Here is a 144,179-nt window from a genome sequence, read left to right as displayed (position 1 = left end):
AGCATGGATCCCACCGCTGCATACAGGAATCCAATGTAAAAGATATGTCTATGTCCCACAAAAAAATCATGCCAGAACTGACTATGTCCCACATAGACAGTTCTGGCATAAATCAATATCATATAAATATAAGGACATAGACTTAATTTACTTTGTCTAACGCCCCCTATTTTGAAAGGAGTGGACCTAGACACTTCTGGCAGAGAAAGTATATCCAAGAACATAACTAATAGAGGGTCTAACTCATTTTTGCTCAAATTGGACATAGACAGTTTTGGCACTAAGCCCACGATATGTAACTGCATGGTCGCTATCTCACTAAAGAATGGTTATGATCACATTCAAGTTGGTTAAAAGCATTGGTTGGTAACCTTGGTTGATTATTAAAATGTAGCCTACATACCTTCTCAGACATTCAACATTGCAATCACCATCACATGCATCATCGTCTGACTTTTGTTTCTGCCGTGGTTTCACTTGAAATTGCCTTTTCTCTTCATCTGACCTTGAACTTCTTACAGTTTTTAGTCTGTATTCAATGAACCCTTTGCCATCATCATAAAAATGCTCCTACAAATAAAATTGTAATGAAAATTCATCCAACACTAATAATAATAATAAAATTGTAGTGATTGTTTAAGAGGTGTATTTAGGTGTATTTCCCTGAAATAATAATAATAAAAATAATGTTTACATGTCCTTCAAGGCCTGGAGTGGTGTCCCTACAAACGGGATAGGTAGAAACAATTTTCTTGGCCAATAGAGATTTTTGAGTAGACGATGGGTACCTGAGGAAAAATTAAACATAAAAAGTACAGTCAATCAAGTGAAAACAATCATTAACACATTTTAATCTGGGTTGCATTTTACAAGGAATGTTCAAAATACTCACAGATCGCCACCTCGTTTTTGTATTAATGCTTGGACTGTAAGTCTTACAATTAACCTCCGTTGAGCTATGGATGGTACGCCGCCCCTTGCAAGAAAATCTGCAACCTTTTTCCCTTCCTTGTGTTTTTCTAATATTTGGTTAGGGTCAATTAACTGTAAGAAAGAGTTTTATTTCCCTTAATATCAACTTCTGTACTTATCACTATTTACGAAGGCGATCATGCTTAATGACACTTGAAAAAAAACCCATATAAAATAACCATAACTTTTCAGCGAAAATACCGGGTCTTTCCCAATTTATATTAATGAATTCTGCCAAAAAAAAGGACAGAGAAAAAGACAATTAATTCAGCAACGAGACAACGTCAGACTAGGGATAGCGTACGATGTTTGTACATTACCGCTCTTTACCAGCTAAGCCTACAAAACTAAAATTAACAACCTACCACATTGTCACATCTCCTTTTGGTACTAGGACATTCATTTTCTTCAGACGTACTACTTGTGGACACATTCTAATAAAAAGTTATGAAGAGATCATTAGGTTAAAGAACTGTTTTAAGACTAATTTGGTAAAGCAAGAATAAACAGGGCCATGTGACTTTTAATATATTATTAGCCAGGAAAATCCAAAAATTGGTTGGTTTTACTGCAAGTTAGTCTGTATATTTTGTTTATAGTTTGATCAGTGAAATTCAGCACAAAATTAATTCCAATAGTTGATCAAAAGGAGCAAGTGATTTGAGAGATGAATAGGAGAACAAATATAATGTTGAATGTTTTACAAATAAAAATCTGTAACGAAAATACCAAATCACATACCAAAACTGAGTCTGATGCGTTAGTTTTGTTTTCATCTAAATTTTGAATAAATATTTTCAGCTTACGTCTCGCCCCAAATGATTCTATCCCCAGCGATTGCATATCGCTTTCGTCAAGTGTTGTCAGGACCATTAGGTCAATATCATTAGCTTTAAAAAAAAAGTTATCTTCTTTGTTATCCTTAAAAAAGCATTATTACAGTACATGGCAATGTACATTTTATCTCTACAAGCTTAAATGTTCCTATAAACATGCCCTTTGGAAATTTGTTGATAGTTGAATAAGCCCCATTTATAATTATTATTATTACTTTAAAACTGAATGAAAATATGACTTTATAGGCCTACTGTAGACAACAATAAATGTGGTGTGTAATTATAAAGAAAACGTACCCAATATGTTTTGCGATTTATTTTAAATGAGGTTCTTCTCTGATTGTTTCTGCTAATTTACACTGTTTACAATGTTTTAAGCACTGAATTATTAAGTGATTATTTATATGATAATCAAAAATTTATTTTCACTCAGTAGTAGAATTAATGTTCTACACTGTACTAAAAATTATCAACATGTCTCTTTATTTTATTTTATCATTTTATTGGAACTAATTACATCTCAGTTTTGAAATGTACATACATAAAAATAAGTAGCATAAAACATTACATGATACAGTTGCATGCATGACACATGTAGTGACAAAACATAGGGGGACAGTAACGATATATATAAAATATTACGAAAAGAGCAAATACATTCAGATAGAAAATACAGGGAATAAAAGAAAGCAACAACCATAATTAACATCATAAACCCTTAAAACCAACAGAACCTTCAACACCAGATATATAACAATTACAAAACCAAAATGTTGCTTAAAAAAAAGCTTGCTTATTTCAGTGACATCCGTTAACAAGTGAATATCGAGGACATAAATATACTGGAGAATGTACAGTGTGGGAGTTTAGTCCTGTCAATGGAAGATAATCTATCAGAGTATTAAGTGTTTCAATTGTGTAAGTAGGTGTATCTGACTGGATCACACTAAATGCATGGAAATGACGAGAGAAACTTTTTTGTAGTGAGAACACCAGATGGTGTATGTTCCAGCACAAGAATATTGCAAATTGAATCATTGATACCAGTCACAAGATAAAAACCTGGCATATATTGGGTACCAAACAGCAACACACTGGTTGCCACAAAAACCTCACTGTTAACATCAATTTGCAAGGTGTCTGCTATTGTTTCACTACCATCAAGATGGCTTACTTGAATCATACTTCCATTAGAACAATCAAATTCAGATCGCAAACCATCACTGACCCATTTAACACATTGTAATGTTTGTTGTTTGCAGGCAACAGATTTGCAAATATTCTTAAAATTGCAGTTAACACTTGCTATCCGTTTACTAAATGCATGCTTCATCTCATATTTCAAACATTGCATGGCTGTCAAAGGGCCGGACATTCTGATGCAGAATGGGTAGTGGATCATGTGGTGGTGTTTATTAATGAACCTGTTTTGGGGGAAAAGATCTTTGAAGAGCATGTGATGGTCAAATATGACATACTTTAGGTAAGCAACATGTGTCTTTTTAAGAACAGGTGCATATATCAGGTCCGTGCACTCTAAACGGATCAAAAGAAATTCATAATGAGCATTTCCATGTGGGATACAATCCTCAATATGCAGGGGAAGCATACGTATTAGGCACCACATTTGAGAGGCTTTTTGACCAACTTATGATCATCTAAATTTCTCAAACGACTTTGCAACAAGGAACTTGGTTTAAATAAATCTGTTCAGCAATAACTTTACCTCATACGGGCATACACCCTCAAGCATATCATGCATAATGTCAAAGTTAAAGTTAGTTACTGAGTGAAAACATCTTAAACTATCAAGTAAACATGGTCTTCGTATCCATGTTGTTGGGTCTGATCCATTTCTCTGAGCTATTTGAGCACACCTATCATGCTCCTCTATATTCCTCTTCAAAGTCTTCTTCTAGAAAAAATGTCTGAATACGATCTCGTGTACCTTTGCAAAGCCTACAAAGCATGTTTGCAGTTGGATTCATGAATCCAAGCAAATCATGTGCTGCCAATGTGTCACCACAAAATGAAACTAATGTATCATGAACTGTAGTATTTCTTCCATCTAAAGTTATTTTAACACCGGTGTCGCACTCCAGTTGTTTCATTTCATTTATGAAAAGTTGTAAGATTGGATCAAAACCATATTTTTTCAAATCAGCAGTATAACACACAGCTAATAGATGGATGCTCATTGTAGAATTATATCGTCTTGGAATATTTCCAATACAGTAATAAAATAGGCCTAACTTCTGAATACATGTTTTACTACCTAGTGGGTTAACCACCTCAACATCATCGTAATAAAGTTGGAAGCGTAAAGCATTTGGATGCTCGACTAAGAATCCATGCTGATCATACTGTTGTCCATCACGATATCCTTTGAGATATTGACATTTAGCAGGACATCCACATTGCACATTTCCCTCTCCTTCTATTAATTCTAAAACATTCCTTTGTAGAATAATAGGTAATACTTTAAGAACAGGAACATACTGAAATGTTTCTGTAATCGTTTTATAAATGTACTGGCCTGACTTTCTATCAATGACCTGGTCCATTCGTGTCCCTAAGGGAATTTCGTTTTTTTAATTTTTTTCAGACATATACTTCATTAACTGTGATTTGAGGTTTCCACACCCAAAAATGGATCCTTAAAAGATTCAAATTGTTCAGATAATTCCTGAACACCATAACTATCGATGTTAATACCATGAGTATTCAAAAGTGAGATTACCTTTTGATGTAAAACTGAAAGGGTATCTTGAAACATTACTTTTGTGTCAGTTACAACATTGTAACATTGTATTGCGGTAAAGGAACTGTTGATTTAGACTTCAACGTTAACAGTAGTGAAACTGCCAATTTCTGCAAAGAATCTTGATCAAATTTATTGAAATACTCTTCCTCAGCTTGTCCATTAACATTTTCATTATTATTTTCAAATTCGCCATCATCATCATAATATTCATCAGCTTCATGAACATCCTCAATCATTTCCGCAACTTCATGTTGCTCATTATTTACTTGTCTTGGCAAGTGTTTTCGTTTGATGTGTTTTAAAAATGAATTTATTAGGGAAAAGCTTTTCATACAGCCATCTTGTCTACATATCATCACCTCCCCAGAGTTTCTAATTTCATGAAATATACGTAAATGTAAGGCCAATTCTCTAGTGCCTCCCTCTACAAATTTATTACATTTACAAAATAAAGTGCCTTTTGTACAAATGTGTTTTTACTCAGATATCTGCAAAATGTAAAAAGATCAGACTTCATTTTGCAGTTTTAATAATAAAAAAATAATAATTAAAAAAACAAAAAATACTGTTAAATTTTACAAAAATAAATCTTTAAATATCTTTAAATTGTGCATCAGATTTCATTTAAACCTAGCATTTATTAACTCCTTGGTTTATCAATATTAAATACAAAATAAAGGGGATATACGGTCTAGTCACATGTTCTGACCTGGACTAGCCTAGGCCTAGACCAGAGGCATATTTGTGTTTTATATTATTAAAGAAACAGTAGTTAATTGCTCATGCCTACTAGCTACTACTAGATTAGAGGAATTCATTGGGTGTCTTGAAAACAGAGACCCGAGACCCAGGGTCTCTGTTTTCGAGAAAATCTCGAAAACAGAGACCCCCACTAAAACGAATTAATAAAAGCCTTAACAACTTAATTTTGATTAAAAGAAGGTTTCTTAAATTAACAGCCGGCATTGTGTAATGTTAATCACCATAGGCCTACAGTCAAAATCGCAGTCATTCGCTCTCGCGTGGAATTATTAGGCACATTTTGAATTTGGTTAATTTTGCGGATAAAGTCCGTGGAGTCCTGAATGTATGAAGTCACATATGGTCTAAGTAAATCATCCACATATTCAGAAATTTTCTCTGTAGCAGTGCCATTGCCCGAAATAATGGGTCTACCAGGATTGCCTGCTTTGTGGATTTTAGGTAGGAAATAAAATCTGCCTGGAACTGGATTGACCTGTGCCCAATGGTCCAATCTTAGGATCGATGGAGTGTTTTTTTTACCATCACAGAAACAGATTTGGCCACCTTATCCGCAATTTCCAGGGTGGGATCCGTTGTAAGTTTACGATAATGAAGAGGATTGTTTAGCTGTCTTAAGGACTCCTCTTCATAAAATTTGATGTCCATGGCAACAGTGGCGGGTTTAATGATAATATCATTACGCTGACGCAATTTTGCGATGGCCTGCCTCTCTTGTTTTGAGAGATTGTCACGTTTATCTGGACTCGGGACGTAGTTTTGTACATCCTCCTCAATAGCCTGAATGAATGTTTCTAAAGCTGGACAACGATTTTTAGGTGGATTCCAGGAACTTTTTGGTTTAAATTTGTTAGCGTTGCCTTCGTTTATATATATATATATATATAATATTACAAAAGGGGGCCCCCTAAATCCTCCCCTGAAAAAGCTGAAATATATGAATTTATCACAAATCCTCCGATACTCAAAAGGTACTTTAGTCTATTATTTATCACATAATAAACACTACAATTTTGTATCTTTAATCACCTTGTTAATATACTGATCACCAATGCACGTTTGTTTTTGATCAGGTAGTTTGAATTTCAATTTGGCATACTGCTCATTACAAGTTTACAAAATGTGTGAACTGAAGGCATTTGCCAGTTGCCTTCCTTCTTTTCTTGATTAACTTCTAATTAATTTAGTTTAATCTGTTTAATTAAATTATTTAGTTGAAATATGTTATATAAGAAAAAATTGACAACAAATTATTTATAGACTTTGTTTTTAAGAAAAAAGAAAATGTAGATTTATATTTATTACATCATGAAATTATTTATAGTTTGTTCTTAAGAGAAATGTATATTATATATTATTATTATTTAAAAGGTGTTATTATTTTAAGCTATTTTTTAAATTGAAATACGAAAGTGTTCAATAAAAGCATTGTTTTCATATAATGTTTTATTTAAATCTTGAATTTATAGAACTTTTATCATCTGTTTATTTAGTAAGTAATAACTATTTATTTGAATAAGAAAGTTTTATGTTTAATTAAATTATTTTTTAGTGGAAATATGCTAAAAAAGAAAAAATTGACAACAAATTATTTATAGACTTTGTTTTTAAGTGAAAAGAAAAAATAGATTTATATTTATTACATTGTGAAATTATTTATATTTTGTTCTTAAGAGAAATGTATATTGTGTATTACTATTAATAAGAAAGTGTTATTATGTTAAGCTATTTTTTAAATTTAAATATGAAAGTGTTCAATAAAAAAAAAAAAAAAAAAAAAAAAAAAAAACTTCTAATTATACACATTTCCACATATGCAGAAAATAAACCATTTTTAACCAGGTTTGATCTCCAAATTACAAAATTATGCTGCTGTGAAAAGTGTATTTTATACAACAGTGATCTTGTGAGAGAGGTAATGAAATACACATTTTGTATAGACCTATTGCAATTTAATAATAAAAAGTGTGTTGTACAATGTAATGAAAAGCATCAGCTGAACACATCCAGATCATCTGTAAAAACAGTAAATGCACTTAAAGTTACAGTAATTGCTTATTTCTATCTTTAGCATTTTGTAAACCATCTTTTGTATTTAAAATATACTAAGATTATTGTATATTTTTGAATCAATAAAAGAAAGAGTATATTCAAAAACTTATTACGCAATTAACAACAATTATCATCGTTGGTGCAGTTCCTGCTGCTTACTTGAGCTCGAATTCACCCCTAGCCATCAGGTTTAAGCTCGGTGGTCTAGAGGCCTGATGATCTGGAGGCCGTGGGTTTCCACCCAATAATTTGCATATTTTTTCGCAATTGTTATCACATGTATTGAGTATTCGGTACACATTACGTCAGAGTTGGGCAAAACATCTTCCTATTAGTTTAGGTTTTATTTAACTTAGCCCACGTTATGATAATTAAGATCCATCTGCAGATACTGGGACTTTTCCAAGTGGATATTTAGTTTTTTCATTCTGTTCAGATTTTCTCTACTCCCATTATTATAAATTGTTTTGCATCATTGGCTGTTTTTATCGGGTCTCTTTTCCCCCTTTGCTGTTTGCCTTATAATATCAGCAATGGTTGAGTTCTGAAATTAGTTATTTTACCTAAAATTACAATTGTGGCAATGTTCTTTTTAAACAATCATTTGTGATTGTGACTGAATTCATTATTATCATGTTCCATTGTACATACCTCATAATTAATGGGCACATTCTTGTGGGCAGGAGCTGCAATCACTTGTCTCGCGGGTCCAATAAGAAATGGTGCCATCTGTGCTGCTTTTTGACCAAGTTTATGGTCACTTTCATTTTATAACCCTGCTCTGGATAGTTGGCTTGTTCTTCCTTTCAATAAATGGATAAGCAAAGCTTTTTATTCTTTCATCTACTTCAGTAACAGTATGAAATCGATCAAATATTATTAGCTGCCGCAATACAAGCTTTACCTCAAACGCACCAACCCCTGGTCTTCAATAAAAAATATCATGCATCACGTCAAAGTTATAATTTGTCACATTATAAAAGTAATGGAGTTCATTTAAGCAACAGTGCCCTTTAACACCAGTCTCTGAGTTTCCACGGGGCATTCCGGCAGTTTCTATGTTCTATGCATCTCAAAATCATGCTCATAAAGGTGCATTTGCAAAGTTTCCCTATGACACAAACATGGTCTACAGAAATGATTTGCAGATGGGCTTAAAAGGTTGAACATACAGTGCATAGCAGGGTATATCCAACAACACATGTGAGTGCAGCACGGACACAAATAAATGCATAACCTTTAATGTCAAGCCTAATCCCTTCATCCGATTCCAATTTGTCTATTTCTTTTTAAAATAGTCTTAGTACCGACTCATCCCCATGCTTGGCTGGATCCAGACTGTAACAGACTGCGAGCAAATGGATAGATTTCATATCCCTATTATACACCTTCAGAAGGTTATCAATGCTGAAATAAAATATTCCTAATTTATGAATGACTCTTAAAGCCAATAGGGTTGGCAACTTCTACATCATCATAATATAATATGATCCTCATTGTATCTGGTTGACCATTGAACATGCCATGTTCTATAAATTGCTGGCCGTCCTTGCAACCAGTCAAGTAGCCACTTTCTATATACGTTTCTGTAACAAGGATTTGCTTTAATGTGCCAGTACTCTTGTTGATCATATCTGTTTCCTGGTAATGTCATTGTTTCTGAACCAACAAACTGACAATTCTCACGAAAGTACTTATTCTGCTGGTCAACTTTTTCTAATCCTTGAAATGGACTAGATATAATGTCAAAGTTTGACAGAACATTCTGAACATTATCAGAAAACAATGCATTTGTAGCTCCTATGTAATTATTAACTGATATCAATGTGGTGGTCGCTGTACCCCTAATGCGCAGTATGAAAGATCCAGCAACATTCTTGGTATATTCTCGGTTTAGTTCTACATGATTTTCCTGTATGTTGGCTATATCCTCTCTCTGAACATACTCTGCATCGTCATCATTATCAACATTATCTTCATTTGCATTATTATCTGAACCTATATTTTCAAGTAAAGGTGGTTGTAATACATCATCAAAAACATGTTTGTGGCAACGATTGATGTGCTTCAAAAATGAATTCATTAAAGTGAATGATTGACGGCACCCATCCTGATGATAGCAAATTAAATTTTCAATGACTTCCTTGTCGTTGGAAATGGCCACTCACATTTAAAGCATATTGCTGCCATTTTGTAACCATAACCATAGAAAAATGTCTAGGATATGTAAAACTTAATCTGTTTCATCAGGTCTCTGTCATCTTCAAAACTGTCAGATAAAACAACAAAACAATTTCAAATAGCAAATTTAACATCCCACATCAAATTTCTCCCCATTTTAATAAAACAATTGTTTTTGTCCTTAACTATAACATTCTTTAGCTTGGAAATCTAAAGGTCTGGACTACTGAACTGGAGATATTGAAACTGATTAGAGTATAGTTTACAAACATTCTAACATTATATTCCTCATTTGTGTTTAAGAAAACAACGTTCTGAAAATGGTACAGTCCATTTCCAAGTGTCCACTAATTTGTTACAATGCTAAACATGTGTACCAATCAAGACAGTATTTAACAGAGAGCTTTTGAATAATTTTTTTTTATCATATTCGCTTTTTTATTTTAGATTTCAAAATATTTTGATTGCAAAGTGGCTGGCCAATAAGTGTGACCTCGAATGTTGTTCTAGAAACTTCAGGGGGCCTCGTAATTCTCAAACAAAACGGTTCTATATGTACCTCTTCACAAAATAATAACAATAATAACTTAAACCCAGGTTCTCAATTTCAGCTACAAAATCGATGAAACACAGAATTCTAATTATAACACAACTGCTTACTTTTAAAACTCAATACTAATTACACAGATCTGACTCATCTATCCAATTTCACAGTATTCCTAGATAACACAGGCTATAGAACTTTCTTATTCTCCACCACAAAACCCACAAAATATGAGTGGGGTTGGTGAGCATCATACCAAAATACGCAAAAAAAATTGCCAAAATACGCAAATTGAGGCCGCTATGCTTTGCCAAAATACGCAAATCATGCCAAAATACGCAAATTGAGGGCGCTATGCTTTGCCAAAAAACACAAATCATGCCAAAACACGCAAATCTGCTTTGCCAAAATACGCAAATCATGCTTTTTAACTAAACGCTTTTCAATATTTTATTGTCGTTTTAATAACTTGTATTTTAATGCTGTTTTTTTATGCCATTTTAAAACCTTTTTTAAGCCATTTTTTAACCATCATTTTAGACATTTGCATTGTTTTAGATTGTTTATAACATTTTTCTTTCTTTTTAATTGTGAGTCTCAAGTTTTAACTTTCTGTACATTGATATGTAATCATGTATTGTATGTTGATTTTGACCGAATAAATGAATGAAAGAGAGTATAATATTACTTCACCTAAGTTCGATAAACAAAACGTTATCAATTTTTATCATCTTGAGAGAAATATTTAGGCCTACCGGTAATTCGTTTGTGATTTTTATATGGATAATAATCATATAGGCAAAGACAGCGGCATAGGCCTATACGATAAAAATAAACAAAATAGAGAGAGATAAACACTCCTAATTAGGCCTATTGAAACCGCTCGCGTGTGTTATAACAATCCAAACTGCGTATTCGTTCTAAACAAAACATTCTATCCAACCAATCAGGTTTCTTAAAAGTCTCTGGTTGGAAGATTTTAAACCACGAAGCATGGATTCCCGTGAGATAACAGAGAAATGGAGGTGCATAGGCCTAAAAGGAAAACGTTGCAAATCACTAAAAGTAGAGAACTCATTTGACGTCAACCACAAGTTTAAAGATGAAGAACAGCGCGATCTTTTGAACCGACTTAATATTAATTTTTTTGATAGTCAAAGGTACAATAATGTGAAGAAAACATTACTTGAATTTACGAACTCACAATTAATATTAGGAAAGACCGGGCACGAGATAATTGATGACGTATTGACGGCTGCAGACGGAACGTATTTGTCTTGGAAAGTACGGAGAGACCTTCTGTTAGCTGCCCATGAAATAAAAATATTTCAAAAGCTTCAGGATCGACTATGTATTAAGTTAACTGACATTTATACAGAAGGAATATGGCAGAGAAACGAAGGTTTGTGTGTGTTGGTGACGAAAACGTTTTTAAGGTCATGATTGTTCTGCTTTCAATTTCGTGCATCCTAGGCCTGTCTCTTAGCTTTAAACATTAGGCTATAGGCCTAGGCTAGGCCCTAGCTAGCCTAGGATAGGTAGGCCTATATGAGGCCGTAGCCTAGACCTAAGCCTAGACCTAGGCTAGTCCAAATCGTATTATCCTATCGCCCACCTTCTAAAATGCTTTCATCATAATACATTATTCATGTTTGTACCGAGCCTGAGTCTGCACCAAAAATACATTTCACAACGTAGGCTACTTGATAAATTGATTTTTTTGGTGTGAATCATAAAATTACCTCCGGGGTTCAAAACATCGGAGTTGATAAATTACATTAGGCCTAGATCTCCAGGAGTTACAAAATAAACTTGATTCATACTCTCTTCCTAGGCCTATATGTGTTCTTTCTGTGACCTGTCTTATATTTTTTTCTTTTTGTTTTTAAATAGATCTTGAAAATGGCTTCTATCAGTTAAGCATTCATGTACATCCGAACAGATATCGAAATCGTCCACAAATTGGAGAAGAGTTGAAAAAGTTCCCAAAATGTTCATAATTTTAAGGATAATAAAGCAACCATAGCACTATAATAATAATACATAAATATAATAATGAAATATAGATTTGTTTGATTCTTATTACTGTATTCGTGTTGCTTAGGGTTTTTATGGTATTAGAAATTAAACATTTTTGTGAGAAGGGCGGATTGTTCCTGGGAATCACTTGGTGGGATTATACTAGGGTACCTCCTTAGTCGTCCAGTATACAGTTAGAGTAGGACCACTGGTTCCGTTTACTCAGCATTGTCTTTTAAATTTGAGTGTAGGCCTAAACTCACTTATGTTTTTTAATATAGGGAAATTTGATACTGTATCTGTGAGAAAACGGCGTATTGTTCCCAGGAATCTTGGTGAGATTATACTAGAATACCTTCTGTAGGTTAGAGTAGGACCACTGGTCCCGTTTACTCACTTAGTGGGATTATACTACAGTATGAGTGTGTGTCTACTTAGTCGTTCAGTATAGTCCGCGAGCCCATAAAGATTTGTTTAGCATTGCGAGTACAATAGGTCTGAGGCATAGAATATGTCAAGTAGTGTCCAGGGACCATCAAACGGCCTTTCTTAAGTTCCCGCCCCTGTACCATCTCAAGGGAGGGACAATCAAAATACCCCAACATTTGAGTTAATTAGCCTAATCGAGTACATAAATGAAACCAATGCTAAAATGTTTATTTTTAGGGTCTAAATGAAGATTCATCATTCTTAAGTGCCAACTCCTCCTCCTGTACCTAGTCTGTTTAAGAAAGCCAATAATTAGCGCTAATTAGCATAAAAAGAGTAAATCAATAGAACCTTTTCTTAATAGAATATTACGAAAGCGTTGTAACATTTTGCGTATTAATAATAATGATAATAATAATATATAATAACTAGCAATTATACCCGCCCCAGAGCGGGTTTCAAAATTAGTTTAAAGCCTTCTCAGTACATAACACCCGACGCCAGTATCTCCGTATACGCACCAACCTCCACCCCTTAATAACACCCCACACTCTTTACAGTGAAGGACAAATTCAATTAAACTTTAGATTCAAATTGAGAGGGCATACATAGCTGTGATAGGCCTATGGCTTAAGGGGTGGAACCTACACCTACACCTACTCATTTACACAGTTTACAACGTACTTAAGCCATAGGCCTATCACAGCTATGTATGCCCTCTCAATTTGAATCTAAAGTTTAATTGAATTTGTCCTTCACTGTAAAGAGTGTGGGGTGTTATTAAGTACGTTGTAAACTGTGTAAATGAGTAGGTGTAGGTTCCAGTACAAATTATGTTAGCCATCACTCCCAACCCATAATCCCTCAGTTGCAGTTTTCAAATGTAGTTTAAAACATTCCCAGTTTCGGTCATGATGGGCCTACATCCCCACCCCAAAATCCCAGGAATAATTAAATACTGTAACAATTTCCATCCACAATTCTGGTCAATGTAGCCTACTATTCCTAGCCTAAGCAAAATCCCCACTATCCCCAACACCCTATCTCCACTACTCCTAGCCTAAGCAAAATCCCCACTATCCCCTGAACCCCAACCGTATCTCCCAACGCCCCTCTACCACAATGGGCGTTTTTTCTTTGCAGGCATGGTGATGTAGTTGAACACAGTAACAGTAAAGAACGTGTATATGTTTACACAGGAATGGATGTCTGTAACGAGACAATCCAAGAAAGCTGGATAAGGGTAAAGTACTTTGATAAATGTGTAAATGAATAGGTGTCATATTGGTTAATGAATAAAATATGTATATCTATATCTATATTTCCCCAAACGCCTTGCTGAGGATAATTCAAATACTGTACAACTTTTGTAGTATAATTTTACAATTCGATAGCCTACAACCCCGAGCCCTAGCAAAAATTACATCACAAACCACCACACCCCCCTCTCCCACAAAAACCCCAGGAGTCGGGGGAATTTTTTTAATGTAGTTTAAAACCTTCCGGGTACAATTTTCATCATTTTGATACCCCATATGTATGATTACGTGCAGAAACAGAAATTTGTATAACAACAAACATCGAAAGTGGGGGTTTTGACCACATTTTGGTCCCTAACTTGGATCCTAGGTGGCGGATGATGTTCAAATATAGCTTAGAACATTCCCGGTTCAATTGCGGTCATTTTGATACCCCATATGTAAGATTACGTGCAGTAACAACAATTTGTATAACGATAGACCTGAAACTGTTTAGGCCTATGTAAATAATTTGACTAGCGGCCTACATGTATATTAATATGTGCTTTGCTATTACCATTACCATTATTGGAGTGGAGTTGTGGCCTGGTGGTTATGATGCTTGGCTGCCAATCCAAGGGTCCTGGGTTCAAGTCCTGTCATATGTCAGGATTTTTTCTAATGACAATTTACAACTCCACTCCCAAAGACTTGTAATAAAGACTTTGTTTATGTAGAGCATTGTGTGTATATGTTTGTCTCGTGAACGGATTGCCACCTTTAAGAAGGATAGTGATTGAATTTGCTTATGGTTATCCTTGGCAATTTGCCTAAATATATAAAATAAAAAAAATAATAATTACCGTATTTATTCGAATAAAGCCTCGCTTTGAATAAACGCCTCTCTCGAATGAACGATATTAATTATTATAATTTGTCCATATCTAGGAGGTATTTATTTGATTACACTATACTTTTGCCATATTACACCCACAAAAATAAACGCCTTCCCCGAACATTGTGTACGAACTACATGCTGGAGCAGTCTCTGCCAATCAGCGTCAAATAGTTTAGGGTAGGCTTAAGCCAATCAGCTTCGAGTAGTTTAGGGTATGCTTGAGCCAATTAGCGTCGAGTAGTTTCGTGTAGGCTTAAGCCAATCAGCGTAGAGTAATTTAGGGTAGGCTTAAGCCAATCAGCGTCGAGTAGTTTAGGGTACGCTTAAGCCAATCAGCGCTCGGGTAACTTAGGGCAGGCTTAAGCCAATCAGCGTCGAGTAGTTTAGGGTACGCTTAAGCCAGCGCCGAGTAGTTTAGTTTAGTTTAGTTTTTGATTATGTTGAATTCGAACTATTATTTACTTTACTATTATGTTATGTTATGTTAAAAAATGTTGCAAATTTAGATTTCGTTGCCTTTTTTCATATAGACATATCACTAAGTGTCTAGTGTGTAATTAAAACAATATTTAAATCGAGTTATCTATATATAAATTTACGTAAGGGCAAAATTTGGTAAATCGCGCCTTACTTCTAGAATTTTTACTCGATGGTATATAAAGTTGGTTCGTACTTTCGGTACTGATTTTAACCACCTGATGTAACCCTGTTTACTAATTAAATTAAGTTAGATAATTAGTTATTGACGATTAAAACGAATTTAGGTTCAACGATTTGCCCCAAATAGGGGTGTTTTCCGATCGTGGTATACACTGTCTAATGGATGTCCATCTTGAAAAATACCCGCCACAAAAATGCGAGGAGGCTTCGCATTTTCCTATCTCCTCCTACGATAATTGTTTTTAATAGCTGAAAACCGGTTGAACAGCTAGAGTACAGCATCATAATGTTGAAGACAGGCCGATTTTCTTTAAAAAATACTATTTTGATAGATTTAATATACGATTATACAAATGTATTGATTTGCGATGAATGGAACATCCCAATCTCTCAGTCTGCCAGAGTTAGGTAAATTTATGAGCCCTTGGTTTAACACATACGGTAGGTAAATATATGGGCCCTTTGAGAATAAACTTGCAATACTTTGACAATACTTATTTGAATCGAGCATTTCTTACTGTGAATGTTCGTACTGTTAGATGTAATATAAAAATATATACAAATAAACTTTATTACTGAGATTGTGGATAGGCTCTACTGTTATATACAAATAAACTTTATACTGACAGTTCCTTCTCAACGTTTGTATTAATTAATAATTACCAAAAATATAAACGTCGTAGTGGTGTATCGTGACATGTAGGCCTACTTTAATATTTCAATCGATTATGACAGTGACAGTTTTAACAAAGTATTAAATCGCAAATGTTTTACTGTATTTAGAGGTATATTATTTATAGGCCTATAAAACATGAAAAAAATATTTCGTTACTGAGTGGATAAAGAATATATTAAAAAATTGTTCCTCTTTGTACCTATCCGCTTTCCCATCCCTCAACCCTAATGTTACAGACAAAACACAAATTCAAAAATTTGGACTCATTTTGTGGTAAGTTTCTCCTTCAGAAGTAATTCCCAGGGTGCTAATTTTAGTTGACTACATAAATCATCGTGTCTATTTATTCGTTTCTGTAAACGACAATGTATTATAGTCACATTTGAAATCGCCAGTTATGTTACGCTGAAATTACTGTGTATTCGAGAACCATCTGTGGGCACGACCTAGATGGTACGCGAGCGAAGCGAGCGTACCATCTAGTAATAATAATGTACAATAATCGGTACCGGTGTCGATCATTATGGGTGTAATTATTTAGTTTATCTGAAAAATATTCTTAAATTATATTATTTTGATCGAAATAATGATTTTGAAAAATTAAAATTGATTGTTCAAAATGTTACCATAAAATAAAAATCTGCTGTTGGTTATTTTAAGTGTTTTTGTTGGTGTTATTTATTATTCCAAAATGTCTTTATTCCAAAATAAAGATATATTTCAATTATAAAATAAAAGTCACTCGTTATCGTGAATGTGTTTGTATTATCAACATTTTTAATTCACGAATGGAGCCTCGGGCATTTGAGCTGCTGTGTACCGGATAAAGTGAAAAAAAAACATTTTTTTTCAAAAATGATTACACACTTCATGGATAAACCCATTTTGGGCGAGTTCCTAAGATTTTGATGTTTGATGATTTGGTACAGGAAACAACTGCTCTCTTTATTTATTGTTTTAGCATTCTACTGTGTATTTATTGTCAGTCCGAGTCCGTATCACGTATTTCTAACTCAGCTGAACGCTATTAGACGACATACGCGCCGAGTATATAGCCGAATAGGGGGAAACTGCGGACCTTTAGGGCTGCTGTCTGAGCTTATGTACAGGATAAAGTTGCTGTCATTGGTGTTTTTGTCATCCCCAATATATACTGCTGCCATTAAAAAAAGATTCAACCTTGTATCGCTTCACATGAATAAACCCATTTACGCCTAAAATGTTGCTGTTTGGCGCCCCGTACTGGATAAAGTTGCTGTCATTGGTGATGTAATCATTAGTAGCCCACTGCGAATGATATCCAAAAATTTTTATCCTTGTATCGCTTCACATAAATAAATGCATTTTTACCCCCCTATGTTATGATCCCCATAGGCCCTATGTACAGGCTGTGACCCGGCAGCAATGTCGAATATTGCATCTCGCCCTAATACGCACCTAACTACATCATCAAACCTTTTGTATCTTTTCACATGAATAAATCTTCCGGGCGCCCGGTCTATAACGAGCTATGAAGCTCTGAATTTGTATTTTTATTGGGTACCGTATTTGTTGTGTTCACATAAAGTTTCTTTTAGTATAAATCCATAATCCCAACTTTTTAGCTCGCAATGGTTATGGTAGTTGGCGTGTGTGGCCGAACCGTCTCAGAATAAATGTTTCAAACAGATAGTTTGTTTTTGTTGGTTCTTGTATACGGGGTTAACGGGGACTGAGATGAGATAATGCAATTTTAGGTTACTTGTTACTTTAAGACTGCTCGCCGGCTTTTGAAAATTCTTTGCTATTTTTTAACACAAGGAGGTCTGAAAATTATACTAAACCGTGGTCCGGATTGCCTCCAAAATTTAATGGAGTGGTCCTTGATCAAATATCTCTATGTATTTTCATTTTCGTAAAGATCTTGTAATTACTTTTTGAGTAATCCTGCAAACAGGCAAATGAAAGCACTCAGAAACTGAGTGAAGTACATGGCAAAATATATCCACTGATAGGGAGCATGTTGAATGATACATTTGTTTGGCTTCAAGTATTAGCTTTACATGGTTCAAATCCAACTAGGGTTTATAATTTGTTTAAAATTTTTGATACAAACAAACTCCGTCATTGCAAAATTACCTTTCTAAAAACAAGATTGACTAAGAGTTAAGCAGTGTATTGAAGATGAGTCGGTTTGCGGCGCCCCTGTCTTAACCATAGAGTAAGCTTAACCGCTTGACGAGTCGACTAATATTTTGGTTCATATCAAAGAATATGTTCATGTTAAAAGAAGACAGAATGCTTGCTATTTAATATATTGTAGGGAAGATAAGCTTTTGTGACATGACCAATATATAAATTTTCCTGAAAGTCAATAGGCATTTTCTGACAGTAAGAAGTATATACCTATGCACAGAATGAAAAAAAAAAACTGACAAAAAAACTAACAGTAGTCTCATTTGACTAACAATGGAATAGGAACGCGAAAAACAAGCGAGTGGATTTTAAAAGAAATAGGTTAACCTAAAATAAAAAGACCGTACATTAAATCAACCTTTGCCTCTTGTCCAAAAATGTACAAGTAGTTCTCGAGAAAATGCAATTTCTGTTTACTTGTTACTTTAAGACTGCTCACCGGCTTTGGAAAATTTTCTCCTATCTTCTAACACTAGCCGGTCTGAAAATTATATCATTTTTGTTATTTGTGAAGTTATTAATAAACCAATTTTCTTGATTTTCAATATGCATTGTCTGAAAGTATATACGTAACCTATCTACACAAACATTCAGAATGATAACTTGAAAACTGTAGGCGCTATCGTTCTAACAAACATACATATACATACAAACAAAGTAAAGCTATATAACAAACACGCGATCGACTACATATACCTCCTTGGCGGAGGTAAATAACAAAAAAACAAAACCGAAAAAAAAAAAAACATTCACTGCCTGCTCCATTCATTCACAGAATACGCTCTTTCTTTTACCAACTAAACAACATTTTTGGCCAACGATTTATTTCTATTAATTCTCTTCCCAACACGTACTTTAGACTTCGATTGGATTTCAAACCCAAGCTATAATAATTTAATCACAATCAAATCTTGTGCTATTAGGCAGATTGTTAATACATTGCAGTTTCATAAATTGCGTACTATTATCATTAATACAGACAATTGTAATACTGCAATTATTATAAAAATTTAATCATAATCCAATCTTATGCCATTAAGGATATTGTTACTACATTGCAGGCTCATAAATGGCATAGGCCTACTATTAACATTATTACAGAAAATTGTAATACATCAATAATATAATTAAATCAGAATTGTTAATTGATAATAGCTTGTTAATACATTGATTTTCGTGATATCTCCATTATCTCCATCTGTTCTTTAATAGTTTTTTCCTTTTACTCGTTCATTCATTTCGATCTTATGGTCTTCCATGGATATCTCTCATGCAGCATAACATTTTAAATAATTTATTAACAAGTGGTTAAGACAGTGAAACCGTAATGCATAGCCAACGATTCTTCTCGCATAAGAACTATAAATCGTAGGTCTAGTGCACACACACTGCTTGTGATCCTAGTAGGCTACATCTTTTGAAGACAAGTAGGGGAGTTCATACAGCTACTGTTGTGGACAGATGCGTAAGCATAGACATGATGTGAACCTTAGGGGAGAAGCATCAGTTGAAAAGTGTAACATCTAGTCCACAGCTCTGTAAGACTGTACACAAATTAAAGGGATTTAAACACAAATTAAAGTGATTTAATTATCTACTAGAAGCCCACTCCGAGAGTGCATACCTCCGCCTACTGTAAAATTCTCCTACATAAGATTTTTCCGGGAAAATATGTATATATATAATTATGAGCACTGTTTCTATAATTTACAGTATGATTTATATATATATAATTATATGTGTGTGTCTTAATGCTGTGTGTGATTTAGGCTAATTTCACTACAAGCATGTGTATGCGAGTTTGGTGTATGTAACAAGCCTTTCAATTAACAATAGCTTCAGTTGACTAACAATAGAACAGCAACGCGAAAATCAAACGGGAGAATTGAAAAGAAATAGGTTTTTTAAATTACTCGCATCAAAACCGTGTACAATAAGTCTAATTATGTTTCAAAATTACAAATCACAAATAATAACTCTTGCCTCTTGTACAAAAATGAAGTTTTTTGGACAAGTAGTTCTCGCGAAAATGCAATTCCAAGACTGCTCACCGTCTTGTGAAAATTCTGTCCTATTTCTTAACATTAGCAGGTCTAAAAAAAATTCTAAAAAGTGGTACAGAATTGGAACCGTGGTCCGGATTTGCACTAAAATTGGGCAGTGTTGTCCTTGCACCAGCCGACATTAATTGGAGTTATTGGAATCAAAATTGTAAACGCTAGAGTGATGACAAACAAACAAACAAACAAACAAACAGATTAACATACTTGGCAATAACGGTTTAATGTTACTGTTACATATAACTCACAAGGTATGGTCTTATTTGCTGTACCAATTATTATGTCATTGAAGTGTTTCTTTAAGTTTCTTTCATCATTTTGTGTACATTCTCCCTGTAACCAAAAGCATTTTGTTACTTTACTCATTTGCAATGAAAAATATGTTAGTTTAAAAGAGGGTAACAATTTAAACAATAGGCCTACATCATAATTATTTTCTCAAAAATTCAGGACATTTCAAGCAAAAAACATGTATAAAGCTAAGCGTTAATTTGTTTAGTGTTTACAGCTCTTCCCTGGTGTTTGCATTTCCTTAAAAAATAGAAATCAAGAACAAAGACCTTGATTGACGGGGTCCGACGTTTCTATGTACTCTATTGTAGTCACTCAAACGCTATATACTCAACATTAATTATTGGTTTGATTTCTTTTTGTTAAATTGAAAAATATTTAGCCACATTTAAACACAAATATTCCCGCATATTTTTTCAAACTTTTCCCTCTTTCAATTTTCTCCCCTTCCTCCTCCGAATCCATCATGTCATCTGTAAAATATCAAAGAAGTCATAGAGAATTCTTTTTTTTTTAAATCTTTTGTGGTTAACCACCATCTTTATTCATTCAATGTTACATAAAAAACAATTACAGAACTCATATTAGGCCTATATGTATGTATGTATATTTTTTGTTATCTATTGCATATTTAATATAAAGTTGTTTACTTATGAAACGTTTGTTATCATAATTTGTGTGTCTTTCAGTTTATATATTTGTATATACATATAATATCAATACATTCACACATTCACGCATATATATAGAAATACATATATAAGTAAATATATATATACATACACACATATATACCGTACCCATACAATATATACACATATGCATAAAATTAACATTAAAACCAAAAACGATAAAAAAAAGTACACAAATATAATACATTAAACCTATACGGGCATAAAAAACCTATAAAAACGGAAAAGTAATAAAATGGAAATGTATATACACAAATTAAAAGTATAGTATACGCATACATACAGACAATATACTTTATTTCCATTAAGGCTTACTGAAAAAAATTTTTTCTAGCATTGATAATGTTACATGCGTATTCATTCTTAATTAAATTAAAAAGTTCTATTCTGTATAGGTTCCATATCATTTTTTTGTACATTTTCGTTTTTCAACATTATTTTATATGTTATACATGATTTATATATTAAAAAACAAAAAAAAAGAAATTAAATCATCATTCATTATTTCATTCACTTAACGATCATTGAATTGAACTTTCTCCAGACTGACTGAATTGTATTACATGGATAAAGCATATGTTTTTCGTTTTCTACTTCTATTTTACATTTTTGGCATATATCACTATATCAGCTAATTTCCATAGTTTTAATTTTTTTCTTACATGCTTTAATTCTGTGTAACAATTTAAAGTTGAATTGGGCAACTTTTTCAATATGTTTGGTGTTTAAAACTTTATTACACCATATTGCGTACCAATTTAAATCAACACCAAATTCCTGTTCCCATTTCACTTGTTATCTTAGGATAGAGACTTTACTATTAATAAGATATCTATAAAACGTAGATGATTTATTTTGTTTATAGAATGTAAGCATGTCAAAGGTTTTATCTATTTAATTTTCAGCATTCGGTGTCTTAACAATTGTTCTCCATTGATGCGGTATGGCATTGATAACAGCAAAGTATTCAATTAACCCGTTTTTAGTCGCGTGGAAGCGACTCTATAGTTCACTATGTCGGTCGGTCGGTCTGTCGGTCCGGTATCACTATGCGTTTTATCGCTTTCTGACCTTATCTTGATATCAGTTTAATCTAGCTAGGTCAATTTTTCACAGTATATTCCTTATGGCCAGGAATCAATGTGGTTATGTTTTCACGGTGCGCAATAAAAAATTACGCGGTCTACGCACGATTTAACGAAATCACGTTTGTAATCATATCTTCACAACCATGAATCACAATTAAATAAAATTTGGTACTCATAAATTTCAGGGCATAAATCATCATATGGCAATTTCTGTTTTCTTGACTTACTTTTCAACTCGAAATTACGTTATACGAGCACGTCAAAAGTGACTACCCACGTGTAAATTAAAAAAATATAAATGTTTTTAAACATTTCAAAATTTTTAAACATGTTCAGTAATTTCGGTCAGTATAGTTCACTATGTCGGTCGGTCGGTCTGTCTGTCTGTCTGTCGGTCTGTCTGTCAGTCTGTCTGTCGGTCCGGTATCACTATGCATTGTAGCACGCGACTTAATGGCTGTTGGCCTTGTTTTTATCAGTTCATTATCAACAATTATATCATTGATTGTTTTGATACCAGAATTTAACCAGCAGCAGAAGTACATTGATTTGCCATTCAATGTTACATATTTGTTTTCCCATAATTGTTGAGATTTAATTTCGTTTACAGTGTGTGGTTCTGTACTTAATATGTTATTTAGAATCACAACAGCTTTTAATAATTGTTGATAGAACACTGGCATATCTTTTAAAATTGTATGATTTTCAGTATTAATTTTACTAATCTTAAGTGTACATTCTATTGGGTACATAATGTCTCGGGATAAATTTCCATTTTCCAGGATCTGGGCTTAGCAAACGCTTAACCTAGCTCAGTTTTAGAGACTTCACTAATGCATTGAAATCAACCATGTTGAGACCTCCGTCTTTGATTTTATTAATAAGTGTTGTTCTTTTAATTTTTTCCATATTTCCGCTCCATAAAAAATTATAAATTTCCTTTTCAACAATAGGAAAGATATATGTTGGTACATTTATTACACTAGCATTGTAAATGAGCTTAGATATAGCTAGAGTTTTAATTATTATTATTTTTCCAAAGAAAGATAAGTGTCTTTTTTTCCATAACTGTAAAGTTTTTTTTCAAATTAACAATGTTATCGTCCCAAGAATTTTTTATTCATATATTCCTAAGTCATATTAGATAGTGAACCAGGCCTGATGAAGGACGGGGTTGCTAGCAACGTTTCTATGTACTCTATTGTAGTAGTGGCGTCGCTCATACTCTAGACAAAGATTTAACTAAAGTTTGGTTTCTTTTGCCAAATTGAAAAATATTTAGCCACATTTAAAACACAAACAGCACATATTCCCACATACCTTTCCTTTTTCTTCGCTTCCTTTCCTCAGTTACCTCTTCTTCCTCCTCCAAATCTCTCATGTCATCTATAAAATATCAAAGAAGTCACAGAGAATTGTTTTCAATTTATTCGTATATTCGTAGTCCAAGGTTTTTATGTAGTGAATTGTTTATATATTGGATTCTTCAGTACTGACCACCCGGAAAATACATTCCACGCTAAATCTGACTTTTTAAGTCCTAAAATCATTCCCTTTAAAAAAACATATAACATAATAACATATAATAAAAAGACTTTTATAGCGCACATACCACTCAAGTGCTCAAGGCGCATTCAAAAAAATAAAAACAAATCATACAAATGCCTGACAAATAAAATGCAATTTCTTTGGAGGGTCCCCATCCGTTCTCGTTCTGTCGCGGTCCCGGACCCCTACCTAGGTGACCAAACAAAGGAGCAGGATACACATTTGCCTTGCCACAGACGACCGGGTGCTCAGAGACAACAACCAAGACAGAGGCACCCCAAAGATAATGCTGGTCAGGAAAAAGTATACTATACAATTCTAGAACTTTAACAAACCTCATGATTTCCATATGCCTATAATGAATAAATGTGTTTTTAATAATTTTTTAAAAGTATCAACAGTTTTGCAAAATCTGATAGAGCTCGGTAGAGCATTCCATAGACGAGGAGGAGTAACGATGAAAGCTCTGTCTCCCCATGAGTGATGATGAGACAGCAGTCGGCGACACGGTGTAGCGATTTTATGGAAACCAGGCTTTAGGTTGATGTAGAAGCAGCGTATCACTAGAACGCAGATTCCGTCTGGGAACATACAGCCTAAGCATGTCAGGAGCCATGCCATTAATAGACTTTAAAACAAAGAGTTTCCAAGGTATTTGATATGTGTGCATATCTTGGTAGTTTTTTAACAACTCGTGCCGCTGTATTTTGAATCAGCTGAAGTCTGTGGAGTTGTTTTTGTGGTAGCCCATATAGCAATGAGTTTCCCATATCCAGTCGTGAAGTGACAAAATCATGAACAAGAGTAATATTTTAAAAACAATGCGGTACCTAATAGGAAGCCAATGCAAAGTTTCCAAGGTATTTGATATGTGTGCATATCTTGGTAGTTTTTTAACAACTCGTGCCGCTGTATTTTGAATCAGCTGAAGTCTGTGGAGTTGTTTTTGTGGTAGCCCATATAGCAATGAGTTTCCCATATCCAGTCGTGAAGTGACAAAATCATGAACAAGTTGTTTAGCTGCTGCCTCATTAATAAACTTTCGAATCCTTCGGATGTTTCGTAAGTGAAAAGACGACGTAGAAATAGTTTTTGAGATATGAGAAATCATAGTCATACCCGCATCCATTTCAACCCCTAGATTTCTAACCTGCCTAGCCGGGTCTATTTGGGTTTCACCAATGTAAATAAAACTTGGTGGCAGTTTTTCCAACAGCTTTGATCCAAAGAGAATATATTCTGTTTTTTCATCATTTAATTTAAGAAAGTTGTTTTTCATCCAGACACGCAATTCATGGATACAGTTCCAAAGAAATGTCACTATGTGTCATTGTAGGTTTAAAAGAAATATCAATCTGAGTATCATCAGCGTCAACATGATAGTACAGATCATATTTACTAATGATATCCCGTATTGGGTGTAAATAAATTGTGAACCATTGCGGCCCAAGAACAGATCCTTGTGGTACCGAAAAGTTTAAAAAAGAAGCTTTTGAGATAGCATCACCAATACATACGTGTTGAGGCCTTTTTTCCAAATATGACCGACACCAATCAAGTGCTTTTCCTTCAATACCAATATACGTATTGAGTCTATTTAACAACACGGAATGGTCAACCGTATCAAATGCTGCACTTAAGTCTAATAATACTAGAGCAGTTAGCTTTCCATCATCCATTGCACGTAGGATATCGTTATTTACACGAAGTAATGCAGTTTCATTACTATGATGCACTTTGTAGGCAGATTGATACGGATCAAGTAGACTATGGTTTTTTACATGCGACAATATCCGTTTAGAAACAACCTTCTCAATTATTTTTCCTAAAAAACTAAGATTTGAGATAGATCTGATTTTTTTCAGAATCTCGGGATCTAGACCTGTTTTTTTCAATGTGGGTCGAACATGAGTGACTTTAAGAGACTCTGGGAAAGAACCCCTTTCAAGAGACTTATTTACAATATGTGTGATTAATTGAATAAATGCAGAAGTACATTTCTTTGTCAGTGAAGTTGGTACCGGGTCAAGTGCATACGATTTTGAGGGAGAATTTTTGACAATATTTAAAATTTCCTCCTCACTGGCAGGTTCGAACTGAGAAAACTGTATGGACCTAGTTAAATCATAAGATTTATTTATATTTATACATTTATCAGAAGCAGTTGTAACTTCTGCAGTATTTTCATTTTCTAGTGAATCACGAATTGATTTAATTTTATTTATAAAAAATACAGAAAATCTTTCAGCAAGAGCTTCATCTGAGACAGACGAAGGAAGGACTGATGACTTGGAACGATGTAAAAGTTTATTTACTAAATCGAAAAGTTTCTTTTGAGTAATACCGCGTCTTGGCCTTTTCAATCAGTCCATTTACAATACATCTTTGGTCACAGTATTCCTGTCTATCCTTAAGAAGCTTTGATTTCATCCACTTACGTTCAAGTTGACGACGTAATTTCCTTTCAGATCGAATTTCATCTGCATACCACGGTGTAGCTTCCTTTTGCCTAATTGTTTTTTTCTGAACTGGCGCATGTAAATCAAGTACAGCTCTGAGATGAGAACAGTTTTCTACACTATCTTCAAGAATCACACTTACATCGGTTATATTAGACACACAAGCTTGAATGTCATTTTTGAATTTCTCAAAATCAATTTGTTTTAGGTTTCGACTTTTTCTTACAGTTTTACGGGTTGTGGGCCGTTTAAGAAATGAATTTGTGTCAACAAAGTCCAAGACAAAACAAAGGAAACAAAACACCGAAATGGATGGAAAATGTCATTTATTATTAAATGACGAAATAACTAAATATATAATGTAAAACTAATGTAACAATAATAAAGGGGCAGCCACCTTATATAAGTAGATTATGGTATTGATATTACATCTAATACCTTACAGAGTGAGTGAGTGGCCGAGCGGTTAAGACAGTGGAACCGTAATTACGTAGCCATAACATCGGCAGGGGTTCGAGGCTCACTCACTCCATGGTTGTTCTGGTGGTAGAACGAGTCTTCTCGGATAAGGACTATAACCGTAGGCCCAGTGTACACACACTGCAGCAGACAATTAGTCTGTTGTTATCCATTTAGTGTTGTATAATGAACACAACTTGTTCATTTGGCATTAATTTTGAGTGGTACCTCACTCATCTATGCTATCCCCATTTTAGGCCCTCCCTCGGGGGTCTGGCGGGCCTATTGCAGCAGACAAAAAGTCATTCTGTCGTTTGTGATACTGGTATAAGGATGCCAATGGGCATCCCATGGTGGTAAAATTAGGTGGTATCTCTCTCATCTAACCTGGGTCAATTTTTAGCACCTTTCGGGGTCCCCTGGGTCTAGACGCAGCAGAGGGTACCCGGCAGACTCCCATTTTCATTGACTTCAAGTGACCCCAACACACTTAAATAGTCAGATATTGGTACCTAGCTCATCTAACCAAATGTCTCTGGGCTGCCGGTCTATATTGCATTTCGTAGACCTCCAAACCTCCGTGATATATTAGTAAGATCCAAATTTAAGAGTGAAATTAACTCTCATGACAGTCACCTTTGCGGCAAATTTGTTCATTTGTTGACTCTATTGAAAAATTTAAGAGTAACTGACCGCATTTTTCGGATAAGACAATCAAATGTCTAACCAAAAACGTCATTTAGGCCTATCTCATATACTGTAATATTTGTGGTAAACAGTACGTCGGGGAAACAAAAAACACGCTCCGTATGAGGGAATGACACAACACAGATCAGTGCAATAGACCACAATGTAAAATGGAGCGCCGAAAACAAAGAAAACCACTGGGAATTACTACTTTTGGACATTAGGAACATACTCGACTATCAGATCGGTAAAATTATTCCATTGAATTGACTACCTAAATTTAATCTTGAAAGAATTTCATTTAGCTTCGATTTTGTATAGATGACAAATTTCGTTTTTGAAAAGGACAAGTTAACGGAGTACTTACTCGAACGTTTCGATCTCTATCAGAGATCCTTCTCAACTGACTGCGGAGTGTTAATGCAGCTTGGTCATTCTTGACGTCATCTGTTGATGACGTCGTACGCCTCCGGTTGTAGGTTGGAGGTTGTGCGGGGCTCGGCCAGGTGATGTGTCTATCAAATCATTGTACAAATGCGAGAGTTTGTGGGCTCCAGTGTCCCGGTTCATGGTCTTCTCCTTATTTCTCCTTATATGTAATGATTCTCTAATCTGTCTGTCTTTGCGTTTAGGCTCTTTGGTTAAGATGGTAGCCTCCCAGTTCGGTACATGATTGTGTTTTATGACATGTTCTGTAATCGCAGATTTGTGTATGATCGAAGATGTGGATGTTCTGGAGGCCCTAGTCATTACTCCCCCCGTGTTTGTTGTAACATCTTTTTTGTGATCATTAATTCGTGTTTGTAATGCCCTCCCTGTTTCCCCAATGTAAACTTGTGGACAGTTGCGGCAGGTGACTTCGTAGATTACTCCACATGTATCCATCTTCTCGATTTTGTCTTTTGGGTGGACGAGGCTATTCTTGATTTTATTTTGGGGTAGGAAATAGGTTCCGACATTGTGACAGGAGAGAGTGCGTCGTATTCTTTCTGCCATTCCTTTTACATAGGGGATTCCTATGCTACCTCGCATCTTGATCTTTTCCTTCTGTGGTTCGTGTCCTTTGTTCTTTTTTCTTTTTCGGTTTTCCATAACTCTCTGGAAGGACCACTCTGGATACTGGCAGTTGTGTAACGCTTTCTTGATGTTATCCATCTCAACTTTCCTCAAATCCATATCTCCCACTACCTTCTCAGCTCTGTCCACAAGCGTGTTTATAAGCCCCAGTTTGTGTTCGAGTGGATGATGTGAGTTGAAATGTAAATATTGGTCTGTGTGAGTGGGCTTCCGATAGACTGAGGTGGTAACTGTTCCATTGTCATTGAGTGTGATGAGCATGTCCAGGAAAGGTATTGTGTTGTTTGTCATCGATTCTGTGGTGAACTTGATATTGTCAGTTATATCGATGTTATTAAGATGTGTGTTAAATGTATGTACTGTACCTATGGGGATGATAGCTAATACATCATCAACGTATCGTTTCCAATACACAGGCTTGATGTTAGTGGGTGCCGTGTTTATGGCTTGATGTTCGAGCCACTCTAGATACAAGTTCGCCAATATAGGACTTATTGGGCTTCCCATAGCAATGCCTTGTATTTGCCTATAAATGTTACCATTGAACGAGATATAGGTTTTGTTCACAATTAAACCGAGGAGCTCCATTATGTCTGTCACATGTAGTTTAGTTCTATCCAGAAGTGTCGGATCTGTTGTTAGGCGATTTTCGACAACTTTGAGGGCCTCTTCTACTGGTGTTTTTGTAAACAGAGATACTACGTCAAACGAGACAAATGTTTCACTTGGTTTGACTATTATTTCTTTTAGTTCACTCGCCAACTCTCCTGAGTAAGTTACATGATGTTCTGTGTTTCCGACAAGCGGACCCAGGATTTTGGTGAGGAATTGTGCAACGGTGTAAAAAACGGTGTTGATGTTATCTACTATAGGTCTTAATGGCCAATTTGGTTTATGTATCTTCCGAAGACAATACAACCTAGGTACAATTTCAGCCGTGGGAAACAGCCATTCTTTCTCTCTGTAGTTGATTTTCTTTTCTTTGAACAACCTGCCTATGATGTTGACCACTTTTCGTTTATAGTTTTGTGTTGGATTACGTTTTAGCAGTTCGTAAACATTAAGTTTCAATATTAACCAATATTTTAGCTGTTTTTTAGTTCTATTCCTAATTGTTTATATCTACCAAGCTATGTTCTTTGTTTTCTACCCTTACTCTCTCCACCACCCTCTCTCCACCACCCTCTCTCCACCACCCTCTCTCCACCACCCTCTATTCACCAGCCCGTTGTTGTTGTATTTGTTTTATTCCTGTCCAATCAGGCAGCGCTTGGTTTTTTTTAAATTTTAAAATGGTGAAAATTGATTTTAACAGGGCACTTATATTTTAACTGATCTCGTTGCAAATAAAATTCATAATGAATCATATCAATTTTATTTACGTTTCCATTATTGATAGGGTAGTCGCGTTATAGCGGTGTCATAAAAAAACAGGATCTGATAATTCACAAGCTACTGTAGTAGTACAGTGTAAAGCAATTTTTAAAATTCGTTTTTTTAGTATATTATCCTCTTTGTGTAGGCCTATAGAGAATTATGGGCATGTCGGATGTGTCAACAGAAAACGGACAGTGAGATGACTGCCCCCGGCCGTGGGGACCTGATATTTGGTTTCAGTTTAGACCTCACATGCAGAACTTTCCAATTAGTGATCATTAAGTGTTTGCTTTTTGTCTGTGAAAATTAATTAATGTTCACTTCACAATAATCCCACTAAAGGATTAAACAAATCATTCCTCGCACCAATACATAATTTAAGCTAAAATTCAAGTGCCATATGAAATGGTAAAAGTGCCGAACGTAATGGGAAAAGAGCCGTATAAAATGGTGCAAGAGCCAAATTGTAAAGGGCCGAATGGTAAAAGAGCCGAAGAAGGCAGTAACGGCGTTCCATAGTAGAGAGAGCCGCAGCATAATAAATAGATGGCGCATCTCGCTCATGCTGCGCTGCAGTACAGTTTTGTACTTGTTGTATAAAAAAAGATGGTGGAGGTACACGAGAAAAATAGCATAGCATTTTCCCTTGCAATTGAAGCTATACAGAAACTTCGTGGAAGTGTTACCAATGTTTTTGATCATTTGAAAGATGGGAAAAAGACGCCAGCACACGGTAATGATACGAAGAAGCGAGCTTTTTTATCTGACTTGCAGGCTGGGCTGATGCTTGTTACTATTGAATATGAGTGAGTTACACACACAAGTGTTTTTTTTTCTCCCGCTTTATAAATTGTAATACTGGGGCGAAACAACCCAGGCCTAGCTAGACGGGACGCCTAGACTTATACAGCATCCCTTCTAGCCTAGGCTAGAAGACTTCATTACGCCTAAGAGTACTCTAGTCTACCTTTTCGAAAAGAAGCCTGTCTTTGACTGACTGAGCTGGGCTTTATTTCATAAATAATACTCAATAATAGTCTACCCTAGGCCTTTTAGTAGTAGCAACATTTCATGAAAAATTTAAAGGCATTGAATTCACTTTATTTTAGCATAGTAAGAAAGGGTAGGATTATAGCTTTTATTTGCCACCTCCCTTAGTCAATTTGGACATTGGGTTCCAGAGTTATCGCAATTTGAAAATTTGAAAAATCATGATTTTTCGTTAATCTTGTATATGAGGAATATTGGTCAAAACAGATGTATATACAGGTAGTTATCAAGCTAATTAAATATTCATAAAAGGTAAACAACTTTAAACAAATGTAAAATCTATATGAAACATAGTTTCTTCATGTTTTTTCACCTATAGGTACCTCAAGTCTCAACGACCCCATTTTGGCAAAATTTTTATTATATTCGACATTGCGAATATGTTACCATGACAACCAGAATTTGTGTAAACAAGAAAATAAACAAATGGATTTAACTCAATGTTTAAGCATATTTTATTACTAAAACAAAGTTATTATGTTAGTTTCAATAAATTGTCAACAAACTAAATAATTTTTAATTTCATAAGATGAACAGTTACCATAGCAACAAGACTTTAATTTGTTTACTAATAATTTGAATGTGATGCGCAAAAAGATGTCAACCTATAAAAAGGTAAACAAGTGTACAGAATATATATAAAACTTGTTTTTTTCACCAATAGGTACTATTAATACCAAGTGACAACAACCACATTAAAACAAATATGATTATGTGGTAGAAATAAGTTACCATGGCAACCAGCATTTATGTAAACAAGAAAATAAACAATAGGATTTAACTCGATATTTAGGAGTGTTTGCATACAAAAACAAAGTTATTCTCTTAGTTTTAACAAATTGTCAGCAAACTATATAATTTTTAACTTTTTTAAGACGAACAGTTACCATAGCAACAAACATTAATTTGTTTACTAATAATTTATATACAATATATATTATGATGCGCAAAAAGATGTTGCTTTAAAAAGGTAAACAAGAGTAGAATATAAAACTTAATTTCTTCATTGTTTTTTTCACCAATACTGTAGGTACTTACCAAGTCTCAACAACAACATTTTTGAAGAAAAAAATGATTGTGTATGTTACTAATAAGTTACCATGGCAACCAGAATTAATGTAAACAAAAAATTGGGCGTCCAACACTAATGATCATTTTGTTTTTTCTTCAACACATCATCAAATCACCAGCAGTAATAAAACCAAAGCAGTCAACAGTAATACAAAAAATACATTCATTTATTTTTTGTTTGCAACACATTTATTTAAAAGTAAGCGAGTTAATGTAGTCTACAGTATAGCAGATTTTAATAAATGCGTGTTTATACATGGTTTATATGTAATATTCTTATGTTTGTCTTGATCAGTATAGCTCAAATTCATTTTCATAATTAAATTATACTATATAGTATGATAAACTACTAATTAAACTATGATTTGTGGAATTTATATATTTCTTATTGGTTAAAATATCAGATTGGTAACTGGTGCGGGTATTTATATTGAATCTGAAATTAGAAAAATAAAAAAAAACAATTAGTATCGATATTAATAATTTTATATATAAATAACAAAATTAACGTTAAAATAAAATATTTTCATTAGAAGACAATATTGAACAATAAAAACAACAAATAATCAACAAAACATATAATTAACAAAAAACACTATATAATAGAAGGAGTAAACCTACCAGATAGAACAGCAAACTTAATAATCAAGGGACTGCACACGGCGGTGTTAACAACTAGGCTAACATCCTCTGTAATTAAAAATATCAATACAGTAATATTATTTAATTTACGGTATTTAAATAACTCAAAATTCTAGAAAACTTTAAATATACATCAACAATTAAATTTACAATGGCAACAAACGTTATTTATTAATATACTAAATGATTTTATTATGGTTTTATTGATTAACAAAAAGCTAGGCCAAGTGACCTTCAAATGACCTAGACTTGGTCTAAGAAAGTCGTTGGCGTCGGGAAGCGTCGCATTTAATCTGCTTGAAATTATTGCATTCAAGTCAAAGACAACCTGTTCTTTCCGTTTTTCATATTGTTTTTAATGGGTCTATAACCATTATATTCGAAAAATTAGGTTAAAAATCATTTTTTTATCACTCAATATTACTTACCTATTCTGAAATCAATAACTTTGCTTATAATAAACGGATCTTGATAAATTTTTTTTTAAACCGATCGGAAAAAAAAGATGGCGAAGGTAAACGATTAAAAAGGTGACATATACACCCACAATGCACCATAAAAACCGTTTGAACGGTACAAGGTAAACAACCGCTGGCGGCGTCAACTAAAACCAAGATTTTGCACAGCGAACTGAACCGAGTATATTGATGCGCAGAAACGATGCGCGGTAGCAAATTGCGGTCGCTATTAGTAGGCCTAGTTAGTAATACTAAAAAAAAACGCTGTGCCTAAAGATACGGTACCGTATCCTAACTTCCGTTTGCTAAAGGTACGGTAAAATTGCATTACGTCATAATCAGCCAATGGGGTACTGGTACGTGTGTGACGTCATCGTATGAGGACTTGGGATTTTTTTCGCCGTTGCTAAAGATACGGTACCGTATCCATGCTGTTAAAAACTAAAGATACGGTAATTATAGAGAGCGCTTCCGTTTGCTAAAAGTACGGTAAAATTGCATTCCTAAAACTCGTACCTAAATATAAAATTCGTTCCTAAATATAAAACTCCTTCCTAAATATTAAATTAAACTCCTTCCTAAATATTAAAAACCTAACCCTCTAAATAATCTCTCTTAAATTAAAAACTAAAAAAAAATTTAAAAAAGACGTCAAGAAGAGTATCGAACCTCCAACCCCTTAAGCCAAAGCCTCATCACATGCCCACTAGGCTACACAGCTGGCTTGCAGAAAACCAATGCAATAACCTATTTGATTAACATCCACATTACATAGTGCCCTCTATAATTACCGTACCTTTAGTTTTTAAAAGTATGGATACGGTACCGTATCTTTAGCCATAACGATTTTTTTTTATATCGCGAAATAAAAACAGTGATCAACCGGCGGCTTAACATTTGCTTTATGCTTCATTTATCGCTATTATAAAATATCCCCGTCGTGTGACAAAAACTAAATGTAGCCTAGGCCTACGTCCGTTATTATTGATAGGCCAAAACATGTTGATTTTAATTCTAGAATACAGAAATTTACCGTTTCAAAAGAGGCACCTACTACGTACTATAACCATGCTATAACCTATAGCCTTGGTATATGAGTTTTTTTGCCAAGCTGGGGCCAGCTGCATGTGTGCGCTGATTTCTGTGACTAAGACCTGGGGCTAGGCCTATTGTCTAAATCATAGTATTTGAGGGCCCCTTTATTGTCCGCATTTGCTTTTTGTTTATTAACAAAGTTTATTAAAAAATATAGGCCATTTGGAATAAAAATAAAACCCTCGTAGTAACTATGGACGAATGAACTAGACGCAACCAAAGAATATATATTCTTTGACGCAACACAATTTCCAACATTGAATTATAATTCCTTTACTTCTAATTTGGCTATAAACATATTTCTACTGTAGTGTAGTGTAAAATGTTGTATAATGAAATAATATTTGAGATTGAGTGCATATTTTAAACGCTTTATGTAACGTCCACCAACCACATGATCTTGCTCTATTACTACAGCATCGACGATTCTGGATTCAACATTGCTAGGTCTAACCCCGAGGCTGAGTCACAGAATCATCAGCGCACACATCCATGCAGCCTGGTGCCGTCAATAGGCAATTCTCTCTACATACGCGATGTGAAAAAAAAATCTAAAGTCCTTATACGATAACGTAACACACGTACCAGCACCCCATTGGCTGATTATGACGTAATGCAATTTTACCGTACCTTTAGTAGACGGAAGTTAGGATACGGTACCGTATCTTTAGCCACGGCGAAAAAAAAATAGGGCTAGGCCTAGTAGGCTAGACTAGGAGGGTCTAGCTAGGCGCGCGTATATAGGATTAGTAGGCCAAGTTCTACTGTTTAGACTTGCCCCAAGTCTGTATTCTTATTTTTTATTATTTAGATTTTTTGTCTGAAAATACAGACTTGTGGAAATCGTATAAATTCAATGATAATGATATACACCGTAGACTACATTTACACTTACAAAATCTATATGCCGTTGCTAAAGATACGGTATCGTATCCTAACTTCCGTTTGCTAAAGGTACTGTAAAATTGCATTACGTCATAATCAGCCAATCAGCTGGTACGTGTGTGACGTCATCATATAAGGACTTTGGATTTTTGTTCATATCGCGAACAGTGATCAACCGGCGGCGGTTTAACATTTTCTTTATGCTTCATTTATCGCTATTATCGCCGTCGTGTGAAACTAAATGTAGCCTAGGGGTACGTCTGTTATTATTGAAAGGCCAAAACATGTTGATTTTAATTCTAGAATAATTTAATTCTAGAATACAGAAAACCGTTTCAAAAGAGGGCTACTACGTATATAACCATGCTATACCTATAGCCTCCGCTCAGTATCTGATTTTGTTTGCCAAGCTGTTCCAGCTGCATGTGTGTGCTGATTTCTGTTACTCAACCCTGGGGCTAGGCCTACTGTCTAAATCATAGTATTTGAGGGCCCCTTTATTGTCCGCATTTGCTTTTTGTTTATGGTCACCATCCAAATAAAGACCATTTGGAATAAAAAATAAAACCCTCCCCTCTTATAGTAACTATGGACGAATTCAACATTGCTAGATCTACTGAGTCACAGAATCAGCGCAACCATAGTCAATTTACTTTCTATTGACTATGGATTAACATATTCACAATTAATGTGAGGAGTAAATGCGTTGGTTACTTGATCAAAAATCAAAAGACTTAAATCAAAATATTTTGATAGATTCTGTAAGTAAATGCGGTGTTATTATTGATTGATTGTACGATTTTTAGTTATTTATTTTGTGCACACTAACATTTCGTAGGGTTTTCTTTGACTTTTGCGCATACGGTCTAAAACATCGCCGAAAGTGATCGGTTTTAGCCAAAAATGACGTAAACATATTGCCCTCTCAGTCGGCAGTTATATGAATTCAGCATTTTTTGGTAAAATAATTACATAAAATCATGTTTTTTAATAAAATTTTTGGTATATTAACATTGTAAAATTCAATAAAATATGATATTAAATGATTAGGCCTAGTATTTATTTACTGTAACCTCATTCGAAGAGTGTCAATAGTTTATTAGTCCTGAGAGACAATGTGACTTCAAAATTATAAACAGATATATATATACTGTAATATAAAAAATAGAATACACACACATTATCTCTCAATCTACATGTATCAACTCTGCCAAGAAGGTTATGTTTTCACCTCTGTATTTATTTATGATTATGAACCGCCATGTATGCTTTTTCACCCACATGTTTGTGTGTGATGTGTGTGTAACTATGAAGAGCATATTAGCGGCCACAGTTTTTATCAGAATCTCACCAAACTTGGGCACAATGATCTGTGACGAAAAATCTTGCCAGAGTTCGATGTTGAAGGGTCAAGGTCACACTCCACAAAATACTATTTTATTTATATTTACTACCTACAGGCCACATTTTGTATCTGGTTCCTAGTCACGTCACAAACAATTATTATTTTTTTAAAATATATCATAACAAATTAATAAATAATGAACCGATGATCCCTACTGTGAAAGGCTGGTTAGATATAACTTTTATACCAAACACAAATTCACAAGGATGTAGTGCAATTAGTCTAATCACATGCAGCACACTTTTAAACAATCAATGTTTGAAAAATATCCTATTTTTTTAACAATCTCCTATTTTTTAGTCAAAACACTGACCTTTGTAGTTTTATTCAAAGATTATCCAAGCTTTACAATTCAATTTCCATTAGAGATAAATCGAAAGTTCTTAAAGCTATTTAATTTTTGTATATCATGTGTTTTTACATATATTTATATCTAAATATTTTTAAGGCATCCTATAATTTGTGATTTTTCGCTGCAGAAAAAAATAAATGAACATTTTCCTAATTAAAAGGCATTTTGAAAAGCAGGCGGCATTGTTACCTAAATGGACTGAAGTACCACCACTAGGTAACACAAGTTTACTGTCTCTTGACCCAATTACTGACAGAATGTCATTCTACCGTGAAGCTTTAGATGCCTACAAATGGTCTGACAAGGTAACACATTTAGAATTTAGAATATTAAATTTAGTATTTTATTGAAAGAAATGCAAAAATTACACCACAAAAGAGAGAACAAATTCTTTTTCACTTGTGCAGTATTTGTTGTAAAACATATTTGCATGCCATTGGAAATGTACCTACTGTACGCATCTAAGGAAAATTCATTCAAAGGTTACACAATTAATTCAATTTATTGGGTGGGGGGGGGGGGGATTTACAGTACAGTATTTAAATTTTGAAATATGAGTAATATTATCTGTGCAACAAACAAATGATGAAGTTTGTTTGCAAATCCTGCAACCAACTCTGCTAAAACCAAGGCCAACATACTCCATTTCCATGATTCCTATTGCTTTATTTATTTATGCTTACTCGAAATTTAAAATTATCATCATTTGAAATGATTTTATTTTCAATGCTAAGATGCGAGATCATTGTAACTTGTCTGCAATGTTGTTGTCACAAATCAAACGTTCATCCAACTTTGGACACCATGCTAGCAAGAGGAAGAAGCCTAGTATTGGAAGCCATGCCATTGCTCCTGAGTAAGTTCTTATGTTTGCCATCAACAACACTATTTTCTCCATTTTGAATGTTTCAATATATAATGAATTATCGGTCATAAAATTTGAATTGATATTTTTTTAGTATACTCGGTAGGTAAAACACATTATATTATATATTTGTTGTATGTCCAATTTTTAATACTGGGTAAACACCTGAGGCTGAGGAATAAAAAAAAATGTTTTTTTCTGTTTTATGTCCATCAATTACAACAAAGGAAAATGTTTATTTAAAATTTCAACTAATGAAAAAAAAGTCATTGTTCAAGAAGTAGAACAGTTTATATTTACTGTACCAACCTTGGATTACAGACCATTCACATATTTACAAAAACCTACATCAATAAGAACCACACTCCGGTTCAGTTAAACTAATACTGAATGTCATGTGAAATTAACCAATCAGATATTGAGCATTACACTCAGGTGCATGTTATATAATATAATGTAGGATACATTTATTTATTTTCAGTAATGTTGATTCAATAATCTTAAGTATAGATCAGTATTTTGCAGATCTTACTGTTCATAGGAAGCAGACATCCCCCTATGTTCTTCAGGTGAGAATACAGACAAATTGAGTCTTTTGTATACAGGGATTTTCCCCAGCATGTTGTCATTGACTACACCTTAAACACCAGTTATTGAGGTCATTGTTTTTAAGCATCCATCTGTCGGTTAAAGGATAAATTGTAAAGTTATAAAACAAATTTGAAAAGATTTTCAAATGTGAACAATGTTGCATGCTGAAATTGTAGTGATTGTAATATTGAATGTAGATCATACGATATTAAAAATCCTGCATTGGATCAACAACTTTATTACAGTAAAATAAGCAATCTTAAATTGCTGTATGTTTTTGGTAAGTATTTTTCTTATTATCCACTGTTGAATATTATTAGGTAACAGTAAGCAGAACATTCAAAGCCATCATAGTGCTTCGTGGTTTGTTGATAGAGAGGGTCGTTGTCAGGGCAACACACGAAAAGGAAACAAGAGAAGATGGATCAGTAAGTTTAATGCTTAATTTCAGTAATTCAGAAAGAATTTAAATCAACAATTTCACCCTTTCATAAATTGGATTTTATGGGTTAATCATACAAGTTTAATTCTTCCCAATCATGCCTTTGTTGTTTGTAGATATTCTAGTTACACTACAGAAAGGCAATACATGATGTATTGAAATTATTATAAAAACCACTGATTCAAAACTAGTGCAGTGTACATATCTGTATCTTGTATCAATATTAATCTTCAATTCGGATTAGGTTCTTTACAGATCCACAGCAGTTACAGTGCTGCACCTACCACAAACGGCAGATGCACTGGGTTCTTTTAAGTGCACATGAGCCATATATGTACACTGGACTTCCAGTTTATGTCCTTATCTAAGAAGGGCGTGGTCATTAGAACTATGGTCGAGGAGTGCCTTGAGCATTTGCTGAATATTGTTATTTATTATATAATATGATGAGTTTGTGACAGTGGCTGTGTGTGAACTAGTACACCGGGGTAACCCCCTACTGTACTCGTCTCAAAAGATGGTACTAGGTTCTTTAAAGTGCACATGAAAGATGTGTAAACTGGGCCTACAGTTTATAGTCCTTATCCGAGAAGACTCGTTCTACCACCAGAACCATGGAGTGTCTTAAATGCTTGACCACTCGCCATACTGTAAAACAAAACTTAAATCAATACAATGTCAAAAATGTGGCTATGACTTGCGACGCCATTGCCTTAACAGCTTGACAACTCTACTTGAATAAATAACCTATTAACTTTCATAATATTAGTGGTTGCCCATTTGTGGCCACTCAGCTTGAAAGCACTCTTAGGCCCTGTTTCTGCTGCCAATCCCAAATATACCGTATAAATATACCGTATAAATATACCGTATAAATATACCGTATATATACCGTATATAAAATTCGTGCACCGTTTCCGCTGCACATACTTCGTGGGTGGGCTGTAAAAAAAGTTGGCTTTCATATACCCAAAATGCATTTTGTGAGACGGAAGTATGGATTGACCTAGAGTCTCGTGTAGTGAGGTTACATGACAAAAACAAAACAATGATGGTTTCTCAAAACGTCTTAGCATTGCTTTCTATTTTAAATCTAATGATCAGAAGTGGGCCCTGGAAGTGGCAATGAATTTACATCGCACAAACAATCTAGAAATGTAGAATGGGCATTGACTACATTTATGCAAAGAAGACGACGGCGTTTGCCGATAACTTTGGCGTTATTAAGTCTACCACAAATTCTGCTTTTATTTTGTTTGAGATACTTTTGTAAATCTCGGTATCTCTTCTGTTGCCATGTAGTCTCCCCCCAACTTTCGCTTCTCCCCACAATTGAATTGCAAAAATAGTTATTTCTTCAGTCCACAGTGATATTTTGATCTGTTGCTTGCTTATTTATTATACACGTGTGTGTCAATGCAGCAGAAAAACCAAACAAACGCGTCACGCTCTGTTAGTTTTTGACCTCGTGTCATGGGCCGGGTCACGTATACGGTATATTTTGAGTGCAGCAGAAACGGGGTACGAAATATACGGTATATTTTGGAATATACCGTATAATATCCACAAACGATGGGGATATTTATGCGGTATATATACCGCATATATATACGGTATATTTTTTATGAGACCCATTTCTGCTGACAAAAAATATACCGTATATAAAATATACCGTATATAAAATATACCGTATATAAAATATACCGTATATATACGGTATATTTTTGGCAGCAGAAACGGGGCCTTTGGGGAGGTGTATGTTTTGTTTCTGACACGTCTTTTATTAATTTTCAAAAAAATATATCAATCTCTTCCCAGGTGTGTATCAACCAACATTGATTGCAATTTAAATTTCTTTTTTGACATTGTATTGATTTAAGTTTAGTTTTCACTATAAAGGAACAACAATACTTGTTAATTGATTCTTTATATGTTTATGTATCATTGTTTTTAGCCTGATTGCTGGACCCCCTCAAAATATCTTGTCTTTCAAAAGGTAAATAACATTTTCATGGTTAGGTTATATTATAATTACTTATATTATTTTTATTGTTTAATAGTTGGATTAATGAATTTATCCAACCTAAAATAAACAAGGCCATATAGATGGCTGCAGTCGCGTGCTCATTAGTGTTTACCGACCGACCAACCTATCAACTGACCGAAATTACTGAACATGTTTAAAAATGTTGAAATGTTTAAAAACATTTATATTTTTTTAATTTACACGTGCGTAGCCTGTCACTTTTGACGTACTCGTATAACGTAATTTTGAGTTGAGAAGTAAGTCAAGAAAACAGAAATCGGGCAAAAAGAGTGCGCAATAACATTTAACGCGCAGCGCGCGCACACTCATTGCAATTTTGTAAACGCTTAAAATTGCCTGAAACGTACTCTTATTTCACCGAAAATAAATTTTGAAAATTGTAAGCGCGCGTACGCATGTGTTACATGCGCTACGCACGTATATTGTATTGCCATATGATGATTTATGCCCTGAAATTTATGAGTACCAAATTTAATTGTGATTCATGGTTGTGAAGATATGATTACAAACATGATTTCGTTAAATCGTACGTAGACCGCGTAATTTTTTATTGCGCACCGTGAAAACATAACCACATCGATTCCTCGCCATAAGGAATATACTGTGAAAAATTGACTTAGCTAGATTAAACTGATATCAAGATAAGGTCAGAAAGCGATAAAACGCATAGTGATACCGGACCGACAGACAGACAGACCGACCGACTGACATAGTGAACTATAGAGTCGCGTCCACGCGACTAAAAATTACCAACTAGAACTAGGTTTGCATAGTGTGAAGACAATTTTGAGGAAATCTTGGTAGAACATCACACTGATGAGAGGCCTGTTTTTGTTCTGAGATGTCCTGAGTTGTTAATGCGCATGCATGTATTGGCCTGGTATTAAACTGACTAATCATAGTAATCAAATAGTGCGCAGATTTTCCTCTCTCGCAGTTCGTGTATGAAAATGTGTTGTAGCATTTATGAAAAGTCTCCAGTATTACAATCTAATCAAGTCAAAATCCGTTTCTTGAAGCTATAGTCGCCACCAGAAAACAACATAAAGTACTATAATGGATGCCGAGTTTACTATTTAATCAAACTTTTTTAACAATATTTTCTCACGCAGAAACTAGCCACTTGAACATATTTAATGTTGATTTAGAATACAAATATTTATTGAATGTTTTTATGTCATCGGTGTAAAGAAATTTAAATAAATATTCAAATTAAAGGTGTTTGATTTTCATTTAGGCCCTAAATTTCAACAAATTTGTTTTTAGATTACAGACCATGTGACATCTACAATGCTGCACTACCATTATCCAAATTCACCAGATATGGCACTTAAACAATTTATGGTAAGTCACATTTGCATTATAAAAAGCCAGTTTGTGTTTAAATCAATAGTTACAACAGAATTATAGTATTAAAGTACCACAGTGAACTTTCTTTATAATGTTGTTGCATGTAAGTCAAGTGCAGTATATACGAAATAGCGCTATATAAATGTCGCATTATTATATACTCAATGTAATCCTAAATTACTATACACCAGTGGTTCTCGAGTAAATAGTAATTTCAGCGTAAAAAAACTGATGATTTTAAATGTACGACACGTACAGTACCACAGGACTATAATACATTGTCGTTTACAGAAAAGAATAAATAGACACTGTGATTTATGTAGTCAACTAAAATTGACACACCTGGGAATTACTTCCGAAAGAGAAACTTGTCACAAAATCATAAAATTAGTCCAAATTTTTAATGCAAATTTAAATAAACACAATTTGTGTTTGTATGTAACATTAGGGTTGAGGAATGAGGAAGAGAATGGGTGCAAAGAGGAACAATTTATATTCTTTATCCACTCGCGATATATTTGTTTTTTTATGTTTTATAAATTTGCAATTTAATACTGTCACTGTCATAGTCGATTGAAATAGTAACGATCACCACTACGTATGACATTTATAGTTTGTGTCATCATTAATCAATACAAATGTTAAGTAACTGCCACCGAGTGTCAGTAATAAAGTTTATTTGTATATGTGTTTATATCTACAGTACCCACACTCACAGTAAGACATTTGTGCTTCAAATTGCTACCAAAAACACTGATAACTAATTACAGTATTGCAATAGGCCTACTATAAGACCTAAAGGTTTTAAGTTTATCCACCAAGGGCCCATAAATTTATTTACTTGTGTTAAAAACAATGATCGTAGAAGGAGATAGGTAAATGCGAAGCATCCTCGTATTAGTGTGTGCGGGTATTACTCAAGATTGACATCCATAGACAGTGTATACCACGACCAGAAATCACCCCTATTTGGGGCAAATCGTCAATTGTTATTATTCTTATTCTTATTCTTTTATTGCCAAATATAAAATACATGAAGAACACAATATACAAAAAAAACAATAGAACCAACTGAGTGAGCTGGCTGGGGACACAAAAGCGAACCTAATCCTAAGCCTGTGTTCCCCACTCACCCAGTTTCACAAGCAATGAAAATACCATCATAATATATTATATACCAAAATTCCAAAGTTAAGTTTAAGTCAAATAAATTAAAAAATATATATATAAAAGTATATTAAATATATACATAGGCCTAATCATTAAATATATACATAGGCCTAATCAAATTGTCAATAACTAATTATCTAACTAAATTTAATTAGTAACCAAGGTTAAATTAGGTGGTTAAAATCAGTACGTATACAAAAGTATGAACCAACTTTATATACCTTTGAGAAAAATTTCAGAAGTTACACGATTTACCAAATTTTGCCCTTACGCAAATTTATATATAGATGCTTTATCTGCTGCTATAACACCAAGTTTTATTATTATAACAGTAATATACAGTATTAACTGTGTATCATTTTTAATAATTATTAATCACATGCACCAGCGTTCTCCCATTCACTACACTTTAATCATTATAAATTATATTGCACTCTTTCACTGTATCATTTAGGGGTATTCGAACATTTTTTCTGTTTTCTACAGAATTGGTTAAGAAGTTATAACAAGCTATTTTCAACACCTTGCAAGCGATGTGGAAAATACCTGCAGGATAACTTGCCCCCAACGCACCGTGACCTGAGAAAGTTGGAAGCATATCATGAGACATGTAGATGAGAAAATTGTGATAATGATCACTCAATTTTATTTACAAGATGTAATACAATTTTGCATTGATTACATAACAATAAGAAGGCAATGAAATTCTTAGGAATTATTTTGCCCCAAAAGTTAACAATTTATTCTATGGTCAAGGTCACTTATAATCTTACCAATATATGTACTTTAATAACATGAAGTTCAAGTTAAAATTTATTGTCAAGTAAATGAAATTTGCCTTCCAAGGTTCAAATAACAATTAAAATAACAACAGTCAAAAACTTACAATACTATACAATGGATAAGATTATATATAAGAAAATATGCTTATGTATAAAACATGGTAAAAATATAAATATAAAAACACTATATATAGAATAACATATAAAACGTCTCAAGTTATCTTTTAAATTGCTTGTTGTGTTGCCTGATTGCACACGGAAGAAATTATTTATTATGACGCTCAGTCTTCTTAATTGAAGGGATCATCCTTCCGGATCTACTGAATTTTATAAAGTTAAAAAGAGGATGAGACTGGTCGTTAATTATACATTTTAGTTTTTTCTCCATAACCTTATCGCATATATCATGGATAGATGGGACGTTTTCACCTATTACCTTCTTAGCCATTTTTTTTATTCTCTGTAATTTATTTGAATTATTCTTAGATAAACTATTTAGCCATACAATATAGCAAAATGTTAATATGGACTGTATCATAGCCTGATGGAATAGAGACAGCGCATCTCTGCCAATCTTAAAGTTTCTTAATTTCCTTAAGAAGTACAATCTTTGGTTTGAATTTATGCAGAGAGAGCCTTACACACTCATCGTTGCTCCTGGGATACAGATAGACTAGAGACTATAATACAAATAATGAATGTTTATGAGTATAATGGTACAAATAATGGCATGAGGTGAATGATGGAAATGTTATATTTCAACAAGGCGCGACACGAATATGATGAAAACGAAAAGATTTATTATTTGTTATATATAACATCTAAATAGATTCTTGTCATTTGAATCAAATAAAAAGTAGGCCTAGCCAAAGGCCTATATTTGATTCACATTGATTTGGTTTTTAATAATTATATTAAATACTATTTATATGGATATATATGGATTTTATAAACGCACCTAATTATGTTTTTTCCAACGTTTCCACGTCTTGTAGGAATGTCCCCAATAAAACGATCTAAAGCTAATTTAAATGCCTTTTTGAATGAAATTAGTACATATCTCCAAATCATCAAAAATCGGCTGCTGCATGTCTCACGGTGGTGTTTACAAAACAAAACAGAGGCAAGACAACAGGTGGCGCTGTTGTATTTCACAGTAATTTGTACACTAGATTTATTTTCTCATCCGAGAAACATTTTTTTTTCGTACACAAAAATGTTTAAAAAGTGCTATTAAACGATCGTTTAATAGTGCGTACTGTTGTACACCATGTGACCCACAATCGTCCAATCAAATGACAGGAATATATTTAGGTGTTATATAAAAATAAATATTATATTGTTAACAAATTACGAACAGATAATATTAAGTGTCATCTTCAAGAATACACTATGTACAAACTGAAACTTGTCTAAATTCTCATGTGTTTTGTTTTTATTTATATCATACCACAATATGATAGTAAAATCTTTAGAATATATATGTATATATATTTCATTATTGGATGATTCTTATGATATCACATTTGTAAACAGATATCGAACAAGTAAAGACTATTCTATTCATAAAGTTTGTGTTGGTTAACATGCTTGCTTTAGCTTTGGAAAAAAAAAGCCGCAAATAAACATTGCTAATTTTATTGAGGTACGTTAATACTTAGTGAAAATTAAAACACAATGTAACTGTAACAGCATTATTTGAATAATGCTGTTTGCTTGGAGGTTGTATTCCACATTTGAACGATGACTGCAGCCAATATATTGTTTTTGTGCTTATTATTATGAAACCTCTAACCAACTTTGTTTGCAGTATTACAGACACCAAAATGTTTAAAAACATTATTAATTCAGCAAGATACCTTAGGCGAGTTTCGCAGTGTATTGCTGGATGCACGTTCCTACAGCATTCTTATGAGTTAGTTTTCGAAAATGTTTACGGTGCATTCCTGTTAATTGTTGCTGCTGCCATAATTGGCCATCTGCTCACTGTCCGATTCAGGTAACTGCCCAATCAATGCAGTTTGATCTAGACTGATGTCACTACCGACACGATCATCAATATTAGCTTCAGGTTTGTGGTTCTTTCGTGTAAGCTGTAAGTGTTGAAAAATATGTATAATTTATCAATGAAAAGTTGGTTTATTATTTAAATCTTGAAAAACTATGAGTATGTTGAGAGAATGGACAATTTAATGTGGTTCAAATGGATGCACTGTTTTCCACATCTTTGATAATTATATCCTCTAACAAACAAATCTCTAAATCAAAGTACAGTATGTGTCATACAGATTTGGAAATTGAAAATCTTCCTAATAATCCCTTACAAAAATGTCCATTTATATACTGTAGAATGTTTCAATTTTATAGGATTTCTATAGAATTTATTTAGTTATCTATACATTGTTTCTTTAGAATTTATAATTTTATAGAATTTATATTTGATTTATATAGTTCTATACAATGTTTTTTCTTTTCTATAAATTATATAGAATTTGTATAGTTATCTGTTGAATGTTTCTTATAGAATATTCAATTTTATATAATGTGTGTAGAATTTATATAGTTATTGTGTGTTAACTTTTATTTTTGTAATGACTTTTCTTTTATGTTCACGTATACTTTATCTGTACTTAATTAGTCTGCTGCCACTATTGGTTAAGCTTTTATTGAGTCAATTTACATGTTCATCCAGGTGGGCTGTGTCATTTGTTATTGTCTTTTGTTCAGTGTAGGGAAGGAAGGAAGTTTGCACAACCTTGGTAAGCATGTTATATTATGACTGTACTACTAGGCCTAGAGTAATGCATGTATATTCTAGCTAGACTACTGTAAAATATATTAATTTATGCATTTGTCAAAAGCAAAGTGGTACATCATTTTTCGTCTGAAAAATATATATTTTTTTAAATTTTGTTGTTTAATATGCCATTTTTATGTTCCAAAATAGTTATTTACTTCGATTCTAAATCTGAATTTAATGATTTATTTTGTAACTTTGTTAATCTTCATTTTTAATGTTTTGTGAAACAATACATCTTTGAAATTTTTGAGTGTTGATGATCGACAAATATGATTGAATAATTGGTGGGTCATTTCAGAGATGTGATCCGTATTTTGTAGAAAGATTATTTCAGGTGATAGCGACGCTTGGAACATGGGAGTCTGGTAACATCAATGCTGCACCACCTACCTAATATATTAGAAAATATTAGATAGAGAGGTGTATATTATTTATATATTGGTAAGCCCGTACAATCTTGAATTTACGCTTTTCGATTGAAATAAAAAGAAACAATACGGTAGGTTTATTAAAAATATATACAAACCAAATCTGTTGTTCCAAGAAGAACGGACAAAATTGTAGCGAAAACACTATACATCATAAAAGCATTTTGTATTCCAAACTTCTGAACGAGTGTCCCTCCGACACTGGAACCCATACTGCGTCCTAACGACACGTAACTGGAACTAAACATAAATGTGATTGAGGCCAGGCTTCTCGGATGAGTCGTATTCGCAATATATACCAAACCAAATATGTATGTACAGAAAAAGGCCACACCTAGCAATTTGATAAGAAATAAAGAATTGTTAAATGTTAACCATCCTAAATTGTGTATTTTTCCAAGGGTTCACCGGTAATATTTTGATACTCTTTCATTTTGATTACTTTTTCAAATGTTTCAAATTGTGGTTTTTTGTGCTTGATATTTAATTTTTTATATATATTTTATACATTTTATCATTGAATTCAATTTTATGTTTTAGAGTGCAATTCATAATGGTAGTGATGTGACGTCATCGTGTCATGGGAAGCCTTTTCTACATTATCAAAAATGTGATGTGCCCATTGATATGGTGATATCATATCACTACCATATTTGGGGACATCACACTTTTTTTGTCAAACTAGTTTGATAGTGTAGACAGAGCAAACACAACATCATGCATGTACATAAAAAATCACTTGCACAACTTTAGCTCAGATGTAAGTCTATGCGCTACAAATAGTACGAGAAAAGAGCATGTGCCGCTTATATTGAGAGAATAAACTGAGGAAAAAAAGAACTAAAAAACAATGGTGATACGAAGTAGGCCTGCCTTTCGTATCACCCAACTGTACTGTAGACTTGCCTTCAATCGCTTGTAAAACTAATGTCCAGATTGGGGTTTGCATTACAGCATATCCAAAGAAGTCAAGAGCATACATAAATGCACCAAATGCTATGATCTGCACACAACTAAACAGTTGTAAAAGCTTTGAGCCAAGTATTCCTACGATAAACTCCATGGCTCCATGAATAATGATGGCTACACCTAAAAGTTTCTTGCCTCCGCCTGTAATACAATAAAAGCAATTATAAATCATAGTTTGTATGTTACACGCTGCTACATGGTTTCATAGGGTTTCAGATAATAATTAATTTACTTGATTTAAATAATAATTAAACTAATGATTAATAATAATTAAAACAATTGAGTTTACCAAGATCGTCTACTCTCCAAAAAACAAAAGCTATTTTAAACCCATATAGTGTACCAACTAGAATTCCATCGCCTAGTATGAACATCAAGTTACGCCAGTTTCTTAAGAAGTTTGTGATGCCTTTCAAAGTGTCATTGTCTAGTTGTAACGAATGGCTTGCGTTTGTATTGTGCTATGAAAAGAAGTCGGTATTTAGAAATAGGTTCAAACCTTGGTGAAGGCACTAATAAACCTACATAACTAATACTATATTATCACATTGGGCATTATGTATAGATAAATAAGTCAGTGCATTGATAAACGAAACATTTGCTTACAAAGCGAGTTGTAATGGGGCCTGCCCTTATAGGTGGAAGGCAATTGTCCCATCGCCTAGCTTATTGCTATTTACTATGGATATTTTAAAACATTTATTCGAATAATATTTCGAACATATAGTTTTGTTTAAATGTTAATACGTATTAAACAAAGTAACACGGGATGTTGCGAAAATACAGGGATTGTAATAATGAATAGTGTCATTGATGCAAAACAACTTTTAATATTATTCATAAGGCATAAATTCGTTAATTCCTTAATGGAGAAATATAATTTTAAAATCAACATAATTATAAAACTAAATCTAGGAACGTACCTCTATTGGTTTTATTGTAACAACTAGTGGAAGTGTTATCGATATTATGATTATCAAGAAAATAAACATATATGAAAAATCCACGACACTAACTGCAATTCCACAATACTGGATGTTTGATTTTGTCAATGACATAATGAAGGATGCTATAAAGTTTCTATAAAATGATACAAATTCAGTTAGTATATTTTTTTAGATATTGCCTATTAAAACTTAGAAAGACCGTATGGTGCAAGGGTGAACTGGAAACAGTGGAAATGATCATTATTCGCCGTACATATTTAAAGTATACAAATGTAATATAGGCTATAGGCCTATATATATATATATTGCATTATTAATTAAAATTGATTAAATAGTTACGTAACTTACATACACCCCCACCCAAGTGCACCAAATGCTCGTTGAAAAGGTAGTTGGTCAGTATCCTTCTGGAGAACGTTCATTGTAAACACGTCAAGAAGAGCATAAGTGGAAATAAAGCAGACTTCAAGCGGTAACAAGAAAACAAACAGTTTGTACATCGTATATCGTATCCTGTATTCTGTATACAGCCAAGAGCGATCAGTAGCAACGAAATCCTGTTCTGTACACTCAGAATGATGTTGACAATATAATGAAAAACTTTGATTAAATTGTGCTTGAACATTTTCACATGAAGTTTCAACGTTGTAAGAGAATGCAAAAGATAAACCTAATAAAGATAATATCATGATAGTGAAGGCGGTAATCAAACATGGCTTGCGTATTCTAAATCTGTCCACGATGAATCCAACACAAATTGATAGGCAGAACCCTGTAAGTTGAGTAATACACAGTAAAACACCAACCTGGTATGGATTAAGGCCCAACTGCTTCATAAACAACTGCATATATGTTTTCAGAGTTGACACAATTCCAATGCTAGTGAAATACAGTATCTTGAAACGTAATAATGATTCATTTAACCTGCTAAAAAGGTTTGATGGAGCCATGATACTGTTTCATTCAGTAATAACGTCGGCACGTAATAGTTATTCAAATTAGCATACAGTAGTATGCATATACAATTTATTCTGAAAATAGGTACACTACAACGACGCAATGATCCAAAACAGCTTATTGTAGAGAGAACAATGATATAACCTTGGCCAAGCAAATGATTCAATACTACTAGTATTAGGTTTTTTACTAGTATTGGGTTTTTACAAAAATAAAATTCCCATTTTGTAGGCCTATACGGTACATGCACAGATACTATAGATAGTGACGGTTTATTTTTGACAAGCCTGACAAGCATTCCAGTTCCCTATATTCAGTTACCGACACATATTTATATAGTACTAATGAAAAAGTTTAAGATATTTAATCAAATTTAAATACAACACATCAACTGTACCTGTTGGTTTAATAGAAGAAGCAGTTCTTAATTTTTTAAACAAGAATACTTCTTCAAATTAGTTAGTTAGTCTCATGTTTTTTTAAAGAATAATCCGCTGATGACTCCAAGCCGAACATTGCTCGCTCCGATAACAAAGTACTCGATCTTTTTTGGCCCCACATTCGATGCTTTTAAAATAAATGCAGTCGATCTGAATGGAATTGGGAGTAAATTTTTCGATTGTAATATAGGTTTTCCTTACATGTTGTCGACCTTACTAAAAGATAAAATATATTATTATTCAATCCCATTTTTTAGATATCTCAGTTCAAAGGTAAAAAAAAGTAATTAATTTGAAAGCTAGAAAGTAACTTTTACTTTTATGCTGTCATATTTAACAATTCTTTTGGAAAATCATTATAAAAAATACATACAAAGTGATAACATTAACTTTTGACATTAGATATGTATGTGATTTCCATTTGTATAACTGCACCTAATTTTACGGATACCGTCTGGCCCAGGGGCTTGGCTTGGTTGCTGTTTGATTAATATAATCTTCTACTGAAAACATAACATTTTTAGTCGCGTGGACGCGACTCTATAGTTCACTATGTCGGTCGGTCGGTCGGTCTGTCTGTCGGTCCGGTATCACTATGCGTTTTATCGCTTTCTGACCTTATCTTGATATCAGTTTAATCTAGCTAAGTCAATTTTTCACAGTATGTTCCTTATGGCCAGGAATCGATGTGGTTATGTTTTCACGGTGCGCAATAAAAAATTACGCGGTCTACGCACGATTTAACGAAATCACGTTTGTAATCATATCTTCACAACCATGAATCACAATTAAATAACATTTGGTACTCATAAATTTCAGGGCATAAATCATCATATGGCAATACAATTACGTGCGTAGCGCATGTAACGCATGCGTACGCGCGCTTAAAATTTTCAAAGTTTATTTTCGATGAAATAAGAGTACGTTTCAGGAAATTTTAAGCGTTTACAAAATTGCCATGAGTGCGCAGATTTTTGCGCGCGCACTGCGCGTTAAATGTTATTGCGCACTCTTTTTGCCCGATTTCTGTTTTCTTGACTTATTTTTCAACTCGAAATTACGTTATACGAGCACGTCAAAAGTGACAGGCTACGCACGTGTAAATTAAAAAAATATAAATGTTTTTAAACATTTCAACATTTTTAAACATGTTCAGTAATTTCGGTCAGTTGGTAGGTTGGTCGGTCGATAAACACTAACGAGCACGCGACTGCAGCCATCTATATGGCCTTGTTAATGTTAAGTGCGTACCTGTTTTCAAACTGGGGCAGGTCACCATCGGGTTTTTTGGTATACACGGATTCAAAAAAACGTACTTAAAATTTCAACTGCTTCCTGGTCATTTTCAGTCAAACTCCTATCTTCTTTTTCAAGTTTTGATATGCCTTCTTTCACCATTTGTTGTTCTCTAATGTACTTATACACTGGCTTAGGATTTAAAGTTTTTCAGTAGTTTTCTCTCATGTTCTATACGTGCCTTTTTCGCATTTGCCCTTGCAACATTTCTCTGTTGTTTGAATTCAATGTAATCTTTGTACTGATATCAGTCTCTTGGTTGTAAGTTTCCTTACAGGTTTTCCATGCCTGGTTAAAGTCCTTATTATCAAACAGGACATCCCAGTCAAGCATCCCAAAAGCATCATTTAGCTTCTTATAGTCACCTTTTGCATAGTTCTTTTGCTTTTTTCATCACTTCCCATAGGGTTTCTAGTACTCAAAACACAATACATCATGGTCACATTTCCCAAATTGGCTACACATACAATCCCGTATTTCTTCAATAGATTGTTCATCATTTGTAAAAATCAGGTCGAGTAATGATGGTTTTTTTCCTTCCTTGTGTCTTGTTGACTCTGTTACATGCTGATGCAAAAGTATATCTTGCGTTGTTTCATAAAACCTTTCAGCATCTTCTCCATTTATGCCTTCAGCTTCTACTCTATATTCCTCCCACTTAACCTTGGGATAATTAAAGTCTCCGCTTAACAGTCGGTGAGTTAAATTCTGCTTCGTGGATTAGTATACTTAGGGCTCTGTTGGTTTGTGTTGACATACACCAACCAATAGTGTTTCAGATAATAATAATTTTTATTGTCTTTCTTTTCTGTTCTTTCTCACATACATAAAATCAAAACTTATGACAAAAGACCACAAAAAAGAAGCTTTCATTATACTGATTAGTAGGCCTACATAACACGGAGATATTACTTGTGACACAATGACTTGTGAGATAACATAATTACTCCTCCTGCTGAGGTTGTACCATCATGATCTCTTCGGAAGAGGTTATACCCCACGTTTCGGTAATTCCAATAATATTCAACATTTTAAACATTTACATTTTATAACATTTATTTATTTACAAACTCTGACAAAAAAGGTAAGGAAAAAAATACAATGCAAGTAGAAATAATAAATAGTTTTTCTTTTTTTGTTTGTACCTTTGTTGATGGATGACATTTTTCCGAAATAAAAGAAATTGAAATTGTACTAAATAACACAATCATGATGTTGTTTGTCAGAGAGATTTATAAAATCTTTGGTGTACTATTGATGTGACGTACGCGGCGCCCTCCACACATTACATACTCAGCATGCAGCGCAGAGAGAGAATAATCTTGGATTGTTTTTGCTGAAGAAACTTGAAAATGAGAGGCCTGTGCGTACGTAGGCACCCCAAGTTCTATGCCTAGGTCTAGTTGTTTTATATAGATTTTGTATGAGCGAGGAGGTTTAACACAGAGAGGAATACAAAGATGTATGGTTCCCCCCAAAAACGCGATTTCATTTCTTTTACGGTTACAAAAGAAGATGATAAAACTATAAAAAGGCAATCATGTTGGAGGGTGAGTTTAGACCATGTTTAGACTTCATTTCGGTCCTGATTTAATACATTTCGGTCGCCATACCGCGTCTCTCTACTCTCTAGGCCTAGGCTAGTCTTATTAGCCTAGGCCTGCAGTATATGTAGGTAGGCCTGTACTAGGCCTAGGCTTAGTCTAAATAGCCTCTAGTATACCAGGCCTAGCTGATGGCCAATATCAATTCCCTGATTGGATCATTGGTATGATTGTTGCAATGATTGAATGATTCTGAACTGAATGGAACATTCCAAACTCTTTTTCCAAACAAATGTCAATTTCCTAGGCCTAGTAGGCTAGCCTAAGTTAAGTGCCCAACAAATTTCAGAACACTCATTACGGCCTAACATAGTGGTTAGGTCCACAGTTCTGTTTGGGCTGACTTAGGCTAGATCTTGCAGGTCAAGCTTCCACCATTATGGGGCAGCTCCAGTGGTGGCGCCAGCGGGGGGGGGGGGGGGGGGGGGGGGGGCTACGGGGGCTCTAGCCCCCCCGTCGGGGAACACGGGTACTTTTTGTCGGGGAATATAATATACAGTACAGTAAAAAACGTTCGCGTTCACTTCATATAGCTTCAGCACCTAGAAAACCATGACGTTCCATTGACCGTGAGAGTACGTCAGAGGGCTATTATGCACTTTTATGCATTCATTTATTGCCAGCGATCTAACTTACTACTAAACATTAGCTAGGTACGCACTTGTCTGGCGGTATCCCTTTGTACGAATCGTTCAACGTTGGGTCGAGACGCGTGATATCAAGTTCCATCCAGGGACCAAAATGTTTAATGTAGTTATTTTCCAGGCGAAGTTTACCGACGGTTACCGAAGGGAACACGGGTACTTTTTGTCGGGGAATATAATATACAGTTAAAAGCGTTCGCGTTCACTTCGTAGCTAGCTTCAGCGCCTAGAAAACCGCGACGTTTCATTGACCGTAAGAGTACGTCAGAGTGATATTATGCACTTTATATGCATTCATTATTGCCAGCGATCTAACTTACTATACAAAACAATAGCTAGGTTCGCACTTGTCTGGCGGTATCCATTTGTACGAATCGTTCAACGTTGGGTCGAAACGCTTGATATCATGTTCCATCCAGGGACCAAAATGTGTACTGTAGTTATTTTCCAGGCAAAGTTTACTGACGGTTACGTCGTGTACTGCGTCGACGTACACTACACTACAGCAAAAACGAATTATGTTAATTGTTCGTATGTTCACCAATTTTTTAATTTACAAGTAACCTTCTGTACCGTGGGCCACCTAAAATAAATTTTTCATCCATTACTAAACAAAAAAACATGCCATTTTCGCTTAGCCAACATCTTATTATAGCTAAGTTATTACATTTTCAATGTCCTGTATGTCATGAATTTCTCACCACTCGGAAGTCCAGATGGTACGCACGCATACACTTGGGAGGAATAAACTTATTTCCCCGACTGAAAAAGGTCTACGCTTGCGTTTTTTTAAGCCTCTAGGCCTGATGTTTCCAAAGTATAAAATGCAATTTTTTGAAGACCTGCAGCTCTAGTTTTAAACATTTTCTTAGCTCAGCCCCAACAATAAAGCTGGTCATATTTCGAAGTACAAGAAGTGCATTTTCCGGGACCTAACATCTCTATTTTTCAAACATTTCTTAGCTCAGTCACAACCATGATAGGGACTTATATATTTTGTTTCATGTTTTGAAGTATAATAAGTCCAATTTCCGGGACCTCCAACTCTATTTTTCTAAATTTTCTTTGAACTTTTATTTTTTAAATTGAAAAATATGGATTGAAACAGTCATCGCGCATCGTTTTTTTGTACGCAGTATTTTATTTATGCATTTTAAAAAATGGAAAAAATGGCTACCCTAAATCTGATTAAAATGACCTCAAATGACGCTAGAACGCGTTGCTTCCGGGGGCTTCGCCCCCTGGACCCCCACCAGGGGCCCTTAGCAGCCCCTGGCCCCCAGCCTAGTGATGCTCGCTTCGCTCGCATAGCCCCTTCGTCGGGGAATGTAGCCCCCGCGTTGGGAAGATCCTGGGCAGCTCCTGTTCTTGCGTACTGCCTAACATACTGTAGTGTTTAGGCCTACCTTTTGAGCTGTCGTTCTGAGTTATCATTCACGCATCTTATAATAGGGGGCCTATACTTGGATTTTGCAGGACAAGCTCACCCCCTTTATGTGGAAGCTCTGGCTCTTGCTTACGAAACTACTGTTTGGGCTGGCCTTCCGAGTTATCGTTTAACACATTTCGATAGAGGCATGACTTAGATCTTGCATCATTCACACATCTCATAATAGGGGGCCTAGACTTGAATTTTGCAGGACAAACTTACCCCCTTTATGGGGGAATATCAGTCTTTGCATGCTGCATAATATTACTGGGCATTCTGTTTTACTGGAGAAAGAAGCCTAACATTGACATTGTCATTCAATGGTCTGGTCCCCAGGAGTCATAGACACTCTCTCCAGATCTCAAAATTTGACTTCCGGCCTGACTCCTTGAGTTGCCTGGCCGACTACATGTTTTGCATACTGAATACTGAATACTGAAATGCTTTATTTGTCCATCATCATCATAAAATAACAACAGAAATTCTTCTTGAAGATTGACAATTATTAGTACAAAAATAAATGGATATACAATATAATATATTATGTACACACACATAATTGCATTGTTATGAAACACGGTGTAAAAATGACTAGGTATAAAAATTGAGAAGGATTCAGGAGATTAAAATAGTTTAAAACAGCTTTAAAAGGATTAAAAACAGCTTTAAAAGGATTCAAACCATTAGAATGTTCTTAAAACCTTTACAATTTATAAATTGCTAAAATTTCAAATATGCTAAAAATGTTTAAAACGTTTAAAAATATTAAAAATATAAAAACATTTATAAATTGAAAAAATTTACGTTTTAAAAGTTTCATTGTTTACATAGTCTTGTATTACGTAACATTTTATCGATGGTGACGTGAATTAATTATATGAATAGCATTTTCAACAAAGGCATATCTCGATCTGTTTGTCTTAGTTATTGGAACATGTATTCTACCATTGCGTTTGATAATAAAGTATTTGCTAAGGGGATGATCAACATCCTTAATTATTTTATGAGCTGCCTTCACTATCCAATCTATGTATATTTCATCTAACTGCACCAACAGATCTTTAACAATATATTCAGCTTTCCTTGTAATGCATGTGCATGGTAAATTCAGTACCATCTGTGCTGATGTTCATGTGGAGCATACAGCCCAGTCAATCTTTGAAGCTTTAAGGCTACACTGCTTATCAGTTAAACAGAAGCAGCAGGCCACCCTCACATCAACGTCAAATAGGCAAAAATGGAAATTAAGTGTTCCGAGAGCCGTTTTGATTGCTAAAATCAGCCACAGCTTTTTAGTAGTCTGTGTATGACACAAATATTTTGCGCAATAGATTAAAAAAAAATGTTTTTCCTTACACAACCTAGATATTTCTAGAAATTTAAACAAACCAACTTATACGGCGATGAGCCAGGGAGTGTAATTTCACTTTGTTTCTTTTAAAGCTAAAATCGAAAACTAATTTTTCAATAAATTTTTGAAAAGAATTAATTGTTAATGTTGTTATTTTCATTTTCCAAAATATAAAATTGGTGATATTTTTATTTTATTGTATCCTGAACATAGGCAATATTTTTGGCGATCGCACGAGATCATAGCAGCCTAGCAGGCTGTTTATGCCTAAACAGCCTGTAGTGCGGTTGTTTAGTCTGTCACATGTGCAAAAATCATTTATGTGCTCTACAATCAATTTGCTGTGTTTGTGGCAAGAAGATCAAAACAAATGAAAGGTGCTGATCAGTAAAATTTATCACAAATCTGAATTATTTAAATTGTCCATCTTCCCTGTAACTGTCTGCAGCTATTGTCTTTTGGACAGTACAAAAAGAAATGACACGGTACAAAGTAAATTTTTTTTTACTGATCATACTCCAACTTTTGTTGCAGGTTTTTATTTCGAGAGCATCAGAAACCGTACAGTCCATTAAAAATTCAACCGTTTATGTTAACACATGGTTCAAGTTCAAACTTTCTTACTGATGAAGAGGCAGGCAGATCTTTTTTGTTGTAAATTGTGTTCAAACATTTTAAGTTTTGATCACCGTATAGCCCCCTGTGCTCACATTTATTGTACGTCCTGTTTAAATTATGTCTTCGCTGCTCTTCGTAAATCTACCTTTGATTGTGTAATTTGTGATTAGAATGTTCATCATGATTCATTAGTATTTCTCCCAAAGATTTTAACTAAGGCTTTACACGAGTCAATTGTACGGTGTAAAGGCATGTAATCTGGCAATGAAATGCAAATCCACACATATCCACACATGCGTGAGCAATGACATACGAATCTACACATATCCACACATGCGTGAGCAATGAAATACGAATCTGCACATATCCACACATGCGTGAGCAATGAAATACGAATCTACACATATCCACACATGCGTGAGCAATGACATACGAATCTACACATATCCACACATGCGTGAGCAATGCATATAAGGTAGAAGACAACACTGTTGTAGATGCAAAAGTTCTAAAAGAATCATTAATTAAGAATGTTCACATTCCTCCTGCTATTTCCCAACAATGATAAATTGGTCATTACACAACTACGACAAGGTGGCGGGAAACACTCATGGCCACAAATGGGAGAGTAAGTAATACCATATTATTCATATATAGTTAATATACAATATACTGTAATATAGTTATAATTCATTCATAACACAAAGAAAATCCTAGGTGGGTTTTTAGTTATTTAAAATTAATAGATAAATAATTATTGTACATATAGTACAGTATTTCTAGTTAAGCTGGATGGCAATGAATAGTTGTCTGTATATATAATATTTAAATAAAATGATGATTTGTAAAATACCTTAGAACACCAAATATTTGTAATCAATCACTATAGGCTAGTCAATCTAGCATTTTGAGTGAAACAAATTGCAAACAGACATTTTTTTTTTAAATGGTTACATATGATAAGGTGATTATTTTTTGAGCATCACACCTCTGACACTCATCCCGAAGGTATGCAAATTAGCTTAAATATGCAAATTAGGGTGAAATTACAGGGTTACCATATCTTAAAAACTACTAATCGTAGAGAGTTCATTTTTGCACAGTCTGGTTCAGAATATATATATTTATATTTGCTCTAATGAGACATTTTACATTAAAATGTCCGGAAGTACCAAATTTTGACCCTTGACCCCATTTCTCAATATTTACATGTGATTAAAATGTCTGTAGAGACTTTATTTTGGACTCAATGACTTGGATATTGTTTTTCAATACCCACCATAGAACTGTATTATAATTCCTAAAATCACAACTTCGTCATGCACCTCGAAAGTATGCAAATTAGTAGTACAAGTAATATTAAATATGCAAATTAGGGAGTGAAATTACAGCGTTGCCATATCTCGAAAACCGCTAATGCTAGAGTGTTGATTTTTTCACTAAAATATTTAAAATGTATATATTTATATTTACTGTAATGAGACATTTTACAAAAAAATGCCCGGAACTATGACATTTGACCCTCGACCCCATTTCTCAATATTGCATATATAATGAAACTAAAATGTCTGTAGAGACTTTGTTTTGCCCTCAAATGACTCGGATACAGGTTTCTAATAGCCAACATAGGAATGTTTAGTAAATCTCACCTCACCTTCAAAGTATGCAATTTATTAGTACAAGTTACATGAAATATGCAAATTAGGGGGTGAAATTACAGGTTCCTATATCAATTCAATTCAATTCAATTCATCGACATTTTTATTCCATAATCAAAATAAAAACATATACAAATACAATACAAATAATAAGATAATGGAATGGGATACAAAATAAGCACAAGTGCTTTAAGCATGTAACCCTAACAAAAAGATCAAACAATTAGTACACACAAAAAGAACAAACCAAAATAACATAATGTGATTTACTTAAAGACCCCTTCCCTGCAATTTTGGACGTTTTTTGGAAAATAATACATATATATCACTTTAAAAACATTAAACCATGTCATTCCTTGTCTTAAATGTACGTTCTATGGTAAATTATGATAAAAAGTGAGAAACAATGCACTACCTAAGTAGCTCGCGGCGATCGACCTCTCGTGGACGGTCTTAGGCCTAGCCTGGCTATGCTTAGTTTTGTAGGCCTAGCTGGTAAACATCGGTAACGTGCGAACATCGTACGCTAGCTATATACCTAGCCTGACGTTGTATAGTTGCTGCATTAATTGTCTTTCTATTTTTGCCAGACTCCGTTGATACAAATTGGGGAAAACCCGGTATTTTCGCTGAAAAGTTAGGAGTCTTCCATTTGTTTTGGCCTCACGATCGATCGAAAAGTGGGCGAATTACAGGTGAAAAACAAAAATATCAATCCGCGCGCAATGCATTTGGGGATTTATAGCGGGCCGCTATAATTATTAAAATCGACTTATTTTTCACATTTTTAACCGTTTAAAGACGAAAAAAGTTATCGGAATAGGACCATATAGTATTATTTTTACATTAAATATAGTTTGTGATCTTAAATTACATCTAAAAAACGTAGGGAATGGGGCTTTAACTTAAATATTTCTATTGTTATAATATTGCTTTAATCTCTGTTTAAACAAACTTAAAGTGGGGGATTGTTTTATATAGTCTGTTAAATTGTTCCAAATATGTGTTCCTTGGTAGGAAATACATTGCTGTCCGACTTTGGTGCGTTTTAGTTGTGGACAGTAGTTTGACCTGTTTCTAGTTGAGTAATTATGGAATGAGGCAGATGTACTAAATAAGTTATTAAATGATTCAGGTAATAGATTATGTTTATATTGATACATAAATATAGCAGTGTGTTTCGTATAAAGGTCAAAAATATTTAATGTTTGGGTTGAAATAAAAAGTGGATGAGAAGGATGCATAAAATGAACATGACAAATATTTCTAAGTGCTTTTTTCTGGAGAATATGTATACGGTTTAAGTTTGTAGCAGAAGTAGCACCCCATACTGTGATAGCATACGTTATTCTAGGTAATATAAGTGCATTGTATACCGTTAACAAGATTTTACTTGATAACATAGACTTCACTTTGTTTAAGACACCAATTATTCTAGAAATACTGTTTGCTACCTCATTTACATGAAAATTAAACGATAAAGTTTCATCCAGAAATAAGCCTAGAAATTTAACTTCAGTAGCTTTTACTATACATTCATTTCCCATCCTCAATTCTAGTGAGGTAGTGTCAGCTGACTTATTTCTAGCCTTAAATATAACATATTTTGATTTGTTTACATTTAGCGTTAATTTGTTAGCAATAAACCAGTCCGAAAGTATAGATAACTCCTGGTTCATTGTATCAAAAGCTTGAGTAATATCATTGTGACTATAAAACACATTTGTGTCATCTGCATACATAATCATGTCTACATGGTTACATGCTAGACTAATATCATTAATGAATATAAGAAATAATAATGGACCCAATATGGATCCCTGAGGAACTCCAGTGTTTACTGTCATTTTACTAGATGCAGTATTAACAATAAATGTGTATTGTAGTCTTTTTTTAAGATAGTTTGAGAACCAGTTTAGCGGAACTCCTCTTATACCATAAAATCTTAACTTATCTAATAATATATCATGATCGATTGTATCAAACGCTTTTGATAAATCAAGGAAAACTCCTAGTGTGAACTCTTTATTCTCAATAGCGTTTGTGATTTTTTCAATCGATTGTATTAAAGCATGACTAGTTGAATGGTGTTGTCTAAATCCATACTGTGTTTTACTCAGTACGTTATATTTTGAGAGGTAACAAATCGTTTGATCATACACAATCCTCTCAAATATTTTGGAAAAAAAGGGTAAAATGGAAATAGGCCGATAATTATTTATATCGGAGATGTCACCATTCTTAAATACCGGGATAACTTTAGCAATTTTTATATCAGCCGGGACACAGCCCGATGATAATGACGTATTAATAATATGCAATAAAGGTTTTAAAATAAACGGGGAAGCAGATTTTATGAGTTGGGCACTTATACCATCATGGCCAGGAGAAGTATTCTTTGTGTTTTTAATATAGTGGTTAAGTTCATGTTCAGTAACAGGCTTAAAAAACATTGAAGAGGTAAAATTTCCCTTTAAGAAAGTTCTGTGGGTGATTTCTTCATTTTGAGATTCATGCCTAAATTTATTATTTAGTTTTTCTCCAATATTAATAAAAAAAGAGTTGAATGCATCAGCTTTCTCATCATTATCAGAGAAAGTCTCAGTACCCAATTTTATTTTTGTAGGCAAATTGGTAGTCTTTTTCCTACCCATTATATCATTTAGGATTGTCCACGTTTTTTTAATATCTTGTTTATTTCGTTCAAACTGGACCATATAATATTCTTTTTTCCGATTTCTAATAGTAGTGGTTAACTTGTTTCTAAAATGTATGTACGTACTTTTATTAGTAGTGGTGTTATTTTGTTTGTACTTTTTATATAATTTATGTTTTTGAGAGATAGCTCTGGCAATTTCAGCTGTGATCCAAGGAGATTTTAACTTGTTCGCCTTATTTCTAATTCGTTTTAAAGGGAAACAATTATCAATTGTTTTATTTAAAGTGTTTGTAAAATTTTGATAAGCAACATTCGCATTATTTGAGAATAGCACATCATTCCACTGATTACTTTGTAATTCTTGCAAAAAATACTCCGTTTGTTGAGGAGAGTATTGTCGTTTATATACAAATCGAGGATATTGCTTATTATGTTTTTCCAAAGTATCTACACAGAATATTGGGAAGTGATCAGAAATATCAGTAATAAGTATTCCACTTTTAAGGGACGTAGTAAAAGAATCGATGTTGCAATAAATGTTATCAATTATTGAAGCACAATTATCGGATATTCTAGTAGGACTTTTTATGATTGGCTGAAATGACTGAGAAAATATTGTGTCTAAGTGTGATTGGATAGTGTTGTCGGTAGATTGTTGGAGTAAGTTTATGTTATAGTCTCCCACAAGGTAAGATTTCTTTTTTTCTAGATTAATCATTTGCATTACACATGTTAATTCATCATCAAACTTTTGCAAGGAACGTGAGGGTGGTCTATAAACTATACCACAAATAACATTATTTCCTGATTCTAACTCAATCTCAATAAAAATAGTCTCTGCTTCAGTCATACAAGATGACAGATCATTTCTAATAATATATGTTAGTTTGTTGGTAACATAGAACGCTACCCCACCACCTCTCTTATCTTTCCTATCATTGTGAATCAAACTGTAGCCTGGTAACTGGTATAGATTAATATTATCTTTTTTGGTTAACCAGGTTTCACTGAAGGCAATAACGGAGAAGGCATGTACGAGTGAGTCTAAATAGTTTGAGATTAAGTCAAACTTATTAACAACACTACGACAGTTTAGTCCAAATATAGAAAAGTTTGATGATAAATTAGAATGTTCAAGTGAAGAAATTAAGTTATCTTCGTTAAAATATTCTGTGCTCACATTTACATTATCAAAAAGGTCACATTCAAACATTTAAATTAGACAGAAAAGGAAATGACAAATGAATAAAATTGAGCAAGCTGCTTACAGCAGAGAATAGTTAACACATAATAGCCTAAGTTAACAAGTATGTACAATAAATTACAATATATACAATGTAATATGAATTGTTTTATCATGACATACCAACAACAACTAAACGACAGGCAGTGAAACAATAATGATGATCATGGACGCCAATTAAGTATTTGGTTAACTTGAAAGATTTTGATCAATCTAACTCACCGATGTCCAGAATGTATTATTATGGCAAGTTATCGTTACTCACTGGTAAGTCAAACATCGCCGGTAAACAGCTACGTTGAAACGGTCTAGAACATGATGTCTCAATAACGGCGCTCACTTATTAATCACATCAGCCACTTAATTTTGTTATAATTTGTCATTATACATCACTAGTAAAGTACGGATAGTATAACTTAAATACATTTAGTTGTGTTGTGTTTTATTAAAACGATGTGTTTAACGTTTACGAGTTTGATCAACCCAGTAACTCATCGATGAATTACCGGTAAACAACTACGTTGAAACTTACATCGTCAACAGCCACTTAATTGTTGTTGGTATTTCTCATTATGTAACACTATCGTCGCACACCTGCCGTGGGTCACATGAATTAAAGTTTGAATGGACAGAGATATCCAGAACATAACACTAACAGCCAGGTGCGCGACATAAACAAACAAACTTCGTTTATTTACAATTTATAACGGTAGAAATACTACTACAATCACATAATTAGTCTACGTTCTACAAGACAATGATAGACTCTGCGGTAATGTAGGTATGAAATATAATTCATAAACATTAATTAATTGTGTTCAATTGAACATTAATTAATTTGGCTTAATGACTTAATTATAGTTATTTTAGTGGCTTGTATGGCTTACCGTCGATAAACAGTTGTCCATTTCTGAATACGGGCTTACGTTTTTCGGCATATGCCTGCGCCATAATTGTAGATAATTCTCTCTTTTTCTTCATGTCCGCGTCAGGTAAATCTTCAGTAATAAATACGTTTTGTGATTTACTTTTTAATTTTACTTTTCCTAGTTTTAGGACTTGGTTTCTTTGTGGACGGTACAGAAATTTAGCTATTATATGCCTCGGTTTGTTATCTAAACGGCGTTTCCCGGTGCGATGGCAATTTTCAATTTCGATGTCCTCGAGTCCGAGTTCTTCGCGTAGTACTTTTTGCAATAAGTCCTGGGTGTTTTCTGTAGCATTTTCTATAACTCCTCCAAACCTTAGATTAAAACTCCTACTGTATCTTTCTTGTTTTAGGATTGAATTTTCCATGTCCGCCATTTTATCCTGATAAGCCGCCATTTTGTTTTCATACTCTTCCATTTTCTTGATTTCATTTCCAATTTTTTTTATTTCTTCCTTCGTTTTGTTAGTTGAATCATGCGCATATTCCACACTTTTTTCTAGATCTTTGACAGTTGTTTCCAGTTTGGTAAGCCTTTTGTTGTAGTTTTTTTGATTTTCTAGGACTTTATCTAGTTTACCATTAAGTTGTTCTGATGTGTCGAAAACCGCTAAGGTAGAGAGTTGATTTTTTCAAAAACTTGTTCAGAATGTACATATATTTATATTTGCTCTAATGAAACATTTTACGAAAAAATGAACGGAAATACAACAATTGACCCTTGACCCTATTTATCAATGTTTGCATACATAATGCGACTAAAATGTCTGTAGATAATTTTTAGTCGCGTGGAAGCGACTCTATAGTTCACTATGTCGGTCGGTCTGTCTGTCTGTCGGTCTGTCTGTCGGTCTGTCTGTCGGTCTGTCTGTCTGTCTGTCTGTCGGTCCGGTATCACTATGTGTTTTATCGCTTTATGACCTTATCTTGATATCAGTTTAATCTAGCTAAGTCAATTTTTCACAGAATATTCCTTATGGCCAGGAATCGATGTGGTTATGTTTTCACGGTGCGCAATAAAAAATTACGCGGTCTACGCACGATTTAACGAAATCACGTTTGTAATCATATCTTAACAACCATGAATCACAGTTAAATAAAATTTGGTACTCATAAATTTCAGGGCATAAATCATCATATGGCAATACAATTACGTGCGTAGCGCATGTAACGCATGCGTAAGCGCGCTTAAAATTTTCAAAATTTATTTTCGATGAAATAAGAGTACGTTTCAGGCAATTTTAAGCGTTTACAAAATTGCCATGAGTGCGCAGATTTTTGCGCGCGCACTGCGCGTTAAATGTTATTGCGCACTCTTCCTACCCGATTTCTGTTTTCTTGACTTACTTTTCAACTCGAAATTACGTTATACGAGCACGTCAAAAGTGACAGGCTACGCACGTGTAAATTAAAAAAATATAAATGTTTTTAAACATTTCAACATTTTTAAACATGTTCAGTAATTTCGGTCAGTATAGTTCACTATGTCGGTCGGTCCGTCTGTCTGTCTGTCGGTCTGTTTTTCTGTCGGTCCGGTATCACTATGCATTGTAGCACGCGACTTAATGGCTGTTGGTCTTGTTTTGGACTCAAATGACTCGGATACAGTTTTCCTATTGTCAGCATAGGACCTCTTTGTAATTCCCAAAATCACATCTTTGTCACATACTTTGAAAGTATGCAAATTATTAGTACAAGTTACATGAAATATGCAAATTAGGGGTGAAATTACAGTCTTCCCATATCTCAAAAACCATTAATTCTAGAGAGTTGATTTGAATTCAGAGTTGATTCAGAATGTACATATTTATATTCGTGTAATGAAACATTTTACGCAAAAATTGTCTTGATTGAATTATGACATTTGACCCTTGACCCTATTTCTCAATATTTTCATATAATTCAACTAAAATATCTGTACAGACTGTTTTGGCCTCAAATGACTCAGATACAGGTTTTCTATAGCCAGCATAGAAATGTTAGTAATTCTCAAAATCACACCTTTGTTACTTCCCTAGAAAATATGCAAATTAGTAGTACAAGAGGTGAAAGTTGCCATATCTCTATCGGTCATTAGCGTTTTTCGAGATACATAAGGCTGTAATTTGAATATTTCATATAACTTGTACTAATAATTTGCATACTTTCGAGTTGCTTGACTTTTGGAATTCTAAACGATCCTATACTGGCTATATAAAACCTGTATCCAAGTCATTTGAGGCCAAAACAAAGTCTGTACATACATTTTAGTTGCATTATATGCAAATATTGAGAAATAGGTTCGAGGGTCAAATGTCATACTTTCGATAATTTTTTTTTTCAATAATGACCCAGATACAGGTTTTTCTATAGCCAGCATAGAACTGATTAGTAATTCTCAAAATCACACCTCTGTTACTTCGCTTGAAAGTATGCAAATCAGTAGTACAAGAAAGTTGCCATATCTTTCTCTCTCGGTCATTAGCGTTTTCGAGATACATAAGGCAATTCACTGTAATTTGCATATTTCATATAGCTTGTACTACTAATTTGCATACTTTCGAGGTGCTTGACTTACTGGCTATATAAAACCTGTATCCGAGTCATTTGAGGCCAAAACAAAGTCTGTAGATACATTTTAGTTGCATTATATGCAAATATTGAGAAATAATAATAATAATAATATCCTGGATTTATATAGCGCCTAATGTTGTGAAACCTCTAAGCGCTGTACATAAACTAATACGAAAAAAGGGAATTCCAACTATGCCAAAACGAAAGCGTGATTTTGGGAATTACAAAGCGGTCCTATGCTGACTATAGGAAACATGTCCAAGTTATTTGAGTCCAAAACAAAGTCTCTACAGACATTTTAGTCGCATTATGTATGCAAACATTGATAAATGGGGTCGAGGGTCAATTGTTGTATTTCCGGTCATTTTTTCGTAAAATGGTTCATTAGAGTAAATATAAATATGTACATTCTGAACAAGTTATTGAAAAAATCAACTCTCTAGCCTTAGTGGTTTTCGATATATAGGAACCTTTAATTTCACCCTCTAATTTGCATATTTCATGTAACTTGTACTAATAATTTGCATACTTTGAAGGTGAGTGATACAGGTGTGATTTTGAGATTTACTAAACATTCCTATGTTGGCTATTAGAAACCTGTCTCCGAGTCATTTGAGGGCAAAACAAAGTCTCTACAGACATTTTAGTTTCATTTATATATGCAATACTGTATTGAGAAATGGGGTCGAGGGTCAAATGTCATACTTCCGGTCAATTTTTTGTAAAATGTTTCATTGGAGCAAATAGAAATATGTACATTTTGAATACGGCTGTGAAAAAATCAGCTCTCTAGCATTAGTGGTTTTCGAGATATAGGACAACTGTAATTTTTTCCCCTTATTTGCATATTTTATTTAAATTGTACTACTAATTTGCATACTTTCGAGGTGTGTGACAAAGGTGTGATTTTGGGAATTACAAAGTGATCCTATGCTGGCTATTAGGAACCTATGTCTGGGTCATTTGAGGGCAAAATAAAGTCTCTACAGACATTTTAGTCACATTGTATGCAAACATTGAGAAATGGGGTCGAAGGTCAAATGTTGTACTTCCGGTCATTTTTTCGTAAAATGTTTCATTAGAGTAAATATAAATATATACTTTTTGAATAGATCAGTGAAAAAATCAACTCTCTCGGACTAGTAGTTTTTGAGATATGGTAACCCTGTAATTTCACCCTAATTTGCATATTTAAGCTAATTTGCATATCATCGGGATGAGTGACAGAGGTGTGATGCTCAAATTTTGATCTCCTCATCATATATGACCATTTAAAAAAGAAAAATCTCTGTTTGCAATTTGTTTCACTTTGGGCTGTTTTTTTTGCTAGATTGACTAGCCTACTATTATTAAATACATTTTTATGCATTTGTCAATTGAATGACCCACTTATGAACCCCGGGAGAGGTGCATGATTTACTAATAATTTTTGACAAACATTGGTGTGTCATTGCCCGTCACTTTACCACCCACCATAATTATCATAAACATAGTCACCTTAAGGTAATCCACTTTTTTATGCTGGGATATGACGCACATCCGCAGGGGCGGAGGTGGTGGTTATGGGCATACAATTGACAAGTGCGTTAAATTCTTCTAAAAATTATTATAGATTTTTGGGTAATCCAATCTATACACTAAACATTATAAACACGCGTGTTTAACAGCCTAGGAAAAATGCAGTAAAAACCCACTCAAAAACAGATCAGCAATAGTTGTTCAGATAAGCAGGAGATGGCCTTACTAAAATCAACACCATCCCAAACATTATAGGCTGCAAGCATCAATGCAAGGAAAAGCATCACAGTTGATAAGGCGCTGGCGATGATGACAGATCAAATGTTCTATGGAATCAACTGTTGAAGATAAGAAGGTAAAATAATAATAAGTAATGTAACTACATATACCTACTGTATTTGTATGGATAAAACAATGATTCATATGCTATAGAATTGCCCTCTTTTCTGACAATTTTTTAGGTCCTGAAGGTGTCCCCTTAATAGGAGTTGTATTTTAATTAAATATAGATGCTATATAATACAGTATATTATTATGTTGGCACTCCTATATTAAGTTATTTGCATTAATAAACGTCCAGGTATGTTCCAGGACTAATACCGTCAGAAAAGATAATGAGAGAACGCTAGAAGGAACTGCTTTGCGAGTTGGAATAAAAAAATGAGTAACTGTTGTTTATTCCAGTCAGCACAAAGGTCTCAGTTTGAAAGAGGTAGCTGTTGTTCACATCCTAGATATAAAGGCTTTGGTTTTAATTACCTTGACGAGTACCACCAATAAGTTTATAATTTTATCTTCTAAATTCTGTGCCCACATTTTGTTCCTGTCAAAAAAGAATAACATTGTTATTATATTTTACAGGCAAAATAAACTTTAAATATACATCGACAATGAGATATGGCTGAAGTTTGGTGGAGATCATGGTGGTGAAAGTTTTAAAGCAGAGATACAAATCGTAAGTGTTGCTGATGCCAATGGCAATTCAATAGCAATCATGTGCACAAGGCACTAAAGCTATGTATGTAGAATTATTTATTCTAATTTTAATAAATAATAGTAGTAGGCCTCTTTATATACATGAATCTTATTTATATTATTATTACTACTATTATAATACTGTATTTATTTTTATAAAAGTCTTACGTGACCTATGCAAGAATGGTTGTAGAGTGGTTGGTATACTGTAGAGGCAGATCTCTTGTCCATTAGTAAGGGACAACTGCCAATGACGAAAGCAGCTTAGATTGAAGTAAAGTACATCAACTTACTCTCTAAATACCCAGCAGTACACAACAGCAATAACAATTGCAGGGTGTAACAACCGATGACATCCAATCAATTGGTATCATTTTTCTTGATTTCAAACTACTATATATAAATAAAGTTTTCTTTACGAGTTGTAAAATTATGGAATGAGAACAAATGTAATCAATATTTAAAATAATGTTATATTTATACAGATTTATGGACGACTTTCACCAATAGAATGAAAGAATATCCCCTAAGCTCCACTTACTTGAGGATCATGTACTGCCATCAATAAAGAAGTAGGGAGTTGAGTTGGGACTGCTAGGAGAGCAGGGAGGCGAGTCCATACATGCAGAAGGAAACGATTATTTTGTGCAATGAGAATACCAGAGCGACATCCATTATGAAGGCGCATACCATGTCCCTGAAATAATTAAGGAGGTCGAACACCCAAAAAGCCGAAAGCAGCTGAAATTTAAATATAATACAATATTAATTAGAGAAAATCTCAGATCAATCTGTAAAATATAAAACAGTACCCTTTATTATATTGTCTGTCTGCTGGGTATACTATACTGTATTAATAATAGATACTACGTAACTGTCTAAGGCCTAGGCCTCTTCGTAGGCTAGTATAATAATCAGCTATAATTATATAATATGGTATATGCCTAAATGTTTTTATTATTATTGTATACAAAATCACAATAATAAACATTGATCTTAAACATCATGATTTTTTTTCAAATATAAATACAGTAGTATACAGTTATTATATTGATATTTACTTGTTAAAAAAATTAGGTTTTGATTTTATATTTCTGCAAAATTACACAGAAAAAAAAACGATCCTAAAAAACTGTTTAATCTAAAACCTTCGAAATGGCTGTTTCGTTTAAAAGAGATCGTCACATGGTTATTCCATATCTTATCTTCAATGAATTTATTATTCATAAGAAAAACAATTTAAAGGCTTCTCAATCGTTGATTACGGAAATAAGGTCATTTCCAGTTACTATGCATGCTTTGCTGAGCAGGATATTGAAGGTAGCAACCGATAGTGGGCGCATGACTTTTCCCCTCACAGATGTAATGTGGCCTGTACCCTGCTGGCTGCTGATGAGGTTGCTATGAAAAGAGGGTGCAATCATTAGCCTCCATGGCTGCCACCACAAGTCTGTTTAAAATTCAGTCCTTTTTCATGCCCATAATCTCTATCCTGCACGAGGCGGATCAGACAGGGCTGCATGTCCAACACCAAGATTGCAAAGTAACAGTGATTGCAAGTACTGGTGACGTGCTGGTGGTCCCTCCAAAGGTCAGACAAGTGGGAGGTCGCCTAAGATGGTTTGCCTGAGTGTGGGAGACCCTTCTGGAGAGTAGGTGGTTTCTCTCCACAATTGCAAACAGCTATCGTATTAGCGTTAATAAACATATGGTAATTGGGGGAGCTCGCTCGACAAGGATACCGCCAGAGCCACAAAAGAGTTGTGGTCGTCTGGACGGCCTTACTTTCTTTTCTTCCATTTATTCAATAAACAATGGCCTCTGGCCCATTTCACATAATATAATCTATATTATTTTCGTAAGGTTTTTCTCTTTTCATAAGCTTTACATAAATAGGTTGCAAAAGACTTTTTGAATTTTACAAACATATTTTTTAACATGTATACATTAAAATAAAACAAACATATTTTTTAACATGTATACATTTAAATAAGGCACATATTTTTTCCTAATGTTTTTATAAAAAGGACAGTAAAAAAGATGTTTTTCATCTTCTAAACATAATTGATTAATTTTTAAATGTCGCCCCTTTTCAATCAACAGATTAAGGCACGATAATCTAAAGCGTGATATTAGTATTCTATACTTAAAACTTAAATCATAAACATAAGGTTCGTAAAAATTGTCAAACTAGACCCCAGAGACGGTCTCATCCTTCCTGTTGGGGCTAAGACGAGGAGACTGGGCGGCCTTTATAGATCTGAAAGATACATACTTTCACGTCCATATCGCTGAGGCAGATCAATGCGGGTTGAGTTTCAGAATCCACGTTCGGCCTCACGGCTCCTCGCATGTTTACATGCATGGTAAGAATGCTGCCGTGGTTTTTTCTCGTTACGGGGATGCCGTGTCCATCCCAACAACGAATAGTGTCTGCAATGAGTGCAGTATGCAATCTAATCACTGCTCGTGCTCAGACGGCTTACGAATGGCTGGGAGTGCCAATTAAAAAATCAATGCTGGACATCCATAGAGGGCGGGCGGTTGCTCCAAGGCAATACGGGCCTCCAGTGTCTGGACATCGAAGGAGGCGCGCCCACACCAACCTCCTAGAACTTTGGGCAGTCGAAAGGACTCTAAAGGCTTTCTTGCCCCACATGTCCGATCGTCACGTCCTAATTCATTCACCCCAAGCCAGTGGCTGAGATACAATTTTAAAAAAAACAACAAGCTTAGCTGAATCAATACAATAAAGTATTAAAACAGCCAGTTTACATTTTGTCAATTAAAAATAGCATTGAGAATTAGTAAATATTTTTCTTCTCTCAAGGTTTGGCGCAGAATGTCTCGACTTCAGAAGAATATAATCTCCTTCCTGTTAGCTATAGGTATAGTTTTATGTATATACATATTGTTACATAGAAAGGCATCAACGTCTGGTATGGAAAATGCAGTAAAAGCACCACCTTGGGATTATGGTGTAGGTGAAGATTATGTTCATTTTGAGAATGATGGCCAGGTTTGTTAATTTTTTAATACACTATAGGAATAACTTCAATGCAATTAAAACTTGTTATGGTTATATTTACTATTAAAACAATTGCCTTTGTTTTTACTGTACTTGCCTATCTTTTGTTTTTACTGTACTTGCCTATCTTTTGTTTTTACTGTACTTGCCTATCTTTTGTTTTTACTGTACTTGCCTATCTTTTTACATTTTTTTAAAGCCTGGTAAAAAGGCTGACAGAAACAAAGAAGATATAGCAAATGTAAACCATCCAGATACAGTGAATGAGGTAATTGTTAATTTTGAATTGTTGTCACTATGATGAATGAGCAGTTATATGCATATTTATTTAAATAAAGATAATTGATTTTTAAAAGATATACAGTATTGATTGATTGATTTTGTCAGAATCGTTAATTAAATAATATGAAAGATAGGATCTTAAAATTGCCAAATTTGGTTTTGGATTACAAACTTGATTTCGTTAAATCTTATTTTACTATAAAAAAAAAAATCTTAGGCGCTTTGTCTCTGCTGAGCTAAGTTCTAGTTCTTTCATCGAGAAGAGATCCATCTAAAACTCTCAATATGTGTTCTAAATGGATTTATTTTCAAGATTTTTAAAACAGAGACCCCATATATTATTGTATTCTTTAATGCCTGTTTTCCTGTCGATCGTTGAGATGCGTTGAGTTGGCAGATTTGACAGGAACAATATTAACGTTTAAAAAAAACGTGATGTTGCCAAATATAGTTGTGTTATGCCCAAATATGGTATTGATATGACCAAATATGGTAGTGATATGACATCATCATGTCCATTATATAAGTACGTAACATTTTTTGTCACATAAATTTTGATACAGATTATCAAACAAGTTTGACAAAAAAATGTGATGTGCCTATACCGATATGACATCATCATGTAGACAGAGATTAAGACTTAAGTGACATTTTTTAGGTTGATCAAGATAATAATGTCGATGAACCAGTGATTCATCAACCTGGTGGAGATGATGATGAAGATGATGGAGAAGATGAGAAGCAGAATGAGAACCATAAAATTCCAATCAAACATCAACCAAAATATGGTAAGCTACTAAAATAAACCTGTGTAATTCAACAACAGGAAACATTTTAAGGGAATTCCTAGAGAAGCGATTATATTGAATATAATGTGTGAGGTTGAACTGCATTAAAGACTCTACTCGCTTGGTTGATTGAATATCACAGTTGCTTATTCAGTACGGTGTAATGTCGTGGTTCCAAACAAATAAAGGAGAATACACTTTGATTCTTTCCTTCTATCCGATTTATTAGTTTCGTATTGTACTCCAGCATCAAATCATTATACAAATTATTTCAAATACAAGAATTCAAGCCCTGCAAAATATGAATAAACAAGTAACAACCACTGTATCTAACAGTCAATTATATCAGTAAGTAAATAATGTACCAATCCAACAACGAACAATCACAATATAATAGTACCTCAAGTTATACAACACCAAACATATGACACAGCATCAACTCGTGATAACAACTCCTGACTATTATACCTCTGAATCTAAGATAAATATAGTAAATGCAAGTTTCATTAATTGTAAGCATGATTATAGTTAACATATGGTAAATCAGTTGCTTATACATATATACAAGTTAAGCTTAGTACTTACAAAATAAGAACATAGCAAGAGCTTAAACACAACGAACAAAAGAACCCGCACAGCCTTATATCAGAACTGTAACATAAGCCCCTTTCTCACAGAGCTGTGTGCCAGGAATATTGCGGGAATATACCATTACCATGCCAGTATGGTTTTCTGTGAGAACGGGTCGTCTTGGCATCATGCCGGCATCGACATGACCTGCTTTAGACCTAGTAATATTCTAGGGATATTCCCCGCAATGCCAGACGGGCATTCTGTGAGAACGTAACGCCGTTATATTTAATTCCCCGTCGAGGCTTTGACACCTTGCGCGGTCAAGTGTATCACTTTGGCGCCGATTCAATTCAATTAACAATAATAATAATAATGTTGAACTGGAGGGATAATGAGATAAGAGAACTGCTTAAATAAGGGGACAAGAAGAAATTTGTAGCATAATCTATAGGCCTAGGCTAGGCCATAGCTCTTTGTTGGTGCCTGACCCTTCGTCGCCTTGTAAATTGTACAGCCTTCTAAGGTGCTTTACAGATTGCCGATGACGGCTAATTAATTGCTGTACCTGTATAATATATGCACAATATACTGTACATAGCATGTATTGCATAAATATGCTATAAAGGAAGATAATAATCTGTAACTTAAAAATCGCCGCCATATATCGCTAGAAAAAAATAATAACAATAAAGGACGCCCTCAATAATTATTTTGTCAGAAACTTTTTATTGGCCGAATATGCCCGACTCCTTTCTCACAGAAAGCCGGTATATACCGGTTATATTTCCGGCATGATAGTCCGATGAGAATGGGTATATGCCGTTAACGATACCGGCACGACGCCACCATTGACGAATTGGCCCTGTTGAATCTGCTTAAAAAGTGACAATCTCTAATAGTTTAACGATGGGAGAGATCATAGGTCAAATCAACTGTTTTCTTTGGGGATCTAATTATTATGCCTAATGGACCTTAATTGGACAATCTCTTCTCTGGACCTTTCTGGGACAAATTGATGAACTCAATTGAATTGTGATACAAAGGTTGATTCTTCAATTATAAATATATCATCATATTAAAACCCTCCGGTTCCTCTTTTTTTTTGTAATAATCTATTTAAAATATAAAAATGGTTATAATAGTGGCATGCAAACTTAAAGTTATATAAAAGAAAAAAAGCATTATACATACTGTATAAGCAAAATTGAGTTAGTCAAAACCATTGACTCTGAAGTGTAACCTTATCGCTTTCACTCTCTCTTCTATCTTTTTTTAAAAAATGTTAAAATTAAAAATATTAATTTGGTATAAAAATGCAAGGATTACAAAGGTTGGAAACAAATTTGGTGAATAAAAAACAAAAGTGTTGTTCAAGATCAATAAGAAATAAGACATCACAACGGTGGGGTTTCCCTAAAGAACATCGGTCAGGAAGGCCACTCTGTTAATTATGTACTATAATCTATAATAATGGGATTTGCATAAATCAAACATAAATCGGTTAAAATAAAAATATAAAACTTAAAGAATAATATGATACATTGAATATATATTCAACAACTTATTGCATTTTATTGGCCTTTATTGAACATAAATCAATCAATCAATTAAATATAAACTGTGGCTGATTAACCTAAAATCAATAATTGAGTCAAATTATCAAACTTAATCACTTAAAATATTAAATATTTCAATATTGATCATCAAAATTCAAAATTAATCATTATCAAAATTGTTACAAAATCAAAACTTAATCATAAATCAATTCACTTTTAACTGAAATCAAATCATTACTAAACAAATGTCATCAAACACGTAGACTATGCTATCATTAATTAGGAAATGTCATAGTTATAAAAAATTCTTGCAAACAAAATTAAATCAGTAACTTTTTGCATATACATTATAACGTTTTATGAATCGTGTTGGCGATCCACTAATCTGTTTATCATTAATAATCTTTTTAAACAATTAATCTGTTGAATTCTAATACAAAGGTTGATTCTTCAATTATAAATCTATATCATTACATTACAATATGGATAAGGGACTTGGAAATTAAGCAACCTGTTTTTTTTTTAGCGACTATAATAGAGATAAATGGTAACTGGCAATTACAGCATAAAAAAATTGATTGATTGATTTGGTCAAAATCTATCTTTCTATCTATGCGACATTTATATAGCGCTATTTTGTAAAGATCAGAGCGATTTGAGTGTTTGTTGATTATTAAACTTATCTAGACTCTGAACAGGAAATAGGCTAACTAAAGACAACCTGTTAATGACAAAAAAATAAAGATGATTCAAACACCACCGCACTGTTCCCCTGCAATTTAAGGCGCAAGGCCCGCCTGGACAGTATTCACAAGTGCCATAGTGGTGAAAATTAGATTCTTTGATTTCTCTTTTCTTACCCTACCAATTTATTCGTCAAGGTGATCAAGGTAAAATCTAATTTTTTATTTTTATTTAGGCCCTCAAAATAAAAAGCAAGAAGCAGTACTAGCAGCCTTCCAACATGCATGGAAGGCATACAAAGCCTATGCTTGGGGACATGATGAACTCAAGCCAGTCTCAAAGTCTTGGAATGAATGGTTTAACCTAGGCTTGACATTAATTGACTCCTTAGATACAATGATTCTTTTGGGATTAAAAAAAGGTAATTCAACATTCTAAACTAAACTTTTATTCTTTTAGCAGATTAGAATATTATAATGAAACGTAGTAGTTGTATGCCCTGCAGAGTAATGAATAGCAGGACTTTCAAGCCTGTGTTTGTCCTAATTTTTTGCAGAAAAAAGTAAAGCATCATCTTGCAATTTTATAAAACCTTGTGCTATTGCCTCTTGTCAATCAATACTTATTATATAAAATATAGTATATTATTATTATGAAATTTTAAAAACAAAACAATAGTTTATTGGAAAAATCAGTTTTTCATTGAAAATTTTACTTAACAGAGTTTTTAGAGGCAAGAGATTGGGTTGCTAATGATATGAATATTAAGCCACGTAAGGATGTGAATTTATTTGAAACTACAATACGAGTTTTAGGGGGATTATTATCAGCTTATCATTTGTCTGATGAACCTGTATTTTTGGAAAAAGCGGTAAGATAAACAATATTTTACAAATTATAAAAACAAGACACACTGTAATTTTACCTCTGATGTTGTTGAAATTAACCGACCACATGGGCCGCCTTTTAAAAGGTATCCTTCAACATTTAAATCAAGATAGAAATAGCGTTTGTAATTACAATATGTGTTTTTATAATGTCTATGTCTTATACTGTCAATTCAACTTGCTCCAATCATCTTTAAACTCATTAATTGTGCAATTTAGTCATGATCTTTCAACTCTTTGAATTCAAAAAATGAAAACATTCTTTTGAAAATGGTATATTTCTTACACATTCTTTTAATGAATATTTTTTGATTTAATTAAAAATTTTTTGTTCGACTATATTGTAGGTAATTAACATTTAGATTGTGGATCTCCAGTATAATGTTTTTTTTGGGCAGTGTGAACAAACTTCACTGTACTTTTTAGTGTATCTAATTTATTTTTAAACAGATATTACTTGGAAATGAATTATTACCTTGTTTTGGAAGCAAGTCTAGTATACCATATGCAGATGTGAACTTAATGACTGGAGTTGCCAAGGCGCCTAAGTGGGGTCCAGACAGCACAGTATCTGAGGTGACTACCATTCAGTTGGAGTTTAGAGACTTAAGTTTTACAACTGGAGATATGAGGTATAAAGAGGCTGTAGATAAAGTCAGTACACATATTCATAATCTTCCAAAAGCTAATGGTCTTGTACCGATCTTCATCAATGCAAACAATGGACAGTTTCGTGCTCGCTCTACCGTTACTTTTGGTGCTCGAGGCGATAGTTATTATGAATATTTGCTAAAGCAGTGGATTCAGACAAGTAAAAGTGAAACAATGTAAGTAGGACAACCTATTATTACTGTATAGTATTGAATAATTATTATTTTGTATTAAAGATTTAAATGCTCTAATCTTGTTTTATAAAACACAATTACAGTGTACAATTTGATAGTATTTTCGTACAACAAATGACGTGGAAATGACGATGCACTACAAAGTATCCCCTCCCCTATTATAACATAACACAATCAACTTTCCCTATCTTATTATAAAATTGAGTGGAATATAATCAATTGGTTTACATCGTAATTATATACCTTTAAAAAAAATGTAAAGATGTTTGACGGAGCACCTAAGTTTTTCTTACCTAATTTCTTTTTGTTTGATACAGGTCTAAGCGAAGTTACACCTCAATATATTTGAATATATTGTTATATCCATATCAGTATAAAAAGAAACTGAAACAACATTACGTTTTGTTTGACTGTATATAGATCGGCACTGCTATCTGCCAAGAACTGTTTTTCTTGGTTGTGTGAGATTTTGTTAAGTACATGCGGTTGTATCTCAACACATTTCTGAAATCCTTTCTTGAGCTTTAAAATCCATCTAGCTTGATTTTGCATAAATCTTATTATTTGGTGTTATATTAAACAGGGGAGGGGAAGGGTAGCGTTAATTGTGATATCAGAACAAAATTCAACAATGGTGGTGTAACTTTACCCAACTAAACCTTGAAAACTGACTGATTTGGAGAATGTGTCTCTCCTGCCGGTGGGAAGAAAGTAATACCATATGGAATAGCGTGGGCTTGTACACCTAGTTGTATGTTTTTGTGTGTTCTTGTAAAATTTATGTTATTGAATGAAAATTAAAACCGTTTAAAAACAAATACAAAAATTTTACATGGAACTACATATATATTAGAGTGCCATCTGTTCACCCACTAACAAGTTTTACAAACAAACCTTTTTTCCCTTACTCAAATTATAATGTAGATTTAAACGGTAGAAGGTACTGTAATATGTAGTAGTCTCTTTTTTGGGACGGTTCTATTACGAGGACACCTGTTAAGGACACATTCCTGTGAAGTTAATAAACACTAAAGCCAATCCATATTAGGAGACACTTTCTTGGTTCCCTTCAATAGAGGTTCTATTCTACTTTTTTTTTTATTGATTGATAATACTAAAACTGTTTTTATTGCCTATGAGAAGTGTAATTCATATCTATTTGTTAACATTACCTGTTCTTCTATAGTGTATACTATTATTAATAAATTGTTTCTACAGTTATACTGATTGTTCTTTTATTCTTAGGTTTCTTGATGACTATTTAAATGCTATGAATGGAGCCAAAGAAAAATTAGTTCGAACTTCAGAACCAAGTAAATTAACTTTTATTGGAGAACTACTGAGTGGAGAAAGATTTTCTGCGAAAATGGTGATTACTTTTTTTATTAAAATTGTATTGTATTTATGATTTGGGGTCATATAGGGACTTGATTTGCATGGCCACTTTGTTGACGTGATTTGTATGATATGCATATACGCAAGCTGACTGGCACATCGACTTTCAAATTTTTTCAGTGGCATTGCCAACATGAATGTCCACTTTGACAATTGAAATGTTCATATACCTGGAAAGTCTCTCAGTAACAATCTCTAAAACATTTTTTGACTAGGGAAGTCCGTCTCTTCTTGTGGTTCTTCACTTTTTCTGTCTCATCTTGGTTGGTGGATTTGTAACATGTTTCCTGTTGTTTATCATGACTTGCTTTATCTAGGATCACTTAGCTTGTTTTTTACCTGGAACGTTGGCTCTCGGCTACAAAAATGGTCTTGATGAATGGCATCTACAGATGGCTAAAGACCTTATCCATACATGCTATCAAACATATGCACGTACAGCAACCAAACTAAGCCCAGAAATTTCACATTTTAATATGGTTCCTGGAACAAAAGGAGATGATATAATTATTAAGGTTTGTAACAACTTTTTTTTATTAGAATCGATTGACGATTTTTTGTTGGGCATTGTGGGCAAATCTAATTTGGGTTCATGATTAAAGTATAGCTTTATTGCCTTTTTTCAAGAATAAATTGGTTAGTATAGTCGCTGTTTCAAATGCAGTAGACAAACACTAAGTACACACATTAGGTATACATTCCTTTTATTCAAGCAGGTTTAAAAGTTACCACTGTTTGTACCGGTGAGCTGGCTCGGATTTCTGTATCTGTTGAATTTCGTTTCAATATTTGTTTTCTTGTTTTAACAGCCTGCTGATGCACACAACCTTTTGAGACCAGAGACTGTCGAAAGTCTGCTATATATGTATCGAATTACAGGTGATGAAATCTACCGAAAATGGGGATGGGAAATCTTTCAAGCCTTTGAAAAGCATACAAAACTACCCCATGGCTATTCATCAATAGGGAATGTTCAGAATGTGAAAGATCCAGGAATTCGCGACAAAATGGAAAGCTTCTTTTTAGGAGAAACCTTAAAATACTTCTTCTTATTATTTAGTGACGATGAGAACTTGATTTCTTTTGATAAGTATGTATTTAATACGGAAGCTCATCCTTTACCAATTCGTGATTCACAAGGAAAAATTGTGCAATAATTCATTTAATATAAATTGAATATAGGTATATGTTTTGTGCGCAGATTATTTATTATACATTCAATTTTTTTTCACAAACTATCATTATTATTTTTTTGCCAAACAAAAACATGGAAAGAACAATGTAAAACAATGAGGCAGCTAAATGTCATTTCCTAATTTAATTCCACCTCCCGAAATGTGCACTTGATGTTGAGCCTACCTACCACTACCGTGATTGTTAGTATAAGAAGAGTGAAATTTCTGGCTTACTATTTGTAGTTCATTTTCTCACCTCAGCCCTAACAAATAACGCGGATGTAAACTGCTTAGGTTTAGAAAACAAACATTACCAATATACGAAAAAAAAAACAAAAATGTTTTTTTTTTCCTTGAAATTTAAATGAAATTAAATGAAATACATGATTGTAAAATACAATAATATACTGTACCTGTAGTAATTTGTAAACAAAATTATAAAATAATAAATAGTTTTCGATTCTCCATATATTACAAATTATTTCAAAACATTTTCCCAGGAAAACCAGAATAATATTTTATTCAAAAAAATATCAGTATATGGAACATAATTATTACAAATGTTAAAACGTAATTGTATCTTCTGTAAAATAACAAGGAATTATAAGGTATTTTGATGAATTTTTGTAACTAGAAAGATGCTGTACTCAAGCTGTTCAACCGGTTTTCAGCCATTAAAAACAATTATCGTAGGAGGAGATAGGAAAATGCGAAGCATCCTCGTATTATTGTCTGTGGGTAGCTCATTATCCGTTAGAAAAAAATTATATCCAACCTCTGCAGCACAGATTGAAAAAAAAATGGATCGAATTTCTGTTATGAGTATACAGTACTTGCCTTTACGACGCCTGAGGGAATAGACACTTGTGGAACAAAGATTGGAATATTCCATTCATCGCAAATCAATAAATTTGTATAAACGTATATTAAATCTATCAAAATAGTATTTTTTAAAGAAAAGCGGCCTGTCTTCAACATTATGATGCTGTACTCGAGCTGTTCAACCGGTTTTCAGCCATTAAAAACAATTATCGTAGGAGGAGATAGGAAAATGCGAAGCATCCTCGTATTATTGTCTGTGGGTATTTTTCAAGACGGACATCCATTAGACAGTGTATACCACGATCGAAAAACGCCCCTATTTGGGGCAAATCGTTGAACCTAAATTCGTTTTAATTGTCAATAACTAATTATCTAACTCAATTTAATTAGTAAACAGGGTTACATCAGGTGGTTAAAATCAGTACCGAGAGTTCTAACCAACTTTATATACCATCGAGTAAACATTCTAGAAATAACGCGCGATTTACCGAATTTTGCCCTTACGTAAATTTATATATAGATGAACTCTATACAGTTATATGTGTAATATATAATAGTGTACAAAATAGTTTGTGATAATTTTCAAGTGATTGTATATTTTTAACATAAATTATTATAAAAAATAAATGGAATAAGGCCATGTAAAAAAAAGTTGTTCATCTCATCCCTACATCTGAATTCTCCCACTCCTGAAAGTTTTGGAAATCGCGAAAGTCAAATTTCAAATATATATATCATTTGAATAAATTTTAAAAAGGAATATACCGGCACACAATTCCTAGACTCCGTTCTGTAGCATTGGACATAGAATGCCCTTCAGTAGAGCTTTTCAATTTTGGAGCCATTTGAATTTTTTTAATACAATATTTTAATACTATTTTTAAAAGAAATTGTTGTATTACGTACAAGAACAATTAAAAAAAAACCAATTTACCATAAAAATTGATAGTTAAGTGTAAAAAAGGTGTAATATATCTTTGGAAAACAGTATAATGTGATACCTGGTCTTTCGAAAATTTCTACTTATAATGTATATTTTTCCTTTCTTGGTTCATCCCACTTTATTTCTTCATTTATTACACTTCTTTACAAGACATTGTACATAATAATTATAACATTAAAAGTGTATGTCATACAACACTATTTTCAAATTATTGCTGTTTTAATTAGTTCCTATTTTAACATTAATTTATTTAATCATTGTTAAACGTATTATTCATATTTGTTTCTATTCCTCATTATTCAATAACTTCAGATTGTTTTTTTAAACATTAAAAAAAAGATTGTTTATATGTATTGCCTACCCTTTAACATTATTTCCTGTTATATCAACTGTTTACAAACATATTGTTTACCTTTTATAATTGTTTTTGTTAAGTCATTATGTCTACCCATTGATATTTAATATATCTGTTTACTTATTTTCTATCTTAAACAATTGTAAAAGATTGATTTTGTTCTTTTTCTAATAAACTTATGATCTTTACTACAGTTCTTAAAGTGTATAATGTATTCAGATGTAATTGTCAGTTTCAAGACTTTTAAAATTACTGCCATAATTATGCTGTTTTGCCCTCCATAAACATTTTTACTTTTTACACATCTGTACATTTGAGGTACTGCATTTCATGGGAAACACTACATATACTTGAGATATTACATTTATAACAAATTTATAAATATTAATATTAGGTTATTATGTTTTTAGATTATAACTTAATAATGTGTCTATATTGTTACAAAAATCTTCCTGTAGTAACAGTACAGTACGTTACTACTGGTGCAAAGATATGTGGTATCCGGGTTCAATATTTATATTATAATTTCTAATCACAAAACAATCACATTGATTAATTAATACTCAGTAGTTTGTTCCAACCCAGGTCTCTAATGATTCATAGAACCTGGCATGGTGGTATATACTATGTTATCAACATTGCTACATTAAGTAAATTGAAAAGGGGTGGGTGAGGGGGTTGGTGGGTTTACGTAATAACCTGTGTTTAGTCAGGTGATTTTATTTAATACAAATTCAAATTCAAATATTCTTTATTCATCATCAATCATGAAAATATACAACAATATATGAGAACATAAAAAAAAAAATGAAAAGGAAACACATAAAAACTCAAAAGAGCTTGATTAATTGTGTCCCCCTACGTCCCTAACTAGCCTAAAACTAAAACATAAATGATAAAAAAAGCTAAATCCTGCAACAAGTATTATTTTAAAATTATTTGTAAAATGATAATAAATGTTCTTTAAACAATGATTTAAATATAAATATTGATTTGGTACTTTGTAGTTCGTAATTCAAGTCATTCCACAATTTAGGTCCCACACATGACACAGTAAAACTAGTAGAAGTACGATTACGTTTTCTGAGTCTCATTTTGTCTTTAGATCTTGTATTATAATAATGGTAAGAACCATTTTTAATAAAGAGCGATGAAAAACGCACGTCCTGATTAGTAGTAACATTATACATGAAAAGCCCAATTTGGTACCTATTGATATCCGCAATTTTAAGAAGTTTAAATTTATAGAAACATTCGGTCATTGAATCATTAAACTTTGACCATGTTATAGCTCGTAATGCCCTATTCTGGAGTTTAAATAACTCATCTAGATAACTTGGAAATGTACTACACCATATTATGTTGCAATAATTTAATACTGGTTCAATGAGTGATTTGTATATTGTCCAGAGAGCATAGGTTGGTAAAAAATGTCTTACTTTATATAGTATGCCTACATATCGAGATATTTTCCTAGCTGTAACATTGATGTGATTCTTATATGTGAGAAATTCATCAATATGTACTCCAAGGAATTTAGTCGATTTAACTCTATCTATTCTTTTATTGTTGACATAAATATTTACATTCTCTAATTTACTTGGATTTCGCTGATTGCGGAAAATTATGTAATTAGTTTTTTTAACGTTGATTGATAGTTTATTGCACATGAACCAATCCGAAACATTTTTTAGTTCACCATTAACTAGATCTATGAGCGTATCCAAGTTTTCGTGAGATGCAGATATGTTTGTGTCGTCAGCAAATAAAACAAAAGATAACGAGTTTGAGCAATTAAATACATCGTTAATGTACAAAATAAAAAGTAGAGGCCCCAGAATTGAACCCTGTGGTACACCGCAATTTATATCCATCAAACACGAACTTGTGTTATCAATAGACGTAAATTGTTTCCTTCCACTAATATAGTTTCTAAACAATTTATCAAGCACATCGGTTATTCGTTCAACCAGATCTATAACGGCCATAAAAGTAGAACTGTTTTTTCTGAAACCATATTGTGCATTATTAAGGATGTTAAACTTTGTGATATAATTATTCACTCTAATTTGAAGAATTTTTTCAAGAATTTTTGAAGCGGTAGGCAGAATAGAGATTGGCGTCACTTTTTTTGCCAGATTTAAAAATTGGAACTAGTCTAGCTACTTTCATACTATCAGGGACCATGCCTGTCTCAAGAGAGAGGTTAAAGATATGTACAAGAGGAGATGCCACAGCAGCAATAATATGTTTTAGAATTCGATTACTTAAGTTATCAACACCTTCTGAATTTGAATTTTTTATTTGACTAACTATTTCAATAACCTCTTCTTCATTCGTAGGATTGAAAAATATAGATTAGGATTGACTCTCTTTCATATATTGTTTAAAGTCAGAATTGTTTACATTTGGTATTGCTAATTCATTTCCAATGTTGGAGAAGAAGTCATTAAAAGCGTCAGACATACCTTTTGGATCACATACCAAAGTTTTATTACTATGGTTAATTACCTCATTTGGCCTAACACTCGATTTTTTTCTATTTAGAACTTCATTTAAAACTTTCCATGTTTGCTTTGAATCGTGTCGAGCCGCATCCAGTTTTTTGGAATAATATTGTTTTTTCAGAATTCTAATTAAATGAGTTAATTTGTTTTTGTACTTTTTATATATTTGTTTTAATAATTGTGTTGGGTTTTGAAGGTATTTTTTATAAAGTTTATTTTTCTTTTTTATTGAAATCAAAATTCCTGTTGTGATCCATGGGTTTTTCTTTGTATTACCATTTGGCTTATTACTTTTTGTAGGTATGTTAAATAGGTTATATGATGTATTGGTATCTGTGCATAAATATAGTTCACCCCAATCCTCATTAGAAATAGCAATAAGCAAGTTATTTAATGTTGTATCATTAATTATTTTTTGTTTTGTAATTGGAGCTTGTGTGTTAGTATTTAATGACAGGTGTGTTGTCATGAAAATGGGTAGATGATCGGTAATGTCTGACTATTACTCCACAATGCGAAATGTTATCATTTGTAATAATATTATCTAAAATTGTAGCCGAAGACGATGTTATTCTGGTGGGTAAGTTAATTAATGGATTAAAAGATGTTGAGTAAATAATGTTTGTGAATTCCTGTGTTGTTTTTTGAATGTCTTATTTTAATAAGTCTTGATTAAAATCTCCTAAGATATAGCAGTTTTTGTTTTCGCGATTAAGTTTATGTAAGATTTCTTCCAGATCAGAGTTAAATGAGTTGACGTTTGAATTTGGTGGTCGATACAACATACCTACAATAGTATTTTTGCCGTTTGTGTTTATTATTTCTAGAAAAAGTGAATCAATGGAGTTATCATTAAATACAAAATCATCACGTGTTACGGTGTTGATTTGTTCTTTTAAATATAGACAAACTCCACCACCGACTCTACCTTCTCTATTACAGGTGTACATATTGTATCCATTGATATTTAATAAGTCAATTGGCGTGTTCTTATTTATCTAGGTTTCCGAGAAGCCAAGTACATCAAACGCACGACCTATGGTATCTAACAGAATGCTAATTTCGTCGAAGTGTTTTGGAAGACTACGTGCATTCATGTGTAACGTTTTAAAGATACCATTGTTATCAATTTGCGTCTGTAGCTCATTAAGTTGTGTTGGAGTGAAATATTTGCATAAACCAGCCTCGTCACTTTCAAAGCAATCTATGGAATGTATAGGACTCGATTTATTTTCATATTGAGTCGTGCTCATAAAGTAGTATTGGAAAAAAGAACAAAATACAATCAATTCACCAAAGCTTTTAAGCAAAATGGCGTTCAACTAAATGACTAAAAACCGGCAGGTTAGCAATACAATAATAAAAAAAAACACAATTTACAATATAAAGCATCGCAATAAAGCACACACACCAAACAATTAATGCAGTCTATAATTTATACAATAGTTAAAATTCTGGTTTCAGGGCAAAAACAAGAAATCTCACAATTTCACATTCAATGTAATACCACACGGTAAGTTAGGTGGAATGCAGTTTGTTGAGATCGGAAAATTTTGTTACGACAATCTTCTTATTATTCTTAGTTAGTACATGTATGCGTCCATCTTGGGTCCAGACTGCGGTCAAGGCGGAATTATGCTGCGTTTTGATGGTTCTTAACAATTTTCATTGTTAGGTTCTCGTGTATAAAGGTATCGGTACCTTTCAGTTTTCTTTTTGCTTTATAAACTTCATTTCTTTTATTGTATTGAGCAAACTTCACAATAACTCCCCGGGGCTTGCCGTTACTTGGTTTCTTGGGGCCTAGTCTGTGACTCCTATCAATGTCATTATGATTCACCGTAAGGTTCATCTTAGAACTAAATAATTGTGTAACAATAATTATCTGTATTCTCACCTACTTTCTCCTCCAGTCCGTGTATCACCAAACAGTTCCTCCTGGAATATTGTTCACTTTCATCCAGTGATTCCCTAATGTCCTCGATTTCCTGTTCCATTTTCTTCATGCGATCATTCGACTCGTCAAGTTCAAATCTAAGAGCATCCATAGTGGCTTTACTAACAATTTGCATAATATGCTCAGCCAGTTGGTCCTTGATCATCGATGTTATTTGTTTCGCTAAGTTATCCAATATGTCCGATTTGCCATCAAATAAGAGTTTCAATTCAGATTGGATAATACCAACGATTTCCTTAGAGTCTATGTCGCAATTGGACTTATCTAACTTATCTTCAAGGCAAGGGATGCCTTTTCCTTCAGCCTCTTTTTGGTTACGACGTCCTCCTTTTGGCTTACCACCGCCCATGTTGCGGGCAAATAAAACACTGGAATCGAGTAAACAAAATTCCTTGAGGAGGTAAATGAACAATTAAACGTAGGTTGCGACTATGTGTAACAATGCATTCAGCTGGTGTGACACGTGAAATGTTTGATTTCCAGGAGCGATTATTCGACACGTCTTACTCGCATCGCTTCTCGTAGTCAAAATGATACATACAATACACTTTTAGTATATTTTACCTCCGCCAAGGAGGTATATGTAATCGGTAGCATGTGTTTGTTTGTTACTTGGCAAAAAAGAATTTTGCCAAGTATAGTATTCACTTTGTTTGTATGTATGTTTGTATGTTTGTATGTTTGTTTGTTTGTTAGCACGATAGCGCCTACAGTTTTCAAGTTATCGTTCTGAATTTTTGGGTGTAGATAGGTATATATTGTCAGACCATGCCTATTGAAAATCAACAGAATTGGTTTATTAATAACTTCACAAATAACAAAAATGATATTATTTTCAGACCGGCTAGTGTTAAAAGATAGGAGACAATTTTCAAAACCCGGCGAGCAGTCTTAAAGTAACAAGTGTACTGAAATTGCATTTTCTCGAGAACTACTTGTCCAAAAAACATCATTTTTGTACAAGAGGCAAGAGTTATAAATTGTGATTTTTAATTTTAAAACAAAATTTGATTCAGTGTACCAGCTTTTTTATACGAGTAGTTTAAAAAAACCTATTTCTTTTCAAATTCACCCGTTTGTTTTTGGCATTGCTGTTCTATTGTTATTCAAATTAAACTATTGTAAGTTGATAAGTAGTTTTGTTAGCACCAGCGTGTGTCCTTCCTTATTTCATCAGGTATATACTTACAGAACATGCCTATTGATTTTCAGGTAAATTGATATATTACTACATGGGTTAAGGCAGAGGCGCCGCAAATCGGTACAGCTTCAAGACACTCCTCGATTATTATTCTGGTCAATCTTGATTTTAGAAAGGTCATTGTTGCAATGCCGGAGTTGTTTGTATCAAAATATTATTTAAACAAATTATTAACCCCAGCAGGATTTTAACAATGTAAAGCTAATACCTAAAGCAAAAAAAATGTATCTTTCAACATGCTCCGAGTCAGTGGATATATTTTGCCAAGTATTTCACTCAGTTTCTGAGTGCTTTCATTTGTTTGTTAGCAGGATTACTCAAAAAGTAATTACAAGATCTTTACCAAAATGAATAGACAGATAGATATGTGGTCAAGGACCATTCCATTAAATTTTGGGACCATTTGGGACCACAGTCCCAATTCTGGACCACTTTTTAGTATACTTTTTTAGACCTGCTAGTGTTAAAGGATAGGACAGAATTTTTCAAAAGCCGGCGAGCAGTCTTACTCTAACAAGTAAACTAAAATTGCATTTTCTCGAGAACTACTTGTCCAAAAAACTTTAAAATTTTTGAACAAGATGCAAGAGTTATGATTTGTGATTTGTAATTTTAAAACATAATTTGATTTAATGTGCACATTTTTTGATGCGAGTAGTTTAAAAAACCTATTTCTTTTCAAATTCACTCGTTTGATTTTCGCATTGCTGTTCTATTGTTAGTCAACTGAAGCTATTGTTAACTGAAAGGCTTGTTACATAACCATTACACCAAACTCGCATACACATGCTTGTAATGAAATTAGCCTAAATCACAAACAGCATTAAGACACACACAAATATATATATATATATTTTTTTTTTACCGGTGAAATCTTATGTAGGAGAATTTTACAGTAGGTGGAGGTATGCCCTCTCGGAGTGGCTTTCTAGTTTGTTTTGTATTCATTTGTATAAAGTAATGATCTACTGTATGTATTGATGTAAATTGGGGGGGGGGGGGGGGGTAGGATAGGGGTTAATAGTTGCTTTTGCCTTTTTACTTTTCTGTTAATTGTTATATTTTATATTGTTATTGTAAAGGATGCACCTTTTTGCTAAGTGTGCCACCGATCTAAAGGTGTAATTCCAAATAAATAAATAAATAAATAGTACTACAGTGTATCTATGTATAAACAACAAAAACATCCCATAAGTTTATTCTTTATTAGTTAGGGGTTTTATATATTTATTTTTATAAAATTTTTCCCTTTTCTTTTAATTTTGTTTTTATAACAGTCATCATGAATACTAGCGTTGTATTTGTCACTATCAACTTTACCTTTGCTAAGTTTGACTTTGTTTACAAATGTAATGTTTAGTTTTACTACTGGGAGTGGTTTTTTTTTACCTCTACAGCAATTAATTTAATGTTGTCGACGAAATGGACATAAACAATTTTATTTTTATTTAAAGTAAAAGACAAAATATTGCACTTAGAAGGGTTTAAATTTAGGTAAGGTCTCCCTGAAGTTGTTCAGCATCTTCATAATCGTTATTTTTAAATCGTCAGCAAACATAAGACAATTGAAGAATTGACCTCTGAGGAACACGGAGTGAATGGGAAGACACGCCATGCCTCGCCATCGATAACTACACGTTGACGTCTACCATCCAAATAGCTTTTGAACCAAGACAAAAATTCTTATATGAATTTATATCTACATTTCAGCAGCTTTCATAATAACTTATAAACATCAAGGCAATTCATGAGAAAGATAATTGATTGAGCAAGCATATATTAAAATTTGGAGAAAAAAAATCGGCACAGATAACAGAGATGCGCACTATTGACTGATTGTCTATGAAAAAGGGACAAAAAACACTATTTTTAATATTCAGGTGGTATTCATGACGTCATAACATTTTGTACATCAAATGTGTACATGATATTACAGAGTATATCTCATTATGACACAGATATTGTGAAAATTTAAAAACCATTGAGATTCAAGTTTTTTAGATAATCGGTACACAAAATTTCTACAGAAAGAATTAAATAACAAGAATAAAGATTTATACAATAACAATTGGTGATCATTTTATTCTAAATGATCACCTAATTAATGAAAGTTACATTGAGCCGTTTTTTTAATTTTTTATTTTATTTAAATTCTTCTTGATACTGGGTGATCAGTATACAGACAGTAACGTTAAAAATAGAAACACAACAGAAGAAATTTACAACTTTTAACCTACCACACCTATTCTTTAGCAGTATTCTAGTACTTGGCACCCAAAACTAAAAACCACAATTACTGTACCCCAAAAAATAATCACAATAATCAACAGGGGTTTATTTCAGATTGTTTCTTTGGTATATCGAATCTGTAGCTATGACTAAAGTACTAATTATATTATTGTCAAACACAATGTATCAACTTTATTTCAATCTTTAAATATACAATTGATTAATTACATAAAACAGATATTTAATTTAATTTATACAATGGAATGTATAAACAACAAATTTTATATATATCATATTATATTTATAAAAAAAACAGGCAATTTGTGAATACAACAGTTTGTACAAATAAAGAAAGTAATAATTCCACTATTATTTTAGAAATGATCAAATGAATACTGTTTTGGTCTAAACACTAAACAGTGTAATATTGCAATTAACAATCTATTGTAATTATTTATTTTGAATTTAACATAATTTATGAACTTAAATGAGTATTATTATTATCCTGAGATGAGTAGTAGTAATTAGTCTTGTTTATTTTTTATTTCATTTATATGTAATTTTACTTTCTATGGACCAGAGATTCCGAAATAAAAGATTGAATGAATTATTATTATTATTTTGAAATATAAACAACCAAATTATCTACATTTCTTATTCATTGTTCACTTTCAGTAAATCACCGTTTTCTTGTAGCCTAATTTGAGGTCGTCTAATCCCTAATAATGAGTAAAATCTGTTCACTAGCATTGAAATGATATCTTTGTCAGGGCAAGGAATGAAGCCATGCTTTATTTCAGTGAAAGCATCCAACATCATTGCCACAAAGGCATTTAAAAGAACGTATGCAAATGTCAGTGTAATAAGTGCAAAAAAGAGTGACCCGATCAATGGAAAATAATAATATACCTCTTCCATCACTTCAGAACCACCTACCATGATGACAGCTATGTTTTCCAAACAGCTAACCAGGGTACTAAAATCGTAAATGATGGGCCCAAAAATTAGATATGAATATGTAGCGAATGCCATCATTGCGATACTAATTGTACAGAAACAGCTGAATGCATTTGCTGAAATTTTAGATATCGTGTTGCTCATGAGAAATATGCTGTTGTTGAAGCGTAGCATTTTTAACAATTTGAGAGTAGTACCAACAACAACAATTGATATTACATAGCCAAACACTTGGTGATGTATTGCTACATCATTAAAGCTTATAAAAATATTTGTTGTTTTGTTTATTTGTTCAAGGGCTATGTTTGCAAGTGCTAAACGAATGTTGTAAAGCACAACTGCAATTAAGGAGGATGTAATGTTACATAATGTTAAAATGCTCCATGTGTTAAAGTATTTCAAACCACGCTGATAAAATCGGGAAACTTCTTTGTACATCATAAATACAAGTACGAAAATATAGGAAATTTCAAGAACCAACACAAACATTTGTAGCTTGGATGTGAATCTATAGAGTCTCATGACAAGAAACTCACTGGATGCTATGAGAGCTCCTGTTCCGGGAACTTCAAACAATAGTGTACACACGCAGAACAAGTTCACATCGGCATTGTATAAAGTCCACTCTATAAACACCGCTCGAGTGTGCTTTTCAAACCATTTAGATTTTTGCAAAGTTCCTAATATATTATTGGCTGCACTTATGTTGCCTCTAAGCTCTGCAATATGACCACCACGGTCATACACGTGAAGTTTCCCCACAAAGTAGCTGCCTTTGGCTTTATGTTTGTGCTGAAATGACCAAATGCCTTGGCCTGGGATATGATGACCTGTAGTTGACCAAGGTTTAGTGTAAGAGCGTTTGTCCAAATTGTGCTTAGTGAGAGGACTTGTACACTCAGGTATCAAAGTTGAGTTTATTACTCTTGGTTCAGAGCACGATTCTAAAAAAATTTAATAATAAATTTATAGACGTTATTTTCCATATTATATTTATCAAATTTTAGAATGCTTATCAAATAGTAACCGTTGGTCATCACTTGTAGTTCTACTTATGGAGCCATAATTCATAGCAAACAACTAAACTGGTAGAAAGATTTTAGTTCATCACCAGAGTGAGTAGAGTGATCTATGCAAAATATGTGCGTCAAAATATGTTTGCGGATATTTGGTGATTCTATAACTCGACCCTAAATTTATGCATACTGTAAATTTGCCTATTGACTTTATGTCAGCAAAGTTAGTGTAGTAGGAAGATGTCACACTTCACTTCGCAATGGTAAAGCACAACAAAAATGGTGATTTCGGCAATTAATAAAAACAATATTATGTTTTCATTCTGTTTTTAAATCTTTTTAATTGTCAATACATTTATTTAGAGCGAGTTTTGGCATGACATGACTGTAAACACTGATCTAGGATCAGCAGGAGGCCTATGCGTGCCTCATGAATGGGTGCTGGTCTTCTCGTACCCAAACCAACCCGTACCCATAAAACTCCTACCCACCTTGGTAAAAACCTCAGTCAAGTCAAAGTATTGTTGTTGGCAAACAATATATGATTTATGAATAAGTTATATCAATTCTTCTGCAATATTTTTAAAGCATTTCTATAGAACTCTAAAGATATATAGAATCATAAATCTATAAAAACCCATAAGAATCATAAATTCTATAAACGTTTTTTCTACTAAGATTTTCTATAAAATAATTCCTATAGAACTCTATAGAGCTATATAGAATCTATAAATTCTATAAATATTTCTATAGAAATTATCTGTTTCTATAGAATGACATAATTAACATTAATTGACATTAATTCTGTAGAGTTCTATAGAACATTTTTGTAAGTAGTATAATAAAAGGGGGGTACCGTAGGCCTCCCCACGGATATTTTTTACTTGATATACCTCACCAATAATAAACTCATCGGTTTATAATTAATATCATCAATAATATTATCACAAATTAAATTTTGCCATATAAATTATGTTGAGTGCACGGAACTTCGGAGTGTTACAAGCATAATACTAGATTTGAACTTGTCACTTTTACGAGTTCGGGTTATCCGCACAAACGCAACATGCACAGAATATACTGTATATGTTATTTATATACAGTGTAGCACAGACAAAATTACGAGACTCATCTTTTAAATCCAATTATTAACACGATGACGTAATCAAAGTGACATATAAAGATAACTATTTTAGAAGATAATTACTGTATCTAAATAATTACATTACCGGTAATACAAATTTAAAGATTTTGGGCACGTGAAAGTGAGATGCGCACTTGTTTAAACGCAATGAACTTTTACGCAAGAGATGAAAATATGACTTTTTGAATTGAACTGGCCATATGATGACATCAGATAGACAATATTTGTACAGTATATGAATTCATATCTACAATTCAACAACTTCTCTATTAAATAAGTTTTAATCATGCGTGTCACTTTTTATTCTGACGAGCTATAACGATTTCGATCCAAGTCGGCCCTAAACCGTCTCGGCCAAAGTCAAGTCGGCCTCAAGTCAAGTCGGCCCCAAGTCAACTCGGCTTCAAGTCAACTCGGCCTCAAGTCAACTCGGCCTCACGTCAACTCGGCCAAAAAATAATCAACTCGGCCCCGTTAAAGTATGGAATGCAAAAGGTGCAAAGGAAGGGGATTGATAAAATAATATTTCTTCATATTTTTTTACCTATGAATAATTCTGACTTTTAATGAAAATTAATATTTAGACAATAATACATTTAGCAAAAAAAATAAGAAGGATTTCACCAACTTTCCTTTATTTACGTTTAATAAAATTTCAAATTGCACAAATTGTTCAAATTGCGCATAGCAAACAATTGATTAATAAGCTAGAATTCATACTATTATTAATGATTACAATATGAACATTTGGATAATAAATAGAAACACATTGTAGGCCCAATAATGATGATGCACGTACGTGGGCGCGTATGTTCGTTTGTGCGTCAAAATTCAATAAACATGTCCGATATGCGAGGACATTTATTAGGTGTAATAAGATTGTTTGGTTGAATCATTGAGGTATTAAATAATGTTAACTCCATGGTTGAATCACGCGTAGATTTCTTCAGTGTATGCATTTTATTAGGCGACAACATCTTAAACCAATTCGTAGCTGCACCTCCCTGCACCTTTGGCAGCTATTTCGATATCTACAACTGCTACGTGTTTTCGCTGACCGGGGGATTCCCCTTTTTTTTAAATGCAAATCATGGACAAAAACGATATGTACGATCATTTTTCTATGGCCAAACGGTGGAACCATGGAGCTATTAATAGCTCCATGGTGGAACGTAGGCCTACGTCTTCGATTTACTAAAATGTGGTACCTGCACATGTTTTTGTAAAACGCGGGTACTTCTATTCATATCAGCAATGAGATCATTTTTTTGTATTGAACATTTTTCTTATTTCTTAATTTTTTTTAAAGAGTGGATAGTAATAATCATAATAATATTAAGCAATTTTTGCGTTCCATACTTTATTGTGGCCGAGTTGACCGATTAGTTTTTGGCCGAGTTGACGTGAGGCCGAGTTGACTTGAGGCCGAGTTGACTTGGGGCCGACTTGACGTGGGGCCGACTTGACTTTGGCCGAGACGGTTTGGGGCCGACTTGACCTGCACCCGCTATAACAGATCAAAATTTACTGTTAAAATGAAAATAAGTGACCCACGTTATTTACATTTTTAGACATGATGGCATCATAAAAATTAAAATATTTTTAACTCATGCGAAAGATAGTTGATTGACGTAGACAATATTAAAATCTCGGAGGAAATGGAATACGTATAAGTGAGATGCGCTCTGTTGAATGTGATGAGCAATAACGAAAGAGACAAAAATCCTATATTTTACATTCGTGTGGCCATACGATGACGTCATAACATCCGAGAGGTAAAAATTCTGAATGAATTCATATCTTCAATTTATCGTCTTACATAATAAATTAAAAAAATTAGGGGTCATCTTTGATCCTGAAGAGCTATAATAGATTCAAAATTGGCATTATTTTGACAATATTTTATAACTTTTCAACTAAAACGTGCACAAATGGTCGAAATCAACGTGTTCGTATGACGTCATTTTAATTTTAAATGATGTTAATCTTTTTTAAACTCACTAGGATAGGCTGTAAAATCATAATTCTAGAGAAAATACGTAATTTTCATGCTCCGTGTGCACCTTACGCGTGTAAATGGGGGTTCACCCGAACCATAAAAACCCCCCTACAGGCCTGCGTTGAAACACCGGTTCTCGTCAGATCACCGAAGCTAAGCAACGTTGGGCCCGGTTGCGTTCTGAATGGGAGACCGTCTAGAAATCGCTGCGGGTGCTGTATATACTGGAGAGTGATGGTGTAATGGTAATATCGGACTAGCATATCATAGGCATGGTTTCGAGGTTATCTGTACCATACTAATAGCATCCTTAGGCAAGATGCTTTACTCTCATTGCCTAGTCCTTCGGATGGGATGTAAAGCCGTTGGTCCCGTGTACTTAACAGTGCACGTTAAAGAACTTGGTACACTATTCGAAAAGAGTAGGGGATCGTCTCCCGGTGTGCTGATCTGGTAGGCGCTGCACTGCTGGCTGCCGTGGGTCCGTGGAGGGCCTAATCCGAATTTCCTCAGTTTCCAGTTAAGCTTGAGGACAAATATGAATACCTTTACCTTTACCTTTAGTCACGTTTACTTAATTGTTTGAATATGATGACCTTTTCAAATTAAAAATAAAGTTCATATGTCTGAAGGAAAATGTTTTGAGTAATAACATTATTGAAAATTGGAAGAAAATTGATAACGTTTACGCGATATGCGCTCTATTGAATGTGACTAACTGTGTCAAAAGAGATAAAAATCTAATTTTTAAAATTAAAATTCAGATGACCATATGATGATTTCATAACATACTTACGGTCATCCCGGACAGCTTTAATCGATCGAAAATTGGCATATTTTTACACAAATTTGCATATAATTGCCCATTTTCAAGCACACAATTTTTTAAGTTTGACGTGCACGTGTGTCATTATTTTACATTCATAATTCATCAAAAATGAAAGGAACTTATCCCAAAAGGTATACAGAACAACAATCAAGTGCAAAAATGGTTTGTCTAAGCTGCGTGATAGCTAAGTACATAAAAGCGCGTGCAGAACGCGAATTTTGTGAAAAATGTGAAATGCTTAAAATGTCCTGAAACGTGTAGAAATTAAAAATTTATTTTGAGCATTTTTAACTTTCAAAGCGCGTGTACGTACAATAGGCTATCGCTCTATAGAGAGCAATAGCCTAAATATAAAAAGCAAATAGAGTAATGACATAAAAATAAAAGCAAATGAAACGCGATTGAGTCAAAGAATGAAGGCAGATGCCTTCATCAACTGGCTGATCGGAAAATTGCTATCCACTATTATTTTATCTTGCTCTAGATTCTCAATAACTTGCCAAGAGCAAACAAACAGTCTGAGCAAAGGGGTAGTACCTGGTAAAACTCTAAGCTGTCTTAGTCGAACTGTGCCGACAAGCACCGAGCTTGTATTGCTTAGAAACTCTGAAGTTTGATCAAACCAGGCTGGTCCAGCTGTTTCCCTCAACCACTCAAATAGATCAACAAAACTGGAAACCTATATAGGTTTAAAAAAATAAAATAAATCACTTAGGTAGGCCTTTGTCACAAATGTGCTGTAGGAGAAAATGATTATAACAATTGAATTTCAATCTATATATTTTGATGTAATACATTACCATGCTATAATTAAAATAAGGTACTGCTAAAATCTATTTATACCAAATTCACACTACAAAAATCTCACAAGTGTAAATCATTGTAACAAATCATTATTATTATTAGTTATTTCAACAAAGTTTGAGAACCATATGAATAGCAAAATTTACTTTCCATAGTTGCTATTATTATCTATGCAATCCCAAGAGCCTAACAAAAAACAAAAAAAATACAATTTTACATTTTCACGTCATAGATTTTGCCAAAATTTAGTACACAAAGAGCCCCCTAGACACAAATTTTCGGCGGGTGCAGAACATTTTCCACTACATGACACAATATTGATTGGGACAATACATACAGTACTTATAGTATGGGAGGCCATTTACATCAAAAAGAAGAGAAGAAACCTTCTCTGAACTGTGACCAAGGACTGGAATGACCGTCCTTCTATATGTCATCAGGTCATAGAAGAATCCTCATAAACACTACTGATGAAAACACATGAAACGTGTCAAAAATTCAAGGTATGCTGAATTTTGTGCTGTAAGTTTGCTTAAAAAAACATTTGATATTTTTTACCAGCATTAACTTTCATTCGAACACACTCTCATCTACCTAAAAATTATCGAAGGACAGAAAAATTTAGGATTCAATTAAGATAAGGAAACATGGTAACACAATTATCAAATGGCGGTTTGAAATTACCAAAAATATATAACAACTTGCAAAGAAAAAAAACCTCAATAGGCAATACCCAATTATTAACGAGGTTCCTACAGTAGGCAATATGTATTAACAAAATGATAATTTAACATAAAATAAAAGGCTTTACCTCATCAAGTGTATCAGTAAATGTATCTTGAATAATTTTATTAAAATAGAAAGAATTTGGATCTTGCTGTGTGTAGACAATTTCCATAACAAGCCATACCAGAATCAGTTGTCCGACGAATTCTCGTAAAATTGAATGCAACTTGAAGTCTGCTTGACGCTTCTTGCGCGCAATTTCAACAGCTTGAATTGGTGGGGGCCTGTAGTGGTCCATGTTGTATTTACAATCCACTGTTTGATGGTGTTCGGACTTAACTGAAAAATGGAACACAACAATTATTTGAAAAATGGAGGAAATACCTTTTTAAACCATTGTTCGAAAAATAATCTTTATTATGGTGTAATAAAATGTCATATTTATTTTATTGCTTTTCTATGTGTATTTTAGATAGCGGACAATAGGCAAATTTAACTTATAGTACTTTGCATAGTGAATTAATTATATAATAGATATAAATAAAATACATCAATGAATATAAAAGTTCTGATTGCAACTTTTTCATTCTGCAGGCACTTTGGATGATCACACCCAAATGCAATGATTTTTTAATACTTATCTTTAGTGATATGGATATACTGTATAGTGACTTAACTTGGTAGAATAAAAATGTTTTAGTGTTATTCAATTAGACAGATACCATATATAATTTTAAAATATCACGAACCAATAATATAAATACATTACCTATATGGAAGTTCTTAAATAACTGCACACCAACATCTTCTTTTTCTTTCATCTTAAACAACAACGAGAGTAGTGCTGCTATAAAAATCATCTCAGTTGGCTGGATAACAAAGATGTTTTGAAAGAATGCAATCAAGATGGACATCAACCAGTCTAAGGATCGCTGTTTTCCGTATTTTAAACCATACAACATAATAACATAAGCCGAGACACCTTCACATGAAAACAAGATGAACCAAGCAAAATAGATAATCCACCATGGCAAGCAGCCATGTTTTTTGTTAGATTCTATACCCACAGCTTCAGGTTTTCTCTCAAGTGTCATTGTTGATTTACATTTGCAAATTGATTGCTTTCTGTTTGACTCAGCTGTGTCAGACGAAGAAAAAGCACTATATTCAGAGTTGTCATTGGACTCCAAAAAATATAATGGAATATCGGAATCATCATCAATAAGACCTTCAATCTCTAGCAGTACTACTTCGTCTTTGTTGCATCTTGCATTACGAAACAATGTTACGGTAAAAAAATTGATTGGAAACACTAAAATGCTACACTCAATGCCAATTATGATTTCTCTCCAACTAATTTGAAACTTCCCAAAATCAAGATCTTGTGTATCTGGATCATCAGGAACTCCATAAAACATTATACTAGTAAGCATTGAAGTAAAAAGAACTGAAAAACAGCAGGCAATACGTTGCAGTCTTGTAAATGAGGAACTTGCAGGTCGTGTGATGACAGAGAACCAGAGATGTCCATCCCGAAATTCTTTCATTGATTTAATCAAGAATTGATTATGAAATAGGTTGAGTTCATCTTTGGTAGCTGCTAAAAAAGTTTGGTCAATGACACAGTCTCCAATGTCTACTGCCAACCAGCTCTTACAGAGAAAGTACCAACACTTTTCACTGTCTACTTCATGAATCAGTATACGACTCAGGTACCTGAAATAAATACAATATTTTAACTTGGGATAATTCAGAATTAATAGTCTTGTAAAAGGTCATGAATACAAGTTGTTTAAAAGCAAGTTTAAATCAATGATAATTGGAAGACACTTGACTACAAGTTTTATTATGCACCCAAAGTCAAATATTATTATTACAGTTATTTGTTTTTCGCACCCGGATCCCTTAAACGTCTATATAGTATTTATAGTATTGTTGTACAGAAAGAAAGAAAGGTCATATAAACTATTAAGCTTGTTAACCAACCTATTACTATCAAGCAAGTACAGTATAAATTGTTTATATGATTGCATAGACCGAAGATTTTTAAAGAGCGTGATTTCCGGAATCTATTTTAAATTTCTGGGTTTTGGGTTTGAAGTTTCCTACCGGTTAAGTCGGCCGCAAAAATCAAGAACATGACATGACCTTTAGGGTAGAAGGACTTACTTGAAAAGTGTAACATCTAAGTCTACAGCACATGCAGACAATGTTATTTATATGCGTAATATTAAAATCAAGTTAATTGTGATAGTTATGTTAGCGCATTCTATTCGATTGTCAAACCAACACTATATAAAAATGTCTCCACAAAATTCCAGTTGATTTTAAGCAATTACCTCTCAAAGGTGCTCACTAAAAACAACATGGTTGCTGTTCTGACCAAACTTTGTCGGCCAGCTTGGCTATAGTTTAGCCGAATAGTTGCTGGGCCTGGCCTAGATTAGTATTAGCCTAGACATACAGCTCATCTCAACGAAGAAAACCAAATATTTATCCAGAAATGACTAAATTTGAAAAAAACTTACCATTCTGGATGGCTACCAGAGTTGTCATGCCATACTCTAACTGACAAAAGATCCCCTAGAGACTCTTTGGTTGTCAGGAGGAATGAATCAGATGATCCCTGTTGCAACACTTTCCTGGTTTTAGAAGTCATCACATGTGGCTTAGTCTTGCCTAGGAGGCCTGACAGGGTCAATGTGACAATGGCAGATGTACCTGCTCCACTACGCATTCCAGTGAATATAGTCACGTGGTAACGATGACAATGAAGTGGATCGTTGTCATGGAGAACAATCAAATGTGCCTAATAGTACAAAATAAAAATCAAGTATACTGTAGATAATTGGATGCATGTTGTGTGTGCATACGAAAATGGTCAACACCATTTACAGTATATATAAGCTATAGTCTACACAACTCAGCCCTAGATCCTACAGGTCTACTTAACCTCAGGTACATTGAAACAATGTACCACCATGTAGGCCTCTTATGGTAACCAAGCATAAATCTACAAAATATAGTACCTGAAGCTGGTCTGTTTTATCTTTTCTTCTGGCCCAGATGGAACATAGAACTTGCAAACAAAATACTACAATCACTGCACTGATTACAACAGGGTTGTCTAGAAATCCTTTGAATAGTTTTGCATCCTCTACAAAATGTATTGTATTGGGTAGTACAAAAAAACTACCACCAAAAAAGGTTAGATGAGAGCATTGACAATGCAGAACATTTTCTGTGGTTAAAACTCCAACCTAAAAAAAACACACAATTATACCAATTATCCATTTTTGCAGCAACTGAACATGTACAGTATTACATTTTGAAAAGCAAATTTTAAACTACTAGACTACCCACACTCAAAGTAAGAAATTTGCGATTCAAATGGCGACAAAAAATGGTTAATATGTATTTACAGTATTGTCAAAGTATTGCAATACTATATCTAAAGGGAATAAAACCGTAAAACTTAAATTTTTACTCTAGCATTCGGCTGGTTCAATGACACAGCTTAAGAGTGAGTCTATGTGACTTGGAATTGTTACCATGAAATCATGAGTGTCATATACCAAATAAATTACAACAACTGTGAAAAAGTTTATATAGGGGAAACAGCGAGAACCTTATCAACAAGGATAAAAGAAAACAAAGCAGATGTCACTTCACATTGTACAGGTATTTTAACACGTTCAGCCAGAAATTCAGCCTCAGAAATTGTTCATAACTCAGCCATTACTGATTACATGACCACTCACACTCATTTACCAAATTGGAATGCAAAAATACTAGGCACAGAATCTTCATGGAAAGATAGAAATATAAAAGAATCCATAAAAATAAGAAAACATAGTAATACTGTACTATGAACAGAGACGACGGCAGATTAGAACTCCCAAAACTATATAACAACTTACTAAAGAGGAGGCCCCAACAATCCTATTTGGGTAAACCTGAATGTTCCATAGATGGCGCTGTATCAAATACAAGATTTCATGGTAACAATTCCAAGTCACATAGACTCATTCATGATTAAGCTGTGTCATTGAACCAGTGAAAGCTAGAGTAAAAACCTTTTACGGTTTTATTCCCTTTGGTTCATCCAAAAGACAACATTATTTGAATACTATACAGAGATTCAGATGAACCTTTTTACTAATATATCTAAAGGTTTTAAGTTTATCCCCAAGGGCCCATACATTTACCTACTTGTGTTAAACCAAATAATTATACTGGAAGACTGAGAGATTTGAATGTTCCATTCATCGCAAATCAATACATTTGTATAAACGTATATTAAAGATATCAAAATAGTATTTTTTTTTAAAATCAGCCTGTCTTAAACATTATCATGCTGTACTCGAGCTCGAGCAACCAGTTTTCAGGTATTAAAAACAATTATTGTAGAAGGAGATAGGAGGTAAATGTGAAGCATCCTCGTATTATTGTGTGCAGGCATTTTTCAAGATGGACATCCATTAGACAGTGTATACATAAATTTGTTTTAAATGTCAGGTAACTAATTATCTAACTCAATTTAATTAGTAAACAGGGTTACATCAGGTGGTTAAAATGAGTACTTTATATACCATCGAGTAAACATACTAGAAGTAACGCACGATTTACGGAATTTTGACCTTGCGTAAATTTATATATAAATACGGTTTTACCTGACAACCATCAGTATTCCATTGCTCAACTTCTGTATTCCAATACAAACAGTTTGCCATGAATGCAGATATTGTGTAGTTGTCATCAGTAGCATTTTGGCTATCAACAGTAATAAAGTAGGAACCAATACCAAGTAAATTGTCAGTGTTAATAACCAATGTAAAAATATTTCCTGTCAGGTTTGTAGTTGCATTCCAATTTACTGTAACATTATTAACATGTAAAGGCAGATCCATTGCAAGATCATATTGTGAACCGTTTGAAGGATATTGGTAGCGCATGTAAAGTGTCATTGTGGATGTGATGTTGTTCGGGTTCACTAATAAAACTAGAGACCCCTCGTTGCTAGTTAAGTTGAATCCATAGGTAAGTGATGCCGTTGTGTTGTCTAAATAAATACCTGAAATTAAAAATTGAAACAAAATTATATATATAAAAAAAACATTTTAACTTTGGAAATATAATTATTAGTCTATTCATTTATATTTTCCAAAAGAAAATAAAAAAAAACCTACTGTAGCCAAAATAAAAACACTTACCTGGAAGGGATACAACAGGAACAGGTTGAGGGTTAGCAATAAACATGTCAATAGTTTGTAGCCAAAATAAAAACACTTACCTGGAAGGGATACAACAGGAACAGGTTGAGGGTTAGCAATAAACATGTCAATAGTTTCGGGTAGATTTTCCAGTATGATTGCCTTACCATCAGGCTTATTGAGTTCTAAACTTGTAACTTGAGATGTTACACTTGTACTTGATTCATCCCAGATAAATGGATTTGATTTGAAGTTGTTCATCTTTGGTAAATAGGAAAACAATTATGAAAGATATATCGTCCCCAAAAACATGAAAAATAAAGATTAATAAAAAAATACTTTAAATAGGCCATTTGCAGCTTCAATCAAATTAATCACTTACCTAGGAAAAACAACCTTTTTCAAGGACAAAATAAAGGGTTAATTTCAACCAAAAGCTCATTGACAATTGCAGTCAATTTGATTAATAGGGAGGTTTCGCAACCTTACGAATACGAAAACGTCACACATTTGTGAATCTTTTGAGCTGATTCCCATTTCATATTAGTAAAGCGTTTTTGTGTTGACGAATATCGTGACTACAAAACGAGTATAGTTTTTGATCTATTGTGCACATTTTGCAATTTAATCAGGAATGATTCATGATTATAATATAATTATACTTTTATTGAAAGTAATTTACTAAAGTAATTTACTAAAATGCTAGGTCAATTTTGATAAATAGCAGATTTTAAAATCTTCACTCGCTTTGATGTTACGCTAGGCCTAGTTAGCCAAGCACCAAGCAACACGTACAGTACCTGCGCTTCGCTAAAATTTACTGCAGTAATATTTTGGACGGCGCCCTCAATATTTCGTTGCCAAGCGAAACAGATTTTAACTGGCTTACGAAAAACGAATACGTGTGCGTGACGTATCCGTTTACGTTATCGTATTCGTAAGGTTGCAAAAGCTCACTATTATTTGTTTTTAATTACAGTTTTTTCAGGTAAATAATTAGTTTTCGATTCAATATTTGGTCAAACTATTATGTGACATAAAATGACATATTGGCAACAAAAACATTAAAAAAATAATTTTTTCAGGGGGACAATATATAAGAAATTGTGCATTTTATAAAGTAAATGATCAAATGTTGGAATGTATTGTTTTCTGTTGGTGGTATAGGTCCTATAGGTCCTTTACTTACAAATAAATTAATTCAATTCAATAGTAATAAGCTGATATATCAAAAATACCTTTATATCAATAACTTCATCATAATTATCATCAGATACCGTAATTTCACTATGAATATTATCAGGCAATCTAAAAGCTATACCACTGTCAACATCCTCACACACCAAGCCATCAATGTCCCATTTCTCCTGCTTTTGAAGTACAACAGACATAATGTCAGTTTCCAAACGGGTTGGTTTCTCGCCTGGTACTTTGTTGACAAGAATTGCTGACTTCACTTGTTCAAGAGATTTCATAGACACTAAAGTCACATTACGATTCTAAAAATAAAAAAAAAACATTAATCTACTATCATTTTATTACAAAATCTCTATATTAATATAATTATTCAAGGAAATCTATTCTAAAAATTGTTTACCTGAGATGCATAATCTTTCTTGTCTTCACTTTCCATTGAAATTTTGTTTTTTGTTTGTGGTGGTGGAGCTGTGGTACTCATGATATTAGAAATTCCACTCAAAATATACCTTTAAAAAAACAATTGAGACCAGGAATTACAGTTTAGTTTTTTCTAAAACAAAAGATCTGGAAGATTTGTTTGATTGTTAACTACTTTATAGAAGAACTTTACAACAACAGACTACAACCCCCATGGTTTGTTGATCCTATAAAAAATCAAACAAGAGGATATTAATGATATTATTTTTTCCTCTTCAGTTGTATCGTGTATGGATGTTTGAAAGGTCGACATATTCCAACCTAAATAATTATTGCCTTCTGAAAAAATGAGACAATAAACATTTTTAGGGCCTGAAGAATTATACCTGAACATTTCTATTTATTTCATTTGACTCCAATTTGTATTCTACAGCAGAGAACCTCTGAATTTCATTTTGGTTTAAAACAAAAAAGAGCCTACATTATTAATATGATTGTTAAACCCCCATTATTTATATATTTTTCTTAATTTCATTAGAAGATTAGAAACGATACAAGATGAAGTAAGAGGACTTCATATTTATTCACTATTCGTATGGCCAGCAAAGCTAATCACACTCTTCAGGTGAATTACAAAACATGATGCAATTTGTTCACAGGACTACAGATAATAAATTCCCAGGAAGTTATGTTTACACTATACAAGGTCTATTGTTTCAGACAAATTTCATAGAACATTAGACCTATAGAGAAAGATAAAAGCATCTTCTGTTGAAGATCATAACTTTTTCATAAATATTATAAAAAGAAATGATGGTATCATGAAATTCTACAAGATTTAGTGGTTAAATGGGTACTACGGATTTAGAAGTTAGGTTAGGTAAGACTCTTACATTACACTCTCACACATTAAAATATTATTACATTGCTTTTCTATCTGTCTGTCTGTCTGTCTGTCTATCTATCTAGGCATTAGTTCATCCATTGTTGAATGAATTAAGCCCTCCTCATAACATTTCCATTTCTGTCTAATTCTTGCTGTCCTAGTCCATGCAGCTGTTCCAATGTATGTTGTTAGATCATCTCTCCACCTTCTTTTCTGTCTTCCTCTTTTCCTCTTTCCTACTCTTCGTTGCCATTCTGTTAATCTGTATGTCCACCTATTATCTTGAAATCTTGCCACATGCCCAGCCCATCTCCTTTTTGACTGTCTTACTTTCTCCATTATATCTGTAAACACCTGTCTTTTTTCTGATGATTGTATGATTGTATGATTTACCCTGTTTGAAGCGATAAGTTCATCATTTTCATTTTCATTTCATTTCATTTATTTCGTCTCACATAATTATAACAAAAAATAATAAACACTAGAGAGAGACAGGATTCCCAAAAGCGAACAAAATCAAACTATCAAGTGGGTCTCCAGCAAAACAAAATCATCCAACAATAAAATACAAAATTACAACATTAAAAACAACATGAAGATTAAAAAGTACAAAATATCTATACTCTTTGAGTAGTTGTAAGTTTCTGTTCAAGTTCCTTTGTTATTACCTCCGCCAAGGAGGTTATGTTTTCACCCCTGTATGTTTGTGTGTGTGTGTGTGTGTGCGTGCGTGGGTGTGTTTGTGTGTGTGTCTGTGAACAGCCTGGAGGCCACAGTTTTTATCCGATTCTAACCAAATTTGGACACAATGATCTATGCCCAAAAAGCTCGGACGAGTTCGAATTTGAGGGGAAAGGTCATAGGTCAAGGTCACAACTAACAAAAAACTATTTTACTGCCTAGAGACCACAGTTTTGATCCGATTCTCACCAAACTTAGCCACAATGATCAATGACACATCATATAATTGTGGTTAAATTTTGAAGGGTCAGGGTCAAAGATCAAGGTCCACAAAAAAAAAAAAATAAAAAAATAATAAAAAAAAAAAACCCTCAGTGGGACTTGAACCAGCGATCTCAACTGTGAGAGGCTGGATACCTAACCATTACACCACACTGTCATCCACAACTTTGTAGTGTGCAGTTAACATATTTACACTGAGAACTAATAAAAAAAAATGTAAAAAAAAAAATATTCAGGGGGAATTTTATGTAGGGGAATTTTACAGTAGGCGGAGGTTTGTACTCTCGGAGTACCCTCTAGTTGCCCATGTCTCTGAACCATGTCATAGTTGATAGCACACATTGGTTAAATAATTTCTTTCTCAGTGACATTGGTATACTTTTGTCGGTCAGCATGTGTTTGTGTCTGCCAAAATTCATCCATCCTGCTTTTATTCTTAACAGAACTTCCTCCTTCGTGGTGTCTTCCATTTTCAGTGTTTGTCCTAGATATTTATATTCTTCCACTTTTTCTAGTTTTCGGCCCTCCTATTTCAATGTCTTCCTGAGTGTCAAAGTTAGTCATGTATTTTGTTTTGTCTTTGTGCATAGTTAGTTCGATTGATTTACTCTCCTTATTCAGAATTGAGAGCTGGTTTTTCATATCTGCAACTGATGTTGAAATCAATGCCACGTCATCCGCAAAACGGAGGTCTGTAAGCATTTCTCCATCAATAGTTATTCCTCCATTAAGCTGAGCCTTTTTGAATACTTCTTCGATGGTTGCTGTGAATATCTTTGGGGACAGAGTATCACCTTGTCGTACCCCTCTCTGTATATGAACCTCTCTTGATATATTACATTGCTTTTATGAATGGTTTATTTGTAGACGGTGCAGGCATGGTTCAATAATATGTACATTAGTAGAGCAGTTAGTGCCATAAAAATAGCCAAGTTGTGCACTTTATTACCAAAGCATGAAACTTGCCACAAAGTTTCTTTGATGTATATAGATTAAAAATATCGGGGGGTGCCAAGTGTCCAACGTCCGGTATGGCGGCCATCTTGATTTCAAAATGGCCACCATAAAAACAAAAAGTCTTCATATCTTGGCAACTATAAACAGTAGAGACTTGATTCTGGTGTTAAATTGTTCACAAACCACATATTTCTATTTGCTCTAATGAAAAGTTTCGTCAAAAAATGACCGGAAATGACGTTTCTCCCAGTTTGACCTTTGACCTCTTATCTGTATATCTCAGTAACTACTGATCATTTTCAATCGATTTTGGTGTCATTTTGTTCAGAATAGAGACATTTATATTTGTAGTAATGAAACATTTTCACATAAAATGACTGGAAATACAATTTATAACCTTTGACATATATAATATGTGAACATACTGTATGTGGTTTACATTGGTATAAATGCACCTAATTTTTTTTTTAACGAAATAAATGACACTGCAAAAATGAGCAGGAATTATTATTCTGAATTTTTGACTTTTGATGTGATAGGATAGGCGTAAAGTATGACAGATCACTGAGAAACAGCAATCACTGAGCTCATCTATGCCGACTGGTTTGCTAAACTGTGATGTGTCAATCGTTAGATAAAAGTTTTGGTCCTCTCTCCATCATCTTTTTTTTTTGCAATGTATTATACCATATGGACAATTGTCTGAAATAAAAGTTGAATTGAATTGTTAGATGCCATTTGGAAATATTTTTGATGTAAAGTAGCATTCTTTCGTTGGCCTCTTTGATGTTGCATATGAGACAAGTTCGGAAAGTTTTCATTTTCATGAGTTAAGAGAATACCGTCTTTCAAACTTACTACAAACTTATCCTGCATTTGTGCAGTAGACCTACTTTCATTAGTCAGAAACTCAGATAATTCTTGTTCATTTTCGTTGCATCTAAAAAAATGTACTCCATTTTTATGGTAATGGGCCTTTGCTGTAAACCATCTGTATCCTTTTCCTCGATTTTCTCTACTCATTGATTTTTTAGCAAAATCCGAACCAAATCAATTCGTAAAAGACATCTCAATATAATTATTCAAGTAATTCTCAAATTAGTGACATGGACCTACAATATACTGTTCTGTACAAGACCTTTTTAGGCATCCACTTGTGAACTTTCACTTTGAAGGTCTTGGTCTCCTAATCATACAAGAAACAATGTCTGATTTAATCAATCAAAGTAGTGGGTCCAGACAAAGAAGGGGATGTAAGACCATCCACAGACAAAGAAGGGGGTATAAGACCATCACAGACAAAGAAGGGGGTATAAGACCATCCACAGACAAAGAAGGGGGTATAAGACTATCCACAGACAAAGAAGGGGTGTAAGACCATCCACAGACAAAGAAGGGGGTGTAAGACCATCCACAGACAAAGAAGGGGGTATAAGACCATCCATACACAAAGAAAGGGGTGTAAGGCCATCTACAGACAAAGAAGGGGGTGTAGGACCATCCACAGACAAAGAAGGGGGTGTAAGACCATCTACAGACAAAGAAGAAAGGGGTGTAGGACCGTCCACAGACAAAGAAAGGGGTGTAAGGCCATCCACAGAGAAAGAAGGGGTGTAAGACCATCCACAGACAAAGAAGGGGTGTAAGACCATCCACAGACAAAGAAGGGGTGTAAGACCATCCACACAGAAAGAAAGGGGTGTAAGACCATCCACACACAACAAAAAAAGGGGTGTAATACCATCAACAGACAAAGAAAGGGGTGTAATACCGTCCACAGACAAAGAAGGGGGTGTAGGACCGTCCACAGACAAAGAAGGGGGTGTAAGACCACCCACTGACAAAGAAAGGGTATAGGACCACTTACAGACAAAGAAGGGGGTATAAGACCATCCACAGACAAAGAAGGTGATGTAGGACCATCCACAGACAAAGAAAGGGGTGTCGGACAATCCACAGACAAAGAAGGGGATGTAAGACCACCCACAGACAAAGAAGGGGGTGTAAGACCATCCACACACAAAAAAGGGATTATAAGACCATCTACAGACAAAGAAGGGGGTATAAGACCATCCACAGACAAAGAAGGGGGTATAAGACCATCTACAGAGAAAGAAGGAGGTGTAAGACCATCCACAGACAAAGAAGGGGTGTAAGACCATCCACAAACAAAGAAAGGGGTGTAATACCATCAACAGACAAAGAAAGGGGTTTAATACCATCAACAGACAAAAAAGGGGGTATAAGACCGTCCACAGACAAAGAAAGGGGTTCACGACCATCCACAGACAAAGAAGGGGGTATAAGACCATCCATAGACAACGAAGGGGGTGTAGGACTATCCACAGACAAAGAAGGGGGTGTAGGACCATCCACATACAAAGAAGGGAGTGTAGGACCATCCACAGACAAAGAAGGGGTGTAAGACCATCTACATACAAAGAAAGGGTGTAAGATCATCCACAGACAAAGAAGCGGGTATAAGACCATCCACAGACAAAGAAGGGGGTATAAGACCATCCACAGACAAAGAAGCGGGTATAAGACCATCCACAGACAAAGAAGCGGGTATAAGACTATCCACAGACAAGGAAGGGGGGTATAAGACCATCCACAGACAAAGAATGGGGTATAAGACCATCTACAGACAAAGAAGGAGGGGTAGGACCATATTACCGAGGAAGCATAGGCCTACAAAAAGAAGATGCAATCAAAATAGGCCTACCAGCCACTTGGAAAACAATAAATTGTAGAATAACTGAGGCTTGATTGTTGAAATATAAAGGGTTCTTTGTAAGGTCATTAATAATATATTGATATAAACACGATCATCATACTATTCATTTGACATTCAAATACAGTCTATCTCGAAAAGAAGCTCATACTATCACCTTTTCGAGGTTTGACGGTATTCCATAACATGTATGTTATTTCCTCTGTCAAACTATTAAAACTTTTAGCGAATCAGAAGGTGCCAACATCGTTGAACTAATAATGGTACCACCAAGCACAATATTTACCAATTCTATGTACAATATACAATTTAAGTACATTAATCATTTAATATAATTACGCCTATCAGGTCAAAGTTCAAAATTAGGTGCATTTAAGACCACCAAAAACCACATACAGTATATTCACATAATTAAAAATCAATAATTAAATGTCAAAAGTCATAAATTGTATTTCTGGTCATTTTATGTAAAAATGTTTCATTACTACAAATATAAATGTATTTATTCTGAACAAAATGACACCAAAATCGATTGAAAATGACCAGTAGTTACAGAGATATACAAATACGAGGTCAAAGGTCAAACTGAAAGAAACGTCATTTCCGGTCATTTTTGGACGAAAATTTTCATTAGAGTAAATAGAAATATATAGTTTGTGAACAATTTGAGACAAGAATTAAGTCTCTAATGGGTATAGTTGCCAAGATATGAACATTTTTTGTTTTTATGGTGGCCATTTTGAAATCAAGATGGCCGCCATACCGAACGTTGGACACTTGGCACCCCCCGATATTTTGAATTTATATACATTATAGAAACTTTGTGCCAAGTTTCATGCTTTGGTAATAAAATGCACAGCTCATGTCATTAACTGCTCTACTACATGAGACAAGCGGCTTAATGTGCCATCTGAAGGATTTGGTTAATAAGAGTAAAGCATCAAACTTGCCTATCACATGCTAGTTCGATTGCCTTATCATTACACCATCACTATCTGGTCTATACAGCACGCGAAGCACCATCATTTTACCATGTTACTCTTTTGAAAAACTGTACTGACCAAACATCCCCCTTTTTTCAGCCTAATGTTTGCATTAAGGCTGGTCACTTGATGGTAAAATATATTGTGTGTCATAAAACAATAAAATAAACAATAGTTAAACAACACATTTGCAAGGAAAACTAGCTCCAGCTCGATAATTATGCCAAAATAGATTTTATTCGCTAACTTTGTTATTTTTAAGTTGGTGAATTAAAAAAAGTTAGGTGGAATTTGAATTTCAAAATGGCTGACATTCCACACTAAACTTTGTCATCCATGGTATCATTAGAAAGGGAATGTAATACTGATCATTTTATCCCATACATCCATATCAAAAAATGCATAGTTACACAGTTATTTAACAATAAAACACGTGACCAATAAAGATTAAATTTTCTCAATAGCTTTTTTTATTCTGAATACAGTTTTACTAATACCTATTTGATTTTACTTTGATTTTTTCCAATTATGTACATAAATTGTTTTTAAATGTAAATTGAACAGGTCTCCTTAGTATTAAGATGAATACGGTTTTTCTTATTGATTTAACAATTCATGGTAATGCAACTCTATTTCTGGACAGATGGTTTTATATTGTGTGGTACCCGGTTCGACAACAATAACACAGTTATACAAATGATTTTGAACGCTACGCAAATGATACCATGACCCGTAGCATTTTTTTTTAAACGAAAACAGAAATTTAGACTACTCAAACTAAAATAGATTCAGAATTTAAAAAGCTATCCAACGAAACAAAACAAAGGTGTGATTTGACAAACAATTTATTTCACCTTGTTCACTGACTATAGTGTTAATTTGATTTTAAATACCTCGGAAACTTTACATTGTAGTACCGTACTTATTCAGTATTAAGATAATATATAATATAATATAAAACATATCAAATGGACAATTATAAAAAAATAGGAAGAAAATAAAACAAACATTAACAAAGCTGTATTCAGAATAAAAAAAGCTATCCAACGATATATAATATAAATTGCATGTTGATCTTTTGACCTTTATTGCGCAATAACTATGTAACTATGCGTTTATTGATATAGATGTAAAATGATCAGTATTACATTCCCTTTCCAATGATACTATGGATGACTTACTGTAAGTTTAGTGTGGAACGTCAGCCATTTTGAATACAAAATGGTGGCTGAAGGAGTGGTTGAAAAAAAAATGGCAACTAACTTTTTTGGATTCAGCAACTCAAGAAGAACAAAATTACCTAAAAAAATCTATTTTGGCACAAATATCGAGCTGAAAAATCTAATCACAAGATGCATGTTCAATACCTGGCTGTTCCTTCTACGGCTTCTCCTCCTACACCTATACTAGACTGTTCGTTCAGGTATTTCCCCAAATTTACATAAACTTCAGCTGCATATCTCTGAAAAACATGACTAAACACATTTAACTTATATTTGTAGTTGATAAACTACGTAGACTTCATGGGGGGAGGAAGGGGGGGGGGGGGGTATGAGAGATTTGCGGTAGTAAGAAACCAAATTTTGGCTGAACTTGTAATTAGATGCTAGTAAATCGACTTTATCAAGTATGCAGTATAGTTTCATTTTACATAACTTCACGCATAGCCCACGAAAGCAAAAAACCTTGTTTGTTGCAAAGTGATTACATCAACCCAAAAATCACTTACCGCGGAATGTTGAAAATCTACCAATGAAATCAGAAATTTTGTTTTATAACCCTTTATCTTCCTAAGAGAGAAATGTGGAACAATATCGTAATAGTAAACTCTAATATTATCAAATCCACATTTCGCGGTACATCTGAGATAGATGAGGTAGGTAACAAAGGAGATCTTTACACAGTTTTTCCATTGTGCTTGTCTATGGTTAGGTTTTTTTTCGTTAAGTTTTATTTGACATGTTGAAAGAAATGTAATGAAGATATGACTATATTTTGTATGTATATTTTAGAATTGAATGAGACAATTGAAATAAAACAACTCCATCTCAAACCCGCTCATTTTAGTTTCCATTTGTAGGAGTAAGAAACCGGGTAAGAAACCAAGTTTTGGCTGCACTTTCACAATTTTTACACAATGTTAAGGTTCTATAGACAGTATAGTGTCTATAGTAGATTTTTGTATAGCATGCTGTTTTAAAGTGTCACACTCTATAAATAAGGTTTAAATTGGTTAATTGTTCTCATTTCTATCTCTTTTAGGTTGATTGCGGCTTGACCGCTATCAACAGGTTGAAATAACGGTCTCTGTCTGCAGAGAAGCAGGAGGAAGCAAGGCAGTGATTGCCCGTCGCTCCTACCACCATGAAGCCAACTCCAACAGTATATATAGGCAGGCTGGTAGAGCTGCCGGGCTACCCAACCTATTTTTGGAAACTTTTCAATATAAAAGCTATTTTTTTTTATGAGGACATCAGGATTATCAAAACCATACAACTTGTGATAATCATAATCAGATCACATACCATCTCTTTATCTTCATCATTAGGTTAGGGAAGGCAATGAATATTATGTGTTCGCTAGAGCCCCTCTGAGCGCTTGGCTCTGGTGGAACAGCATATGCCTAGCTTTTCTCGCATTCAAACGCCGCTTAACCTTATAAAAATGTTATTTCGTTAAACAATTAAATTAAAAATTAAAATTTTATTTAGAGTTTTGAAATTTCTATGTTTAAGTGTATATTTAAGGTTATAATGTACATTATTTCTTGTCATTCTCCATAAACGAGAAAATGGCAAATTTATCGTCTTCAATATCACGCTAACCATAAATTATTCATGAGCACTGTCCTGTGGCTTCCAGTTGTGTTTCGTAACGTCCTATTATTTTGGGATAATGACGGAAAAGAGAGAGTAATTGGGTTTCAGTTTATAGAAAATAAATAAAATAATAATTTTTAAATGATTTCCTTGACCACATAGATTGCCAACTCACACTGTAGGATTAATTAAGTTCAATGTATAGAGTTTAGTTAAGATAATATAGCTTTGATTTAGTTGTCTATAAAATCAATAACCCAATTATTATTTACTAGCAGTAACCCTTAATATGTGGTTATATACTTTGCATAGGCAAGTATAATAAAAGCACACTCTAATAAAAGTACTTTGACAAATTATTAAAATAAAAAAAAATTGTATCAAGAATAAAATTCGGAACTATTTTACGGCCATTGATTTTGTTACACTATCCCTACACTTTGAAATATCTGTAATCTCAAAATTGAAAGCAATACTGGATATGGAACGTTAGACTTTACTTTTTGACTGTTCAGATTTTTAAAAACGCTAAAGAAAAATTGTGCTGTGTGAATTAGATGTGCGCGCAAACACATAACAAATAAGTAAGTAAGTAAGTATAAAATTTCAAACTATATTATTTTGGTTGTTTTTTGTTTGATACATATAGATAAAATAAAAAAGTAGACATAAATCGAATGAAAAACGCATTGCTGCGGAAACACAAATTGTTAAGTTGTTTTCATGTTCCACAATATAATGTGATGAAAATGCGCCCTCTACAGTTAAGTACGGTTCATTTATAAGGGATGTCCCGGGCCATGTGAGGATGATTCTCTGAACGGACGCATGAGCCTCCTTGTCATATTGTTGTACTGTACCTGTAATTTTTATACTTTGTCTTGTGGATATTTCATTGATTTACTTCGATTATGAAGGGTGAGTTTTGAATAAAGCAATTGAAACCGGATTTAGTGTGTAGTCTTTTATTTGATTATTTTGACGTAGACTAACTAGATAAGTCAGTGGGACACACCTGCTGCCAAACCTGGAGGTTCTTAACGTGACCTAATCTAAAAACGGTGGTGTCAGAAGTGGGATTTAGTTGGTTCTACTGTGATTTAGGAAACAGTTAGTGTTACCTTAGAAAAATTAGGCTCACTTTAAATTGTTAAAATTGTTATACTGTAATTATGAATAACACACTCAGGTCAATACAGGACGAAATAGAAAGGCTAGAACGAGAAATAAATACAACATTTAAGTCGTGGCTAAGGCTAGAACGAGAGACACCGGTGGAACCTGATACCCGGCTATCTGATCCTGAAAAGCCAAAACACACTTCATTCATGTTGGACAAGAACCGAGTCAATGAACCTGATCAGGCTACCGTTCTGTAGGTCTTCTACAACACGGGAAACGAGCGCCTGTAAAGTTACGGACTGACTTTGGTATTACAGTTAGGCCTAACCTGAATGATGATGCAGAATTTGAACAGAATCTAGAAAGGGAATACAGGAGAGGGGGTGTATAAACGCCTACCTCTAGGGTAGTAGAACCCCCGCTACCTTATTATCCTAGGGACAACCAGATGAACCCGGACTTGGGCCAAGGCTCAAGTTACATTACGAGGCTACAGTCATGTAATGGACCAGGGCAGTGTATATCAGCCTAGGCCGTATGGGTTCGGTACAGAAACAGAAGATCTGCTCCAGTCTCTTAGGCTGGATGAACCTGGGAGGTATCCTGTCACTAGTACAAAGTCGAACGAGGGCTTAATGAACGAAGTACAGGATTTCCCGCAAAGCTTTGTATCCAAACGAGCTGAAAAGAGAAAGACCTCTGGTGATGATCCGGTTGTAGTGGACGGGAGTATGTGCAAAGATTCAAATACCAGGCGCTCTAGTGTAATAACGGGTGGCCGTTATAGCGACGGCTATGAAAGTAGTCCTAAGAAGGTGACGATCCAGCCAAAGGAAACAGAGAAAATCGAACCAGTATGGGAAAGAGGCGTTTGAACGAGTATTTGGTGAAGTTATGAAACGACCGGTAGTGAATCCAGATTGTTATGAGGGAAAGACACCGTGGTACGAGTATCAGCGACATTTTAATTCATGTAGGCTAACAAACGGTTGGACAGGCGAACAGGCTGCAACGTTTTTAGCTGCTAGCCTCAAAGGTCTGGCTGTTGGGGTACTAAGAAATTTTCCGAACCAGAAATACACGTATGCAGAACTGTCTGCAGCCTTAGAGAGGCGATATGGGACCACCCAACAGAAGGAAAACTTTCTTCTAGAATTGCGGGTTTGTCGACAGAAAGTTAGAAGAGTTATCAGAGGCTTGGCCAGAATATCCGAGAGTTGGCAGCTCGTGCTTATTCAGACCTTCCCAAGCCACAGAGAGAACAATTGGCCAAAGGTCATTTCTTAGAGGCTGTAGAAGACTCAGAGGTACGAGAAGGAATTTTTCGAGCATGTCCAAAAACTCTAGATGAGGCAATAACCGCTGCATTGAACGTTGAAGGATTCCAGAAATTAGAGAATAGCCGCCAGCCAGCGAAGCCTAAATACGTAAGGACATTCAAGAAGACAAAAGTGGAAAGCGGATTAAGCAGCTAGAGGAGACAGTGGAGAATTTAAGGAAGCAGGTCGCCTCTCCTCAGCGTTTACCTGATGACCGGCGAAGAGCAGATAGGCCACCGATGAATGTCCCTTGGAACAGGATGAACCAGGGAAGAGACCGAACTTGCTTTCGTTGTGGAGAAAGAGGGCATTTCGCAAGAAATTGCAGGAATCGTAGACCCGATCGTTATAATCCGTTTCAGGGAAACGAGCAGCAACTGACCTGGTAGCCCGCGGGAAAGTTGATGTACAGAAAGGGCATCAAAGTACGAATAAGAGGGAGAAAGCGGAACGGGAACATGTACGCCAGAGTACGAGTTATTTCGACCCGAAGGATGGACTATATGTGAAAACTACAATCAATGGCTTGGAGATTCCTTTGTTGATTGATACAGATACACTGCTTTCTGCTTCCTTGTTCCGGCAATTGCCATTAAAGCAGAAGCCAAAACTTAAGCCACACTCTGTCGGCATACACCAGATAGACGGAGGAGCGTTGAAAGCGATAGGCTAGGCTTGTATGGAGCTAAAGGTTGGTAAGAGAACATGCGAATTGAACGTGTTGGTAGCGGACATCCAGATATACGGCATATTGGGAATGGATTTTCTACTTAAAACCAATGCAGTGATCGATACACGAGAATTAGAGTTGATGATAGGGGACGAACGAGTACGGTGTTCCAATCCAGAAGGAGACTATTTCACGCCAATCGTGCGAGTGAGCCAGGCCACAACAATTGAACCAGGCCATGAACAAATCGTCATGGGATACGTGGCACAATCCGCTGGAAGCAGAGGCCAGTGCCTGGTGGAGCCGCTGGACACAAATGGGATGGCTGCCGGAGGTCTCGTAATGGCCAGAGTATTGGTTACAGACGGAGCGAACCAGATCCCTTTGCGGGTGTACAACCCAGATTCTTGCCCCCAGGATGGGGGCAAGAATTGGAACCAACAATTGAACAAGAATCGGAACCAACAATTGAACCAGAATTTGAACCAGCAATCAGGCCAGTAATTGAACCAGAACTTGGACTTGAACCAGAGACCAATCCCGCATTTGAAACTGAGACAGATGTATTCCGCCGAAACCCCAGGCAGGTCAGGCGTAAGCCTAAACGATTTTGTACTACTGATAGCCATTTGTTTTTTTGTTCAACAGATCCTGACCGTAGATCTGACGGTAAACCGGCTGCAGTACCGGCAGAAAAGAAAGGACATCAGTGCAAAGTCAAAGGGGATATTCAAGACGGCTGAGAAGCTGCACAGTCACTTGAAACGGACCCATAGGGTTAAGAGACGGGAGCCTGAACCTCAAACCCTGCCGGTTGATGCGGATGTATTGACGCTCTCTCCGGGGTCACAGTCTCTAGTAGACTCGGTCCTGAGTGACCTCCCGCAGCCTAAAGTGAAAGTGAGGAGGCTTAGTGGTGGAAAGCCGTCATACCTTAGCCTGGAGCAGAGGAAGCAATTGACGGAGCCAATTGACACAGAGTCTTCTGATCAAGGGTCCGCCTTGCATCCAGGGCTGATGAGCAGAGTGCGAGAAGTAGTCGAGGAAGTGGCGATTAAGCATTTCATGGAAGATGGTTGGGTAACGAAGGTGGAGACAATCAAGCGGACTTATCGATTTTAGTTCTTTAAAGACATTATATCTAGCTACATTTCGTTATATTTGTATTTTATTTTAGTTTGTTTAAATTTGTTCCTTTGGATTCGACTTCACAAGATTCAAGAGACAAATCTCTCTAAGGTGGGGGTAATGTGATGAAAATGCGCCCTCTACAATTAAGTACGGTTCATTTATAAGGGATATCCCGGGCCATGTGAGGAGAGTTGATTCAGAGCACTGGACCTGAACGGACGCATGAGCCTCCTTGTCATATTGTTGTACTGTACCTGTAATTTTTATACTTTGTCTTGTGGATATTTCATTGATTTACTTCGATTATGAAGGGTGAGTTTTGATTAAAGCAATTGAAACCGGATTTAGTGTGTAGTCTTTTATTTGATTATTTTGACGTAGACCAACTAGATAAGTCAGTGGGACACACCTGCTGTCGAACCCGGAGGTTCTTAACGTGACCTAATCTAAAAACGTTACAATATCAAACCATTTGGAATCATTTTGTTTGTGTGTGTTCATTTTATTCATTTACATTTTTTTCAATGGTTTTGATATTTTGCATTTTTTTTGTGTGGCAGATATTTGTTACCTATTTGCTACTTTTGTAATTAAATTGTGGTCTCGTAGTAACTCATGCTCCGCACGGTCTTGTCTGCCTTAATAATAATTCGCATGGGATGACTAAGTAGTAAAGAAGTATAATAAAAGCGCACTCTTCTCGGCCCCTGAAAAATTATTTATAACAAAACAAATTGTCAAGAATCAAATTTGAAACTATTTACACCATTGATTTTGTTATACACGAAGTATTCCTTTATTTTGGAATCTGTAAGCTACAAAATGAAAGCAATATGGGACTTTGTGCTGTAACTGTGCGCATCAGAAAATGACAACGTGCATGAGAGGGACATGCACGTTCATTTAGTAAGATATAGAATTAAGATTTGAAGTATTGGAATAATAAAATAATTTGTATGTTTTCGTAGATATTTGTTATTTTGTGGAAACACGACACCTATTTGCATTCGTATTTGTGTGTGTGTTTATTTTTGTTCATTTACATTTTTTAAAATTTGAATGGTTTTTTTTATATTTTGCAATTTTTTGTGTGAGGTTTAGTATCTTTTTTGCTAGTTTGTCATTACATTGTGGTTTTACACATATCGGGGACTCGAACATACTAAGCACTGATATCAATGGCCACGGCCAAACCGTGATTTACGAAAATTATTCTGTTCAAAGGATAGGTGTAATTAATTCAAACTTCAACGACGCAATCATTCCCTGTTTTAATTTGGCGACCCGGCATGATATTTGTCGATCCGGCCATAGCGGTACACAACAGAGGAGGTTGCGTAGTTGATATGTGACGTAACAACATGTAAAATTAGTGTTTATCCTTAAAAAAATTCAGAAAAGTGGTATAGCCTATCGTGCGCGGCCCCTCAATAAACATAGTGTGCCAAATGTGAACACGTACTTTTCAGCATTTTCGGATACGTAAAATTACGCAAACAATTTAGTAGCACTTTTGACACGCAAATTTGACCTCTAAATTAAGGGTGCGTCTTATACACCAAACATAAATGCCTCACCACACAGATTGTACATATCGACACCTCGTTGGCTAGGCTTGGGATTTTTAAGGTTAAGGCCTACAGGTAGTACTAGGAGTAGGCCTAGCTACAGTGTACTAACGTAACAGCAACCTGCTTTTGCCTAGTTTTCAAGGCATTTTAATAGCATGATGTTATAATAAATATGATGAAAAGATTTGTTCATTCTGGAGCTGTTTTAGGTGCTCCGATAAAATTTCATTTGTAAACGTTTACGATTGGAATAGTATATAGTTATACGCACGATCGCCGCCCGCTGTACTCCGTCGCGAGCCCTTCTTGGCGGCCACATGGTGTACAGTATTCGACTAGTATATTCTCCAGTTGATTATACCATGGACCTAGCGTACACACTTCTCGGATACATAGATACTAATCGAATACGATTGTCCGTGAAAACGTGCCCCCTCTCGAAAAAGGCTAACCCACACACACGTGATACACACGGTCATGCACTCGATGTTATGTTGCGGGTGCGAAACTCATGAATAACAATTAGAAAAAACTGACGGAATGGGGGACTTCCCTTCTTGTTGAGGCTGGGCGCGGCCGAGCCTAGGTAAGAAAAAATATAAATAAAGGACGCTGTTGTATACAAAATACTGTATATTATTACAATAATATTGATTACAATTTAAAAAAACATTGTTTTGATGAAATATAAAGTGTGTCTTATACATCGACAATATAAAAAATACTGATATTTTACTCTTAGTTAGTGGGTGCATCTTATACACAGGTGCGACTTATACACCGAAATATATACAGTAAATAAATAAGTAAAAAACAATGTAATCATTGGATATACCATTTTAATACAGAAAGTAAAACACTCGTTCCTACAATGTCTAAAAAAATTCTGATATAAAACTATTCTATCATTATAAAATAAAATGTATTTATTAATAACCTGTGCTTTGTCTGATATCTCTTCTCTTTCTTGAGTTACTTGAGTGATAGCAGCAGACGTTTGCTTCAGAGATTCCATATCACGTATTTCAACGTTTTGAATACTTTCAATAATTGCTTCACGTGCCTATTCAGATAAAATTAGTATATCCGACAATAGACAGTTATATACTGTATTGCATTCATCAAAAAATAAATAATATAGAAATTTTCCCAAATGGTTTTCAATCTAATTTAAAATTAAATACTATATGATAATAATTCTAATGCTTTAAGCAGCCCGCTATAAATATAAGCCTAAAGGATTGACATTTTGGTTCATGCACCCACTTTTGGTATGATATTGAGATTAAAAACAAGGAAGAACCAAAACTTCCCTGATTTGTTTTAACATAACAGATTCTGCCAAAAAAGAAAGACAATTCCAGGCTAGGAATATGGCTAGCATATGATTTTCGTAAATTACCGATGTTTACTAGCTGTAGGCCTACAAACTCATATTCATATTCATTTATTATCCAGAAAAATAAAAACAATAATACAAAAAGCATAAATTACATAAAACAAACACAAGCATAGAAAAACGCAGAAGCACTATCCTATAGGCTAGGCTTTAAGCCACCATCTATGAGAGGACATTTAATGTGAGCTACTTTAGGGGGTATTCACTTTAGGTAGTGCATTGTTTTCTCTTTTACCATAGAGTATACATTAAAGACAAGGAATGACCTGGTTTAATGTTTTCATGGTAAAATATATTCATAATTTTTTTTATAAACATCAACAATTGTAGGGATGTTTTGAAGAACTATAAAAAACTAACTTCAGTTCTCTTCTGCTTCTTTTCTTCTTTCTTTACTTTCTTCTTGGTAATACTACCTGATTCTGAGTGACTTTTCTCTGCTTCTGCATTGAGTATGGAACCAACAGTTGTAATAAGCTGTACAGCTGATTGTGTATCTCCATCTGTAAGCAGCTGATCTAACTTGGAATCTTCTGCCGTGGTCATTTCTAGTGCTACATCTTCAATGTCTTTACCTTCAACAACTTGTGGGGGCATCACCTAGGGAAGATCAATACAATAATACAATAGAAATAATTGTTAGCAATTGTTTAAAAATTGTTAATAGTTTTCTATTTTCATTATTTTTCCTATTGTCACATCATGTTGTTCCTTTGTACATTTAATTACAGGTGTCGACTTCGCTCCTCTAATGATCCCACCCGACTTTTCTTTCCACGATCTAATCGGAAATCTGGTGACAATGCTTTTTCTGTCGCCACTCCGCGGATCTGGAACGCGCTACCTGTCGATTTGAGAGGAGCGAATTCGGTACCTCTATTTAAACGTCAACTTAAAACTTTTCTTTTTAATTAATTACTAAGTATTGTTAGGCGCTCTGTTTTTTGTAGGGCGCCATATAAAAACCTGATAGAATAGAATAGAATCATTTATTTATTATTCAAATGTACACAAATCAGAATAAGAAAAAAAATGAATTTTTTTGCGATTTACAAAATCAAATACAAAAGACATTACAAAGTGCCTTCATAATAAAAAAAAAAAGATCTTTTCACATTGACGAATTATGTCTTCTTTGTGATAATCTGCACAACAATCTTATTGTTTTATCCGCGTAAACCAAACGTACAGCAAGTATAAAAGTATGTCATACACTTATATAGTGATAAATTGTGCCTATTGTCATATGAATATATTCATATACAGTAAATATTGTACTTACATAAAGTATAGATGAAATTACGCGACCTACTTATATTCTAATTTTTTACAAACAAATATAACCAGAAAATAAAGATAAACAATTAAGATACCTTAACATCCAGAAAAGTGTCCGTATATGCTCCATATGCATCTAAAACTTTTATATTTATTTTGACTATAAAGTTATTTTCATCCCGTCCAATTGGTAGTAGTGTTGGAGTAAAAACAGGATCAACACCATAGTATATCAAATTACCTAATCAAACAAAATAATAGTGTACAATAAATTTCGTGATTCCCATTGGTTAAAATATTTCTGTAGAAATAATCTACTTCATTCCTGTCCAACTATCGCAAATTTTGCTTATGTCCTATAACAATATAATTTTTTATATTTGGGTAGTACAGCAACGCAACATATAAGCATTCTTTCCCTTCACTTGAATTAATTGTTAGTTTGATTTTTTTAGTTGGACACCATTAAAAACTAAACTAAGATGAAATTACTAAAATTAATGAGGGCTGCTATCACAGTCATTAGAATAGAACCAATTAACCACAAACAAGAAAGGCATTCTGTATGGTAACTAAACAACATCAATTAAAATTTCAATTAATTGTACAGTATTTAATACAAAAACTTTGCCCACATCCAAATGAAGCCTCAAATTACTATAGTACTTCAATATCAATCAAGCCCTTGCCGAAAGTGGGAGGGTAAATAAAAATCAATAAATAATTAAAATAAGTATGATATAAATTAAATACACATGTTTACCATCTTCTGAGTGGTCTTTCAATGAGCTGACCCCTGCAACCACTTCAGCACCTGTCTCAGCATGCACCACATAGTGTAGTGGAATATCATCATCATAGAATTCAAGACACTGAATTGCAAATAAAGTTGATAGCACAATGCCTTCAGTCGGGTTGACAGAACACGTTCCCCCTCTAGGCCGAGCATTTATTGAAAACATAAACTCTGAGTAGCTGGATGAACCACTCCAACTTCTAACTAATATTAAAATACAATATTACTATTATTATTATCACCACAATCACCATCACCTGGTCAATGCCAATGTCATCATTATTACCAACAACAAAATCTACATATAGATTAGATGATGAATACCATGAATGAAGTCTGGCCCGGCTCTAGCCTGTTTTAAAAATCTTGTTTCTCAATAATTCGTCAGCAAAACCACAAAGTAAAACTAACCGCGTCATTTTACATAACCATACGTTGCGCGAAAAAAAAAAGAAAAGAAAAAAAAAAGAAAAAAAGAAGAAGTAGAGAGCTTCACAAAACACATAATTTTAGCTTATAGAAATTGGCATGTTTTATTTACACGCCTATAAAGCTAGACAATTCAGCTATTGAAAGGTGTCATTTTATTGTACTCTATGAACTAGTATGTTAAGGCTAAACAAGTGTCAGTTCGTGAAAATGCAAAATCCATTACACGCGCGTAGTGTCTGTACATTAGTGGTGTCGCCGACGAATTGATCACACAATTTGTAAATTTTTATAAAATGTATTCTAAATTATAATTAAATTATATGTACTACATTCCCAGAAATACATCACGACACTATCCTCTACCATTATTTTTGAAAACTTACTTCGAAGAAGTCATACATCTAACAGATTGTTCAGGTGTTCTCAAATTTGCAAGTTGCTGTATGTATTCCTATCTGTCATTCTATTTTGATATGAAAAGTGGCTACAGTCATGAACTACAGCTATGAACGCTTACTCACTGTTAGAAAAAACACTGGTCCGCTGACCAACGGCCTGTTAAATGTGTGGTGGACTAGTTAAATATTCAAATAACAAGTCCGCTTGACCAGTTACAATTTTAGTAAAATCTGATAAAATGTCAATAATTTCACTCGACTAGAGGAGGAGCGATCGAAGCGAGCTCCCCCTCTAGGAAGTGTAGACGATGGTTCTCGGAATGATAAAAATGTTCTCCTTGTACGTTTTTTGTCGGTTACCATTATTTAAAATGCTTGACATTCGTAAAACTAAACTTTCACAGTGTTTTAGATGATTAATAACATTTTAAAGTATAGTGTTTATTGGTAGGGCCTTTTGGGGAGGCGGAGTTCATTTGAGGGAGATGCTTATTCGAGGGATATATGTTAATTTTTTTAGTTTTAATAATATGGTAACATTCATAATCAAATGAAATCCTCTAATAGATATGAAAAGTGGTAAAAAAGAATAACAAATGCTTGGTAAATTGTAGATAACAGTGCGATGAATTCTACTACAAATAGTATAATTGTGTTATTATAAATGTGGATGGGCGTTTATTATATAGTTGGGTTGGGGGATTATTATTCAAAGTGATGTTTTATTGGAGAGGCGTTTATTCAAATAAATACCATCCTAATAATTATTAATACAGTATTTAATTTAAACATCTTTTGAAACTACCTGCCGTGACGGAGTGGGCCCAAGAAAGAAGACATTACGTCTTGCAACATGGGCAGACATCTCGGTCCTTACGGGACACAGATAGCCTACAATTATTCCTGCCAGCTTACTCAATCAACTATCAGGATTTAACTCAATTTTAAACAAAATGTCTTATCATCAAATCTCCCTATGTAATTTTATAATACTATATTTCCCACAATATATTCCGATTCTTTATGGCGTATATTTAATTTGATCTTTATTAATTTGCAGTATAATTTTTATTTTTTAACTACTGTACCCTCACACACGCGCGGTCCGTTCCTAAAATAAACAAAAAACTGAAATGGCTATGGCTAATGTCTAATGGCTAACTTAAGCTCCAGTTCTACTATCTGTTTTTTTCTTCCTTCTTCCAAAGGGACACTGTATTGATTGATGGAAAGTCCCTGTTTCCAGTCACCTTTAGGGTCAAATCTATTATTTTAACTGCTCCCTTGTGTATAAAAGAGAGAAAATAGTTGAAACCAGGTTGTTGCAAGGTGAACCCGGAAATTACTTTGACCGCGAAGAATTGAAATTGAGTTGAAAATCTACTGTTGCAATCATAAATTTTGTTAAAAAACTCTTTATAATATCTTCCTAAGATAGAAATATGGAACAATAGCGTCGATGTGAAAACTAATGTTATCAAATCTACGTTTCGCGGTACATCTGAGATAGATAAGGTAGGTACCAAAGTTTTTGCATTGTGCATGCCTATGTCAGAATGAACCATAATTTATATATAGATTCACCTAGAGCTTCACAATTTCCTTAAGCCTTGTCTATACCATAAAACTTTTTTTGACAAATAAATAAAAGATAGTGTAAACAAGGCTTTAGGAAATATTTTATACCTGAACTAATAGATTGATTTTCTGTACCTCGTTTTTATTTATTTTAAGTTAATGTTCAGGTATGAACAGTATTTTGATTGTTAATGTTAAGGCCGATATTCTGTGTCAGAGAAAAGAAGGGGAGTTCCAGTAAAAAAGAAATTTACTGGTCCTCTTGTCTAGTTAAAAAACCTTAATGTAAAGACCCCTGCTAACTGCCTGGCTAAACTCCGAGCATAAGCAGCCCAATGCAACTACCCAATATTACAGAGTCCCTTTAGGAGTGCTAAACCAGGGGTCTCTTCCTGTGTTAGCAACAGGATATGACTGAAATAGGAATAACACTATCAACAGTACTTACTTGTTAGTCGCAAGGTGTATATTTCAGAATTTTCAGCATTAAAAACATTAGCATGAAGTGAAAGATAGGCATTGACTTGACTTGTTGTGGTATCATGACCCCATACCAATTCTTGTTTCCTGTTACTTGTGCTCTTTGGTATTAAGTACCACAAGTAAGAAGGCCTTGTAAACTCTGTGCAATCACCACATTTACCAGAGAGGATCAGTCTTTCTGAAGGGTTCAAGAATGTCTCACAGTTCATTATGCATCTAGTAACAATAAAAAAGGAAGTGTTTCACTTTGATGAACAACAGATCTGTTAGCCTAACTTTGGTTATTGGAAAAACTAACTGGAACGGATAATAGGGAACAGTTGTTACACAGTATTTCATGAACAATTAGCTTTTAGGTGTGGACGATCTTGTGCACAGCAACTGGACATTTTTACTGGAGATATCTTGAATTGCATTTGGCTACATATAAGGTGATTTGATATGCCAAGTGTGTGCAACTTGGCAGCTCAGTTGCAGATGTTGGTAAAGGTAAAGGTATTTGTCATGCTTAACTGGAAAATTGAGGAAATTCGGATTAGGCCCTCCACGGAACCCACAGCAGCGCCAGATTATTACACTAAGAGACGATTCCCTACTCTTTGCGAATAGTGTACCGAGTTCTTTAATGTGCACTACTGTATGAGGGCTTTACGTCCCATCCGAAGGACAAGACAATGAGAGTAAAGCATCTTGCCTAAGGAAACAGTTAGTATGGTACAGACAGACAAGGTCATGTGAGCTGCTCACGAATAGAGAAGTGGTCTCTTTAGATTCAATCACATGTTGAATTATGAACATGTTGTGATTGACTGCTACTACTACTAGACTAAAACTAGGTAGCAGTCACTGGAGAGTTAGATCCATACTGTTGCTTCAGTAAAGTAGTATATTTAAATGAAAGTTCATACTGGCTGGGGACTAAAGATTTATGTTCCTTGAGTCTGTCACCGAGTTGACGGCCCGTGTGTCTTATGTAAAAGTCACGACAATTAATTTTATATACCAAACCCGATTTTTGGGGTGGGATCTTTTGTTTCCTTAGAGTGCTATGTGGTTTAAATAAAGTGGCTATACCATAACTTTTATAAATCCGCTGACATTTTTGTGATCCACAACAGGAAGAGTAACACACGTTTTGTTCTTGGTAACGCTACCTTGATTATGTTCAGGGTGATTAGACTTTCTTCATTTGGCTAAAGTCAAAAGTCCACTTGCGATATCCACACGGTCCTAAGGCTGTGCATATATCATTTACCTCCTTCTTTCTTTCAATCTGTTTAATGACATATTTGTCATTTCTTCTGAAGAAGCTCAAGTAGGACAGCGAAACTGTCAAGCAGGTTACTTTTACAAATTTTTTGTTGTTTAACAAATTCATAAATATCCAAAATGAGATGAACATTTTTAATCACAGTATAAAATCTCATATTTACAATTTTTGAAAAAAAAAGCATTATTGGTGAAAGACTATGAGCTCAAGTCGAACGGCTGAGGAACGAGTCAAATGGCTGAGCGTTTAAGGCAGGGCGCTGTTTATCGTATCTAAAGAGCTAACAATATAAAGAAGATGATAATTAATAGTATTATATATATGCATTTTTCATGTTTATACAAATTTTATTCTAAATGTTTTTTATACAATCAGTGCAATAGGAGACCTACTAGATAGTGATTAAGTTCGCTTTTTAGGAATCCTGTCTCTGCCTGGTTTTGTGTGATGTTTTCTTTTTCTTTGTCCACGTTTTTTATATTGTATTTTTATGGGGATAAAATAAATGAAATGATATTAGAAAAACTAAAGTGTAAATCTAATGGACTTATTGATTGTATGAATATCCTCAATCAAAGCAATCCTATGCTTTGGAAAAGTATTAATAAAGAATGCATATTTAAGGAAAACTGTATGGTAATATCAAAGGTATGGAAGATACAAATTGGCACAACTAAATTACAAGATTTTGCATAAATATACCTACAAATCAAAGCAATGTCTGGAAATGATAAGATAGTAAAAACTGTAAACATTGTGATATCGCTGAAGATGAACAACAAATGTAAAAAGAGTAAAAGATTCTTATTGTTAAAAGATGAACAATTATATCTTTTAAGAAACTTGTCCTTGGTAGCAATAACTTGTTAATAAATGTTATCTACTCTCAATTTATAGGCACAAAATCATTGCTGAGTTACAAAAACCACAAGTATCTTTTAAATGTCATTTAATCTATAGAATAAAACAGTAAAACAGTACTTCCACTATGGAGGCCTGACTGGCAGTTGTGAGGAGAAATTAAAACTAACCAATCTGGGATGGGTGGAAATTATTATGAACAGTATGCGATGCGATCAATACAGTTACATTGGGAACAAAAGAGTAACACAAATTTGTTTATGTTTTCCCCATCATTGATAATATGCTTTTGTGTGGAGATTTTCTTTATATCATCTGCAATGAGCTGTTATCGATATGGATCAGTTACCGTTTGCCGATGTCAGCGAAACAGATGTCTCCAAGATGGAGGAGGTGCTCCTGGTGAGTCCAATCTTGCCCGGTGGCGAGTCTTGACCATTCACATGTGTCACCTGCTCCGGCGTGTTTTAAACCACTGGCCCAGAGTACCCGACAGAGGGCTTGAGTGTAGTTGTGGGCAAGCAACCTTTTTGAGGGGGTCATGGGCTTCATTTGATACGACGGCCGTTTCTATTTTGATCGGCCACAGGGAGACCTACAAAATGTATTGACATGTGGACCTCTGGGATGTGGAAAGAATGGTAAGGCTGGTAAGTGGACTACAGCCTGTGGAAGTGGTAGATGAGATTGCTTTGTTTGGCGGTCCAACCATGTTTCCCACTGATCGTGAGATCAGGCACCTTGAGTGAGCATGGCTGTGCAGTGGGCTTGGTAGTGGCTCCTAGCCACTAGACGATGACCCAATTCGATAGGCTTCTGGCCTTATGTCTATCTATGTAATTTTTATATGGCGGCCTAACAATACAAGCATTATTCATTTTTAAAATTGATGTTTAAATAGAGGTGTCGAATTTGCTCCTCTTAAATCAACAGGAAGCGCGTTCCAGATCGTTCCTTATCCTGCGTTCCTTTTCCCGCACTTGAGATGGAGGGTAATCAGAAATGATAATGTTTATTGTATCTTTTCTGGTGGGTAAGCCTTAAAGTTCTTTGAACTTATTTGCCCACCAACTACACATCTTTCTTGTATATATATATTGTTTATTGTTACTTAATTATCATATTCATTTTGTGTGGAAAATCAATAAAAAACAAACAAACAAAAAACAAATGTAGGATTTGACTCTTGAAGAGGGTGTTGTGTCTGTGTTTGCCAGCCACCACCGCATCCTGAGCTTGGATATTGCTGGTATACAAGGAGACACTACTGGAGAACCGTGTCACTATCATGTTTTGGACATTTTACGTCTCAGCCATGTGCCGAAGAAACAGCTGCTGGTTGAAAGACTACATTCCACAGGAGACGTACAGTATCTACTGCTTACATCCGGCACTTCCACCGGATATACTTCAGTGTGATCAGCCAATTGACAGACTTTACATTCAACCAGTGTACTGTGTTTCATCAAAGCCAGTGCAGACCGGCAGCTGTTGATCGGGTCTAGCAGACCGGATTATCCGCCATCCAGATATCGAGTTGGTGCAACTCACCTCATGTGGGCGACCACCATCGCTGTGGGACAGGTGTACTCAACCAGAGCCCCATACATGTTATGGATCTGACATGGAAGAACGGTCGATATTTCCTTTCAGCCCCTGGCTCAGAAATGTTCTGTAGAAATCCTTTATATCTTTCAGGTATTCAGTGAAGTGGAGGGAGTTATCACATCCTACGGCCATTGACTACCTGATGAGATTCTGTTAACTATGGTTAACAGGTATTTTCACGCACGACAGTACCCCAACATTGGAGGAGGAACCCGCTTTGAAAATGTCAGGACTAGATGATACCATACCAGACAACCACTCTCAACAAATGAGGGCGTTTTTACGATAGTCTGAATTGCATACAAGGAATATGGAGATGTTAATGTGCGACCTCGACACCGCCCGATTCTGTCTATTTGAAGCAGGAAACTATAAGTAAGAATTATGGAATCTCAAATCGATTACAAACTATTTGTTTCCACACTTGTGTGATTTTATGACTAAAATAAGGTAGGTCTATTTGCTTGCTTAGTAGGCCGACAAAGTTCAAGTTTGTAGTCCAGCATCTTCTTGAAAAGAAGATACGGTCTGGCCACCTGGCCAACTAAAGTTCAGCCAGTCCGATGAAGATGCTAAGATGATTGAAGAGGGACGTACGAGCATAGGCTAACTAAGCCTGAAAAACCAAGGTAAACCCCTTCACCTCCAACTAAGCCAAAAAAAATATATTGTATACTATACCGTATATGAAGTGAGGGTGGACGTCCTGGACTAATATATATAGTTTGTTGAGTACTAATTGGATCTCTTCCCGGTTCTGTGATCACTAGACGAAACACAAATGTGTTATTGCCTTCAAGAGTCTGAGCTGGTATGAAGAGCTTACTCTCATAACTAGATTTGATGTGCATTCCGTTTCGTAAACAACCACCTGAAATAAAACAATATCATCACAGTATTGTCTCCAATAAATGTCCCATGGAGGTTGTATGTTGACATTTTGAACAATTTAGTCAGTATAAAGTCACAATTTAGTTTTCAAGTTCAATTTTAGGTACTACTGTATACATATTTTGCTGCAATGATAATAATAATTTCAAGTTCAGTACACATCAGGTCATACTTTCATTAATTTAAAAATATAATAATATATCACATAATTATCAATCTGGAGTTCTATATAGGTTTTCCTGTAAACTAAATTTCAAATTGTATAGATTTAATTTTCACCAAGCAACCTTTTTATTTAGGTCAAAGTATAGCATTTCAGGAAAACAATTTGTTAGTCAGTCAAGATTGAGCTGTCTATAATAGAGCCACTTTTATAGGTGCAATTTGGTGACATCAACAACTGTCTCTTTGACAATTCTTCTAAAAGCTTGTTCAACATTTTAACTTCCTCTAAGTCTATGATAACCATAATGACATTGGTAACAGGCCAGATGTGTTTATAAAGTATGAATGAATGTCGTATGTGAGAAGCTTATTGAACGGTGAAACAACTCCATGTTTAGAGTCATTTGGACATTGTTTGTAACTGAATCAACATTTTTGTTATTTGTGATCATAATGTCCAATTTTCAAAGGCAATTGCCTAAATATTTTTGGTTGCACCTTTAAAGGTTGCTTTCCTTAAAACTTAATTTACTCAGTTTTGTCGTGTGAAAACCTGATACAGGTACGGTATTAAAAACTTGAACTGCTATTCTAATATCTATTAGTGTGTTGCGAGTGTACTGATGAGGGCTACTTGGGAATACTATGTAACAAGTAGTTCAAACAAGTTTTAGATTGTAAAGAAAGTGACAATCAACAGTTCATGCATTTTTTAAACAATGTAATCATTGATATAAAGTTTGCGGTACACCACATATGTTCTGAACGTTTTGATCAATATGATTTGATCATCCTTAGGAGAGAGAATGCAAGTCCAGGAAACTGGGACAATAAGTAAAAGCTAAACAATAGCAAGTTCACACAGTGGGAGGGATTGAAACTAGCTATATACAGTAAGAGCATTGTGTCTGATAGGTATGAAAAGCAAGGTGAGACAAGCTAAAAACAATAGCATTTTCTCGAAGCTGGGTGTAGACTGGCCAAACAAAGACTATGTAATATCGTTATTAATGTGTTAATGTATATAACCGCTTTTAAAAAGATTTTGTTTTTGTTTTCTGCAATTAGGACATTATATTTATTTAAAAAACAGTTGTTATTTATTTGATAGTTTGTAGCATAGTAGTTTTTTTTATAGATTTAGTTGTGGCCTATATTAGACAAATTCTATGAATAAAAGAGTTGAAACCAGCACGTCATTCGAATTCTATAATAAGCAACATTTTTTAACTATAGTAATAGTTAATATTTAATTTTTTTTAAATTTAAAAACAGATTTAGACAGGATAAAAAGCATATCCGGTATAGATATTGCACCTGTTAGAGCAATATAACAAAACATTCCTAACTAGACGTTAAAAACTTACAATACAAATACAGACAATATTTTCAATGTTTAAAAAAGAAGTGAAAAACTAAAAGGAAACATAAAATGTAATTAGCCTTCAACTTGGGTGCATGTAATCTTATAATTATTTCATCATCATATTTATTTGATCTTGAAAATGGTTCCATGATTGTTTCGAAAATGTCAATCTCCCGTTTTTTCTTTATTGAAAAAAATATCACAGTACCTTTTGAAATTGTTTTCGTGTTCATTAATTCATTGAAATCATCTGGAAATGTCTCGTTCTCTGTTCTACAGAACCAGTTATAAACAAATTTTGCAACAGCTGAGTCAGGGTCATGAGATTCACTACCATCAATAGTGATGTTGTTATACCATCCTAAAAAAAATGTAATTGATTATTAAAGTTCTTTATATTAAACATTTCCTTCTCTATGTTTATGTCCAGACCGATGAAGTTAAGTAAAAAAGGAATTACGCGATAACGCTTTTGTTACCAAACAGTACAAAAATCATTGAAATTACATTTATCAGTTAATTGGTCAGATTTTTCAATTGCTTCAATTATATCTCTATACTATACAGCAAAAATAATAGAATATAAAATACAGCATCTTTAGTAATGAACAAGTGTACTACTTAAGAAGGGTTAACCTTATTGCTTAATTTAATTAATGAAAAATCACAATTTTACCTGTTCTTATCAATGAGCCACCAATTATCCAAGCAACAAGACTAGTTTCTACAACTTCTAGCTTGCTATGATCCACATTACTGACTCCGATGGAGCCATCCCTCATAACCATTGTTACTGTCAATTGGAAAATATAATAACCATAATCCAGAGTAAAACTTGGAATATAAAACTCCTTTAATGATGTCTTTATATTTGAGGGTAGATGATACTCATTTGTTTCATCCGGAATTGAAAATGTACCAGATATTTTAAATACTTTCCAGTCCAAAATAGTTTGTATAGAACCTTGACAATCTAATTTGATGACAGGAATGAATAAAATATTTTGATATCTTTTATACTTAAAAAGATCACTTGTCACTTCACTTCCATCTCGAATGTGGATGTCTGGAAGTTGACATGGTCTTAATTGGACGTATGCAATAGAAGATGAAGTCCTTGAATTTACAAGATTCCAGGCAGTAGCATTAGCTGTATACCTTCCATCTAGTGAATACTCATAATGTAGAATTGAAGTGTAGTACATTTCCGGATCAAAAGGTAGATTTAAACCTGTTGGTAGGTACTTTTGAACATCCTGTTGCTTCACAGGTTCGTCTAAGGACAGGACACTGCCATCACCAGTATTCACATTAAACTTTGATCCACTTCCGAAGTGCTTTACAAAGAAGATAAATGTAATGTTTTCTGTCCACAGAACAGGACCATTGTTTACAAGAAGTACATCAGTGATACCATGGAGAAGGTTGATCTGCAAAGATGACTTATCAGTTGAAAACGTATTTCCAACTGTCACAGAAATGTTATTGTAACCAACTTGTTTAAATTTCCGTGTATTATGAGTAGTTGTAGTATTAATAACCTGTCCATTAAAATTCCATTCAACCCATTGAACAGTTCCAGTGACATCAAGTTCAAAGTTTACTTGGTATTCAATAGGAAGAATTGTTGCAGGAACATGACTTCCTTCTACAAATAACAAACAAGTAAACAATTTATACTATTGTACCTAAATGGAAGGACAGGTGATTTTTTGTTCATAAACTCAGGGTGAAAATGACATGGTGAATATGTGAAAATATATTGTACCCCTGAAAAAATAATTTTGCATTTGAATATGCCATTTTGATGTTCCATAATAGTTTTTCACTTTGACCAACAATTGGATCGAAAAAAAAAACAAGAAAAAAACCCCAGTCAAATTGGATGCCAGTCAATGGGTTTTTGGTTGAATTTAGCCATTTTTTCTTTTTATAAGTCTAAAACATTTTTTTTTGCGTGTGGAAGTGATTAACTTTATTAAAACTACAAAATGGTCTAGGTCTATTCAAAATCTGATTTGATTAATCTTCATTTTTCAGGTTTCATACATCTTTAACAACTGGTCCATTGAAATTCTACGAGTTGCAATGAGATTTAGGTATGATGATTTACTGTTGAAAATAAATAAATCTAAAATAAATAACATTTTTTTTACTTCAATGATATTTATATTGCTACACTACCTTTATAAGAAACAATTATGATATTTGATATATCTTGAAGAACAGCAATATTTTCTAGTGTTCTTAAAACACTGATCTCATTGTAGATGTCAAGTGTCACACTGTAAAGACATGGTGCAAGTTGTTGTGAGATATTGAATTCCTGTTCATTTTCTTCTATTGCAATATTCTTGATGTTATCTGTTTTTAATTAAAAATTAAGTAAATGAATTTAAGTAATATCTCATTGGTTCAATCCTAGTAAGTGAACAATTTTCTTATTTCCAACTTAGAAAGACAAAAAGATATATAAATATTAAATATAAGATATTAGGATATTAAATCTATTGAAATAGATTTAAAAAATAAAGTTGGATTGTCTTCATTATGATACGGTACTCAAGATGTTTTCAGCTATTAAAATTATTGTAGAAAGAGATGTAAATGCGAAGTATCCTTGTATTATCGTGTGCAGGTATTTTTCAGCATCGACATCCATTGACAATGTATACCACTATCAGAAATTTGTTTTAATTGTCAATAACTAATTATCTAATCTCAACTTAAATTAGGTGGTTAAAATCAGTACAAAAAGTATGAACCAACTTTATACCCCATCGAGTAAAATTTCTAGATGTAACACACGATTTACCAAATTTTACATACACTTACATAATTTTATATATAGATACCTTGATAAACTAGCGAAAAATAGTACATGCCATTACAACCTTCAATGTAAATGTCTGTTGAGAAAATCTCACTAGACCAGTGCACACTACTACAGTACTACTTTCCAATGTATGATTGACAGTATAGCTGGGAAGTGTACCATGGTTTATATAATTAATTTGACTGGTTGTTCTGAAAATAATTAGTACTGTAGGTCTCCGACAATCAACCTGGACAAAGCACTTTATTTTGATTAGTTTTTTTTTAAATGACCGAAAACGAAATCCCATGTAGTAGGGTTGATAGTTCCACTTTCAGTACAACTCATTAATCTGTTGCGTGACGTAACACCTATGAGTGCTCACTGGCTAAACACAGGGGCCCCGGAGCCCCGCAGCTCCAGAGGCCACGGAGCCCCCAGCTCCAGGGGCCCTGCAGCAACGCAAGAAAATAAATAAATATAGTAAAAGAAACAAACAATAGTATAAATTAATTCATGAAAGGATGGACAAAAATAAATACAAAGTTAATGTCTGATGCTGTGCTTTCATCTGTGTTTATACCCTTTACATTATGCGCAAGGTCATAGGCTAATGTTTTTTTTAAGCGCGACAACTTCGAAGATCCGCTAGATCCTTTATTTACTGCCCTTGTAAGTGTACTACAGCCCAGTTGGACAGTACACTTTGAACAGTAGCGCTGCCGTTAGCATAAACTCGGCCCCCTGGCCCCCAGTGTCCCTTGTAAAAATACATAAAATTCCAATCAACAAAGCATTAATATCTGCATTTAGTAAACATATTTTAGAGGCGGTCTTGGAATCTGTTTAAACAGAGTAACATAACCAAGGACAACGGCCTAACTGCAGGCGATGTTGATAAAATCCGCCGCAAGAATGAAAATCTTTATTAACAGAAAAAAGCACCATGATGGAAAAGCTTGATGAGTTGGGCAGTAGGCTTTCAGTCAACAGAACATGGTAAACTTGAAGAAGACACTATTAGCTATATTAATTTAATTGCCTATAAAATAACAGACAGAATTGAATAAAGCGATCTTGATGAAATGCATCGCCAATTAAAATGAAAGTTGATGCAACAAAAGCAAAACCAAGGCCAATTATCATTAAATTCATGTTGTACCATTCTCGTTCAGAAGTTTTCAGAAAACAAAAATTCATAAAAAAAGTTAGGTTTCACAGTTACAGAAAACTTAATGTCTAAACGTCTTAATCTATTACATAGACATCTAGAAAGGAAGTGAGGACATAGCGATAATTTATTTGTAGTTTGTTTATATTAGGAATTGATCTTTTGTACCAACTTGTAAAAACAGGTAAAATGATAAAATCAACAGTTGAGGACGTAATTTATATTCATTTTCTATTTTAAGTTTCCCGATGGTATATTAAATCAGGCTCAAAGTCTACAGTTCCCTATTTTTCTAGAAGGGACCGACTCACTGGGACTAGGTCTACGACAAGGTGTAGTTAGTAGAATTATCGACTCCCTAGAGTGAATGGAACTGTACTTCCGTTGCATCCATCTTACCATGTAACAGTTGATTTCAAGACTAGTAAGTTATAATAATTTTGTCTTGACAAAAAAAATCAATAAAAAATTGATGTTCTAACCTTTGCGATTTAAGATATAATGTTCTCAATTTGATTGCCGATAGTTGTCAATTTCATTCAATTACACAATAGGCTTTAAAGTTTAAAGGCCAGGTGCGGACAAAAAATTTCTATTGATCATACATTCCAATAATTATCGATCTATAGTTTCCCCTATGTTTCATAATTTTTGGGATTTTATTTGTGTTACACGAGCTTGTTGAAAATAAGCACTTTCTTATCAGTGGGGGGATAGTTCAACCTACACAGTAAATCTCTATTCTTTTATACACAAATTTTGTAAATAGAGAGGCATTTTTAAAAGCTATGAAAACTAACGGTGTGGTAAAAAATGTTATCAGATGACTAAATATAGGTAATATAACTTGAATATTACATTTCTAGTATTTTTATTCAAATTCAGATTTTTATTTTCGTGCTATAGCAAAAATTATCCACTGTAAATCCACCATCTTTTTTCACCTTCTAGGGAGTCACCAGAAATGTTATTACATAATAGGTTATTAACTACCTAACTACTGAAAAAAAGTCTTCCTTGTTTTTATGGCAAAATTTTGCCAAATTTTGTATTTGACCATTTTAAGTGAAATTCATGCTTTTTCGTCTTGATTTCTGTTACAAATATTTGATTGATGTACAATTAACCAGATATTATATTTAAAATTCATGCCTGTACCTGAGCTTTAAAAACAACATACAGTAGTATACTTACAGACTTCTCCAAATGATACATTGTAGAATGGTCTGCTTGGTAGCAAATGTCCAAACATGATAGTTAAAACAATGTTATCCTCAGCTGGATAATGAAGGGGACTATTGGTCATCATGATAACGTTTTTTATTGGATACTGAATTGTGATGTTTGCATCTTGACTAAGTTGCATTAAAATATTTGTATATGTAACCACAACTGTGTATGTTCCTAAAATAAAAATGATTTTACAACAAATATCAAATTAATATTAATCTTTTTGGAAAGTAAAAAGGTTTATTACAAAAGGTATTGTTTTAAAGAAAATAGTAGTTGTACACAAAATATAAACAAACAGTATCCCCAGAATTTATTTACAAAAGGTGGTTTAAATAAAATAGATCTATTTTACTGAATTTTTCTAAATTACTATTACATATTTTGTAGTACTTACAATTTGATACAAAATTAACATCAAATGTTAGTATTCGCTTACATGTTACTTTTACTTTACTGTTGCGCCAACAATTCATTAGCAGAATTATTAATGTTACTACAACAAGAAAATACTATACTATAAAATACTAAAAATGATTAAAAAATGTTTGTTAATAGCGCACCTGGAAAATCTAGAGCAAGCAGTTGGGAATCCAGTTCCAGACTTGTTGAGCCAACTTTTGTGCTGTTCCTTGTCAAAATGACATTGCCATTCTCAATCACTTTCCATCTAACATCTGCTGGGTATCCTCCATCAGCAGAAACAGCAACAACAAATTCTTTACCAACTTCAACAAAGCTATCATACATACGTAATGCCATATTTGTTAAAGGAGCAACCAAAATAAATTGTTTATCACACTTCAAACCTCGGATATTATTATAAACAACAAATGAGACAATGTGTTCACCTGCCAACATCGACTGAAGAAGGGAAGACTGGATTTTGAGAAAACCTTCAATAATATCTTCATTTGAAAGAGATGTTATATTGCTTATAGGATCTTTCAGGTAAATACCATCCACTTCACAGTAAAACTTTTGCGATTGAATACTTTTTGTTTGAAACTTTAAAAAAACATTTTCTGTACCTAAAAAAAGGTTACGATCGGAAAGATTTTCATCAACTATCAAACAATCAACATAATCAATCAATTTCTGTACAACAACAGTTGTAATCCTGTCAAGAACACCCTGTGATGTCAAACATGACGTCACAGTTTGATATGAACCAACTTGATAATAGTGATGCAAGATATCTTCATTTTTAAGTATGTTTTTCTGCGTAAGGGTTGTTGTACCATCACCAAATGACCAAGCACATAAAATGTTTGGTTCAGCATTAAAGTCAACGTTGAAATTGAAAGTGGTAGAATCGCCATACTTGGTAACTTTGGCAGAAACCTGGAAAACATCTAAAAAATATTAAATTGAAATTATAAATTAAATGTGATGATCTGGTAAATGTTTTTAAAATGATCAACTCATTCATAGGATTTCCAAGAACATAATGTAGTGTAAGATCAATGTTAAGTGGTTTGGAAGAGGTTTGCACAAGGTTTTTAGGTTTGCGCTATAAAATTTGTAATTAAAAAAATTTTTTCACCTAAAAATCCAAAACAATTTCAAACAATTTTTTTTCAAAATGCTTTTGTTAAATTTATTACAATCTATTGTGATAAAATAAATATTTTGATTAAAATAATAATACTCAAGTCCGACTAGAACTGAACAAAAAAACAAGAAGAAAAGACAATTTGGGTGAAATCAATTTTTTTTTAGATTTCACCGGTGTAAACTGTATGTATGCAGTTTACACTGTAGTTAGCCTAGCTAGTAGTAGTGTTCTCACTTACCATGCAGGAATACCAGTGGTAGGAAATGCCAAATAATAATAAGAGTCATCAGCAGAAGATCATTTGTTATGGTTTTGTAAAGAAACATGTTCAAAGTTTGCATGGGATCTCTCAAAACACACGTAGGCCTACATTATTTTCAGTGTCACCCAACAGCAGGCCCAAGCCTCCTTAAGTAGCTGCTAGAGTAGCCTAGTATAGTAGGATAGGCCTATCTAGCTAGGGCCTATCCTCAGACTAGGCCTAGTTTATAATTTAATTAAATAATAATATGATAGGCAGCCCAGTCAGACAGAGAGGCCAGGCTAGACCCTACACACTAGACTAGTAGAGGACTCTATAGGCCTCTTGGTAGTATAGTAGCACTCTAGCCGTAGTAGTAGAGGAAAGCCATTCTATAATCGAATAAACTAGTTAGGCCTAATCATATTAGGCTAAATCAGTTATTTAACGACAACGCTGCTGCTGTACGTGGCGCTATACGATCTTTGGGAGAGAGGAGACTAGCCTCCTTCTTCCGCGACGAGATGAAACTTTTACTCGATCGCGCCCTCTCCCCCAGTTTTTTGACGGATCGGTTTTTTCCCGTCCTGTGATTGGTCAAAATATACACTAGGAAACTTTTTTCATTTAATCAATATCCCGGATCTACTACTAATTTTATATCTCTAGCATTGTGAAACACCAGCTAACCAGTTACGTCGACGGAGGATTGAGAGAGATAATAATGATGTAGACAAGTTTCTCATTAAGCTAAATAGTAGGCCTACATGCAATCCATTCGCCACTGTTGACCAACCACATTAGTAAATATTGCTACAGGAGGTAAAGCTGTAAATGACATAACTAGTACATATTTGCTGGGAACACTACACAGAGAGGAGCCCTATTAATATCACGGCAGCTATTTCACAAAGAATGGGTTTCAGACGAAACGGTTTACCGGGCGCTGCTCACTGCGGACGACCAAGCTCACTTGTCCTGATTTTGTTGCTTTTTGGATGTGTGTAGTGATTTTTTCTGTATTTTTATTGTGGATTTTCGGTGTATTAATGTTGACTATTGTTTTTTCTTCGCTTTTTGTGGTGATTGTTAACATGATTAGACCGTTTTTTAACGTCAATGAGCCGACGCAAGCTAGGCCAAGGGTTGTTTGCTATACGCCTATGGAAATGAAGGACATACGCAACCAAATCGAATACCCAGGTGCTGGAAAATGGCGTGACATACCTTTCGAGATGCGACGGCGAAAAAGAGGTAGGGCCAGTGGAGTTAGAAAACGGTTCCGTGCTAGGAAATGTAGACCATTATTTGCCTACAATCATTATGGGAAACGCACGTTCAATTGTAAATAAAATGGATGAATTAAAAATGCAAATATGCATTTGCATGAATATAGATCCGTTAGTGTGATGGCCTTTACGGAAACATGGTTAAGTGAAGAGAAAAGCGACGAACATTTTAGGATTGATGGGTTTACATTATTCAGAGGTGATAGAACTGTTGAATCCGGAAAAAATAGAGGAGGCGGTGTTATGGCATATATAAGCGAAAGGTATTGTCACCCAAATAATGTGCATCTAAAGAAAAACAGCTGCTCGCCTAACGTTGAAATAATGGTACTCTCTATACGTCCCATGTTGTTTTAGTGGTTGTATACATACCAAACAAAAATCTGGCCAAGGAAGCACAAAGAGAACTAACCGTAGTTATAGCGGAAATTGAAACGGCTTCCCCTGACGCATATATTGTAATAAATGGAGACTTTAATCATTGTACCCTAAAAAAGAGTAGCGTTTACTACTACTAACATGTGAAGTGCAGCACGCGGGAATCTGTTACCCTTGACGTATGTTATTCAAACGTAAAACACGCATATTTATCAAGAAAATTGCCGAAACTTGGTAAATCTGACCATAATTTAATTATACTACATACAACCCAAGTATCGTACATTAGTACAACGGCAGAAACCCAGGGTAATTACTGTTAAGAAGTGGACTCAAGATGCAATAGAACAGCTGAAATGCGAATTTGAAACTACGGACTGGAGTGTTTTTACGGAAAATTCAAACGGGTCAGACGAGGTAACGGAAGCGGTTAGTGCATATATTAACTTTTGTACTGAAAATGTAATACCAAAAAGGAAAGTTAAAATCTACGGAAACCGTAAACCATGGATAAATGGGGAGGTGACAGATATTATTAAGAAAAAGAGACAGGCCTTCGATCGAGGTGATGTAAATGAACTAAATAAAATCCAAAAGGAACTTAAACGAGTAATACGTAAAAGTAAACTAAAGTACAAACGTGAAATAGAAGAAAATTTTGTAGGTAATGATATGAGTAAGGTTTGGAGGGGAATGAGGCAAATGAGCGGATATGCAAAATCGCCACAAGGAAGTGGAATTGTGTCGAATTTGACTAAGCAATATGCTAATGAATTAAATACTTTTTTTAATAGGTTCGATTGCTATAATTTTTCTGATGAACAGATCTTATTCAAAAGTAGGTTGGCCTTACCAGATGAAAGTGGTTTTGACCTTTAAGACAAATGCGGATGAAGTTACCAGCCACTTTAAAGGTCTGAAAGCATCCAAATCAGCTGGACCAGACCAAATTCTACCCAAAGTTCTTAAATTATGCGCAACCCAATTGGCAGATATTTTTGTATATATTTTTAACTTGATTTATGAAACACAAACCTTGCCGGAATCTTGGAAAACGTCATGCATCATCCCAATCCCTAAACTACAAAATATACAGTGTTATAACGATCTTAGACCTGTTGCGCTAACATCCGTCACAATGAAAGTTTGTGAAAAGATTGTTCTAAAACGCCTGAAACCATTAGTTGCAGATTTTTTGGACCCACATCAGTTCGCTTATCGGAGAAACAGGAACACTGAAGACGCATTAATATACAAAAATGAAAAAATGTATGCCCATCTTGACAATTGGAGAACATCCCCGTCTGTTAGGATTATGTACTTCGACTTTAGTTCAGCTTTTAATACCATCCAATCACACATTTTAATTAATAAGTTGTTCGGCATGAATATCCCCAATTTACTAATTTCGTTCGTTTTTAACTTCCTCGTTGGACGTCTCCAGTTTGTTAGGCTAAATCAAAATGTCAAATCGGACATTATTCGGACAAATACGGGAGCACCACAAGGTACTGTACTTGCATCGTTTTTGTTCACATTGTATACGTCGGATTTCCAACCTAGGTTCCCGGACTGTCCAGTAATTAAATTTGCAGATGATTCTGCAATGATAGGTTTAATAAAAGAGGATGACGATACAAATTTCAAATCTGAAATAGTTAGGTTTACGAAATACTGTGATGACAATTTCCTGGAACTTAATGTAGCAAAAACCAAAGAAATGCGAATAGATTTCCGTCGTAAAAAAAGAAGGGAAATTGAGCCTGTCCAGATTAAAGGACATGAGGTAGAAATCGTTAAGTATCTTGGGGTAACGTATGACAATAATTTATCATGGGGAGAGCATGTTGATCAACTAATTAAAAAATTAAATACTAGACTGTACTGTTTGAGGAAAATGAACGTTTTTAGGGTTAGGGAAGAGATACTTACTATGTTCTATTCATCTGTTATTTTTTCAATCTGGGATTATTGCCTATTAGGCTGGGGTGGGAACATAAACAAGGGAGATAAGGGCCGCATATGTAAAGTGTTAGAAAGGGCATTAAGAGTGATTGGCTCGTCGGCGCTGACAGCGGACTCAGTCTACGATTGTCACTACGGAGAACGATTGAAAAATGGTTTACAGGCGATCATGGAGGAGGAAAGCCACCCCCTTCATTCGGATCTTCTTCGCTGCCACATTGGTAGAAGTGGTAGACTGAGGCCGGTGTTGGCGCGGACGGGTCGATACTCAAATTCGTTTCTCCCAGCTGGGATTAAAAAATTTAACGATGACTTTAAGAGGTAACTACAATAATTTTGATAATAACAATAATAATAATATAATATATAATTAATAATGAAATATAAGACACTTTTTAAACCGTTTTGTAATGATATGTATTTTTAACTTAAAATACGCTTTCACAACGAGCTCCTGAAACGCACTACTTGGCATATTAATTTTCTCTAGGCCTATCACGACAAGCCATGTCACGATCTACACGAGCAAATACCAAGCCCGCTGAATTCGAAAGCGAAGACCAGCTATCGTTTGAATCGTTTGTTAAAAAAAAACTTGAATCGATTTTAAAAGGCCAAGAATCTAATAAAGCTGAGCTTTACGAAGCAATATCGTTTAATTCTGCTAGAATAGATGCCCTTGAAGATGAAAACAAGGAATTAAAAACGACTGTCACAGAGCTGACAACAACAGTTGCTAATTTACAAGGTAGTACAACTGACCTGTTGGCAAAAATTAACAAGACGGAACGCTTTTCTCGTCGTAATAACGTAAGAATTGTTGGTGTGGAAGAGAACACAAAAGAAAACTGTAAGTCAATCTTTGAGAACATTCTTTCCGATTTTTTCACACTCGATCCCAGGCCAACAATCGAACGGGCCCACCGAGATGGTAAACGTATGAACGGTAAGCCAAGGCATATCATTGCCCGTTTTCTCTCATACGCTTCTAAGATTGAAGTTATGAAACAACGAAGTTCTGCGCTAGATAGCCAGAAATTTTATATCATAGATGATCTTACTGCTGCCGATCTACTGGAAAAAAAGAAATGGAGATCACAAGTAAAAGAGATGTACAATAAAGGTACCAAGCTTCGTTTTACGGCTGGAAAATG

At 34.1% G+C, this 144,179-nt stretch overlaps 4 protein-coding genes and 1 long non-coding RNA gene across 5 annotated transcripts; 3 read left to right on the top strand and 2 right to left on the bottom strand.

Annotated features, from left to right (window-relative positions):
• The first annotated feature begins 30,502 nt into the window (after positions 1–30,502).
• On the top strand, positions 30,503–45,529 carry LOC140046670 (mediator of RNA polymerase II transcription subunit 27-like). The gene is made up of 8 exons (XM_072091375.1): positions 30,503–30,750; positions 37,063–37,207; positions 37,637–37,758; positions 38,249–38,336; positions 38,679–38,786; positions 40,755–40,796; positions 42,114–42,191; positions 43,854–45,529. Exons 1-8 carry the CDS (start codon positions 30,551–30,553, stop codon positions 43,983–43,985), a joined length of 915 nt encoding a protein of 304 aa, XP_071947476.1. The 5' UTR covers positions 30,503–30,550; the 3' UTR covers positions 43,986–45,529.
• A 141-nt stretch (positions 45,530–45,670) lies between these two features.
• Positions 45,671–50,331, bottom strand: LOC140046669 (major facilitator superfamily domain-containing protein 6-like). Its single transcript, XM_072091374.1, has 6 exons — positions 49,642–50,331; positions 49,270–49,426; positions 48,636–48,807; positions 48,284–48,487; positions 47,476–47,711; positions 45,671–46,242 (listed from the first exon to the last, which is right to left on the bottom strand). The coding sequence occupies exons 1-6, from the start codon at positions 50,241–50,243 to the stop codon at positions 46,099–46,101; spliced, it is 1,515 nt and encodes a 504-aa protein (XP_071947475.1). The 5' UTR covers positions 50,244–50,331; the 3' UTR covers positions 45,671–46,098.
• Positions 50,332–53,363: 3,032 nt separating this feature from the next.
• On the top strand, positions 53,364–80,679 carry LOC140046666 (endoplasmic reticulum mannosyl-oligosaccharide 1,2-alpha-mannosidase-like). Its single transcript, XM_072091372.1, has 10 exons — positions 53,364–53,536; positions 71,997–72,185; positions 72,394–72,462; positions 73,135–73,264; positions 76,313–76,498; positions 76,800–76,948; positions 77,415–77,791; positions 79,055–79,178; positions 79,522–79,719; positions 80,014–80,679. Exons 1-10 carry the CDS (start codon positions 53,447–53,449, stop codon positions 80,359–80,361), a joined length of 1,860 nt encoding a protein of 619 aa, XP_071947473.1. The 5' UTR covers positions 53,364–53,446; the 3' UTR covers positions 80,362–80,679.
• Positions 57,277–70,078, top strand: LOC140046668 (uncharacterized). Its single transcript, XR_011844822.1, has 3 exons — positions 57,277–58,260; positions 68,341–68,546; positions 69,053–70,078. It is a non-coding gene; the product is annotated as an uncharacterized lncRNA (long non-coding RNA).
• Positions 80,680–90,322: 9,643 nt separating the features above from the next.
• On the bottom strand, positions 90,323–133,583 carry LOC140047558 (polycystin-1-like protein 2). Its single transcript, XM_072092599.1, has 19 exons — positions 133,055–133,583; positions 132,587–132,739; positions 130,638–130,827; positions 126,183–126,433; positions 123,294–123,530; positions 122,626–122,771; positions 121,613–121,852; positions 120,791–120,916; positions 112,589–112,683; positions 104,679–104,787; positions 104,320–104,580; positions 103,162–103,342; positions 102,542–102,942; positions 100,898–101,128; positions 100,397–100,677; positions 98,638–99,584; positions 97,954–98,207; positions 96,876–97,017; positions 90,323–92,294 (listed from the first exon to the last, which is right to left on the bottom strand). The coding sequence occupies exons 1-19, from the start codon at positions 133,581–133,583 to the stop codon at positions 91,048–91,050; spliced, it is 6,021 nt and encodes a 2,006-aa protein (XP_071948700.1). The 3' UTR covers positions 90,323–91,047.
• Positions 133,584–144,179: the final 10,596 nt, after the last annotated feature.

Source organism: Antedon mediterranea, chromosome 4 (assembly GCF_964355755.1).
Source record: "Antedon mediterranea chromosome 4, ecAntMedi1.1, whole genome shotgun sequence".
Taxonomy (NCBI): domain Eukaryota; kingdom Metazoa; phylum Echinodermata; class Crinoidea; order Comatulida; family Antedonidae; genus Antedon; species Antedon mediterranea.
Note: the sequence above shows the minus strand (reverse complement) of the source record. Positions and strands in the feature narration are given on the sequence as shown.

Bases quoted from the DNA above. Each gene is read 5' to 3' on its own strand.
- LOC140046670 (XM_072091375.1), top strand. From the start codon at position 30,551: ATGGTGGAGGTACACGAGAAAAATAGCATAGCATTTTCCCTTGCAATT. The intron at 37,759-38,248 runs GTAAGTTCTTAT...ATTTATTTTCAG, and splicing joins AGCCATGCCATTGCTCCTGA to TAATGTTGATTCAATAATCT. The intron at 38,787-40,754 runs GTAAGTTTAATG...CATTGTTTTTAG, and splicing joins AAACAAGAGAAGATGGATCA to CCTGATTGCTGGACCCCCTC.
- LOC140046669 (XM_072091374.1), bottom strand. From the start codon at position 50,243: ATGGCTCCATCAAACCTTTTTAGCAGGTTAAATGAATCATTATTACGT. The intron at 48,808-49,269 runs GTACGTTCCTAG...TTCTTTTCATAG, and splicing joins TTACAATAAAACCAATAGAG to CACAATACAAACGCAAGCCA. The intron at 48,488-48,635 runs GTAAACTCAATT...ATTGTATTACAG, and splicing joins TTGGAGAGTAGACGATCTTG to GCGGAGGCAAGAAACTTTTA.
- LOC140046666 (XM_072091372.1), top strand. From the start codon at position 53,447: ATGTATGGTTCCCCCCAAAAACGCGATTTCATTTCTTTTACGGTTACA. The intron at 73,265-76,312 runs GTAAGCTACTAA...ATTTTTATTTAG, and splicing joins CAAACATCAACCAAAATATG to GCCCTCAAAATAAAAAGCAA. The intron at 77,792-79,054 runs GTAAGTAGGACA...TTTTATTCTTAG, and splicing joins ACAAGTAAAAGTGAAACAAT to GTTTCTTGATGACTATTTAA.
- LOC140047558 (XM_072092599.1), bottom strand. From the start codon at position 133,583: ATGTACTACACTTCAATTCTACATTATGAGTATTCACTAGATGGAAGG. The intron at 132,740-133,054 runs GTAAAATTGTGA...CATTTTTTTTAG, and splicing joins TGGCTCATTGATAAGAACAG to GATGGTATAACAACATCACT. The intron at 92,295-96,875 runs GTACTACCCCTT...AAATTTTTTTAG, and splicing joins ACAGCTTAGAGTTTTACCAG to AATCGTGCTCTGAACCAAGA.